Source organism: Sabethes cyaneus, chromosome 1 (genome assembly GCF_943734655.1).
Source record: "Sabethes cyaneus chromosome 1, idSabCyanKW18_F2, whole genome shotgun sequence".
Taxonomy (NCBI): Eukaryota; Metazoa; Arthropoda; class Insecta; order Diptera; family Culicidae; genus Sabethes; species Sabethes cyaneus.
The window spans coordinates 78,433,879-78,567,908 of NC_071353.1; the positions used below are offsets into that span (position 1 = coordinate 78,433,879).

The 134,030-nt window shown below is 39.7% G+C and overlaps 2 protein-coding genes across 2 annotated transcripts; one reads left to right on the forward strand and one right to left on the reverse strand.

Annotated features, from left to right (window-relative positions):
* The first annotated feature begins 512 nt into the window (after positions 1-512).
* On the forward strand, positions 513-2,709 carry LOC128745871 (uncharacterized). Its single transcript, XM_053842938.1, has 4 exons — positions 513-521; positions 961-1,593; positions 1,650-2,332; positions 2,595-2,709. The coding sequence occupies exons 1-4, from the start codon at positions 513-515 to the stop codon at positions 2,707-2,709; spliced, it is 1,440 nt and encodes a 479-aa protein (XP_053698913.1).
* A 52,211-nt stretch (positions 2,710-54,920) lies between these two features.
* Positions 54,921-119,325, reverse strand: LOC128746027 (dnaJ homolog subfamily C member 25 homolog). Its single transcript, XM_053843082.1, has 2 exons — positions 118,808-119,325; positions 54,921-56,341 (listed from the first exon to the last, which is right to left on the reverse strand). Exons 1-2 carry the CDS (start codon positions 119,315-119,317, stop codon positions 55,871-55,873), a joined length of 981 nt encoding a protein of 326 aa, XP_053699057.1. The 5' UTR covers positions 119,318-119,325; the 3' UTR covers positions 54,921-55,870.
* Between the last annotated feature and the right edge of the window lie 14,705 nt (positions 119,326-134,030).

A 134,030-nucleotide genomic window follows, 5' to 3' on the forward strand; every position in this document is an offset into this window, starting at 1 on the left:
GCTATGTTGCGTATACGAAGTATTGCGTATTTATACTGCCGCTACTCACATAACAGTTCTATATCCATAGAAATCGGAGCTGCAATGCGAATTGCGGCAGTATATATATGAAATACACCGTTTACGCAACATAGCGCTACGTGAATACTCCTAATGTTTGTTTGACGCTTAAAATATAGAAATGCAATAATAAAAAAGCTGCGTTTTGATTAGTATTTTTCGCTGGTTGAACAGGTAAGCTAAACCCCCACTAGTCGCCACTGGTTACAATAGAAATCACATAATTGCTGCATCTTTTATGAGTCGATCGGTATCTAAACCATGAAAATCCATTCATATTTGGCAGAGCTATTACTGTTCAAAATCTTTCATTCTTTCGTGGCACTGGGTTGAATCCAAATTTTGCATTGACACCCTGCGGTAAGACGTAGTTCTACGTCAAAAAAACACGAATCAAATGTCACTGGTTTCGTAAAAATTGGTTTATAATTGTCAAAGTTATGACAATATCAATGACTCGGGTATGGGACTGGTATCCGAGTACATTTCAACTTTATGTTAAAAGTACCCGCATATGAGTCCCACCTGTTTCAATCGTTGTTTTCTGCAACAAAATATTAAGACTAACTTTTATTTTAGTTGCAATGATTGAGTCATGATAGAAAGCAAATACTTTGTACAAATGTGGTAAGCATAATTACGCGTAACACGAAATAAATAACAAACAATTGTACTTATTTCAATCGTCTTTTTCTCAACATAGTGATTTTCGTTATGGGACTGATATGCGGGGACCGGCAGCGTAGGCTTACTTCAAAATAATTTACAACTTTTACCCGGTATAAAACTAAAATTACAAAGCCGGTTCCAAAACGTTTCTCTGCTTGATCCAAAAACATCTGTCCTATATTTAAATCAAAAGACTTCAATCATGTGTAAATACAATTTCGTTTATTCTAGGGTATTCTGTGCCGTGGCTGTGACGTATTAACAAACCACTATTTGGTGCTGCCAGTTCCCAATAGAAATAATTATTATAAAGCATGCATCCGACAAGTTAACATTCAATGGAAAAACCAAAGAAAAGATGAACTGATCAAGCTCGATTCTACGAACTTACTTCCTACATACATTATGATAGAGAGTAGTATATCAGATAGAGTAAAGGTTATCGCCTATTGCTCTTTATCTAAGATACCATCATGTGCCCGACGATGTTTGCTTGAAGTTATTGTTAAAAATGATAATTGCTATTACCTAAATATTGAATATATATTTGTGGGAATAAAAGATATTCAAGTTCTATTTTCACGGTTTAACTGCAGGTATTATCAAGTCAGTTTTAAAAATATTAGCTCCAACCTGTATAACTCCAATTGCTACACTTTAACACATAATAAAAAACTGGAAACAATAAAAAAAAACATTATTACAAAAAATCCTTCAAACTGGATTGCAAGGGAGCAGGAGAAGTTGAATGAGGATGTGTATTTTCAGCGTCAAAACTATTTTTATTATTATTACTACAATGAATTAGAAGATGATGACGATGATGACAAGAATCTTCAAACGCCTACTCGTAAAATATATAATGTAAGCCGTAATTTCTAACATGAGAATGATAAAAATAACCTATATTTTAATAATAGGGTCCGCCGCCTCCAACTTCATCTGAACCTTATATTGTAACACCGATTCACCATCATCCTGAACTAAAGGAACAATGTGTTCGTTTGATAAACTTCGAATGGCCGCGGTCAAGAATGGCACGATTTTTGAGTTTGGAAACATCGACAGACACCTTACCTACCTCATTGATACTGTCGCAAATGATCAATGGAATTAATACCGTCCTTGGACACGCAAAACTTACTAATGTTCCAGCAGATAGCAATGCTGTCTTTTTAGAATCGGTCGTTGTTGATTTTCGTTATCGTGGTCGTGGAATTGGAACCTATTTGGTAAATGAAGCTGAACGCTATTGTACTAAGACCTTAAATATTGATAATGTTTATTTGGCGACATATGGTCAAGAAGTATTTTATGCGAAATTAGGATACATATTTTGTAATGCCATTAATCTTTTTGGCACTAACACAACTCGAAATACATCTAGTAAAAAACATTGGATGAAAAAGGTTCTTTCTGATTGGAAGATTGAATATTTAGATAGTAGAAATAATGAACTCACAGCATCTCCAACATTCGTTACAGAGAAAAAACTTCATTCACGTGCGCACATGTTGACTGAACATATTGGTGAGCACAAGCTCGGTGTAGATACTCGCTTATGTGTGGATGTCGCGAGCCTAGTTGATGTATGGGATGCTCGGTTAGGTGCGCGATTCGTCAGTAAAAGTCAGCCTGTTCGATCAACGTGTTCGTCCGTACATAGAGGCTTTGAGGAAGGTTTCGATAGAACTTCAATTAATGATCAATCAAGCGTCAATCTTAGAGAGTTAATCAAAAATATTCGCCATGTAGTCTATAAGCCTGCTATGAAAACAGAAACTGCTTTATGTGATTTAATAATAAACATGCATTCAATATAATTTATTTTTTATTAATTATAGTCTGTATTTTTTTTAAATTAGTGTTTACGGCCAACTCGGTTGTAAAAACCGCGCTGGTAACTATGACATTTCCATACAAAACATGTCAAGCCAACTGAACACCGAAATAGCTATCGAATGTCCTGCGGAACAGTAGAAATTTCTTTTCTGCAACCATTAAGACATAGAGATTTCTTTTAAAAATCACTTGTGTGCATCATAAAGGTTGAAATAGTAATGAATGCGCACCTGCGCACAGATTATTGTATTATGTATTGTTCCTAGACGTTCCGTGAGATATGGATTTCTTTTAGCTGGCCACAACGAAACTCGCTTCCGTTGTTTTAGTAGTAGGGTAACCAACCTATTTTGGACCCCATCAGCAGCTGTACATAATTTGGACACTTCCGTTTGATTTTGCTGTAAGTGTCCAAATTATGTACAGCTGCTGATGGGGTCCAAAATACGTTGGTTACCCTAGTAGCAGCAGCAGCTTTAGCTGTAGATTTATTTATAATTAGCGTTCAGAAATGTAGTATTTAAGTATAATTACTTACAAAAATCGGTCTTCACGTGTCTCTTAGCCTTATGAACAAATCTAATCTCAACACTTTAGTATTTAAGTAGGGTTTTAATTATTTTTAGCTGCATGATTTTAATTAGGTATTTTAATAAAAGAAATTAATTTTACTTTAATATAAGAAATAGCCCAGTTTTCATAAGCATTTTTGTAATAATAATTGTTTTAATGAGCAACCCTACAAATTATGCATCCCTAGTTCTATGATTCACACAACCTCACCATGCATTGCTGTAGGGACACACATTGTCAAGCTAGGTAGGACTGCGTAACTCACCCGCAGTTAGTTGATTATTGTATTCACATACGAAAGGTCGATAATAAAATATCTAGAAAACCTGACTTAAAACATGGTGTCAGAAGTGGGATACCTGTGACTTTAGCTGCAATTTTCATATTCCGCGTGCTCGCATAGTGTAGTTCGCGTAACGGAACCAGAGCAAGTGCTGGTATACTTCTAATAGGCTTTGAAAATTGCACGAGAAAAAACTGTAAAGTGAAGCGAAGATGGCTACCGGATTCGATCTTCGACTGCCTCAGCCTCTCGATTGTGCCAATTTGGCTAAAGAATGGCCTCGTTGGAAACAGGCATTCGGCATATATTTGCGCGCAAATGGTAAAATCACTGAAAGTGAGGAAAACAAAATTGCCATCTTTCTATGGCTAATTGGACCCCGCGGTGTGGAAATTTTCAATACATTGTACCCGGATAGAGCAAGTGCCGAACATCTTTTCGGTATTGATGTTGGTGTAAGTGCTAATGACGAAGAAGAAGCTGGCTTTGATGATGCGGTTGAAAATGTAGTACCTGACCAGCCACTAACACTTGCAAATGTGATTGAATCGTTCGATGATTATTGCCTTCCGCGCAAGAACATCGCAATGGAAGCTTTTAAATTCAATACCATTGCACAGAAAGAGAGGCAAACTTTCAACGAATTTGAAACCGAACTTCGTACACAAATACAATACTGTGAGTTCAAATGTCAGCGTTGTCAGGCTTCTTATTCTGATCGCATGCTGCGCGATCGAATAATAATTGGTGTGCAGGATAAGCAACTCCAGTTAAAACTCCTCGACGGACGAGATGATCCTCTCATGAAAGTTGTTGAAACTTGTAAAGTATTTGAGGCCGCTTCCGAAAACAAGCTTATCCTTGATCGCAAAGTGAATCTACTGGATGTGAAATCGGTTGAAAAGCAAACGGATGACGACCAAAAGGAGATTGCAACCATTGCCCGCAAACTGTGCTACAATTGTGGAAAGTCATTCAACCAAAATCACCGTCGCAGCTGCCCGGCGGCTAACGTGAATGCTTTGCATGTGGTGGTGCAGGACATTTTAGCAAGTGCTGTCGTCGCAAATTGGAGAAAAAGGAAGACAACAGTGTAAAGCAACAAACGAAGCACGGACAACTGGATAAACAAAAATCGGTATTCACGCTAAACTGGAGTGACGTAGGTGAGTCTTTTGTTTTAGATGAGGTTGGCAATGCATGTGTGAATTATTCTAATGGAAATGTTCATTTGTATAGAATAAATTCGACCGGGTTAAGCAGTGAGAAGGCATGGCACAAATTTATCATGTGGGCAGCATAAAAGTGCGTTTCAAACTAGATACTGGCGCCGATGTAAACTGCATACCGATTGATGTTGTAAATAAACTTGGTGTGCCGATTCATAACGTAAATAATGCTCTTGTTTTGGATTACAGTTCTAATAAAATTAAAATTCATGGAATAGTAAATTTGACTTGTTCTGATCATACAAAAGGTAATAATCACAGTGCGGAATTTTTGGTTGTCGATTCGAATTTTGAGCCGTTGTTGGGTTTACAGACATGCGTAAAATTCGGACTAATCAGTCGGCTAAATAGAGCTCAGTTTTCTGCCAGCAAAACAGAATTTCTTGATGAGTACCGTGATGTCTTTGAGGGATTAGGAAAGTTTCCCGGGAAGTGTTCAATAGTGCTCAAAGAAAACTCTGTACCAACCCTGTTCTATAGAAAGCGCATTCCTTTAGCCTTGCACGACAGAATTAAAACCGAACTTAAGCGAATGGAGAAGGAGGATATTATTTCATATGTTGACTATCCTACTGACTGGGTGAGCAACATGCAAGTTGTGGAAAAATCTAACGGTGCATTGCGAATTTGTCTTGACCCAAAACCACTGAATCAATGTATCAAGCGTGAGCATTATCTAATTCCAACCCAGCAGGATTTGTTCAGTCGCCTATCAGGCAAACGTGTCTTTACGGTGCTTGATTTAAGCAGTGGCTTTTGGCAAATGGAACTTGATCGGGATAGCTCTGATTTAACAACATTTATGACTCCGTTCGGACGCTATCGGTGGAACCGTGTCCCATTTGGACTTAACAATGCGCCTGAGATGTTCCAGCGTAAAATGGTACAAATTTTTGGGGACATTTCAGGAGTAGAAATATACTTTGACGATATGGCTGTATGTGGAGCTGACGAAGCCGAACATGATGATATCTTGTCTCAAGTTATGCATCGTGCCCGAGGAAACAATGTGAAATTTAACATCGATAAGTTGCAGTTCCGTACAAGTCGTGTTAAATTTATGGGAAATATAATCGGAGATGGAGTTGTTCATCCTTTAAAAAAAGATGTAAAGGCTATCACTGAAATGCGAAAACCAGCGAATGTTGCTGATGTTACGCGGTTCCTTGGTTTATGCAAGTATTTGGGAAAATTTATTCCAAACCTTTCCCGGCGTACATTGAATTTCCGTAAATTGGCTCATAGTGTTGCTCCGTGGGAATGGAGAGAAGAACATGAAAAGGAGATGGGTGACATTTTAAAGAAGATTTCGGAAGTACCAGGTTTAGCCTTTTTTGACCAAAGTAAACCCATTACCATTCAAACTGATAGTTCCAAAGATGGCTTAGGATGTGTCTTGCTTCAAGATCACGGCCCAGTTGCATACGCTTCAAAAACATTAACTAAGACTGAGCAGCGATGGGCCCAAATCGAGAAGGAATTACTGGCAGTTGTGTTTGCATGCCAACGGTTTCATTATTTCATTTATGGTCGAGAGTTTGTGGTTCAATCTGACCATAAACCACTTGAAACACTGGTCAAAAGAAGTATTGATGATGTAACTCCTCGACTACAGCGCATGTTCTTAATATTACTTAAATATCCTGGACTGTCTTTAATATATACTCCGGGAAAGAGTTTGCTAGTGGCCGATTGTCTTTCAAGAGCTGCTCTCCCGGAAACTGGCGAGGTTCAGGAGGACTTAGAACATGTTATTCATACACTTGTCAAAAGGGCATGTATGTCAAACGAAAATTTTAACCTATACGTAGAACATCTAAATCAAGATGAACGCTATTTGCGTGTCATCAAATACGTCGAAAATGGATGGCCTCCGTATCATAAGTTAGACGACTTGAGCCAGCTCTTTTATAAGTACCGTGAAGAGCTTCATTATGAGAACGGACTTCTTTTCAAGGATCACCGTTTAGTGATTCCCACAGAGTTACAGAAAATTATATGCAAATGGTTGCACGCACCACACTTGGGAACTGAGAAGACACTATCCAGAGCAAGGACACAGTTTTTCTGGCCGGCAGAGGTGGCATAAACCGCAGCGCAGACCAAAAGACACACATTCTTAAACAACACAACACTCGCCATGCGGTGTGTGTTCGCCCACAAATTCCCTTCAGTGTCTCTTTTGCTAAACACGCTCTTTCGTGTTTTACGCGCACCAACAAAAGGCAGTCGCAAACGCAGAGTGATAAATTTGCTGCGTGCTTTACCACACCAAGAGCCGCACTCTGCGCGGCTGGATTGTACACCCTGCGCTGGGTCAGTTGAAGTGGTGTGATTCAAAAAAACATTTTTACTGTTGCGGTGCCTGATCCGTACTAACTTAACATAGACCATATTAGTTGTTCAGTGCAGCGTGTATTTTCACTTTTAAAAGGGCAGAAAATTTGTAAATACAAAACAATTTTTTTGCGCAATTCCGCACGGAGTGTGGCAAAGGGCAGCACCAAGTGCTGTTTGTCACTCACTGGGCGATTTTCACCGAGTGCTGTCGTTCGCTGCCACTCCGCTTTCGCTCGTACGCTGTGTGCATATTAGCTGTAGAGGTGTGTTGCCGAATCGCTCTGTGCGACAAGGCATAATATTGGAACATTGGGCGCATAGTGTGAGCGAATGACAGCCCTGCTGGCCGGGAATGACAAATGATATTAAATAAATAACCACGAACTGAACGATCTGCGAGAAGTTTCGACGAAACAATCAAAAGGAACCACTCCCCAAGAAACATTTATCCGCTGAATAAACATTTTAGCAGCCACAATTATTCAGCTATAGCTGAATATCCAACGAATAAAATTTATATAAACAACTGTACAATACTTATTCAGCTGAAATTGGAGAACTTATACAACCTATTTTATTCGACTCGGTAAAACCCTTTTTAAGCAGTTACATCGCCTTTGTGAGCTTTGTTTCCAGCTTTGCGCAAATTGGTTATTTAAAAACGCGCAAAAGCCTCTATTAAGCTACATTACAGCTTCAAAGCAGCAATTAGCAAGCCTGAAGCTTGACTTAGATGTTTAAGAGCTGAAAAAAGGTTTTTATTTCTAATACTAAACCATAGTTCAGCCACAAGTTGAATAAATTCAGCTAAAAAACGTTTGATCAGCCTGGAATTGTTACTTGGGTAGCTGCTTTTAAAGCTGCAATGGAGTTTAATAGAGGCTTTTGCGATTTTGTTTAAATAATCAACTTGCGCAATTTTGTCAATTCTATTTTTAGAACGAGAAATAGTTTTGCAATGGTTTTTCAGTCGCTTAATCAACGTCTTATCAACCTTTATGCAGTCAACAAATAATCTATTTTTAAATTTAAAAAAGAATAGAACGCGTCATATTTATTTTGCTTTGGCGTCGTATGCTATGTTTTAAATTTTGAATAATTTGAATTCGTATATGCAAGCTAATTAAAATTGCATGTCGTCATCTTTCGGGAATTGAACCGCCATCTTCTGATCCATAAGCACTCATCGTATGATCCGCCCCATCTGCATCTGCAGAACAGACAGTGAAAATATCTTTACACTTGAAGCAGTCGATAATGTCGATAACTGACAAATATTTTTGCTGCCAGTCGAATTGCGAAACTCTATGATCTGACAATCTGTGTGCTGTGAACCGAATGAAAGCTTAGTATTAGTTTGTAAAGCCACTTTAACACCCTTAAGCAGCTTTAAAGCAGTTTGAAAGCTGTGAGCCTAATGAAAGCGTCTACTGGTTTATAAAGCCACTTTAACACCTTTAAGCAACCGTAAAACGGCTCTATGTTTAAGACTGTTTAGAATCAGATTGTTTAGCAGAAAAATTCGCTATTAAGCTTGTTTATCAGCTTTGGAGGAAAGCTGGTTTGGAAAAACTTAAAGTAGCTTAAACTTCGCTTGGTCAAACACCATTTGAGTGCTTACTTTATGCAGCTTCGATCGCTTGAAACCAACTCGTAAACAGCAATTGCTCATGCTGTTCCCGAAAAATGACGACATGCATTTTTAATTAGCTTGCAAATACGAATTCAAGTTATTCGAAATTTAAAATTTAGCTGCTTATGACGCCAAAGCAAAATAAATATGACGCGTTCCATTTTTGAAATTAAAAATACATTTTTGAAATTAAAAAATAGATTATTTTTGGCTGCCTAAAGGTTGATGAGACGTTGATTAAGCGACTGAAAGAGCATTGCAAAACTATTGCTCGTTCTAAAAATAGAATTGACAGAATTACGCAAATTGGTTATTTAAAAACACGCAAAAGCCTCTATTAAGCTCCATTGCAGCTACCCAAGTAACAATTTCAGGCTGATCAAACGCTTTTATAACTGAATTTATTCTACCTGAGGCAGAACTATGGTTTAGTTTTAGAAATAAAAAACTTTTTTCAGCTCTTAAACATGTAAGTTTGGGGATTTTATCGAGCTTCGGGCTTGCTAATAGCTGCTTTCGAAGCTGCAATAGAACTTAATAGAGGCTTTTGCGCGTTTTAAATAACCAATTTACGCAAAGCTGGAAACAAGGCGCACAGAGGTTATAAAAAGAGCGATATAATTGCTTAACAAGTGTTTTTTCTACCTCAAGCGAAATAGGTTGTATAAGTTCTCCAATTTCGGCTGAATAAGTATAGTAGAATTGTTTACATACATTTTATTCGATTCAGCTATGGCTGAATAATAATGGATGCTAAAATACTTAGTCAGCGCATAAATGTGTCGTGGGAGGGCTGTTTATTAAGATGACAAATCGTTTATAGCACAATTATTGAGAATATTGACGGGTTGTGGAGAGGTTGAAGATGCGCCTAATCTGTTTGTGACACTATTATGTGAAGCAGCTGATTTACAGCGCATTCGTTGGCTGCTTAATCACTTATACAATACAGAGGTCTTTGCTTAAATTTATTCAGCGTCTACCACCTGTATTCAGAGTTAAATCAGCTGTGACCAAATCAGTAGCATGTTAATTCAGTTTCGGTGTTTGTTGGGTCGTTCAGGATTTGTCACCTGAATATCCGTTTCATCGCGTCTCGACTGACATTTACGAATATGGGGGTCGTGATTGGCTTGTACTCATTGATGCATATTCTGGCTTTATATGTTGTGAGCGATTGGAAGATAAAACGATACGCAGCGTTTGTAAACTATTCGATCGATTTTTCACCAGCTACGGTTATCCAACCGTGATCTGTAGTGACAATGTGCCATTCAACTCACGGGAGTGTGAAAGATACGCTAACTTAAATAACATTATGTTTGATTTTTCAAGTCCCCGATATCCTCAAAGCAATGGACTTGCAGAAAAGGGAGTAGCAATTGCTAAAAATATTTTAAAGCGATGTTACGAAGCGGGAGAAGTAGATCAGTTCCAATATCGGTTACTCGAATACAACACGACGCCAGTTGTTAGCATGAAATTATCTCCCAGTCAATTGTTTTTCGGAAGACTTGTGAAGACTCGACCACAGAGAACAAACATCCAAGCGAAAGGTCCCCACTTGGATAAAACTTATGTCAAATTAGTTGGGAAACTATAGTGATGATGTCGCTGAAGGCGCAGAAAATTCTACACTAAACTCACAACAGCTAGCTTCTGGCGCTAGCATAACGCTTATTGTCCATATATACTAGCGCCAGAGGAGCCAAAGGTTGTCAGTGTGCAAATCAAAAGAATCATTTAGTTGGGAAACTATAGTGGTGGTGACGCTAGCATATTAGGTGATTTTAATTTGAAATTTTATCCAAGAATTCCCGAAAAATTTGTTCCTGAATGGATGTCTGTTCTCTGTGATTATACCATATGCATTCACCTATTATATCCTCCACACGGGTGAATAACCCAGGATTCCTTTTCTGCTCGGCGCTGATTGATCGCAGGCTTGAAACCTCGTCGTTGCAGCAGTGACATGGCACCAGACTTGTTATAAACACCTCCCGGTGCGACACGGCTGCCAGCAGTCCACATACGCACGGCAATGGGTGCTTTCGATAATAGGACGCACTAGCGTTGCTACATACTGCCATGCTCCTCAACAACGCAAAAACCCGATCGAAGTGCCTTGCCTTCCGTTAGGCACCAACGAGCACGGTACTAACGACGGGCCATATGACGGCTTGCATGATTTCGTTCTTTGCTTTCTTTCTCATTCGTTCATATTCGGTGTACGTCACTGAGTTGTCAGGACGTTTGGGCACCGTTCTCTTGCCGTGCTTTTGCCTTGCTCGAGCAAGTGCCGGCTGGTGTACTGGCACGCCGTTTCGCTCGCAAACTAAAAAACCTTTATAATATACTAGCTGACCCGACAAACTTCGTATTGCCACAAATTAACCTGTGTTGTACATAAATCATGAATCTCGGATGATCTTTGTCACTATCTCGAGTTTTGCAAGCCCCCCAGTGGGCGGCGCTTCCGACGGCGGGTCACCGGCAACACTCGCGACCGGCTCGTCCTGAATGATCTAGTGTTACTATAGATAGTTTTTGTGGTCTTGTTAGTGATTAATGTTTTATGGAAGAGTCTCGAATTTCTCGAGTTGGATTAGTTTTTGAGTTTCGCAAAAATTTCTGTTTTATTTGTATGAGAGTCCATATCCCCCTACCACAGGGGTGAGAGGTCTCTAACTATCATAAAATAAATTCAAGACTCAAAAATCTACATGCTAAATTTGGTTCAATTTGCTTGATTAGTACTCAAATTATAAGGAAATTTGTATTTCATTTGTATGGGAGCCCACCCTCTTAAAAGGGAAAGGGGTCGTAATACACCACAGAAAAAAAATTCTGCCATCTAAAACTCTCACATGCCAAATTTGGTTCCATTTGCTTGATTAGTTCTAAAGTTATGAGCAAATTTGTATTTCGTTTGAATGGGAGCCCCCCCCCCCCCTCCTAAAAAGGTAAGAAGTCCTAATTCATCATGGGAAAAATGGTTGCCTCCAAAAACACCCACATGCCAAATATGGTTCCATTTGCTTGATTAGTTCTCGAATTATGAGGAAATTTGTATATCATTTGTGTAGAAGCCCCCCCTCTTGAAGTGTGGAAGGATCCTAATTCACCGTAGAAAATATTTTTGCCTCCAAAAACCTCCACATGTCGAATTTGGTTCTATTTGCTTGATTAGTTCTCGAGTTATGGGGAAATTTGTATTTCATTTGTATTGGAGCCCCCCCTCCTAATGTGGGAAGAGGTCCTAATTCATCACAGAAAAAATTCTTGCCTCCAAAAACACCTACACGCCAAATTTGGTTCCATTTGCTGGATTAGTTCTCGAGTTATGAGGAAATTTGTATTTCGTTTGTATAGGACCCCCCCTCCTAAAGTTGGGAGGGGTTCCAATTCATCATTGAAAAAAAAATTGTCTCCAAAAACACACATATGCCAAATTTGGTTCAATTCGCTTGATTAGTTCTCGAGTTATGAGGAAATTTGTATTTCATTTGTACAGGAGCCCCTCCTCTTAAAGTGGGGAGGGGTCCTAATTCACCATAGAAAATTTTCTTGCTCTCGAAAACCTTCACATGCCAAATTTGGTTGCATTTGCTTGATTAGTTCTCGAGTTATGAGGAAATTTGTATGGAAGCCCCCCCTCTTAAAGGAGAGAGGAGTTATAATTCCTCTTATAAGGAGGGGAGGGGTCTCAATTCACCATAGAATAAATTCTTGTCATCAAAAAAAACACCCACATGCCAAATGTTGTTCTATTTGCTTGATTAGTTCTCGAGTTAGGAGGAAATTTGTATTTCATTTGTACAGGACCCTCCCCTCTTAGAGTGGGGAGGGGTCCTAATTCACCGTAGAAAATTTTCCTGCCCTCGAAAACCTTCGCATGCCAAATTTGGTTCCATTTGCTTGATTAGTTCTCGAGTTATGAGGAAATTTGTATGGAAGCCCCCTCTCTTAAAGGGGCGAGGAGTTACAATTCCCCTTATAAAGAGGGAGGTGTCTCAATTTACCATAGAATAAATTCTTGTCACCGAAAACACCCACATGCCAAATTTGGTTCTATTTGCTTGATTAGTTCTCGAGTTATGAGGAAATTTGTATTTCATTTGTATAGGAGCCCCCCCTCCTAAAGTGGGGAGAGGTTCTTATTCATCATAGAAAAAATTCTTGCCTCCAAAAACACCTACATGCCAAATTTGGTTCCATTTGCTGGATTAGCTCTCGAGTTATGAGGAAATTTGTATTTCGTTTGTATAGGAGCCCCCCCCCCACTTAAAGTGGGGAGGGGTCCCAATTCATCATAGAAAAAAAATTTGTCTCCAAAAACACACACATGCCAAATTTGGTTCCATTTGCTTGATTAGTTCTCGAGTTTCCTCATAATTGGTATTTCATTTGTACAGGAGCCCCCCCTCTTAAAGTGAGGAGGGGTCCTAATTTAACATAGAAAATTTTCTTGCCCTCGAAAACTTTCACATGCCAAATTTGGTTCCATTTGCTTGATTAATTCTCGAGTTATGAGGAAATTTGTATGGAAACCCCCCCTCTTAAAGGGGAGAGGAGTTATAATTCCCCTTATAAAGAGGGGAGGGGTCTAAAATTACCCTAGAATAAATTCTTGTCACCGGAAACACCCACATGCCAAATTTGGTTCTATTTGCTTGATTAGTTCTCGAGTTATGCAGAAATTGTGTTTCATTTGTATGGGAGCCCCCCCTCTTAGTGGGGGGAGGGGTCTCTAACCATCACTAAAACCTTTCCTGGCCCCAAAAACCTCTACATGCAAATTTTCACGCCGATTGGTTCAGTAGTTTTTGATTCTATAAGGAACACAGGACAGACAGACAGACAGACAGAAATCCTTCTTTATAGGTATAGATAACTGCTTGGAGCGATACGGTAAAAACTTATGAACGGTAGCGGGTGCCTTCCACAACGTCGTGTTGGTGTTCCATATCCGCATTTTTGCAGGTTCCGGCCTCACTATTTGGCAGTCAGAACAGTTTGAAATCATTTCTTCAATATCTCGATCTATTCCGGTCCACCAGCAGTAGCCGCGAGCAAGCGACTTGGTTCGGGTGATACCAAAATGTGTGGAATGTAATTCTTCCAGTATTCGTTGTCTCAAGGTAGCAGGCACGTAAACACGGATTCTTCGTAGCAAGCAACCTTGAATCAGATTTCGCACTGTTTGATCCTCTGCTGTAGCTTGCGCCAGCTCTGCTGCAGTTGTTGGAAGCGTATCGATTTGGCTCAACTTAATGACATCGGTTTCTTCGATATCATTTTCTGGATTGACGATCGTCGGAAACGTATCTCATAGTCGAACGATTGTAAATAAGTTGCATAGTGTTGCATACGCAAAGCCGACATTACTGGTAATCCCTTATGCTCTCCGAAAATCTTAGAAATCGCTTGATTATCCGTTATCAATGTGAATTTCCGGCCATACAAGAATTGGAAAATCTTCTTTACTCCAAAAATTATCGCGTACGCCTCTTTGTCCACCTGCATGTAATTTTGTTGTGTACGGTTCAACGTTTGTGAAGCAAATTGAATTGGACGTTCAGTTCCATCTGTATACAGATGACTAAGCATTGCACCTACACCGTAAGGTGAGGCATCTGTAGCAAGTAACAAGGGCATTTCAGGCGAGTAATGTACAACCCAAGAAACATTTATGCGCTGAATAAACTTTTTAGCAACCATAATTATTCAGCCATAGCTGAATATGCATCGAATACAATTTATGTAAACAACTGTACAATACTTATTCAGCCGAAATTGGAGAACTTATTCAACTTATTTTATTCGAAGCGGAAAAAAACACTTATTCAGCCGTTATATCGCCTCTGTGCGCCTTGTTCCCAGCTTTGCGCAGATTGGTTGTTTAAAAACGCGCGTAAGCCTCTATTAAGCTACATTACAGCTTCAAAGCAGCTATTAGCAAGCCCGAAGCTTGATTTAGATGTTTAAGAGCTGAAAAAAGGTTTTTATTTCTAATACTAAACCATAGTTCAGCCACAGGTTGAATAAATTCAGCTAAAAACGTTTGATCAGCCTGGAATTGTTACATGCGTAGCTGCTTTCAAAGCTGCAATGGAGCTTAATAGAGGCTTTTGCGTGTTTTTAAATAACCATTTTGCGCAATGCTGTCAATTCTATTTTTAGAACGAGAAATAGTTTTGCAATGCTTTTTCAGTCGCTTAATGAACGTCTTATCAACCTTTATGCAGCCAAAAAATGATCAATTTTTAAATTTAAAAAAGAATAGAACGCGTCATATTTATTTTGCTATGGCGTCGTATGCTATGTTTTAAATTTTGAATAACTTGAATTCGTATATTCAAGCTAATTAAAATTGCGTGTCGTCATCTTTCGGGAATTGAACCGCCATCTTCTGATCCATAAGCACTCATCGTATGATCCGCCCCATCTGCATCTGCCAAACAGACAGTGAAAATATCTTTACACTTGAAGCAGTCGATAATGTCGATAACTGACATATTTTTGCTGCCAGTCGAATTGCGAAACTCTATGATCTGACAGTATGTGTGCTGTGAACCGAATGTAAGCTTGGTATTAGTTTGTAAAACCACTATAACACCCTTAAGCTGCTTTAAAGAAGTTTGAAAGCCGTGAGCCTAATGAAAGCGTCTACTGGTTTATAAAGCCACTTTAACGCCTTTAACCCTCTAGTGCCCAAATTTTTGATTTGCTTGAAAAAATTTTAAAATGCTCATTTCGTGGCCAGAATAATGGAAAAAATATTCTCTAATTACTAAGTTCAGGAATAGTTTGATTATTTATAAAAATTCGTAGCCCGCCAATTGGCGGGGTTGGGCACCTGGGCGCAAAAAAGTTGCAAAATCAAATTTTTCGATTTAATTCGGAACATCGATTTCAGAACATCTATAACAGTGCTAGTATTTATGGAACTAGTTATAATGAGCTTCAACTGAAATTTTTGACCATGTGGCCTATTTTAGGTCCCGGACAAGTTCCTTCGAAATCCGTTCCGTGCTTGAATCTGAAAGGAAACCCTCCCCGGGCCCGGAACCGGTCATACGGCCTCTGTGAGACATGAGATGATCGCCAATCGCTATTTTGTCGAGTGCTGATGTTTTTTGATGCGACACGACATAATTTACTGATGCTGAAATGTCCCTTTATGGGAACCGGTTCCGGATTTATAATGTCCCCCCAGATTCGGATAGCGCGCACCATGGCTCATAACTGCGGCAAAGTAACCAATATGTCCACATTCGATGATATGCTTACAAAAATCAGCAGATTTCAAATAAGTTTTAAATATTTGGCAACTTTATCTAAAAAAGCCATGTCACGGTCGCCCAAGGAACTCCGGAATAACTCCGGGACCATATGACATATGCTTATTATCTATAGATATTATGAAAATAGAAAATATTTCCGGAAAAATTCCCAAATTTGGTGAAAAAATATTGAAAGATAAAAAAGTTACGGCCATTTTAGTAAATTTTGCAGTGCTAAAAATGAAGCAGACCCTAGAGGGGTTAATCGAAGCGTCTTGCGGAGGAAAACTAGTCTTGACTTCCAGCTTGAATGCATCATTGAATCTCCTTACCCGTAATATAGTCGGCGGTGACCAGAGATCCCAAATATATGAACTCATCAACCACTTCCAGTTCATCGTTGTCTATAGTCATTGCCCGTGGGAAGCGAATCTTTCCAAACAGACACAGAAACAGTTGTATATTCAAATTTGGCAATGAATTCAACAGAATCACCACGATCTTGCTTATTGATGTCCTTATCAGTAAGCAGTTTGCTTTTGGGGATTCTATTACTCCGAATAGTCCCCAGTCGTATATTCCTCTCGTTCCTCTCGAGTGGAGATATAAAATCAATGGTAATGTCGTACCATGGTCGTAACCAAATTGACCACGTTCTCATAGAGGGCCGGTTCTTCTCTAACATCACGAACGTACGCTCCCGTCGGGGTGCGGATATTGATTCTGACCATTACCTAGTAGCAGTACATGTGCGCTCAAAGCTGTCCACCGTATACCGGACACGTCAAAGCCGCCCTCCTCGGCTGAACATCAGGCAGCTAGATAACCCACAAGCTGCCGAGAACTACGCGCGAGTACTGAATGAGGCACTGCCTTCTTCCGAGGAGTTAGGTGCTTCAAACCTCGAAGACGGTTGGGGCAGAATACGCTCGGCCATCGGAGAGGCCGCTACCGCGGCACTAGGTATTGAGCCTCGGAGTACACAAAATGATTGGTTTGATGGGGAATGCCAACAAGCGGTGGAAGAGAAAAAAAACGCTTGGAAAAATTATCTAAGTATTGCCACTAGAGAGAACCTGGCCAAGTACCGACGAGCTAGGAACCAGTTGACCACGATCCTGAGGAGAAAAAAACGCCAAAAGGAGGACAGAGATCGTGAAGAATTAGAACAACTATTCCGAGCTAATGACACGCGCAAGTTTTATGAGAAGGTGAACCAAACTCGGAAGGGCTACACACCGAAACCTGACATGTGTAGGGACGAGGGAGGGAATCTAATTACAAACGAGCGCGAGGTGGTCGACAGGTGGAAGCAGTTCTTCGATGAACACCTCAATGGCGAAGTCGCAGAAGGAGGCGGAACGGAAATTAACCTAGGAGCGCCCATGGAAGATAGCGATGTCCTAGCACCTGATCTCCAAGAAGTCAAACGAGAAATCAGGTTGCTGAAGACCAATAAAGCCGCTGGGAAGGACCGCCTACCGGCAGGGCTTTATAAACATGGCGGGGAAACGCTAGCAAAGGCTCTACACTGGGTTATTTCGAGGACTTGGGAGGAGGAAAAGCTACCGGAGGAATGGATGGAAGGAGTGGTTTGTCCCATCTACAAAAAGGGTGATCGGCTAGACTGCTGCAACTATCGTGGTATTACGCTGGTAAACGCCGCCTACAAGGTACTCTCCCAGATCCTGTTACGCCGGCTGTCACCGATAGCACAAGGTTTCGTAGGGAATTATCAGGCGGGTTTCATGGGGGCTCGCGCAACTACGGACCAAATGTTTACTATCCGACAGATCTTGCAGAAATGTCGGGAGTACAACGTGCCCACGCATCACATCTTTATCGATTTCAAAGCAGCATACGATACAGTCGATCGAGACAAGCTATGGCAGATAATGCACGAATACGGTTTTCCGGACAAACTGACGCGACTGATCAGAGCTACATTCGATCGAGTGATGTGTTTCGTACGCATCTCTGGGACACTCTCGAGTCCCTTCGAGACGCGACGAGGGTTGAGACAAGGTGACGGTCTATCCTGCATGCTGTTCAACATCGCTCTTGAGGGGGTGATCCGACGAGCGGGCATTGAAACGAGAGGCACGATTTTTACCAAGAGTAGCCAACTTCTAGGCTTTGCAGATGACTTCGATATCATAGCCAGGAACTTTGCGACGGCGGAGGCAATCTACGCCAGACTGAAAGCGGAGTCTAGGAGAATTGGGCTAAAAATAAATGCGTCGAAGACCAAATACATGAAAGGAAGAGGCTCAAAGGAAACAAATGCGCGCCTCCCACGGACGGTAACCGTTGACGGCGACGAACTAGAAGTGGTAGAAGAGTTCGTGTATTTGGGATCGCTGGTGACCGCGGACAACAACACTAGTAAGGAGATCCAGAGGCGCATCCAAGCGGGAAATCGGGCCTACTTTGCCCTTCGTAAAACGCTACGATCAGGAAGCATACGCCGCCGCACGAAGCTAACAATGTACAAAACCATTATTAGACCGGTAGTTCTTTATGGACTTGAAGCCGTGACGCTGCTTACGGAGGACATACGCGCCCTTGCCGTGTTTGAGCGGAAAGTGCTGCGGACGATATTTGGCGGAGTACAAACTGAAAGCGGAGAGTGGCGGAGGCGTATGAATCACGAGCTACAGGCACTGCTTGGGGAGACTCCCATCGTACATCTAGCGAAAGTTAGCAGGCTACGGTGGGCCGGACACGTCGTAAGGATGCCGGACGACAGTGCGACGAAAACGGTCCTCTTCAACAACCCCACCGGCACCAGGAACAGGGGGGCCCAACGTGCACGATGGCTCGACCAGGTCGAAAGCGATTTGCGACTTCTGAGACGATTAGGAAATTGGCGACGTGTGGCCCAAGACCGAGTTGAATGGAGACGAGTGCTTGAAACAGCACGAGCCACCCCGGCTCTATGCTGCTGAAGAAGAAGAAGAAGGTAATGTCGTATAATAATAATCGAGAAATGATTTTTAAAATCCGGCAAAATTTTAGAAAGGCGAACAACAACATTAGTGGCTGCTCCCAAATCAGGATTGCCTACACCATAATATGCTTCGAAACTGTAACCTTTGAAAAACCTTTAGAGTCTGATAGAACATGAAACTTAAATCCTCATTTATGTGATTTGTTTGATAAATTGGGTTTTTCATTTTTGTAGTACACATTTGTTCACTATAATCTTTTATCGGCTGGTAATTCATTTAATTTGTTCATTAACACAAACTTATTAAGCGGTATAGATTAAAATTTGCGGTTTTAAAATGGTCTATGATAAATACCATTTTGAATAATATTGTCTTGCTTATCAAGATTTTGTCGTTAAGGAGACACCGAAAGTGGCTAACGTTATTGTGTTAGAGCGACTCACACTGTACTGTACATCTCATGTGTTCGTTAAAAACCTAAACGTTTATTTGAATGTTGCATTAGTATTGGTAATATATGTCAAATGGCAGAGCTTGCAAACATAAACACAGTTTATCCGCAGCCAACCGCACCGACCACGAACATCCCGATATGTGGTGTATTTTCTTTATCAAGACATTCCGATTCATCTAAGATTTGCAGCAGCAATCCTATTGATCCTATGCATTCAATAGGATGGCTAATTAATCCGTTTGCATCGAAGGCGAGTTTTTGATTGCTGATCAGCTGTTGTTTGTTTACATTCTCTAAGCTTATCGATGCTGCAAAAGCAGAAAGCTCTTTAAAAGCTCATTGATGTGGCGAAACTTTGAGACCGTGGTGCTGTTTTTTTCGGAAAGCGCTAGTGCAACGAAATATGTGCGCAACCAAATATCTATTAACCAATTCCAGATTATACGTTTTTTGAACACCTAATGATCTATGATCCGTTGAATTTATTTTCCATTAGTAATTACGTTTTGCTGAGCGTTTGTTGATATATACCGGGTCGATAAATGGAATGCAAAATTTAGGAAATTCTAACTGCACTAGGAGCACTGTTTACGTGCTCTGCCAATACATATGCATTTTTAAGGCACAAAACAATACATGCATCGAACGGTAGCCATTTATCCAGCCATCTTTGAGCCATTTTCGGTTTCCCCTTAAGCAGTAAAATTCGCCGGGTTTCAATGAATCTGTTTCTTGGTTATAGAGTTATGGTTTTAAAATACCATAAAATGCAAAAATGTTTTGTGATATAGCTATAAAGCGTTATATTGTAGCTCGTCAAAAAGCCGCACTGAAAATTAGGTGATAAGTCCTGTAAATTCTCCTTCCATGTTAATGCCACTGCATGCTTGTGTATTTTTCAAGGCATGTAAAAGAAGCTAACAAGGCTTATAACAATAATTTGTAGCTTAAACTCGAAAAAATCAATAAATACAACGAAAACAGCACGTTGTCAAATTACCAAAAAAAAGTTGACGTTAATGCCCAACCCCGCCAATTGGCGGGGTCAGTTCCTTGATAAAAATCGGCCAGTTCCTAAACTTTTTATAGCAAATGTCCTTTCGTACTATGAAGTACAACTTATCAGCTACTCACCAATAATTTTTTTGTTCATTTATTCCAAGAAATAAGCAATTTACAACAATTTGAATTTCACTCTGCAGAGCAAAATAATTTTTTTCTCAGTTTTCTGGCATTTTTCAAGTTTCGCACGAAATATCTGTTTCAAATTAACGTAATAAAACAAACAAACCACTTGAATAGTTAGATTGGACTATAATGAGAAGGTATGGGTGGATCTTAACATAAAACGAATAAGCATAGTAGATTTACAACGATTTTGCTGAAGCCCGCCAATTGGCAGGGTTGGGAACTAGAGGGTTAAGCAACCGTAAAACGGTTCTATGTTTATGGTTGTTTAGAAGCGGATTCTTTAGCAGAAAAATCCGCTATTAAGCTTGTTTATCAGCTTTGGAGGAAAGCGGGTTTGGAAATTTAAAGTAGCTTAAACATCGCTTGGTCAAACACCACTTGAGTGCTTATTTTATGCCGCTTGGATCGCCTTAAACCAACTCGTAAACAGCAATTGCTCTTGCTATTTACGGGTTGGTTTAAGGCGATCCAGTGTACAAGATTTTTCGAAAACAGATACTGATGAAGCCTGCATGTCGTAGGCGAAATACGAATAAATATAAATAGCAGAATTTAATTGGAAAGTTTTTAATTTCATAAGATGGTTCAATTCCCGAAAGATGATGACTTGCATTTTTAATTAGCTTGCAAATACGAATTCAAGTTATTCGAAATTTAAAATATAGCTTATGACGCCAAAGCAAAATAAATTTGACGCGTTCCATTTTCAAAATTTAAAGATTATTTTTTGGTTGCATAAAGGTTGATGAGACGTTGATTAAGCGACTGAAAAAGCATTGCAAAACTATTTCTCGTTCTAAAAATAGAATTGACAGCATTGCGCAAATTGGTTATTTAAAAACACGCAAAAGCCTCTATTAAGGTCCATTGCAGCTTTGAAAGCAGCTACCCAAGTAACAATTCCAGGCTGATCAAACGTTTTTTAGCTGAATTTATTCAACCTGTGACTGAACTATGGTTTGGTATTAGAAATAAAAACCTTTTTTCAGCTCTTAAACATCTAAATCAAGCTTCGGGCTTGCTAATAGCTGCTTTGAAGCTGTAATGTAGCTTAATAGAGGCTTACGCGCGTTTTTAAACAACCAATTTGCGCAAAGCTGGAAACAAGGCGCACAGAGGCGATATAACGGCTGAACAAGTGTTTTTTTCCGCCTCGAATAAAATAGGTTGAATAAGTTCTCCAATTTTGGCTGAATAAGTATTGTACAGTTGTTTACATAAATTTTATTCGATGCATATTTAGCTATGGCTGAATAATAATGGCTGCTAAAATATTTAATCAGCGCATAAATGTTTCGAGGGAGGGCTATTTATTAAGATGGCAAATCATTTATTCAGCTAGTATAGCACAATTATTGAGAATATTGACGGGTTGTGGAGAGGTTGAAGATGCGCCTAATCTGCTTGTGACACTATTATGTGAAGCAGCTGATTTACAGCGCATTCGTTGGCTGCTTAATCACTTATAGAATACCGAGGCGTTTACTTCAATTTATTCAGCGTCTACCACCTGTATTCAGAGTTAAATCAGCTGTGACCAAATCAGTAGCATTTTAATTCAGCTTCGGTGTTTGTTGGGTATACGACGACAGCTGCTGATACACCTGATCCTGTAACATATCTTTCCATAAATGCAATACATCGGCGGACCTATTCCAGTTTATCCTCGGATATTGTATTAGGTCGACGCAAACTTATATTAGTGGTCCAAAAACCAGACGAGCTCGATTCGTCCTGTGTAATCAGGGTTAGTGTCACAGCCAGGATGTGTGATCATGAGAACAACAAAAAATTTTTGAGGCCATCGTGAGTAACTGATCGCGGTAGAAGTAAGGAGATACGAATTATGGCTACAAGGATATGTAGTAGTAAAGGGGCGCTGACAGATTTAGTGGATAAAGTTCATAAAACCCAAATTGTCGAATTAAACCAACCATCTAAGACAGTACGGCTTCCGTTAGCATTGGCCAAGAAGGAAGGACTGCCTATCGAGTTTTCTCACGTAAACCAATTTCACGTGGAAACGCAAAGGTAATTTCAAATGAGCCCGCAAGTCGTTTATTCAGACGGAAGACATGTGCATGAAGGTTACTGTTTGGACGATGAAAGAAGGAAATACATTGATAATTTTGGAAGGGAGAGAGCAAACTGAGGATGTAGAATTTACTGACGATGTCCGTAATTTGCATGCCTCCCTGTTGGCCTCGAGGTATAATGCAGGGCTAATAAGCCAGTCGTATGTGCGAATCTCGGCTGGGAGAGGCTGTTAGAGTCAATAGGAAAGTAGTAACCGGGTCTGCAATTGTCCTGTACTCTAATAACTGGATGCGAAGCCTGTCGTATAAAAACAGAAGGTCAAGTTTCGATGGCGGATTGTAGCACCTAGGATTTGCTCTGTTTTTTGTCCGTAATTTATATACATAAAATAAAACTGAAATGTTTGTAGTGAGTCAAGTATCATAAAACTAACACGATACAACAGTGGCAACATCTACTGCATTTGTGAATGAAAATATTTATTTTATAATAAAAATTATCATATAGAAGATCAATTCTTAATATATATTTAATACCCGACTACGAAACAGTAAAAGAGTACAGGAGGGGAATAATGTAGTGGCTAGTGGTGAAATTAAATAAAATATCTTCAGTGTAAGCAAAACGATATATATACTCTGCACCTAAACAATTATCGCATTGTTTTAACAGCATTATCTTAAAGATGTCAAAGTGAGATAGAGATGATTCACATAGAAATCGTGCGTGAGTCGACATCTTCGTAAGTATTTGTGAGCTCACAAAATGCGATCGTGTTGTGCGATGTGATATTGGACGAAAGAGAGATAGAACACCCGAGCTTTGTGATTGCGTCTTGTTTGTTCAGCGGTCGGCTAAACTGGAAGCGAAAAAGCCGAACGTCATTCCGTTAACGATTGTTGTGGTATACGGTCGCGTAAAATTTTGATCCGTGAATAAAATGGCGGATACGACAGATAGCAAAGGCAAAACCGACGTAGGATGGTAGCGTTTCGGAGCAAAAGAGCGATGCAATCGCGAGTGTCGTGGAGAAAAAAACCAACTATCCGCGGCCGGTGTTAGTTTGTCGTCTGCGCTGCCGGCCGGAACCGGCAAACTTTCGTCTGACGGTGACAGTTTTAGCTCAAGTATTGGATGGCTTTGGATTGTGATTCTGTGGATCTAGTTTCATCGGTTTTGAGTGCTGTCGATCAGCAAGATAGTGACAGTGTGGATGGGTACAGTTGCGGCGCGATTAAGCTACTTTTTTTCTCCTAAATCAAAGTCGAATTCGGTACTGTCGTGGTCGCTACTGTATCCAAAATAAGGCCACACACATTTCTGGACACGAAACGATTACTAGTGCTTTGATTGCTGCGCTGAAGCATGGCAGTCAAAATTCGTTCAAAGAGCGCAACAATCCAACAATGCATATTCTGGCGTGTAATTTACTGACCTGAGGTTATAGCGATAAGAACAGTGGTCGGAAACTTTGGTTCGTGCTTCCAAAGACGATGTGATGAACGATCGTATTAGAGTTGATTATGAGAATTGCGCCCCGTTTACCGACAATTGCGTGGATGATTTCGGAACGAAGATTCCACCGAAGTGGATGTCGAAACAGGAGCTCAGTACGTTGGACCCGAGTACCGGAAACAATTTTGTTTCCATCGATGATAAGCATTCAACCGATAGTTGCAAGCACCTGATTGCTCAACTCGTAACTTCTTGAAGATTCCCTCGCTGGCTTGCGATATACCGGAGCTACGTTGCTATCCTGTTGACTTTTATTCTGATAATGTAACCGGTCATAATGCGAAAGATAATGAAGTTCTATCTAACCTGGTTAGATGAGACTTATAACTAAGCCGTTGATTAATATTTTTATGATTTGTCTCAAAATGAGCAAATGTAAGAAGAAAAAAAATCCTAACTATAATAATGAAATATATTGACATTCAAATAAAAAATAAATATATAAATAAAAAATCTGACAATAAAATAAATTTGAAACTTTGATTTTTGTTTAGCTATTTTCTCTAAAAATCCCACGAGAAAAGGTGATGTTTAACAACATTACTGAAAGATTTTGAGGGATCTTCGTGTTCCCTTAATAATGTATATGCTATTGCGGTTGCTGCGCCGAAAGGATTGCGACTGCTGAGCTTCTGTCTAACTGGTCAACAACGATGCAACCGATGATGGCACGCACCATGATTCAGCTGTTCCGGTATTTTTTACGTCCTCGTAATCACTGCGGAGAATTTCCAAGTGACACCACACACCCTCCCTCAGTGATCCAGTATCGATATTTCGCTTTGAATGCTAAAACGACGAACAGCAATGGCAATGACTACGTTAAGCTATTTCATAGAATTACACTTACCGCCTTACCGTATTCACTTAGGTTTCGAGAACGGTCTTGCGAAGTGGTTCCTGCTCGTAGTAACAGCAAGTCGTGACGTGGTCCGGAACGCGACCAACAAACTCCTCCGTTGCCGGTATTTTGTACGACAGCCGGTTCACCTTATCATGGGATGTAAAATTGCAACGGCGAGCCACCGATAAATTTATCAAACTGCAGGTTGTCAAAGTATGTACTTTCATTGAAGAATGCTCTATACTGCATCCTTCCACTGAATATACAAAATAAAATATTTACTCTGGCAAAATAAACCAGCTACGAACGGGACAGAAAAACAACACAAACGCGAAGAACAACAACATCATCAGAGAAGTTTTTGACAGATGGTCTTGCAAAATTTGCATTCACTGCAAATAGATGCAAAGCGATATTTGCAGTGATTGCAGCCAGGGATGCCAGGTGATTTTTTGAAAAGTCTTCACGAACCAAGAAAAAATGTCTTCATTTGTCTTCTTTCGGCTTTCCAGAATTTTTTGCCCATTTGAATTGCACGCTGAAGACATGTCTTCAAGTGAAGACATTTTAAAATAAAAGTCTTCTTTGTAACAAAAATGTCTTCAAAATGAAGACATGTCTTCACTTCTGGCATCTCTGATTGCAGCATTTGCAGTGAATATATTTAATATAAATCTAGTGAGACGCCCCTAGTACATGACATAAGACATCTGTCCTTTAAAATGTCACTAACGAAAACAAATCTTACAAAATTACTACCGTGCACCGTTTACTTCCTATTTTTCATATAACATTTCTAAGCTCTAAAATCTAATGATTAAAAAGAGCATCTTTACTTAACTTAATCAGCTCCAGGCCGTGGTTTCCTCTGCTGTACGAAGAAGTCGTCTCCATTCTACTCGGTCCATGGCCGCAATTCGCCAGCCACGTAGTCTACGTAGGGTCCGCAGGTCGCCTTCCACTTGATCGATCCATCTTGCTCGCTGCGCGCCCCGCCGTCTCGTTCCAGTCGGATCGTTATTGAGAACTTTTTTAACCGGGCAGTCGTCCGACATGTCCAGCCCATCGCAGGCGACCGATTTTTGCGGTGGCAGTGATGGATGGTTCCCTAAGCAGCTGATGCAATTCATGGTTCATTCGCCTCCTCCACGTTCCGTCTTCCATCTGCACTCCGCCGTAGATGGTGCGCAACACCTTCCGTTCGAAAACACTTAGGGCGCGTTGGTCCTCCACGAGCATAGTCCATGTCTCATGGCCGTAAAGGACTACCGGTCTAATCAGCGTCTTGTAGATTGTTAACTTCGTGCGGTGGCGAATTTTGTTCGATCGCAGCGTCCTACGGAGTCCAAAGTAGGCACGATTTCCTGCCATAATGCGTCTTTGTATTTCTCTGCTGGTGTCGTTGTCTGCGGTAACCAGTGAGCCCAGATACACGAACTCTTCTACCACCTCGATTTCATCACCGTCTAAATGAATCCGGGGAGGGAGGTCAGCATTCACTTCTTTAGAACCTCTTCCTTTCATGTATTTTGTTTTCGATACATTAATGACAAGTCCTATCCGTTTGGCTTCAGCTTTCAGTCCGATGTACGTTTCCGCCATCCTCTCAAAGGTACGTGTAATGATGTCAACGTCGTCAGCGAAACCAAGAAGCTGGACGGACTTCGTGAATATCGTGCCACTCGTGTCTATACCAGCTCTTCTTATCACACCCTCCAAAGCGATGTTAAACAGCAAACATGAAAGCCCATCACCTTGCCGTAACCCTCTTCGAGATCCAAAGGGACTCGAGACTGCCCCTGATACTCGAACAACACACATTACTCGATCCATCGTCGCCTTGACCAATCGCGTTAGTTTATCCGGAAATCCGTAGTAGTGCATAATCTGCCATAGCTGATCTCGATCGATCGTGTCGTACGCCGATTTGAAGTCGATGAATAAATGATGCGTGGGCACGTTGTATTCGCGACATTTCTGCAACACTTGCCGAAGCGCGAAAATCTGGTCCGTGGTGGCACGGGCACCCATGAATCCCGCTTGATATTGCCCCACGAACTCCTTTGCAAATGGTGATAGTCGACGACATAAAAGTTGGGAGAGTACCTTGTAGCCGGCGTTCAACAGTGTGATTGCGCGGTAGTTGCAACAATCCAACTTGTCACCCTTTTTGTAGATCGGACACACGATGCCTTCCGTCCACTCCTCCGGTAGTAGCTCATCCTCCCAAATCTTGACAATGACCCAGTGCAGCGCTCTAGCCAGTGCGTCACCACCGTATTTCAGCAGCTCGCCGGGTTGCTGATCAGCCCCAGCCGCTTTATTGTTCTTCAGCCGACCGATCTCTTCTGCTACCTCCTGGAGGTCAGGGGCTGGTATTCTGTATTCTGAAAAGAGCATCTATTGATGCGCAAAATTTGTTTGAAATTTGTATAAATTTATTTGGAAAAATCAACTCACTAGTATTTTTAATCTTATACACCACTTTACCTACATGCTTATATTAACAGTTTTTCTTCGCTTTTTGCTTTTCTTGTACAATTGTGAGTAACAGCAAGTGAAGAAAATAACAATTGAAATTTGAAATCAAAGAAAGAAAAAAACTTTTCGATTGAATCCCACTATTTAATATTTATTTGCAACAGATACGTAGTTCGCCTACGATGTGCAGGCTTGTAACAAGTACATGTATTGAATAATTGTATATACTTTTCTGTTATTATTTGCCAAAATTCCATGATTAGTATTACTTGTATAAATATAGATATTAGTTAATGTTCAGGTCACTGCGTAAAATTAATTGATTGTTTTCAAGTAAATTTCCAATTAAAATCTGTTGTCGGCAACACCGCGCACGACACACAGTGTTTGAATCAAATGTTCAAATATGCTTCGATCGTAATGAGATCCCAGACGCTCGCTTACGTGCAAATTTGCTTATCAGCGCTAACTCGATCGAGGAGGTTGACCTGTCGAAAAAGGCTGATGACCCGCCCGCAGTCGGGAGAGTGTTTCAATTTTCTCTCTATCCTTGGGGTTGGTCGGGTTGGCTAGATGCAAGCCGTGCGGTAGAAGAAGATCACTTTAACCGAAATGCAACTTCGTACTTTCGAACACAGCGATAAAGGACTTCGCTAGGTAGATGTTTCGATAACGAAGTTATCAAGAACGGCTTATCTGAGGATCACCTTGCCCTGATCTTTCACTTTGATCTGACCCGTGAAAGAGGCAGGAGTTGTCCGTAAAATTGAGATTCGCGTCGTGAATTAGTGACTAGGTGACAAAATACATGAAGATTTCTTTTTCAGTTAGCTAAATAGTTTCCCTTTCCCAGAGATAGGCAGGGATAGAGCGTACCGCGCCTAGAAAGTGCTACCCGTGTGCGACCGTAGTGCGTGCCCGCAAGTGTGCTGCGAGAGGTAGGGCACCTATTATTGCCAAAAAGGCGGTGTGTGTAAAATTTGCATGTGGTTCTTTTTATATTTGGGTATTAGATTCGCCACGGAACACATCATCTGCGTAGCGTCACATTGTCAGCGACTTCTCGACCCCACCGTCAGCTTCAAGCTTTTCCGGCCCGCTACAACGCCGGACGAGGGTAGCATCCGATACTTTGCGCCCTGTACGGGATAGGCTGCCCGAATAGGATTCGGCAGCATCCAGCAACCAGTAAAGCAGCCAAATCTGCACACGCCGTGCGCCGTTAGCAGGAGAAGAAATTCGGGATCCGCGTGGCGCGGATCGAACCTAGATCGCGTATTGCCCAGCAGAGGGATGGCGGCCCCGCCATCTTGTTAAAGTACATCGACCACCAGCAGCAATGGTAAACCGCATATAAAACCCGGGTATTGCGTGAGTACTTTCATATAATTCTGTTGTCCATGCGCATGCGACTATTATACGGGCCGTGACCCTAAACGAACAAGCAGCAGCGGATTGATAGCCGCCCACCGCACATGCCCCGTCAACTGAACGCATCGTCTTGCACACACCGCTAGCGAGTAGGGAGAGAATGGGAAAGGTAGGAAATAAATAGGCCTAGACAAATGCAAATCTTTGATCGATCGAACAATAATGTATGGAAACGCACAATGCAAATAGTTTGCCGAATTATTTTGTTAATATAAAACTGCAGTAGTACGGAAGGAAAGAGCATTCACTTATGAAACGAATCTCCATGTAGCTGGCTTAAAGAAAATTTCATGTGTTCGGGTTGCGTCGGTTTTTAGGTTTCTTTTTTTGTGATTATTTTCTACTGGGGCGGCTGACTCCGAAATCAGCCACGGACACTCTCGAATCGTTTGCCGTTATTTTGAAGTGGAAAACTGGACTCGGCCAGTGATGAAAATCCCCCGTTCAGTTTTCTGTCCTCGCAAGTTCCCAAGCTGCGTTTTTAAGTACTAGGTCTGCACTGTAGGTAAAGTGTTCTGACGTATCGAGTATACGGAGTATATCGCAACGTGTTAAGTCTGCCAACCCGCTTCCCTTCCCGAACGAGGAAAAAAAAGGAATCTCTCCCTGCGAGAGTCTCAGGCTGGGCAACCGTGAATCTCGGTGGGTGGTCTCTCCTTCGGAGAGTGGCGCTTAAGCCACCCGCTTATTGATCGGGTAGCGAGCAGGCGGACCTGTTACAGGCTTCATCAGTGTCTTATTTCAACGCGTATACGTATCTGTCGCGAATAAATATTAAATAGTGGAATTTAGTCGGTAAAAGTTTTTTTCTTTTCTTTTATTTCAGAGTTCGTATTCCACTAAGAGGCTTCAAAAACTTCAGACTATTAACATGTTTCTCACTTTTCTTGAATTTCAATGCAAATTTAAAAATTGCAAATTGTCATCACATACACACGTACATACATTCATACATACATACATACATACATACATACATACATACATACATACATACATACATACATACATACATACATACATACACACATACATCACACACATTGAATACAATCAACATTTGATTGATATGTTTTGATTTCACACGTTTTAACGGTTTAATATACGGTGCTCGAGTGATAAAGTCTGAATAACTTTTGAATGAACCGTCCGATTTTAAAGAACTCGGTTTAGTTTGATGGATCTCACCAGTAATTTTCAAATAATAATAAAATGTGTGATGTTTTTCATTGAATTAATGTTTATATGTTTCAAAAATATGTTTTAAATACTATTTTTTCACATTTCTTTATGTAACTTTCAAACTATAAGTCCAATCATCATGAAATTTGGAAGTTAAGGGTTTGCAAGACTCCTCTTTCATATGCAATCAATTTTGTTCAAATCGGTTAAGGGACCTATGAGATAATGAAGTCCCATATTTTTCGAATTTTTATACATAACTTTTGAACTAAAAGTCCGATCAGTATGAAATTCAATAGCAACCTATGGGACACCTAGACCTTTCATTTGACACTAAGAACATTCAAATCGGTCCAGCCATCTCCGAGAAAAGTGAGTGAGATTAAAAGCGTTACATACACACTTAATTCCAAAATAAAGTCTCGGTAAAGTAAAATACCGAACTACACAAATATGCGTCTGTTTTTCCGTGATATCGGTAAACAGTTCTCGTTTTACCGTTACTTGGAATATTATTTTACTGAGATATCGGAAATGAAGCTTATTTACCGAGATACTGCAATCTTATTTGCCGAGAAGATCAGTAAAACAGTAAACCCCCGAGCTCAGTAAAATAAAGTGCCGAATCTAGGTACTTCAATATCGTTTTAACGAAATTTCGTTAAATGCTACTGAGAAAAGCCACAAAATGTTTTACCGAGATTTCGGAAAGCAATGTCAAAAATTAACTGTGCGCGATCGACAGCAGTTTCGTTACCGGTGAAGTTAAAATTGTGAAAATGGATGATTTTCATAGATTGACATCGATTTTCGTAAAATACACAAGTGTACGACAGTATTTATAGATCAACACAAAGCATACGGATTTTACTACGTTGCGGTAGTTTGACAGTTTTTCCATGGGTTTTCTGTCAAATTTCCGCAACGTAGCAAAATCCGTATGCATTGTGTCTGGGCCTTTAGACTATGCGAATGTTACGATATATTTGCCACCAACTGCATGCCCAACGACAAGCAATTCTTTGTGTTTATCAGAGCAACAATTTTTTCAGTAGGCAAATTAACCACTACAGGTGAAAAATTTGCTCGTTCTACGTGGTTCTACTTATTATTGCCTTTATATTTCAACAGTTTATACTATCAACTATACTATTACAGTGTTAAACTGTTAAACAATAATTGTTTAAAATAAAAAAATGGTTAATTATGATAGTTTTATTCAAAATTTTATTGATTTTCATAAACTTATTAAAAATACCGAGTTTTCAGCATATTAATACCGTAGTTCGGCATTTTCAGCTAGTGTTTTACAGAGAATCTCGTTAAAATTTGACAGTTTGGGTCGGTTACGCTTTACGAATATTCGGCAATTTCATCCGAGTTTCAGTATTGATTACCGGATTACCGGATCCGCATGAGAAAGGGACCTTATGGAACGCAAGTAGCTACGATAAAACTTCCTATTGAAGCAGCCAACAAGGCACTGAAGACTGGGAAAATCAAAGTGGGCTGGTCGGTATGTCCGTTGAGTATCTCAAAGCAGCCGGAAGTATGCTTTAGGTGCCAAGAGTTCGGCCACATTGCAAGAAATTGCAAAGGACCTGATAGGAGCAAATTATGCAGAAGGTGCGGTGAAGATGGTCATAAAGCTCATGACTGTAGGAAGCCACCGAAATGCCTGATCTGTCCAAATGAAGATGGCAATAAACACGTGACAGGAGGCCCGAGATGTCCGGCCTCTAAACAGGCGGCGGCTGCTAGATCATAGTGCAGGTGACGCAAATAAACCTGAATCACTGCGATACAGCACAACAACTGCTCTTGCAGTCCATGGTGGAAGCACTGAGTGACATAGCTATTATCTCGGAGCCATATCGAATCCCATCTGGTGATGGGAATTGGGCAGCGGACAAGGCGAAAACGGCGGCAATTTGGACGGTGGGAAGATATCCTCTACAAGAAGTAGTCTATTCTGCAGAAGAAGGCTTCGTGATCGTTAGAATTAACGGTGTTTTTATCTGCAGCTGCTACGCGCCTCCACGATGGACAATAGAGCGGTTTAACCAGATGCTGGATCAGCTGACGGAGGCGCTGGTCGATCGGAGACCAGTTGTTATCGCCGGTGACTTTAACGCCTGGGCAGCTGAGTGGGGAAGCCGCCTCACCAATCCAAGGGGTCGCAGTCTGCTAGAGGCCCTAGCAAAGCTAAATGTAGTTATAGCAAACGAAGGCACTACTAGCACATACCGTAGGGAAGACCGGGAGTCCATCATTGATGTCACCTTCTGCAGCCCTGGTGCGGCAAGGATTACGAACTGGAGAGTGTGCGAGGAATATACCCACAGTGACCACCAAGCGATTCGGTACCGCATTGGAAACGGGACGCAGATGGAATCATATGGGGGACAGATAAGCGAGCGGAGGTGGAAAACGGCGTGCTTCAACAAGGGTGTATTTGTTGAAGCGCTCAGGTTTCAAAGCATTCCTTCGAACCTAAGTACGAAAGTGCTGACGGCAGTATTAACACGAGCGTGCGATGCCACTATGCCGAGGATAAAGAGACCGAAGAACGGTCGCCGCCCAGTCTACTGGTGGAACACGACGATCGCCGAACTACGGGCAAATTGCCTTCGTGCCAGAAGGAGAAGTCAGCGGGCTCGCAACGAGGCCGATAGAGAAGAAAGAATACTAGTGCACAGGATAGCAAGAACCGCACTTAACAAAGCAATTAAGCTCAGCAAGAAATCTTGCTTTGAGGAACTTTGTCGTAGCGCCAACGCGAATCCTTGGGGAGATGCTTACAGAGTTGCCATGTCAAAAATTAAAGGTCCTTTTGTACCACCCGAAAGGTGTCCGGAGAAGATGAAAGCCATTATCGACGGGTTGTTTCCGCAACATGAAATAACACTCTGGCCAAGCCCCCCGTATGGCGAGGAGACGGAGCACGTAGAGGAAGCTCGAATCACCAACGAGGAATTAATCGAGCTGGCGAAGGCCATGAAGGGAAAGAAAGCCCCAGGTCCAGACGGAATTCCGAACCTGGCTTTGAAAGTAGCAATCATGGAGAATCCAGACATGTTTAGGACCACACTGCAGAAATGCGTTGACGAAGGTAGCTTTCCTGAGACCAGGAAGCGCCAGAAGCTGGTGTTGCTGCCGAAGCCGGGTAAACCCCCCGGCGATCCCTCAGCGTATAGGCCTATATGTCTACTGGATACGGTTGGCAAGCTGCTAGAGAGAGTAATCCTGAATAGACTCACCAAGTACACGGAGAGTGAGAACGGCCTGTCAAACAAGCAGTTCGGCTTCCGGAAAGGCCGGTCCACAATAGATGCCATACGAATGGTAGTGGATGCCGCGGAAAAGGCCCAGAAACAACAAAGAAGAGGAAATCGCTATTGTGCGGTGGTCACTTTAGACGTGAGGAATGCTTTTAATAGCGCCAGCTGGGAAGCAATCGCCCGTTCGCTGGTTAGCATGACGGTTCCTGTGTATCTCTGCAGGATTTTGAAAAGTTACTTTCATAATCGTACACTGATATACGAGACAGACAGAGGGGAGAGAAGGATTACAATCACGGCAGGCGTTCCCCAGGGCTCCATCCTTGGCCCGACGTTATGGAACGCGATGTACGATGGAGTATTGAAGCTGAACCTCCCCAGGGGTGTGGAGATTGTCGGCTTCGCTGATGATGTGGCGTTGGTAGTAACTGGCGAATCAAGAGAAGAGGTGGAGGTACTCGCCATGGAATCCATACATATGGTGGAAGATTGGATGGGAGAGAATAGGCTGGCATTAGCTCATCATAAAACAGAGGTGGTAGTGATTAGCAACCGAAAGGCAGTGCAGCAGGCAAAGATCATAGTTGGAGAATGCATCATCGACTCTAAGCGGGACGTGAAGCAGCTGGGCGTGATCATCGACGACCGACTAAATTTCAATAGCCACGTAGATTATGCCTGTCAGAAGGCAGCAAAAGCGATCACAGCGCTAACCAGAATCTTGCCGAACAATTCGGCGATAAATAGTAGTAAGAGGAGGCTCCTGGCTAGTGTTACCACGTCAATACTTAGGTATGGCAGCCCTGCATGGATCTCGGCATTAAGAACGAAAAGAAATCTATCGCGTTTGAATAGTACGTACAGACTGATGAGCATGAGAGTAGCGAGCGCCTACCGCACCATATCACTGGAAGCGGTCTGCGTCATTGCCGGCATGATTCCCATTGGATTGGTATTGGAGGAGGATCTAGAATGCTACAGAAATAGAGGCCTCGGCGGAGCTCGAAAACGAACACGGGTAGATACATTGCGTAAGTGGCAAGTGGAATGGGACAATGCAATCAATGGAAGATGGACTCATCGGCTGATCCCGAATGTGTCCACGTGGATGAACAGGAAACACGGGGAAGTCGACTTCCACCTGACTCAATTCTTGTCAGGCCACGGTTGCTTCAGAAAGTACCTACATAGATTCGGTCACGCAGAGTCACCTCTCTGTCCGGAGTGCGCTGAAGTAGAAGAAACACCGGAGCACGTAGTGTTTGTCTGCCCACGATTCGGGGCAATGCGAAGCGAAATGTTTGCCACCAGCGGTGAGGATTCCAGCCCAGATAATGTAGTCCAAAAAATGTGTCGCGACATTCACACGTGGAATATAATCAGCCGAACCATCACACAAATCATGTCGGCGCTGCAGCGAAAATGGCGCGAGGATCAACAGTCGAGTCCTTAAAAAAAGGTCTCATGTAATCGGTCTCGGGGAATGTTTCACCGCCGGGGAACTTCTCGTCGGAGTAGGGTAGCTTCACCGCCGGGGACTACTCGAGTCGACGATAGCAGAGTGAAAGTTGACAAAATAACAACACTCACGGAAAGAAATCCTGCGAGGGTGGCCGTGAAGGGATGGACGTTAAGTTGGTCGCCGTCCCAGCATCGGTGCACGTCTCGACAGGTGTACGGAGCAGTGCACAGGCAGAGCGTACAGAGTAGGTTGCAACTGCAACGACAGTGAAGAAACGATCAGCGAATTATGCATCCCGATTAGCATTGTCTCGACAGACGCATCGGTGGAGTAACGAGCGGGACGGAGCAAACCAAGCTTGGACAGAAACATTACGAGGGCGAATCGGTTCGCGTCTCGACAGGCGAAGTGGAAGTGCAGTGGCGAACTCAACTGAGTAGTGCTGAGCCCAATAAGAAACCCTGCGAGGGTGGCCGTGAGGAGATGGAAGTCATGATGGTCGCCATCTCTGGATCGGTACACGTCTCGACAGGTGCAAGGAAAGTGGACGGTGAAGGAGCAGGAGTAGCATCAAGAATGGCAGAACCCTGAGAGGGTGGCTGTGAAGGAGTGGACGTTATGAAAGTCGCCATCCCCGGATCGGTTCACGTCTCGACAGGTGTACGGAGCAGTTTACAAACACAGCCTCCCCCCGAAGTAATACTTAACGGTAGTTCCGGGGGGGTTAAGGTCAGACGCCCGTGAGGTTTTTAGTGGGTTAGAGTCCCACACTGTGCCACATACATCATCAGTGTGCCTGGCATAGAGCGTTTCCTCACATAAAAAAAAAAAAAAAAAAACACACACACACACACACACACACACACACACACACATACACACACATACACACACAGAAAATGCTCAGTTTTCGAAACTGAGTCGAATGGTATATGACATTCGGCCCGCATGACCTTCTTTCCATTTCCGGTTTTCCAAGTGATTTCTATACCTTTATACTATATATTTATATAGTAGAAAGGCAAAACGTTTTACTTACTTTATTATATTAAAACCACAAATCCTTCGAGTCATCATCAGCTGCATGCATTTTCGCATCAATTTTATTTCTTGCGCCCAATCCCATAGCGGCAAAAATCTGTTTGTTTTACAAATTTGTCCAAAAAAAGAGGTTTAGAAATAATTGATTACCTACAAAAGGTTTATTTTTTTTTTTCACTCATTTTCAGCACCACGGCTGCACTATCACTTGCTACATACAAGTCTTTTCAGTTTACAAAACTACGTTTCCAGTCACCCTGGCTGCAGAAACATTTTTTCATTTGAAAAATTTCGTTTCCAACTGCAGAATCATCTTTGCATTCCCATAACTATCCGTTTCCAGCTCACTAGCTGCAGAAAGCTCTTTTTTTACATTTAATAAAACTGTTTCTAGCCCCCTAGAAAAACTCTTTTTCATTTACATAACCTTTCGTTTCCAGCCTCCCTAGCTGCAGAAACTTCCCAATTCTTATTGGGCCCTATTCTCACAGTCACCTCACCTAAATTTTTCAGGTGAGGTGACAATTTGCGATTCTCACAGTCACCTAGGTGACCCCGCTCACCTGGGTGACTGTAGAAGGGCCCTATTCTCACAGTCACCTCACCTCACCTCACTTCTTTCACTTTTCTGTCACCTCACCTACAGTCACCTCACCTTGCTGTCACCTCACTCACTTAGAGCGATTCTCACAGTCACCTTGAGTGAGGTGACTGCTGCGTGGCTATGGCTATGGGCCCTATTCGCATAGTCACCTCACCTAAATTTTTTAGGTGAGGTGACAATTTGCGATTCTCACAGTCACCTGGGTGACTTCAGTCACCTAAGTGACTGTCAGAATCGCGTTGGGTGACATGCGTCACCTAACGGAGCGATTCTCACAGTCACTTAAGGTGACGGTGGTCACAGAAACGCAAGAAAAAAGTGACGAATCAGTCACCTAAAAAATTTGAGTGACTAGAACAAAACCAACAAGTTAAATATGTGCAAGAAAAAAGGAAAACACCTTTTAAGAAAAGTTGAAGATCTACGCAGCTCATAAATGGTGATTCTTTTAAAATACTAGCTAAATAGAGTGAAAAAATGAATAACTGCGGAAACTTCAAAGAATCTAGTTAGCATTGTCGATATTGCCAAATATTCGCGGTGCGGAATATGCTGGTTTGCCGAAAACCTTAGCGGAACATAATTGTGCGGAAAACTGTAATGCTGAAAATTCCGTTTTGCGGAAACTATTTTCTCCAATGCCCATCCATTGAGGTTCGTAGTAAAGATGGTCGGGTAGCGGAAAATTTGCCCGAAACCCGCACCCGTACCCGTACCCGCCGGGTTCGGGTCGGGTTCGGGTATTGAAAAAAAAATAATTTGCTGGTTTGGGTCGGGTACGGGCTCTTAATTTTAGTTTTTGAAACCGGGTACGGGTCGGGTCGGGTATCTCTATTGACCACATTTAACACTAAAGATGGTCGGGTACCCGGGCCCGTCCCGTACCCGTCGGGTTGCGGTCGGGTTCGGGTATCAAAAATAATAAACTTGCGGGTTCGGGTCGGGTACGGGTTTTTAATATTTTTCTTGATCGGGTACGGGTCGGGTTCGGGTATTCAAATTTTCATACCCGACCATCTCTAGTTCGTAGCTTTAGGTCTGCCTGCCGATTACTGTTACTACTACGTACTCGCTTTCGCTCGTTCAGACCGATCTGAAGGACAATACTAGAAGATAGTCAGCCCTACGAAAACAAATAAAACAATACGGAGGTAATTTCTGCACGGGCCTTAGCCTTATCGTCCAGTTAGCTTCGAGCTGCGATGCTAGTCTAACAAGCCAGTCGTCGTAAGTCCGAGTATCGGCTAAATATTGAGATTGACGAAGAAGCAATTCAATTATCAAAACGACTGACGCTGGAAGATCTTTTTAGCATGTAAGACAATTCTTGTGTTACATTGATTTATAGTTTCACAATGAATTTTTCTTTTCCAGAGAAGCGATTGTATATGGCCTGTGGTTTGCCGCCTAAAGAAAATAATTTATGAAGGAAGTGCTTTCCGTGAATCTGCCTTTTGGCATCGACAACGAAAAAGTAGGTTTCAATTAAAAATATCTTATGCCGAGTGGAACGAATTGAAATTGCCTCCAAGAAGTAACCTGTGTCGTTCTTGACTTATAAGACCATTAGTACTTGTAGTGTATATGTATAAAGTTCAATCTCTGTGATTCAACGTCAACGTAAAATTCTGTATGGTAAAACTTGGTAGGGGTAGTAGGGGCAATATGGGCCATCTAAGCAAAACTCATCATAAAACATGTAGCGCGTAATCAAAATTCTAATAATTAACATAAACTTACGATTTGACATGTCTTTGATAAACTAACAATGTTAGCATATTGATTGATTACGAACAACCATCAAATTTGAATGTTTAATAAACGATACTTTTTGCTTCGTTCAAAAACCATACAGGGCATAATGGGCCACTATATGGGGTAATATAGGCACTTTAGTTAAAGTTACCATTTTAGCCAGTTTTTACTAGTAAATAACATAAAAGATTATATAATATAAGCAAAAAGGAGAAATGGTGACTATTTTCATTTCATTTAGCGGTTGTTTTATGATTGTTTCTATTTACCAATTTTTTTTTCAGTTGAACAACATAGGCAACATGGCGGTTCAAGTGGCAGGCAGATGAAAGACACAACTTTTGCTGTGTAACCTCTATTTTCGGGTTGATTGTTGCGTACAGCTACGTAGCATTATACTTGACTGTGTTATTTTAATGTTTATATTATTTTCCAGCGTTTATTGGTTATGTACAAATACATTGCCAGGTATGCTCATTATGCCTCTTATAGCTATGCTGATCAAAAATAATTATAATAATGCGATAAAACAAAAAAAAATCTCAATTACTCAAAGTGATTGTTCATATATGGTAATAGTAACCATATATGGAGTGGAGAAGTCCAGAGTACGCAACAAATAGCTATACAGCTTATTTTGTGGGTTGCAATTCTTATAGTATTTTTACAATCCTGAGTCGGCTCGAGTTTTTTCTCAATATCTCAGACATGGCAATGAATTTGGATGCAGTTTTTGTTGAGATGCTTATTAAGAACATTATCAACAAGTTCATTAATCAAATTAGCGAAATTGATTGTTCAATATGCCCAAACGAACGGTGGCCCATTTTGCCCCGTATGCTCATTATGCCCCTATTACCCCTAAATGGAAACACAAACTAAACCGCACAAGTTTCGCAGAACACAGGTAAAACCAATTGAACTATTTTGGAGATATTTCAGAAGAGTAGCGACTATTCAGTAGAACGGAATATGAAAAAAAAACCGACTTCAAAATTTGCGATCAATTTCTTCCGTACGCATTAGGAAGAGGTAACGTTCTTTCGAAAAATTCAGTATCTTTTATAGCTAGCAATAGTAGTACTCTCGTAGCCTATAAAAGCGAAGAGAGGGCGTTTGGAACTTGGTTGGCATCATTTGGAAACATTCGTCGCCGGCACGATACCGCATGAAACCCAACAAAATGCTAAGACTATCATCTAGAGCTGCATAAACGAAACATACATTGATTCATTTTTGCGTGCTCATAATTCTGACCCTGAAGCGACCGCTTTGATGAAGACGCAATTCATGATGTTATGGAATGGCTTGAATACTGAATCTGATTCAACAGTATTAGTTGTAGGAGCTACGAATCTACCGCAGAACATGGATAAGCCCATGCTTTGTCGGATGCTTGCTCAATATGATATCGGATAACTTAATGAAGATCAAAGACTAAGCAATTTGTAGCTGATTCTTCGTCATGATCGTCTCTTACTAGACGTTGGTTTTTTAGGTGACTCGAATGACTAACGGTTCCGATCTGCGAGGAAAGTGTCGGAATGCATCGGTCTATAGAATCAGAAAAAAGTCAGGACGTGGCAGCGGTAGCATTTAACGAAAGGAACGAAATTGCCAATGGAAACTGCAATCAAGGTTCACTGATTGGATCCCCCGTATTAGAGGAGCTACCCGTACAGACTATAGATTACAGAGGCGACTTGGCAAACCGCTAAATTTTGAATCAAAACGGAGAGTACCATCACAAATAAAGGTAACTCTCTCGCATAGATTTAGACTAAGGTGCGTTCTTCAGCGAACTTTTAGTCAAATGGATCTGAACGCTGATTTCCTATTTGATGGAAGATTGGGCACCGGTCCGCTCCAACACTTCTGTTATTTGGCACAAGTTATTTATTAGTTGCAGAGGTAAATCCATGTTTAGATACCGGGTAGGTTAAATGCAACATTAATAAATTAAATGAATCGGTAGAGTGCATAAAGCTCATTATTCTTCGACAATCAGTAAAAATGTTTGAAGATATTTAATTTTAGATAGAAAAAATCGCGTAAAAATCTCGATGTAGACGGCAGTCAATTGTGCCAGTTGGATTTTTAGGTGACAAAATGCGATTCTCAGAGTCACTCGGTGACCATAGTCACGCAGCAGTCACCTCACCCAAGGTGACTGTGAGAATCGCTCTAAGTGAGTGAGGTGACAGCAAGGTGAGGTGACTGTAGGTGAGGTGACAGGAAAGTGAAAGAAGTGAGGTGAGGTGAGGTGACTGTGAGAATAGGGCCCTAGAATCGTAGCTCGAAGCTAACTGGGCGATAAAGCTAAGGCCCGTGCAGAAATTACCTCCGTATTGGTTTATTTGTTTTCGTAGGGCTGACTATCTTCTAGTATTGTCCTTCAGATCGGTCTGAACTAGAGATGGTCGGGTCTCGGGTTTTCAGACCCGAAACCCGAAAAAAACCCGAACCCGTCGGGTTCGGGCTTGACACTTTTACCAGGTGTCGGGTTCGGGTTTGGCCAAAAAAAAATATTCGGGTTCGGGCTTAGCGAAAAAAATAAGTCCGGGTTTCGGGTTTGGGTAATGAGAAAACGCACCATCTCCACTTTAATGATATTTAGCATGACTCAGATATCAGCTACACTAGACTGGTTGCATTTTAGACGGTTTAGTGTTTTCAGTTTTAGATCGAGTTTAGACCAAAAGTTATACAGTCAACCAAAAAAGTATTCGGACAGCAGCGCATAAAATTTTCTTTTAGTAATTTTGCGCAGTATTTTTGCAAAGAATGGTAACACATATTTTTTAAAACAATGTTTAACTAAAGCATATTTAAATGCACAACAAAAATTCGGGGAAAAGCTTTCCGTTTTGAAGATAGGGTACATATAGTTTGAATTGCTCAAAAATGCAGCCAAAAAAGTATTCGGACAGTTAACTATTAGTTGAAACAAATGTCCTTTCTCGCTCAACTACTACCTTGTAGGACCATTTACATTCTTGATGACCTGTTTTAATCTGTTAGGGATAAAATTAACAATTTTTCAAATATCCCTCTGTGAATTGCTGACCATTTTTTTACAAGAGCTCGGTTTAAGTCATTGTGATAAGAAATCAAATGATTTCTCATTTAGAAATGAAATTATCTAAAAAGATGTTCAAAAGTATTCAACTCTAGACAGAATGCTGATGTTTCGATAGCGCAATGACAATTGTATAGTGCCTACCGCTTACAATTATCGACAGTATGTTTAGATTCAACATCCCGGTACAATATATATGTACCACACAATTACAATTTTGCTTTAATTTCACCTAAAATTGTTCAGATAGTTGAGTTTACATTTAGTTCTATCCAAAAATATATATCTTTGCTGCCTCGGAGCTTTCCATGTACCCCAACAAGGTACGACATCAACAACCCCTATGCAAGAATAACTAAAAGAGAAGGGTTACAAGAGAAAAATCACTCGTCAGCAAGTAAACATGCAATGCGGTTAGTGTCATACCTTGTTGGGATGCATGCAAAATTCCGAGGTAGCAAAGATATATATTTTTGGATAGAACTAAGTGTAAACTCTATTATCTGAACAATTTTGGGTGAAATTAAAGCAAAATTGTAATTGTGCGGTACATACATATTGTACCGGGATATTGAATCTAAACATACTGTCGATAATTGTAAGTGGTAGGCACCAGACAATTGTCCTAGAGCTATCGAAACATCAGTATTCAGTCTAGATTTGAACCCTTTTGAACATCTTTTTAGATAATTTCATTTCTAAATGAGAAATCATTCGATTTCTTATCACAATGACTTAAACCGACCTCTTGTAAAAAATGGTCAGCATTTCACAGAGGGATATTTGAAAAATTGTTAATTTTATCCCTAACAGATTAAAACAGGTCATCAAGAATGTAAATGGTCCTACAAGGTAGTAGTTGAGCGAGAAAGGACATTTGTTTCAACTAATAGTTAACTGTCCGAATACTATTTTGGCTGCATTTTTGAGCAATTCAAACTATATGTACCCTATCTTCAAAACGGAAAGCTTTTCCCCGAATTTTTGTTGTGCATCTAAATATGCTTTAGTTAAACATTGTTTTAAAAAATATGTGTTACCATTCTTTGCAAAAATACTGTGCAAAATTACTAAAAGAAAATTTTATGCGCTGCTGTCCGAATACTTTTTTGGTTGACTGTATATTCCAGAATTCGTTAGTTGGATCATGTCATAACTGCGCCCAAACTAGTGATAGGGTGGACTGACAGAAGACTAAAATTGTCGGCTATCATAAATTATTGGTTTCTACTCCGATTTTAAAAAAGTTTCGTGCCTCGGAATAGTTGTAAGTTTAGTTGTCTGAACTGTTCAGGAACAATGAACATACCATGAAGCAGAGCTGCCACAAATACAGATATTTGTGCATGCATAAATTTGGGACCCATCAATTATTTCAGTAGCTGTGATTTCTGGCTCTAACTAATGTTCCTGAATTTTAAAGTACTTTATAAACTATTTATGTTTTTTAAAAATTAGATCGAGAAAATAAAATACTCCGGAGAAAACGGTAGTCCCAAATTTATGCATGCACAAATATCTGTATTTATGGCAGCTCTGCCGGGAAGGGGGATCGCGGGATTTCCGGTCGTCTCGCGAATATTTGTAGAGTGAAGTCGATATGTTTAGTGTTAAAATCAATCCCTTTTATGTTTGCTACCTTTAAACTAAGGTGCTAGTGCTTTAGACTAAGAACTAGCTTTCGGCTATTAGATACCGGTGTAACATAATGAAACAAGATCCAAGTATTTTAAAATAATATTTCATGTAAATTTTTCTTTTCGCTTTTTACAGGTTTCATAGAAAACTTAAGAGATATTCCCGCGAAAAGTAATAGAAACGATTCTAGTGTATACTTTATTTTTTTTGAATTTTCAATTCAGTTCCAAAAGAAATAGAAGGGTGATAAAAACCTATAATTTCAAATGAATATTAGAGCTCGAACGTTATATAGAATACGAAAAGAAAACTTCCGAGATTTAAATCGAGGTGTGAGTTTTATAAAAATTAATATAAATTTCAAGTTCAGGGCGGGATCAAATTTAACATAATATAAAAATTCGGGTTCGAAACGGGTTTAGGTTTAGCCGAAAAAAAATTCGGGTTCAAGTCGGGTTCGGGCTTAGCGAAAAAAATAAATCCGGGTTCGGGTCAGGTTCGGGTTTGACTGAAAATAAAATTTCGGGTTCGGGTCGGGCTCGGGTTTGGCAGAAAATAAAAATTCGGGTTCGGGTCGGGTCCGGGTTTGACAGCAAAAAAATTTTCGGGCTCGGGTCGGGTTCGGGCATGGAAAATATGAAACCCGACCATCTCTAGTCTGAACGAGCGAAAGCGAGTACGTAGTAGTAACAGTAATCGGCACTTCGGCAGGCAGACCTAAAGCTACAAACCTCAATGGATGGGCATTGGAGAAAATAGTTCCCGCAAAGCGGAATTTTCAGCATTACAGTTTTCCGCACAATTATGTTCCGCTAAGGTTTTCGGCAAACCAGCATATTCCGCACCGCGAATATTTGGCAATATCGACAATGCTAACTAGATTCTTTGAAGTTGCCACAGTTATTCATTTTTTCACTCTATTTAGCTAGTATTTTAAAAGAACCACCATTTATGAGCTGCGTAGATCTTCAACTTTTCTTAAAAGGTGTTTTCCTTTTTTCTTGCACATATTTAACTTGTTGGTTTTGTTCTAGTCACTCAAATTTTTTAGGTGACCGATTCGTCACTTTTTTCTTGCGTTTCGGTGACCACCGTCACCTTAAGTGACTGTGAGAATCGCTCCGTTAGGTGACGCATGTCACCCAACGCGATTCTGACAGTCACTTAGGTGACTGAAGTCACCCAGGTGACTGTGAGAATCGCAAATTGTCACCTCACCTAAAAAATTTAGGTGAGGTGACTGTGAGAATAGGGCCCCTAGTCTAACAAGCCAGTCTTCGTAAGTTCGAGTATCGGTTAAATATCGAGATTGACGAAGAAGCAATTCAATTATCAAAACGACTGACGCTGGAAGATCTTTTTAGCATGTAAGACAATTCTTGTGATACATTGATTTATAGTTTCATAATGAATTTTTCTTTTCCAGAGAAGCGATTGTATATGGCCTGTGGTTTGCCGCCTAAAGAAAATAATTTATGAAGGAAGTGCTTCCCGTGAATCTGCCTTTTGGCATCGACAACGAAAAAGTAGGTTTCAATTAAAAATATCTTATGCCGAGTGGAACGAATTGAAATTGCCTTATAAGACCATTAGTACTTGTAGTGTATATGTATAAAGTTCAACCTCTGTGATTCAACGTCAACGTAAAATTCTGTGTGGTAAAACTTGGTAGATGGTGGAAACACAAACTAAACCGCACAAGTTTCGCTGAACACAGGCAAACCCAACTGAATTGTTTTGGAGATATTTCAGAAGAGTAGCGACTATTCAGTAGAACGAAATAAGAAAAAAACCGACTTCAAAATTTGCGATCAACTTCTTCCGTACGCATTAGGAAGTGGTAACGTTCTTTCGAAAAATTCAATAACTTTTATAGCTAGTAATAGTACAGTCATCCCAGTATTATGGGCCAGTTAAGCATGATGATGCTACAAAATTATTGGTAGAAACACAGATGTAAATAATTTACAGTTTATTTATAACCTAATTGGTTATAAATATATCATAATTTGATGTCCTGTAGGTAACCTTGTTCCAAAATCACACACTTTTTTGCAGAGCAACAAAATCTAAGTATATTCCATTTCCAGTATTATGGGCCACTTTTAAACCTGGTCAGAATTTTGGGTCAATGTTCCCAGTATTACGGGTCAGTGAAAGTTTTCCGAGAAAAACTCGCTCGTGTGTGTTTTTTTTACGTGAGGAAACGCTCAATGCCAGGCACACTAATGATATATTGCTACATCACGTGGCATAGTGTGGGACTCTAACCCACTAAAAACCTCACGGGCGTCTGACCTTAACCCCCGGAACTACCGTTAAGTATTACTTCGACCCAAGTAGCGCACATTGTCACAATTGAGTCGCAGCGGCTGAAATGCGACAAATTTAAATGTAAAACTTGGGTTGCAGTAACTTAAAATATAACAGTTGTGTAACCGAAATAGCGCAACTTATGTAACTAAACATGGTTACATTTACAGTCACTCAATAACCAATATGTAACATGTATAGTTACAAAATGGTTACTATTGAAGTTACACATAAACTGTAAACTGACTTTCAATTGGTGGCAAATTAGTTATATTGAAACTTTTATTGCATAGCGAAAACAATGCAGCAGGTTACAATATTGCTAGAATACAAGAAAATTATTTCAATCTATGGCTGTCAACGTCAAGCAGTAAATTTAACTGTTGAATATAGAAGAGTGTATAAATTTCGCTTGTTATTTCAACACAAATTTTAATGCAGTTTCAAATTTATGGTGAAATGCATGATTCTAGCTTTGAAAAATTCACACGCTCTTATTTAATCTAGCTTTTCGTTACCTACTTCTTTAAAAGAATTGATTTTTTGTAAAACAAATATGTAGAAGTATAAAAATTTTAATTTTAACTTTCTGGTTTTTTGAATTTATTCTTAACAATAATGTATTAGTGGAGCATTCACCTAGAAATCATTGAAAAATAAATTGTTTTCACTATCACTTAGCAAAATTCACAGCCATATTGCCTTTGGTTTTAACTACTACACCATCGTCCTTGATGTTTTGTATCGTTTCCGGCATATTGCACATGAAATGATTTTAAGCAGACATTGTTAATAGATATCGGAAAAAGGTGTTTTTTAGTGATTGTTGTAAAAAGAAAGTGTTAATTTAATATGAAAGAATATATGATTTAATATGATTTAATATTTAATTATTCAGTTTGAATAAAACAGTTTACCAGCAATGTTAATCATAGAAGGTTACATTTCAGTCACATTCTAGTTGCACGTAACCTTTGCCTTCGACCTGGTTACGGTAACCAATATTAAATCTGTTGTGGTCACCAAGTAACTAAAATATTTCTTATGCCGTCATTTCTAAGTTACACTGTAACCTAGTTTCATTGCCGGTTTCGTTTCGCTGTAACTTGATCGTTTTGACGTTTGAGAATAATCAAAATTTGTTTACTTAATACCAATAATGTCTGTGCGGAGATGATTCCAAGTACCATCAATTTAGTAAGTAAACGCATTTACAAGAGAATTTTACAACCCGTGTACCAATTGTTTAACTTTACCATTAGTAAAATTCTTGAGATCTAGTTTTTGTTTAATGCGTTGTGTTTATAAGGAACAGTGAACAAGTTGCTGCGAAAATGTTACTAGCCGACTTTTTTTGACTTCGTAACTGCTCGTAACGGAAAATTAACTGTTTTGCGACCAGCAAGTTGATGACAGTTTGGAAAAAGGTTTCATTTGTGTCACTTGATAACTATTTGGTAACTCGTAACTGAAAGGTGACTGTTTTGCGACGACCAAGTTGTTGACAGTTCGAAAAAAGGTTTCAATTTGGTCATTTGGTAACTACCTGGTAACTTTTTGAGATTTTTGTTACTAGAAAACTAAAAAGTAACTATTTTTAATTTTATGTAACCTAACTCGTTACAAGTTCCTAAATGTAACTGCTGTGCAACCTTTTTTTATTTTTTTATTTTTGTAATTAGTTACAAGTGCTACTTGGGGAGTGTGTGTGTATGTGTATATGTGTGTGTATGTGTGTGTGTGCGTGTGTGTGTGTGTGTGTGTGTGTGTGTGTGTGTGTGTGTAGTTATCGCGGTTTAGGGATCTTGTTGTATCTGGTACTTCTTCTTCAGGAAGCTCATCAAACTTATTCAACCTATGATGGAGTGCAATGGATTGTCAAGTTCATTCGAATCACAGAGGGCTTCATCAAGGTAATGGTCTCTATGGCAAACCAAGTATACAAAAGGCGACTTAAGCTAAATGGATACGATAGGTAGGGCAAGTAGCAAGAATGCCAGACAACTATCCTGTAAAGATGGCATTTGCTTCAAATTCGGTAGGAATAAGATGACCAGGAGCGCAGCGAGCGAGATGGTTAGACTAGGTGAAGCGAGATCTGGCGGAGAGTACACGGTGTCCGAGGAGCTGGAGAGCGTTAGCCCACAACCGAATGCATTGGAGAAACTTTGTTCATCAGGCTTTGTCTTAGGACGGCAAGCCAACTAAGTAAAGTAAGTAAGTTCAGTAAGAGGAAAAGTATTTAGTCCACGCTTACTAGTTTTGGGTGGTTTCCAAAAACAACGCGGAACTGTAGTGTACGGTAGATTGTGATCCCTTGTAACTTCCTGATCTTCTTCGGTTTGTCTTGAAGAGATGGTCGGGTAGCGGAAAATTTGCCCGAAACCCGCACCCGCCGGGTTCGGGTATTGAAAAAAAATAATTTGCGGGTTCGGGTCGGGTACGGGTTCTTAATTTTTGTTTTTGAAACCGGGTACGGGTCGGGTCGGGTCGGGTATCTCCATTGACCACATTTAACACTAAAGATGGTCGGGTACCCGGGCCCGTCCCGTACCCGTCGGGTTGCGATCGGGTTCGGGTATCAGAAATAATAAACTTGCGGGTGCGGGTCGGTACGGGTATTTAATTTTTTTCTTGATCGGGTACGGGTCGGGTTCGGGTATTCAAATTTTCATACCCGACCATCTCTATTGTCTTGCTAGATCAAGAGCGTAATGCAATATATCAGGATCATAGTGATTCGATTTCTGTATTTTCCTTTTCTTTTTCGATTTTCTGATTGTCCTTGCACGTTTTTTCGTTTTACTGAAAACAAATTACAATTTTAGTCGAAAACAGCGAGTACTGTTGATCTATATGCTTGACCCATAATACTGGGAAAAGTCAATTTTGCTCCCAGTATTATGGGCCATTGTTTAACTTCGTATACTAAAGCGGAAAATAATTTTTTCTAGGTGGTTTCACCGTAATTCAATAAATACATACCCATTCCCTCGATTTCCATTCATTTTGCGCCCAGACACAAAAATTTACGCCGCTATTCAGCTTATAATTCACAACCGACTTTTTATAACAACCGCAAAAATAACAACAAATCGACGGTCGATTGGAGCCAACTATCGGAAAATTAGGCAAATTAACGCATTGGAACAAAATGTATTGCTGTCAAGCATGCAGCGGAATGCTGCTTCTGTCTATTCAACTCATACTCGATGGTTAAATATTACTTTGCTATGTACAAAACTAACGTAAAGCATAGACTGGCCCATAATACTGGGTGGCTCGTAATACTGGGGTGATTGTATATATTTTATATTTTCAAAAAAATACGGCAATGAAATGAAACCTTCTAGATTTTGTGATTCCTTTCATCTTGTTTCTGATTCATGTGATTTAAATTGTATCCGTTTGCCGGTAGTCGAGTAATTCGAGGTCAAAATTAAGGTATTTATCATACTAAAACTGCTGCAGTTCTCAAATAAGCAAAGATGAAGATATACAATGTTTAGCAAAATTGTGCATTTTGATTATTTGTACAACATTGTAAAACGTGAAAAAGTCATACAACAATTAGGGTTCATTTCTAATTCCCGTCGTAATAAGTAAAGCCATTCTAATTTTCATCATTTGTTGGTTGGATTTAATGAATACCTACTCCAAAAGTTCTTGTGCTGATTTGACTAAAACACACTTACCTTCCGATCTGTGAGCTTTGAAATCACTGAAAAGCGATTTTAAAGCTTATTATTGAAATTACGCAACTGACTTTATTTCTCAAATTCGTCGTACCGTTTTAAAATTCGTTCATTAAAATTTTTCATCGTCCGAACTAAAAATCATAACAATGTTTACGAAGCTAACGCGCATGTGTTTGTGTAGGATAGCATGACAAATGTTATTCTGCAAAATTTCTGCAGGTCAGGCAAGTTTTCCTGGCTGTAGAATAACGACAATGCCTTGCGTGAGTTGTTTTTATTTATGAATGACGGAAATTAAAACGATTAGTCGACATGTTCTTCTTCGTCGCACGAAAAAAACGTAGGAAATTTGGCTGGTAGAACTTCTTAAATGGTAAAAAGCATTTAAATAGATCTCAGGTCACTTTAATAGATCGCGTATGATAGGCAACAAACTAACATATTAGGGAATTAGTTTTGCATTGTGCGTCATAAAAATGCTGATATTTTTAATAATTTGTGTTGGATAGGACGGGAATAGGCAATTACGACGAAGTAGCAACATACCCTATCAAGAAAAGCCAACAAAGAAAATTAGATATAAAACAATTTTTGCCTTGATACAAGACAATTTCCTTTGACATAATTGATAACGACACCAGGGCTAATTTTCCATTCCAAAAGCGGCCATGAAGAAGTTCATTATTTCAAAATAATCCCAAAAAATTGTAGCTCAAACTGTTACAAACTGTTGTAGCTCAAACAATAACAAATAGTTCAAAAACATAAACACACAACACAGAGATAAATTGGCAACTGCTAATGCAAATTTTTTTTGAAAAAATCATGTTTGTGATGGTGGCATTAGAAGCCGAATTTGCATCTGTTAAAAATTTAACTATTTGAGCCAGTTGTAGTAATTTTTATGGCAAATAATGAAAGTCACGGATCGAAAAATAACAGAAGCTAGTTTTAAGTTTGGTACGAATCAAGATCACCCTATTCGAGTTTTGAGTTGTTGGACAAAAGGTAGGAGTTACAACGACAACTTGTTAAGCTAGCTACCAATTACCCCCCCCCCTCACCTTTTTACTCTTTCCTAACCATTCAAAAACAATTCTTCATTACTTTCCCCTACCGTCCCTTCATCAATTGTAGAACCACCGTTTCAAAAAAAAATATTAATCGGTTTAGAAATCAACGGTGGAAGACTAGGATAGGTAACTAAAATAAACTAAAACTAAAATGAATGACGTGAACAGTATCCTCAAATGTTCGAGATTATCTTATGCTGACGATTTGAAAATGTACTGTACAGTAAAAAGCCCTAATGATGCCCATCTCTTGCAACAGGATTTGGAGACCTTTGACGAATGGTGCCGAATTAACAAGATGTCACTAAATGTGTCCAAGTGCTCAGTCATCTCCTTCGGTCGCAAACGTAACATGTATCTGCACGATTACGCCCTTTGTGAGACGGCCCTAAAGCGCGAAACAACCGTTAAAGACTTGGGAGTCTTGCTTGACTCTAAACTAACGTTCAAGAACCACATTTCCTACGTTGTATCCAGGGCTTCCTCGCAACTAGGATTTCTGTTCCGCTTTGCGAAAAGCTTCAAGGATGTATATTGCTTAAAATCTCTATATTGCTCGCTAGTTCGTCCTATGCTGGAATACTCCGCCATTGTTTGGTCACCTTTTTACCAAAATGCAATTCATCGGATTGAAGCAGTTCAACGCAAATTTATCAGGTTTGCTCTGCGACACCTCCGCTGGCGTGACCCACGTAACCTGCCAAGTTACGAAAGCCGTTGCAAGCTGATTAATTTAGAACCGCTGGAAGGAAGGCGCAATGTGGCTAAGGCGTGTTTTGTCGGCGATCTTCTTCAAGGAAATATCGATAGTCCTGAATTGCTTAGTCGCCTAGATATCAACACTAGAAGACGTAATCTTCGTTCGCACGCCTTTCTCGTCAATCGACATTCAAGAACTAACTATGGGTTACACGAACCAGTGCTTAGTATGTGCCGGGTTTTTAATAGCTGCTATGAGGTGTTTGATTTTAATGTGTCTCGTGAAAACAATAAGCGTTGTTTTAAAAGATGTTTGTGCTAGGTTAGTTCATATATGTTTTAAATAGATTTTGTCATTAGGATTATACTTTATCTGTTGACTATAATAAATGTAAATGTAAATGTCATAGAGATCTGTAAGGGACTTTATAGCGATAGCTTCACGGGTGCAGATGCTGTAAGTAAACAGTGTATGTAGTCTCAAATGCTTGACGAATAAATAAATAAACAAATTTGAATTCCATTGTCCATTCAAAAACCACATAATGCTCAACATATAGGATCTAGCAGTGCACAGTGGTCCAGCAGCGAAAATTAAGTGGAAAATTTTTTGTGGTTCATAATAGCTCCCCATAATGTTCAGCAAAGTTGTACAACTCTAATAAACAATTAATGCGAAATCAACGACCAAGTTCCAGTTTGGCTTGTGAACACATAATCCATAATAACTTTTTATAAGAAAGAGATAGAAGGATAACTTCTTCGACAAAGTTGTAGCTAAAGATTATATAAGTAACTTTGCCAAAGACATAGTAGGCGTATTTCTAGGCGTTTCTAACTTACATGGTGTTTTACAACAAGACCTCTCAAAAATCACTTTTTCGCTGATTTCTTCAAATGCAATGGTTTTATTGCATCATAATGTCTTACAAAGTGGGTTATCTTATCAAAAGACATATTTTTGTAGAACATTGTATGTTGAAAACTCATACGTATAACGAGTTCTAACGTTTTTCCTGTGTTTTTTTAGTCTTTTTTGGAATAGAATATCTCAAAAAGGGGCAAACGAAAAAAATCAAACTTGGCCGTTTCTGAAAGCTTGGAGTTTTATCTCAAACATATGTGAAAATAAAAAACTGGTTTTTTCTCTAACTCGAGTAATTTCAGTTTAATTATTTCATGTTTGACCATTTTCTACTATGGAGTATTTTCTAATATCTTCTTGAAGACGATTAAAGTCAACATGTAAATAGTAAAAAAGAAATTTGTCGTACCTTGACACAATTTCTTCTGATTGTCACGTAAAATAGTCTTCGAACTCCGGATAAGTTAAGAGATCTAGTTTTTTGACCTTGTGCTAGTTTTCGAACCACTGCTGATATATTCATCAAATAAGTTTTTATAACGGTAGTGTTTACAATTGTTTATTGGCAAGATATATGGACTTCGCCCGTCATCCAATCCATACATATAAATATAAATTATAATACCAAATACAAAATAATATAAAATGCAAGCTAGCGTTACTTTTTGTTACGTGGGGGGGAGGGGGAGTCTTGAGAAGAGTTACGTAACAAATTTATCAAATTGAAAAAATTCGGAATTATTTTTTGCTGAATAAATCTGAGCAGCTGAAAACCGTTTGGCCCAACACGTAACATGGGGTGATGCCTAATTGCTGTTTCAGCTGTGTAACATTATTTTAGTCTTGATTTCCACTTGATCAAATCCATTTTGATCAAAATTTTTGTTCTGAACTCAGACTTGGTTGTGTTAAATCAGTGGTGCCCAGGTATAGGCATGGTGCGGGCCAAATCAGATCGCCCATGAATGCCGCGGGCCGCAATAATCTCTGGCCATTCCTGTGCATAACAATATGTAAAATAGGCGACAACAAAAACAATTTTCTAGGAATCACCATGAGATTTGAACCGGAAAGCATTCAGATTCCCAACATGCGCGAGGCATAACGATAAAACTGAGGGACTCCTATGTCATCAAAAAATTTTCTCCTAATTTCACCAGCTTTCGAATCAGTCCGCGGGCCGCACGAATCATTTCAAAGGGCCACATGCGGCGCGCGGTCTTGAGTTTGCAAAACTAAAAAAATTAAACGGATTGTGCGATTTTCATTCAATGATAGGGGGAGGTTTAGTTAACGTCACGTAATTTTAAGAGGGGGCTATGCCAAGCGTTCCTTATTGTTACATAGGGGTGGGAGGGGGTCAAAAAACTATAATTTTTGCGTTACGTAATTAGTGTACCACGCCTTAGCAGTTATCCTGGATTTCAAATAATGACTGTCGTATCGTCCTCTCTGCAAATGGAGCTCAGCACCAGCTGTTTTTGACAAATATCTATCTTACAATTTTCATTATTTTACAAATAGTCATGGAAATCTTCACTTGGATATATGCACATGAAATTACATTTTATATTGATATTTCTGATTCTAGTCTAAAGTAATCTTTTAAATTACTTTAGTGTCAGAAAACTGAGAAGTCTTCAAAATTGATGTCTTATACGTATTCAGGAACAGGAACATGACTATGATCGTAGTAAAAAAGGAGGAACATTTTCAAGCAAATCCTATTAGAGTACTGGAGTTTTTTGTCAAAAGATTTGAGGGTACCGTTACTGTTATTTTAAATTAGTATCTAAAATGGTCGTGAAAGTAATTCGGCAGTTTAGGAGATTATTTCCCATTCAATTCCATATTAGCTATATCGCCAACCGTTAATAAAATGCTAGTACACGGCGCAGATATTATTAAGGCCACGGCACAACTCATAGGGTTATTAAGCGAAAAGGTATAGGAAACGCGAAATAAATGTATTTGTAAGTTCAAGGAATTTCACGTCAGAAAATTTAACCGGATTGCCAATTTGGAGGATGTGTTCAAACGCCTCCTGCTGTCGTCCGATCCAGTAATTGCAATACAAAATCGTTCGTATTGTACACGTACTCTGGAGCTTCCACCAAGCGCAAACCAATTATTAATATCATAAATTATTATATTGCTAACAATAATAAAATATTTCGAAAACAAAACATTTATTGAATCTCTCAAATAAATGACTACCCTTTTTGTTTTCCAAATCAACGATATACTGATATAAGGTGGTTGAAGTTCGAAAAGGATCTATAGGTTTTTTTCTCTTTTACCTCTTTGCTTGTTTTGATATACTTACCTGCGATTAAAAAATGACATAAAACTAAAATAACAGTTAACAATATTACGTATGAAATAACCAATATTTTTTGCTTTTTTATTGAAAATTAATTTTAAAACATTATTGATGGTAGATTGTGCATATTTGCAAAATAATAAAAATTGAAAGATAGATATTTATCAAAAACAGCTGGTGCTGATAGAAAACTGATGTCATATCTGGAGTTCGAAGACTATTTTACGTGACAATCAGAAGAAATTGTGTCAAGACACGACAAATTTCTTTTTTACTATTGAAATGTTGACTTTAATCGTCTTCAAGAAGATATCGGAAAATACTGCATAGTAGAAAATGGTCAAACATGAAATAATTAAATTGAAATTACTCGAGTTAGAGAAAAAACCAGTTTTTTATTTTCACATATGCTTGAGATAAAACTCCAAGCTTTCAGAAACGGCCAAGTTTGATTTTTTTCGTTTGCCCCTTTTTGAGATATTCTATTCCAAAAAAGACTAAAAAAACACAGGAAAAACGTTAGAACTCGTTATACGTATGAGTTTTTAACATATAATGTTCTACAAAAATATGTCTTTTGGTAAGATAACCAACTTTGTAAAACATTATGATGCAATAAAACCACTGCATTTGAAGAAATCAGCGAAAAAGTGATTTTTGAGAGGTCTTGTTGTAAAACATCCTGTAAGTTAGAAACGCCTAAAAATACGCCCACTAAGTCTTTGGCAAAGTTGCTTATATAATCTTTAGATACAACTTTGTCGAAGAAGTTATCCTTCTATCTCTTTCCTATAAAAAGTTATTATGGATTATGTGTTCACAAGCCAAACTGGAGCTTAGTCGTTGATTTCGCATTAATTGTCTATTAGAGTTGTACAACTTTGCTGAACATTGTAGGGAGCTATTATAAAACGCTTAGCCGCAAAAGTAAGTTTCCACTTAACTTTCGTTTCTGGACCACTGTCGATATAGCGAATTTGTTTATTCAATCCGGGTTGGTTAGAACCGGATGATTTTTTTTGTGTTCATTTGCTCCTATCTGACAGATAAAATTAATCCAGTTCCAACCTGGATTGAATAAACAAATTCGCTAATAGTTTTTCGAACACATCATTGTGTGTAAAACAGTAAAACCCGTACCTGATATGATATGTCACTACTGATGAGTATTCTAAACCATCTAATGAAAGCGCACTCTCGTTAAAGATTTGGTTTCGTCTTTTATCTCTCTGTAATGCGCTGCTTAGACCATCGAATTTATTTTGACAGACAAAATTCATTCCAAAATAATTTGCAATTCGTATTTACTTCAGCTTCGGCGTTTTGTAAATTGACTTGAGGCAAAAGGTTTGTTTTGATACTCTTACATCAAACGATTTGAATCCATTGATACCGAACAATACGTGAAGTAAAATTCGCAGTGTGACGTCACACGCCTCGCAAAATAAATGCCAATATATTCCCTTCCAATAAAATTTGTGCAAATTTTGATACATGATACTCCATTTTGAAATGGTGACAAAACATGATTTCTATTTGATTTCAACAGCAGAACATGTAAGAATCTTGATATATTTAGCTGTAAAGCATTGCTCGAGTAATCAACAATTAATTTACTTTTTCAATAGTAGGTAAATGTGGTTTTTTTTAGCTATTCATTAAAATTCATTTAGATTTGCAGTAGCTTCTAACTCTACTAGGTTTTTCAAATATATCGAAGCTTTATGAATGATTTCCTGTTTCTATGTTTTTGTTTCCAATGGTGAGTCTTTGGCCCGGAATATTTTTTGATAGTATTGCTTATCGCAAGAATAATTTCACATTTAAGAGTGCGCAATCGCTCCTAACACTGCTATTTTAGCTTGAATCGTGTCAGTGTCTTCGGCGCACTTCTTGCTTGGAATATAGTGAAAAAGTTTGCCGAAGATACTGAAGCGATTCAATCTAAAATAGCACTTATATAAGCTATTGCACAATTTTTAATGCAAAATTTTTCATGCAATCAGCAATAAGTGAGCGAAATAAAATAAGTTAATGATCAATCTTCAAAAGCAATTCTTTGAGGACCGCGATTTTTCATATACCGTCTATAAGCTTTATAACGTGGATTATCTGCCATTTGTCGTTTAGCCTCTTCTTCTTGTTCTGATTTCCAGACAGTAAAATTACTTTTAATCCATAACTCTTGTTGCATGTATTCCTCAATTTTCTTATTGTCGATTGCACTAAACTGATTAACTCCAAGGCTCATGTTTTTTCTAATAAGATACAACTTCTCTTCATTACCGTATGGTTGGCGGAGTATACTAAACTTATATATCCACACTATATTCCATTTTAGCATTTTATATACAGTATACGGTAACAAAACAATTTTAACCCATAATATATCTGTAATGCGAGGTTTTGCGTATGCTCCCTGGATGTCTAGATTTTCTTCTATAACTCTTCGAATATTTTTTTCCGATTCTTCTCTTTGGGCAGATCGTGAAAGTTTGCAAGTAGATATCTGAAAAGATAGGTAATAAGACAAATACATTTTTAATAGTATCCACGATAAAGCAGAGTTTTTCATGTCAATACAACAGACCAACTGGAAGTTGCATCTACAAATTCATTGCTCGTACAATGAAGGTAAGCGATGTATTGAATTGAAAAAGTAAAAACCCGAATTAATCCACCTAGCGGCGTGACCTAGTCTTTCTACTGCCACAATAATCATTATTTAATTTCTCAGGAACATCTATAATTAACTTGACTATATTTTTAAATATCCGTTCCGTATTCCTCAAAATCCTTATTTGCCAGTAAAATTCACAACGTATTGCGTAGAATAATTCTATTTTCTTTCCTTGGGTGCCTAAATACTTGTAAGCGTCATTTATGTTAGTTGATTATTTAGTTTTATAATCGGTCGGCCTTAACTTTCGGGCTTCAGAGCCACATGCGAAATTTGTTTTGAACTGACAATATGAAATATGTGTTCATAGCAGATTTTTTGATATTTTTTTTTTTGAGTGGTTTTAACCCAACGGGTAGATTTTTTTATATTTTGATATTACATAAAACCATGCGTTCAAAAGTTAGTATCTTTGAAAAAAAATTATTATTATACTTCGCTTTTGAAGAAAAAGGATATCTACACCAAAATGATTAATCTCAAAATTTTACTATTAGTTGGCTTGGCTTCAATTTTGCAATATATCTGAATTAGAAAAAATAACTGAATAGAGCATTAGATATGAAAAAGAGAAATTGAACTTTTTCTTAGCTGGCGCTCCTTCAGATAATTATTTTTGCATGAAAATCAAAACTTAAGCTTCTTTTGAATGTACTTTCATGAAAAGATTCATTAACTTGATCACATCGTTTTTACAATGTTAGAGGGTTAGGAAAACAAGATGAGGTCGAAAAATAATGCAAAAACTGCGCCATAAACATGCTTGAGAATGAGAAATATGATCGATATGATTTCCAGTGCTTGTCATTTTTGATTTATTTATTAAAACATGATACATGACATAAGACATCTGTCCTTTAAAATGTCACTAACGAAAACAAATCTTACAAAGTTAGTACCGTGCAACGTTTACTTCCTATTTTTCATATAACATTTCTAAGCTCTAGTATCTATGGATTGAAAAGAGCATCTATTAATGCGCAAAATTTGTATGAAATTTGTATAAATTTATTTGGAAAAATCAACTCACTACACACTTAAAAAAAGCGCCGAAGTCGGCCAAATTTTGCCGAGATTTGGACAGCCGAGCGTTCGGTAAAATTTCGGTTTTGCAAATCGACGTTTACGGATATTTACTAACGTTTGGCATCATAAAAAATTTTACCGAACGCTCGGCTGTCCAAATCTCGGCAAAATTTAGCCGACTTCGGCGTTTCTTTTTAAGTGCGTAGTATTTTGATCCTATACACCACTATACTTATATACTTAAATTAACTGCTTTTCTCCGCATATTGCTTTTCTTGTACAATTGTGAGTAACAGCAAGTGAAGAAAATGACAATTGAAATCTGAAATCAAAGAAAAGAAAAAACTTTTCGATTGAATCCCACTATTTAATATTTATTTGCAACAGATACGTAGTTCGCCTACGACGTGCAGGCTTCATCAGTGTCTTATTTCAAAGCGTATACGTATCTGTCGCGAATAAATATTAAATAGTGGAATTTAGTCGGTAAAAGTTTTTTTCTTTTCTTTTATTTCAGAGTTCGTATTCCACTAAGAGGCTTCAAAAACTTCAAACTATTGACATGTTTCTCACTTTTCTTGAATTTCAATGCAAATTTAAAAATTGCAAATTGTCATCACATACACATACATACATACATACATACATACATACATACATACATCGCACACATTGAGTACAATCAACATTTAATTGATATGTTTTGATTTCACACGTTTTAACGGTTTAATATACGCCGGTGCTTAAGTATTAAAGTTTGAAAAACTTTTGAATGAACCGTCCGATTTTAAATAACTCGGATTCGTTTAATAGATCTCAGCAGTAATTTTCAAATAATAATAATCTTTTCCTTCTTTTTTGTTTTTCTCAAGCTGTGTTTTGTTTACGAAACTCAAACTCTTTGCCAAGCTACTACCAACAAAACAAAAAAAGGTTTGTTCCAATACGTTGTGTAGTTTCTGAGAAAAAGGTACAATAAGTTTGAAAATCGTGGTTTTCCAGGAGCGGCGTTTTATTCCGCCGAATTTGTTTCACGCCGCACTGAATGCTTATATGTGAGTGGGTCAGAAGGAAAGGGGTGTAAGTGATAAAAAGTGAATTTCGAGAAAATCAGCTCCAAAGTTAACATCATCTAGAAAATTCGTCAGGTCAAATAATACAAAACTAATGACGCACTATGGTTGTGTTAACATTTCTTTATTAAATTCTATTGAAACCTTGGAAAAGCACTTTGATTTTCGGAATTTATAAGAAATTTTTTAAAATGTTATTTGCCCTTACACCCCTTTCCTTCTAAGTTATGCACTTGTATCCCTTTCATTCCAAGCGATTATAAGGAATTACTACTTAGAGTGAAAAAGGTGCAAGTGCATATCTTGGAATCATATTACAATCATCTTCATTGAAAGGTAGGTAAGCGGGCCAGCGGTAGCAGTTCAGGATTTTCTCACGTGGTGCTAGTGCATATGTAATATTCTTGTATAGCCTGTATCTTACGCTACTGACTATTTAGAAAGTTGCGATCTTCGGGAAGGTTGTTCAAATGACTGTCATCTCAGAGATGGCACTGAAAATAGTTCAGAATATTCTCAACGTGCGGCGCTAGTGTATATGCGAGCTCGTTTTATTTGCTATAGCTTATAATCCATGTAACCTCAGATATTACTTTCTTAGGGAAAGTTGATAAGTAATAGCAGCCTTGCAGATGGTATAGACAATAGTGCAGAATTGTCTCACTACGTGGCGTTACTGTATATGTAATATTACTGTATAGGCTGTAACTTACACTACTGATTACTTAGAAAGTAATGGTCTTCGAGAAGTTTATACAAGTGACTGTCACCTTCAAGATGGTATGAACAATAGTTCAGAATTTTCTCATCGGTCGGCTCTAGCGTATATTCGTATACTTTATATATCATGGTACGAGTTACCAAAAATATTACTTTCTTCGGGAAAATAGTTTGAGTAATAGCAACCTGGCCGATAGTATGTAAAATAGTATAGAATTGTTTCACTACGTTGTGCCACCATACATTTTATATACTCCTGTGGGCTGTATCTTGCGCTGCTGACTCTCTAAAACGTTGCTCATCTTTTATGTATCATCATCTTTTAGTTGCCATAATCTTAGTAAGCGACGAAATTACTTTTTTCGGAAACGGAAACGTTATTAGACATCGATTTTTTTAGAATTTAAATTGTATGTAACCCCTACAACATTGCCCCCCCCCCCCCTCAGTTGCCTCACATCGGAAGAACAAAAACTTCATAAAATATAATTAATGGCAGAACGGATGGGCCTAAAAAAAAGTTAAAATGACATAACATGATAATGCTTAGCATTTGATTTTGTTTTGGTTTTACAAAAAAAGTAAAATTTTGATATTTTTGAAAAATTTATCAGATTTTAAAAAAATCGAAAGATATTTTAGAACATATTTTAAGCTATCTTTAATAAAAATGAGATAAACCTGAGGGAGCATGTTTTGATAATTCAAGTTTATTGATTTTTGTCTTGATTTTGAAAAGTTTTTTTCTTTCAGTGTATTTCTTCCGAAAATATACTTAATTTCCTGTAACTTTTCCGTTGACGTCATTTTTAACAAAGAAGTGGTTTCCGAGATACGATATTTAAAAAAAATCTCATTTATAAATACGCCCTTTTGAAAAGTTACTCTTGACGAAAATAATTAAATTTCGTGGAAAATGAATCCTTGTGTGGCATCTAACATATCAGCAAACTTTCATTTCATTAAAAAATATTCGAGACAAACCGTTTTGTTAGTTAGGCTAGAATTGCTCAGATAGTGCACTTACACCCCTTTCCTTCCAAACGATCAAAACCAACTTTTATTTTGCTCGTTTTTTCATGTTTTTAAAAAAGTCATTAAACGGTAAAATTTTGACGTGAATTTTCTGGCATGCATAAAATCATACTCAAAGTATCGTTTCCTACCATTATCTCGATTTTTTCAATTTTGTCACTTACACCCCTTTCCTTCTCACCCCCTCATGTATGATCGTTTTTCGGCTACTTCACATGGTCGGATCATTACAAATTTATATCAAAATCAAGAATCAAAATCTGAAATAAAATGATTTTTTCAAAATTTTCGGTCGTTCCAAGTCTCCTGGCTCCTGGTAATGGCCTCTGTTGACTTGTTGTGAACATTGTTACGAACAGTGTTCCTATGTTACAGTACTGTGACACACATTCCAACGATATTTGCATCTATTACCAAAATGCCAGGGGATTGAGGACGAAAGTGGACGATATTTATTTGGCGAGCCGCGACTGCAGTCTTGATGTCATCATTTTGACGGAAACTGGACTCAACGATATTATAAACTCAGTGCAGCTGTTCGGCGAAAAGTTCAATGTTTTTCGCTGCGATCGTTCTTCTCGCAACAGTGACAAGCGCAGCTTCGGAGGAGTACTAATTGCTGTCGCCCGGCAACATCCTTGCGTTGTCCTCACTTCAGTGCACGCAACTAGCCTTGAGCAGGTTAGTGTTACTGCGAATATCCGTGGTCTGAAAATTTTACTAGGCGCTGTGTACATCCCTCCCGACAAAAGCCAAGATCCCGCTGTAATCGAGATGCACGTCTCTTCTATTCGTGAATTATGTGAAAAAAAAACGTACAATCGAAGGTATTTTGATCTGCGGCGACTATAATCAACCACGCATTGGTTGGGGCTACATTGACGACATGATCCGCCACACTAACACATCGCAACTCAGTGCGGCGAGTGCTGTTTTAATCGACGATATGGATTTTCTCAACCTCCAACAAGCCAACTTGGAGCGTAACCAGCTTGGTAGAGTGTTAGATTTGGTTTTTCATTCGGTTAAGCATGCGGTATCGGTTGAAATGTGTGTTGCACCATTGCTCCCTGTTGACACTCATCACCCCCCGTTGTCGATCTCGTCACCTGTTTTTAATGACTGTTTGGAGAATGATATGCCCCCCGAAATTGAACGTCAACAATTGAACTGTCGCAAAATAGACTTTGGCTTGCTTTCACAGTTTTTAATAACCTTCGACTGGGAAATTTTATTCGATGCGAGAGAGTTGGATGATACGGCTAGCATATTTTGTGACACTATTAACGTATGGCTCCGGTCTAATTTACCATTCGTCAAAAATCGATGCACACCGTCGTGGAGTACTGGTCGCTTACGTTCATTGAAACATGCTCACAATGCACATTTACGTAAACATCGTCGCCGTAGAACCGCCGAATCAAAACGTGAATACAAGCGTACTAGTGAGGAGTATCGTCAGCTTAATGCTTCTTTGTACAAGTCGTATGTTCTCCGTGTACAAACTGATCTGCGAAGGAACCCTAAAGGGTTTTGGAGTTTTGTCAACTCGAAACGGAAATGCACCAATATCCCGACCAACGTTTACCTTGACGAGTCAGAATCACGCTCCATCACTGATTCCTGCGAAATGTTTGCATCTTTCTTCTCTTCTGTGTTCGCGAATGTGTCTGCTTCTGACGGTGAAGCTGAACTAGCCGCGTTGAACGTTCCCGATGTTCCCGACTAGTCGACCTCGATATCTTTGAAATAACTCCATTGATGGTTGTCGAAGCTGCACGTAAATTGAAGCGATCTTTCTCCGCTGGACCCGATGGAATTCCTGCTACTATTTTGTCCAGTTGCGCATCAGAATTATCTGTGCCACTCTGTCGCATTTTTAACAAGTCCTTTACGCAAGGCAAATATCCTGATATCTGGAAACAATCTTACATGTTCCCCGTTCATAAGCGTGGCGATCGCCGAAATGTTAAGAACTACAGAGGTATTACAAGCCTGTCTGCTGCCTCTAAGCTTTTTGAAATTATCGTCAGCACCGCTATCCTCAATCGTACTACGAATTACATATCCATCTACCAGCACGGATTCATGCCAGGCCGGTCGGTTGTAACGGGGCGGGATAGGTTTTGGAGCAGGGAGCAATCACAACCTTCACTTAAGCGCCAGGCAAGTAGGATCGTGCCGTGAAGGGGCGTGTTTCGTAAATCAATCCCGGTCCGGCTAGGTTACCTCAGGGCAGGTCCTTCAAACGACTGACTAAAACTTACGGACAAAAAGCTGACTAACTTAACATCGGGTGGATCGTACGGCCGACCAAACAAGGGCAAAAAGGGCAACCATCGGCTAGTGTAGTAGCCCCTAGGCGTCCTACACCAACCTATCGGGGACTAACTCGCGAACCGATTTGGGGGGAAGAGCTCATTCGGGGACGCACACTTTCCGAGGGCGGAATAACGGAAAACACCGTTTTGTCGTTTAGTTGGCCTTCATTACACAAGCTATCTTATTCTAGGGGTTAGTTTTGTGAGGGGTATCTTACTGCATGCTGCTCTCGTTTTCTCCTACGCGTACGTTCAGAGCAGGCGGCTGCTCATTTCAGCGGTTCCTCAAACCGCCTGTGGATGCGTCGGATTGGCTACGGTGATGGACGCAACGTGGTGAGTTGGTCGGAAGTGTGCTTTCCGAATCCGACAACCGTCAGATGTCACACAGTGTGTGGTGTATAGAGCCACGAACAACCGGTAGCGGTTTCTTGTGTGATGAGTACGGCAATGGTTTGTTTCTCGGTGATCAATACATCCGATCGGTGGTGTATAGGGCCACGGACGGTCGCAACTGCGTGCGACGTGGGTATCACTATTCCACTCGGCTGGCTTCGTGGGAAATCGGTAGCCCACTGATGGTCGAAAACGTGGGGAGGCCGACTGACGATGGTCGCGCTCTCCGGCCCTAGGGTTAGACCTCCGTTTGAAGGAGGGTACTTCAAACGGGATAACACGAGTGTTAGTATTTTTATGCATAGAGTTGGTTTACAGTTTTTTTTTCATACAAGAACTTTTTAACATTTACCTGTACATTTACTGTTTCGTGTCACTATCCACTCCAACTTTACGCTATCGTCTATATCGTTTCCTAACCTATAACCCTTTAAGCCTGAGCCCACACAATTGTGTGGGTGAGATATGATTACTTTTAAAAAATTTTCCTTTCCTTTCTAAACGTCGTACTTTTACATATATGGCACCAATCTCTTGTGTAAACATCGTAACTCGTAGAAAAAATAGAAAATAGCTGAAAAGAAGTTTTCTTTTGTGGTTGGATTAATTATTGTCTAGTCTTCAAAATCTTGTGAAAACAGCAAAAAGTTTTATCTGTCGTATTTTCTTATTGGATCCGTATTTCGAAATTGCTTCGATAAAAAATTATTGGTAATAAGTATTTCTAATTGATGTAATTAAAAATTTACGGAAAATAACTTTTACAACTTACTTATGCACATTGTTTTTCATACCTACACAATTGTGTAGGTTCGGCCTTATTGTATACCTACTTTTACCTTTACGTTCCCGCCGGGACTTCAATAATTAGTGTACTTGCCGTTACACTTTTGGCTCTATCTTTACTATTTTTTGATCGATTTTTATACAACTTGTCTTCAAAGAACCACCTTAGATTGACCTTCACTGAAAAAATATTTTAGCAAATTTTGGATCCATTTTCCCGGAGATATTCCAGATCACAGTAGGATTATTTTTTCACGTCGTAAGTAACAGATGAAATAAAACGAAATCTGCTGCTGCCATCTCATTTTGAGTCAGTAAGAATGAATACAATATACTGTAGAGCATTCGTTCATGTTCCACACTACGGAACTTCCGTTTAGAGTACTACCGGAACCTAAAACTGGTCATTTATAAATTGTAAAATAATAAAGAAGTGTGGCAAATGATGTATTCAACTACGGGATTTTCTAAGACAAATTCTTGGATCAACATTTGAATGTTTTAAGCCAATCTGGACGTTCCGGTATATCTGTTGTATTAAGGTTAGTAAAAACTTAACTTGCAAAAAGTTGCGTGTATTTCCATAGCTACGTAGCAACCGTTCCACTGCTGCAGAAGCTGAAGTCTATGAGCCTCGAAGCGATGATCTCGCTCCAAACTAAACGGGGTCAACCCTATTCAACTCTGTGGACTTCTTTACACAAAGTAATTAGGTTTTCATGTTTTGTTTTTTCAAAGCCTGGTTTGGTATAGTCCAATAAGGGTAAAAAATGGTAAAAAATAGGGGAAAATGAGCAAAATGGGGCACTTCCCGATGACATACAGGAAAGCGGTGAGCACCATGCGATTCTCCGGAAAATTTTACATAAGATCACGTACATTTTATCAGCCTGCAAGCCATATCTTAATTGCGTCCGTTTTTACGGCATGTTTTTGCCCATAGTGCAATGGTATAAGATAAGGCCGAACCCACACAATTGTGTAGGTTGCTAAATTTAGCAAACAGTTGTTACAATGTATAGAATATACTGGTTTTGGTATCTCGAGAGATAAAAAAAAATTATATTGATCCAAAAACCAAAAATATTGTAGCTAAAACCCTCCGTGCTTAAAGGGATAATCCGATTGTCATTTAATCCTTTTTATACATTTTAATTATTTTTATTGTACTGACCGTGCTTTTAAAACTTTCCACTTTCTATTGTCTGTACTTTTCTATCTTTTACTTTACTTTACACTTATTATCTTTATTTTTCGTACTTGTCTGAACTGTTTGTCTGTGTGAACTCTCTAGTGGTTGTCTTCGAAATGGCTCTTTTCCCAGATTTTTGTGCCTGCCAAGTACAGGACTTCACGACGGGACCGACGATTCAGCTTCGGATATTTTGCCAGGTTCCATCCGGTGGGCATTAGCAGGGTTTGTTTACTGTCGCGGTACCCTAACCTTTTTTCGGGGATAACGACAGGTAACGCGAACAAACTTTTGGTGAAGGTTGTGTGTGGGATTGGTTAATAGGGTTTGTTACCTATTTTATTTTGTAACCTCGTTACATTTCCCCCTACTACTAATCAAAAAATTAATGAAGTTTCACTGAATTTATTTTTTTCAGAAAATAAATCAGTAGTTTCACTTTAACTTAATTTTACTACAAATGATGCACTTAATTTATCTTAATTTATCACAATTCCGAGATCCATATCAAAGAACGTACCGATATTCCCCCAATTTAATTACCCAGTCATTTTAAGTCTCACAAATTCGCCTAAATTTATACTCTTTTTAACTGTAATAAATTCTATCTTCACCTATCCTCTATTCATCATATCAAACCCCCTCGTTAACAACACTTATCCCGCTCTACCTATTACCCATAAGATTGTTGTTTTGTACTAAACCTACGCTATTGTTATTTTTATGGTACGACTGTCATTGTACCGATACTGTCTCCTGCTGCAGACACTCTTCTGCCACGAGTATCGTTTTGCTAAGTAATTTTCGAAGGAATCTAGTAATTACGATGAAAAAGTAAGTGAAAATCCCGCCGAAACTATACTGGGGAATTTATATCGAATCTACCCTAAGTTCATGCATACCTTAACCTAAGTGCACTAAATTTTACTAGAAACGGTATGTGACTAAATATGTAGCCAACGAACTATACCCAAAAAGTGATCCGTGAATTTTGGTGGTTACGTTGCGGCACTCTGTTCATTCCGGAAATGGTGGTGAATTGTTTATCTGAGCCAGTGAAATGTTTGCATTTTGCAGGTTGAACCGGATGGATGTCTTCAGCATGAGAGGGTTGCTCGTAGTATTGATAGTTGTTAGAGACAACTCCCCCAGCTTCGTCCATGTTTTTACCAAACGTGAGTTTGTGTTTTTGTGAAAATAATTTCGTTGTAACTGTGCTTTCATTGAGCAACAGACATAGCTTTAAAAATTGAATTTATTTTTGTTGCAGGTCGGATATATGGAAAACTCTCAAACGTTGCAATAAGCAGAGCCTATTTTTTTGAACAACTTTTGCTGAGAGCAATACATCCACTAGCACTGCTGGTAAATTCTTTGGTTTATTTGATTGAAAGAAATTACGTTCCATCACTTCTTTTCCTATCGTATCGTATAGGATAATATTGTTTTGTTTGCACGAAGATCAGAGTGCTTCGATGTCGGTTTTTTTTCGAAATATTTGCTTGGTTCCGTTGTAACTTATCTTATAGTAGTAGTAGTAGTAGTAGTAGGGGAAAGCCATCATCATTTCAAGGACTTGCCAATGTATGTGGGTAGAATTACAGTAGATCCAAATTTGGTTATCAAATGAGTTTCACACTAATGCTGTTACAGAAGGGCCAAAAGGGATTGGGCGGACCCACAAGCAGAGGCACTTGTGCGCATTCCGGGGATATAAGAGTCGCCTTCCAGCATTAGGATTCTTCCATGTAATAATCAATTTCGCTGTACCAACTTTAACCCACGTGATGATTTGTTTGTTTTAAATTGAGAAGTGCCATATTTGCTTCAGACCTTAAGGATTCAGGTTGGCAATCCACTCCATCATCCAGCCTTCCACATTTATGATTTCAATAATAATACTGTTAATAATATGATATTAAGATGAAATGTGGTAAAAATAGAACAATCTCACCAGCAGTCCTTCCTTTGAGGTTCCATAAGTGCTTCTAATAGTTAATTTAATTTTTCATTCTGGTATCCATGTGCAGTATTAAAACTCGTTTTGGCCAAAGTTTTTACTATATAGCAGTAGATGCTTCATAAGCTAAAACGAAAAAAATAATTAAAATAACTCATTAGGCTTACCAATTAGCTAGGCCGTGTGGCTCCGCCGTCTGTCCAAAACCTCGGTTTTGAAGTCAGGCAGCCGGGAACCACCCAGCATCGCACCTCCTAGCTTAGCTACTCAATAGAGCATTACCAGGTATGGCCACGTGGAGGCGCTAGATAGGGGCTTGGGATGGCTAGAGCTATATTGGACGCTCCTCATTTGCCTTCCCCATTTCATACCCCGTTGTAACTTATCTTATAGACCAACGAACTCAAAAGCAGAAGTGTATATACTAAAGTACAACCGAATTATCTCACTAATCATAGACAAACTTACTACCGAACTGTTTGTTGGGTTCCAAATGTAATTCTCATGCATAAATTATGTATCCGAAAATAATCTGAAATAACCATCGGTAATAATTTCGATAGTATGAAGCAAACGAACTCAAATGCTGACGACTTAGTGCTCAAATTTAGCTGAATACTAAAATTCTCTCACTAATCTCAAATATGCCAACTTTTAATACTGAACCGATCTTACGCCAAATGTAACTATTGATGATTATCTCACGAATCTTCAACTATGTACACACAAAATCTACAACTAAACCATTTGTTGGGCGCCAAATGTAACTATTATCAATTAACTCACTAATCTTTACATAGCATACACAAACTCTACGACTTAACCATTTGTTGGGCGCCAAATGTAAAGGGGCGGGATAGGTTTTGGGGCAGGGAGCAATCACAACCTTCACTTAAGCGCCAGGCAAGTAGGATCTTGCCGTGAAGGGGCGTGTTTCGTAAATCAATCCCGGTCCGGCTAGGTTACCTCAGGGCAGGTCCTTCAAACGTCTGACTAAAACTTACGGACAAAAAGCTGACTAACTTAACATCGGGTGGATCGTACGGCCTGCCAAACAAGGGCAAAAAGGGCAACCATCGGCTAGTGTAGTAGCCCCTAGGCGTCCTACACCAACCTATCGGGGACTAACTCGCGAACCGATTTGGGGGGAAGAGCTCATTCGGGGACGCACACTTTCCGAGGGCACATGAATAACGGAAAACACCGTTTTGTCGTTTAGTTGGCCTTCATTACACAAGCTATCTTATTATAGGGGTTAGTTTCGTGAGAGGTATCTTACTGCATGCTGCTCTCGTTTTCTCCTACGGCGTACGTTCAGAGCAGGCGGCCGCTCATTTCAGCGGTTCCTCAAACCGCCTGTGGATGCGTCGGATTGGCTACGGTGATGGACGCAACGTGGTGAGTTGGTCGGAAGTGTGCTTTCCGAATCCGACAACCGTCAGATGTCACACAGTGTGTGGTGTATAGAGCCACGAATAACCGGTAGCGGTTTCTTGTGTGATGAGTACGGCAATGGTTTGTTTCTCGGTGATCAATACATCCGATCGGTGGTGTATAGGGCCACGGACGGTCGCAACTGCGTGCGACGTGGGTATCATTATTCCACTCGGCTGGCTTCGTGGGAAATCGGTAGCCCACTGATGGTCGAAAACGTGGGGAGGCCGACTGACGATGGTCGCGCTCTCCGGCCCTAGGGTTAGACCTTCGTTTGAAGGAGGGTACTTCAAACGGGATAACACGAGTGTTAGTATTTTTGTACATAGAGTTAGTTTACAGTTTTTTTTTCATACAAGAACTTTTTAACATTTACCTTTACATTTACGTGTCACTATTCACTCTAACTTTACGCTATCGTCTATATCGTTTCCTAACCTATAATCCGATTGTCATTTAATCCTTTTTATACATTTTAATTATTTTTATTGTACTAACCGTGCTTTTAAAACTTTCCACTTTCTATTGTCTGTACTTTTCTATCCTTTACTTTACTTTACACTTATTATCTTTATTTTTCGTACTTGTCTGAACTGTTTGTCCGTGTGAACTCTCTAGTGGTTGTCTTCGAAATGGCTCTTTTCCCAGATTTTTGTGCCTGCCAAGTACAGGACTTCACGACGGGACCGACGATTCAGCTTCGGCTATTTTCGCCAGGTTCCATCCGGTGGGCATTAGCAAGGTTTGTTTACTGTCGCGGTACCCTAACCTTTTTTCGGGGATAACGACAGGTAACGCGAACAGACTTTTGGTGAAGGTTGTGTGTAGGATTGGTTAATAGGGTTTGTTACCTATTTTATTTTGTAACCTCGTTACACGGTTTCAACTAATTTGCTCGACTTCACTTCCTCTTGCATCACGCAACTCGAGGAAAAAGCATAAGTGGATGCAGTATACACGGATTTGAAGGCTGCATTCGAACGGATTGACCACCGCATCCTCTTGCCAAAAATGCAGCGTCTAGGAGCCTCGCAACGACTACTGTGTTGGCTTGGCTCATATTTACGTGATAGAGTCTTGCAAGTCAAGTTGGAATCTACCGTCTCATCTGTGTTTACTAACAAATCCAGTGTTCCTCAAGGAAGCAATATGGGGCCTTTACTCTTCATCCTATTCTTCAACGACGTCGCGTTACTATTTGAAGCCGGTTGCATACTTGTTTACGTTGACGATCTCAAACTGTATCTTAATGTTCGCTCTATCGATGATTGTCATCGGCTGCAGCATTTACTAGATGCCTTTGTAAACTGGTGCAAGTTAAACTACTTGATTGTGAGTATAGCCAAATGTGAGGTAATCACGTTTCATCGCATTCACAGCCCGATTGTGTTTGACTACCATATTGACGGAAGTATCCTCCGAAGGGTAGATCAGGTTAACGACCTCGGCATCTTACTCGACTCTAAACTTAATAGACTAATCTCAAGTTTTTAGTCTTGACCTTGAAATGTGGTCATTTTTTTTTTTTTTTTTTTTTTCCTGTATGGACTCATCACTGCGACCAGTAAGTTAGATCTATTGTGATATCGCCCGGGTGTTTGTTGTATAACCCGCACTGCATTTATTTTAGCTATAGTCGCTATTGAGTGAGCGATATGCTTATTGAATTTCTTTTTTTTATGCGTGCTTGTGTGTAATTGGGTACCCTTCTTTCAATGCTTTACTCTACTTTATCCACCTCGTTCCACATGACAGCGCACAGTCCCCAATTATAGTCATCCCTGGCGTAGCAAACCAGTGCATTTTTACTACAAGGGTCTCATTTTTGCACTGTCAATAGGCCATATCGGGATAATATAGAACTCAGCATGAAGGAAGGGCGATGAAATGTGGTCATACATATATATTAATATTTTTTTGAACCATGTACCTTTGTACCTTGTACCTTTGAACCATAGAGGCGCTGGACTGCTCCAGCGTCCAGAGAGTCCAGCGCCTCTATGGTTCAAAGGTAAAAGTACCAGCGAACCACATGCCCTGGCGGGTATTGTGGGTTCGAATCCGGTTTTTAATCTTAGATTATAGCTTGGTTCGACTCATGCACCCTCCAGCATTGGACAAAAGGTAGGAGTCAAAATGACTACTTGTCAAGCATAACTACCAATACCCCCCCACCCTTCCTTTCCGCTCTTCCCCACCTTCACAAAAAAAAAAAATTCATTTTCTTTCCCCTACCGTCCCTTCATCAATTGTAAAACCATCTAATCTCTAATCTAATCTCACACTAGCGCAGCCAATTCTTGAAGGCATCCTGGAAAATGACGATTACTTGAATCAATCATTTTTCTTGTCAACGGCCAGGCCAACTGCGCAGCATGTACCGCAGAGAGAATTCCAAGGAATCAAGTGGAACCAGAAAAAATACCTAATTCCATTAAACTCCTTGAAATCAAGGGGAAGGAAGGAAGCGTGGACCTCCCGTACCAAACGCTTCCCATATACATAGATAATGATTTATTTACAGTCGTAGGGAGTATCTTTGCTAATAAAGGTTAAGTGATACTCCGGACCCTCAGGGATGAACTAATGGCATTTAGACCAGAAGCCAGGCTGCAATTGGCCAAGGATATAGCGCCTTATTTCGCTCTCTGAAAATAGATTAGTTTGCCAAAAATATTAGTTTAAATCATATAATACTTGAAAATAAAGTCGTGTGGTTTAATGGTTGCCTAAAACTACATTTGTAAGGTTAGGAACTGAAAACCGCACGACCCCGCACCTCCTAGCTTGGCTACTCAATTATACAAATTGAAGTATTTCCAGGTATGGCCACGTGGAGGCGCTAGGTAGGGGCTTGGGATGGCTAGAGCTATATTGGGCGCTTTTTCCTAGTTGCCTTCCCCATTTCATACCCCCTTCATCAATTGTAGAACCATCGTTTCTAAACTTAAGTTCAATGCTCACCGTTCTAATATCATTTCCAAAGCATCCCGGCAGCTTGGATTCATTGCTAAAATGGAAGAGATTTCAAGGACCCTCATTGCCTAAAATCCTTGTATTGCGCACTAGTCCGTCCAGTACTTGAAAATTCAAGTGTAATTTGGCTACCTCATCAGCTCACGTGCACGTTAAGAATCGAACGCATCCAGAGAAGGTTCATTCGTATGGCTCTTAGAGATTTGCCTTGGCGAGATCCTGACAATCTTCCACTGTATCCAGCACGTTGTCGTTTGCTGGGCCTGGATACTTTGGAACGGCGCCGTAAAGTTCAGCAGGCAACGTTGGTGGCAAAAATTCTAAACAACGACATCGATTCACCGACGTTACTTACTAAAGTCAATTTCCGTGCTTCGCAAAGATCTTTACGCACTACATCGTTGTTGCATGCCGTTTTTCATCGTACCACATTTGGATTCACTCGGGTTGAAGAACTCTTCGAGTTTGGAGAGCCAACTGGAAAATTCACGCAGCGACTATGGAACACTGATTTGATTTAATTTTTATTTGTGGGCCTTACATGTGACTATAAATTTATTAAGACTTTGTCAGATGGATATATTAAATAAATAATCTATACCTATAAAGAAGGATTTCTGTCTGTCTGTCTGTCTGTCTGTCTGTCTGTCTGTCCTGTGTTCCTTATAGAATCAAAAACTACTGAACCAATCGGCGTGAAAATTTGCATGTAGAGGTTTTTGGGGCCAGGAAAGGTTTTAGTGATGGTTAGAGACCCCTCCCCCCACTAAGAGGGGGGGCTCCCATACAAATGAAACACAAATTTCTGCATAACTCGAGAACTAATCAAGCAAATAGAACCAAATTTGGCATGTGGGTGTTTTCGGTGACAAGAATTTATTCTAGGGTAATTTGAGACCCCTCCCCTCTTTATAAGGGGAATTATAACTCCTCTCCCCTTTAAGAGGGGGGTTTCCATACAAATTTCCTCATAACTCGAGAACTAATCAAGCAAATGGAACCAAATTTGGCATGTGTGTGTTTTTGGAGACAAAATTTTTTTCTATGATGAATTGGGACCCCTCCCCACTTTAAGTGGGGGGGGCTCCTATACAAACGAAATACAAATTTCCTTATAACTCGAGAGCTAATCCAGCAAATGGAACCAAATTTGGCATGTAGGTGTTTTTGGAGGCAAGAATTTTTTCTATGATGAATAAGAACCTCTCCCCACTTTAGGAGGGGGGGGGGGGCTCCTATACAAATGAAATACAAATTTCCTCATAACTCGAGAACTAATCAAGCGAATTGAACCAAATTTGGCATATGTGTGTTTTTGGAGACAATTTTTTTTCAATGATGAATTAGGACCCCTCCCCACTTTAGGAGGGGGGGTCCTATACAAACGAAATACAAATTTCCTCATAACTCGAGAACTAATCAAGCGAATTGAACCAAATTTGGCATATGTGTGTTTTTGGAGACAATTTTTTTTTCAATGATGAATTGGGACCCCTCCCCACTTTAGGAGGGGGGGTCCTATACAAACGAAATACAAATTTCCTCATAACTCGAGAACTAATCCAGCAAATGGAACCAAATTTGGCGTGTAGGTGTTTTTGGAGGCAAGAATTTTTTCTATGATGAATTAGGACCTCTTCCCACATTAGGAGGGGGGGCTCCAATACAAATGAAATACAAATTTCCCCATAACTCGAGAACTAATCAAGCAAATAGAACCAAATTCGGCATTTGGAGGTTTTTGGAGGCAAAAATATTTTCTACGGTGAATTAGGATCCTTCCACACTTCAAGAGGGGGGGCTTCTACACAAATGAAATACAAATTTCCTCATAATTCGAGAACTAATCAAGCAAATGGAACCATATTTGGCATGTGGGTGTTTTTGGAGGCAACCATTTTTCCCATTATGAATTAGGACTTCTTACCTTTTTAGGAAGGGAGGGCTCCCATTCAAACGAAATACAAATTTGCTCATAACTTTAGAACTAATCAAGCAAATGGAACCAAATTTGGCATGTGAGAGTTTTAGATGGCAGAATTTTTTTTTCTGTGGTGTATTACGACCCCTTTCCCTTTTAAGAGGGTGGGCTCCCATACAAATGAAATACAAATTTCCTTATAATTTGAGTAATCAAGCAAATGGAACCAAATTTAGCATGTAGGAGATTTTTGAGTCTTGAATTTATTTTATGATAGTTAGAGACCTCTCACCCCTGTGGTAGGGGGATATGGACTCTCATACAAATAAAACAGAAATTTTCGCGAAACTCAAAAACTAATCCAACTCGAGAAATTCGAGACTCTTCCATAAAACATTAATCAATAACAAGACCACAAAAACTATCTATAGTAACACTAGATCATTCAGGACGAGCCGGTCGCGAGTGTTGCCGGTGACCCGCTGTCGGAAGCGCCGCCCACTGGGGGGCTTGCAAAACTCGAGATAGTGACAAAGATCATCCGAGATTCATGATTTATGTACAACACAGGTTAATTTGTGGCAATACGAAGTTTGTCGGGTCAGCTAGTCTATACCTATAAAAATGGATTTCTGTCTGTCTGTCCTGTGTTCCTTATAGAATCAAAAACTACTGAACCAATCGGCGTGAAAATTTGCATGTAGAGGTTTTTGGGGCCAGGAAAGGTTTTAGTGATGGTTAGAGACCCCTCCCCCCACTAAGAGGGGGGGCTCCCATACAAATGAAACACAAATTTCTGCATAACTCGAGAACTAATCAAGCAAATAGAACCAAATTTGGCATGTGGGTGTTTTCGGTGACAAGAATTTATTCTAGGGTAATTTGAGACCCCTCCCCTCTTTATAAGGGGAATTATAACTCCTCTCCCCTTTAAGAGGGGGGGTTTCCATACAAATTTCGTCATAACTCGAGAACTAATCAAGCAAATGGAACCAAATTTGGCATGTGAAGGTTTTCGAGGGCAAGAAAATTTTCTATGTTGAATTAGGACCCCTCCTCACTTTAAGAGGGGGTCTCCTGTACAAATGAAATACCAATTTCCTCATAACTCGAGAACTAATCAAGCAAATGGAACCAAATTTGGCATGTGTGTGTTTTTGAAGACAAAGTTTTTTTCTATGATGAATTGGGACCCCTCCCCACTTTAAGAGGGGGAGGGGGCTCCTATACAAACGAAATACAAATTTCCTTATAACTCGAGAGCTAATCCAGCAAATGGAACCAAATTTGGCATGTAGGTGTTTTTGGAGGCAAGAATGTTTTCTATGATGAATAAGAACCTCTCCCCACTTTAGGAGGGGGGGCTCCTATACAAATGAAAACAAATTTCCTCATAACTCGAGAACTAATCAAGCAAATAGAACCAAATTTGGCATGTGGGTGTTTTCGGTGACAAGAATTTATTCTATGGTAAATTGAGACCCCTCCCTCTTTATAAGGGGAATTGTAACTCCTCTCCCCTTTAAGAGGGGGGGCTTCCATACAAATTTCCTCATAACTCGAGAACTAATCAAGCAAATGGAACCAACTTTGGCATGTGAAGGTTTTCGAGGGCAAGAAAATTTTCTACGGTGAATTAGGACCCCTCCCCACTCTAAGAGGGGGGGCTCCTGTACAAATGAAATACAAATTTCCTCCTAACTCGAGAACTAATCAAGCAAATAGAACAACATTTGGCATGTGGGTGTTTTTTTGGTGACAAGAATTTATTCTATGGTGAATTGAGACCCCTCCCCTCTTTATAAGAGGAATTATAACTCCTCTCCCCTTTAAGAGGGGGGACTTCCATACAAATTTCCTCATAACTCGAGAACTAATCAAGCAAATGGAACCAACTTTGGCATGTGAAGGTTTTCGAGGGCAAGAAAATTTTCTACGGTGAATTAGGACCCCTCCCCACTCTAAGAGGGGGGGCTCCTGTACAAATGAAATACAAATTTCCTCCTAACTCGAGAACTAATCAAGCAAATAGAACAACATTTGGCATGTGGGTGTTTTTTTTGGTGACAAGAATTTATTCTATGGTGAATTGAGACCCCTCCCCTCTTTATAAGAGGAATTATAACTCCTCTCCCCTTTAAGAGGAGGGACTTCCATACAAATGTCCTCATAACTCGAGAACTAATCAAGCGAATTGAACCAAATTTGGCATGTGTGTGTTTTTGGAGACAATTTTTTTTCAATGATGAATTGGGACCCCTCCCCACTTTAGGAGGGGGGGTCCTATACAAACGAAATACAAATTTCCTCATAACTCGAGAACTAATCCAGCAAATGGAACCAAATTTGGCGTGTAGGTGTTTTTGGAGGCAAGAATTTTTTCTGTGATGAATTAGGACCTCTTCCCACATTAGGAGGGGGGGCTCCAATACAAATGAAATACAAATTTCCCCATAACTCGAGAACTAATCAAGCAAATAGAACCAAATTCGGCATGTGGAGGTTTTTGGAGGCAAAAATATTTTCTACGGTGAATTAGGATCCTTCCACACTTCAAGAGGGGGGGCTTCTACACAAATGAAATACAAATTTCCTCATAATTCGAGAACTAATCAAGCAAATGGAACCATATTTGGCATGTGGGTGTTTTTGGAGGCAACCATTTTTCCCATGATGAATTAGGACTTCTTACCTTTTTAGGAGGGGGGGGGGCTCCCATTCAAACGAAATACAAATTTGCTCATAACTTTAGAACTAATCAAGCAAATGGAACCAAATTTGGCATGTGAGAGTTTTAGATGGCAGGATTTTTTTTCTGTGGTGTATTACGACCCCTTTCCCTTTTACGAGGGTGGGCTCCCATACAAATGAAATACAAATTTCCTTATAATTTGAGTACTAATCAAGCAAATGGAACCAAATTTAGCATGTAGGAGATTTTTGAGTCTTGAATTTATTTTATGATAGTTAGAGACCTCTCACCCCTGTGGTAGGGGGATATGGACTCTCATACAAATAAAACAGAAATTTTTGCGAAACTCAAAAACTAATCCAACTCGAGAAATTCGAGACTCTTCCATAAAACATTAATCAATAACAAGACCACAAAAACTATCTATAGTAACACTAGATCATTCAGGACGAGCCGGTCGCGAGTGTTGCCGGTGACTCGCCGTCAGAAGCGCCGCCCACGCCGTCGGAAGCGCCGTCGGGGCTTGCAAAACTCGAGAAGTGACAAAGATCATCCGAGATTCATGATTTATGTACAACACAGGTTAATTTGTGGCAATACGAAGTTTGTCGGGTCAGCTAGTAATAAATAATAATAATAATTACTTTGAAGGAAATGCGATCAAATAAAAATAACACATTTACCGTGCAAGCACCATATTCAAAACAGTGCCTAACTCTGAACAGTCAGACATTTTTCTTGATTATTGATAAAATGCTAAATATTGAAACAAGTTAAGTTTCCACATCTTATAAATTATCCATTTCTGTAATTATATCTTACATAGCACACCCTGTCAATGCAGAACGTAAATAAAATAAAAAAATTAAACCGAGACGACGATCGATTGAAACGTAAACAAACATGGCTGCTTAGCGGATTGCCTAACAGCATCGAAACAAATTTTTCGCTAAAAAAGTGATAAAAGAGAACTTTTTCGCTATATTGGTATTGTAAACATTAAAAGGTACGTATTCTTGTCATCCGGAGCATATTTTGTATTCGCTTAAGTGATTAATATCATGAAATAATTATAAAAACAAATGTGTTCCGAATAACGCACCTTTGTTTTCGTCAGTTCCTAAAGGTGAAAAAATGCCGAGTCGCAAGAGGAATATGTCTTATGCATTCTGGAAGCTGGAAAAGGCGCTCGTGATGAAAAATAAAGGCTTGTCTTTATGACAATCGGCTGCGATGTATGGAATTCCAGTAAGTACACTGTACGCTTGGGACAAAAGTTTGGTGGCTCCCAAAAAACCTGGGAAACCAACCGTTCTCACATCCGGAGAGGAAGCGCGTATTGTAGAATGGGTCGTACAGACTGCTAGAGCCGGCTTTCCTGTTGATATGAAACGTTTAAGGACTACTGGTGGTTATTTCATTAACCCTCTAGTTCCCAACCCTGCCAATTGGCGGGCTTCAGCAAAATCGTTGTGAATCTACTATGCTTATTCGTTTTATGTTGAGATCCATCCATACCTTCTCATTATAGTGGTTTGTTTGTTTTATTACGTTAATTTGAAATAGATATTTCGTGCGAAACTTGAAAAATGCCAGAAAACTGAGAAAAAAATTATTTTGCTGTGCAGAGTGAAATTCAAATTTTTGTAAATTGCTTATTTCTTGGAATAAATGAACAAAAAAATTATTGGTGAGTAGCTGATAAGTTGTACTTCATGGTAAAAAAGGAAATTTGCAATAAAAAGTTTAGGAACTGGCCGATTTTTATCAAGGAACTGACCCCGCCAATTGGCGGGGTTGGGCATTAACGTCAACTTTTTTTTGGTAATTTGACAACATGTTGTTTTCGTTGTATTTATTGATTTTTTTCGAGCTTAAGCTACAAATTATTGTTATAGGCCTTGTTAGCTTCTTTTATATGCCTTGAAAAATACACAAGCATGCAGTGGCATTAATATGGAAGGGGAATTTACAGGACTTATCACCTAATTTTCAGTTCGCCTTTTTGACGAGCTGCAATATAACGCTTTATAGCTATATCACAAAACATTTTTGCATTTTATGGTAATTAAAAACCATAATCCTATAACCAAGAAACAGATTCATTGAAACCCGGCGAATTTTACTGCTTAACGACAAAATCTTGATAAGCAAGACAATATTATTCAAAATGAGATCTATCATAGACCATTTTAAAACCGCAAATTTTAATCTATACCGCTTAATAAGTTTGAGTTAATGAAAAAATTGAATGAATTACCAGTCGATAAAAGATTATAGTGAACAAATGTGTACTACAAAAATGAAAAACCCAATTTATCAAACAAGTCATATATATGAGGATTTAAGTTTCATGTTCTATCAGACTCTAAAGGTTTTTCAAAGGTTACAGTTTCAAAGCATATTATGGTGTAGGCAATCCTGACTTGGGAGCAGCTACTAATATTGTTGTTCGCCTTTCTAAAATTTTGCCGGATTTTAAAAATCATAGTTTTCGATTATTATTATACGGCATTACCATTGATTTTATATCTCCACTCGAGAGGAACGAGAGGAATATACGACTGGGAACTATTCGGAGTAATAGAATCCCCAAAAGCAAACTGCTTACTGATAAGGACATCAATAGGCAAGGTCGTGGTGATTCTGCTGAATTCATTGCCAAATTTGAAAATACAACTGTTTCTGTGTCTGTTTGGAAGGATTTGCTTCCCACGGGCACTATAGACAACGATGAACTGGAAGTGTTTGATGAGTTCATATATTTGGGATCTCTGGTCACCGCCGATAATATTACGGGTAAAGAGATTCAATGACGCATTCAAGCTGGAAGTCAAGTCTAGTTTTCCTCCGCAAGACGCTTCGATTAACCCCTCTAGGGTCTACTTCATTTTTAGCACTGCAACATTCACTAAAATGGCCGTAACTTTTTTATCTTTCAATATTTTTTTACCAAATTTGGGAATTTTTCCGGAAATATTTTCTATTTTCATAATATCTATAGATAATAGCCATATGTAATATGGTCCCGGAGTTATTCCGGAGTTCCTTGGGCGACCGTGACATGGCTTTTTTAGTTAAAGTTGCCAAATATTTAAAACTTGTTTAAAATCTGTTGATTTTTGTAAGCATATCATCGACTGTGGACATATCATTTACTTTGCCGCAGTTATGAGCCATGGTGCGCGCCATCCGAATCCGGGGGGATATTATAAATCCGGAACCGGTTCCCATAAAGGGACATTTCAGCATCAGTAAATTATGTCGTGTCGCATATCAAAAAACATCAGCACTATACAAAAGAGCGGTTGGCGATCATCTCATGTCTCACAGAAGCCGTATGACCGGTTCCAGGCCCGGGGAGGGTTTCTTTTCTGATTCAAGCACGGAACGGATTTCGAAGGAACTTGTCCGGGACCTGGAATCGCCATATGGTCAAAAATTTCAGTTGAAGCTCATTATAACTAGTTCCATAAATACTAGCACTGTTATAGATGTTCTGAAATCGATGTCCCGAATTAAATCGAAAAATTTGATTTTGCAACTTTTTTGCGCCCAAGTGCCCAACCCGGCCAATTGGCGGGTTACGAATTTTTATAAATAATCAAACTATTCCTGAACTTAGTAATTAAAGAATATTTTTTCCATTATTCTGGCCACGAAATGAGCATTTTAAAAATTTTTCAAGCAAATCAAAAATTTGGGCACTAGAGGGTTAAGCAGACTGGCAGGCAAAATCCATTCACGAACGGGATTCCTGGTCGAAAGTGGGCGAATCTGTTCATTAATCGGCACAAGGAACTTTCATCACGAGTACCAAGCAGCCTCTCTAAGCAACGGACTCAAGTTTCCGAGATACAGATTCGCAGATGGTTCCAAGAAGTTGAAACCTATCTCAGGGCAGCAAATATGTATGATATTCTCAATAACCACTCTGCCGTGTTTAATATGGATGAAACATCTATCCGCTTGGTACCGACAAGAGAGAGGGTACTGGCAAATTCAAAAGACAAATACGTTCACGTAGCAAATGCAAACTCTGATCGAGAATGCTATACAGTTTTGTTTGCTGCGAACGCAGCTGGTACTCTAGCACCGCCTCTTGTCCTTTTCTCATATAAACAACGATTGCCGGGAGAAATAGTGCGAAAGATACCAGATGGGTGGGCAGTCGGGAGAAATCACCCCATCGACATCTCTATAACGAGCTGCAGTGAACGTCAGCGACAGCATGTCCTGGGCTCAAAATTTGACAGCGGGCCCAAATCAGACTGCTGGCAGTTGAGTGAAACGCAGTGCTGACATGCTATCTCATTTTCGCACACACGAGATGTTGGCAGCGAAAACATGGTTGCCTGCCAATGGGGTGGGAAAAATGAAAGCGGGTGGATGACACGGGAGACTTTCTTTTATTACCTAAAGAATGTTTTCCATCCGTGGCTAATTAAAAATGCCATTCCTTTGCCGGTACTAGTTTTTATGGACGGACATAGATCTCACATGTCATACCAAACTACTGAATTTTGTCGCGAGAATGCGATCGTGCTGATATGTTTGTTCCCGAACTCAACTCATCTGCTACAACCACTCGACGTGGCGTTTTTTAGGGGACTTAAAGTGCACTGGAACAAAAGGCTGGTTGAGTGGAGAACACAGCAAGCAGGGGAAGTTATTTCAAGACCGGATGTGGCACCTTTATTGAACGATGCCCTCAACGATATGGACAATTTATCAGTGTGTCTAAAAAATGGATTCCGAAAATGTGGCCTGGTCCCATTTGATGCTAATGCCGTAAACTATTCGATGCTTTTGCTAAATGATGATGCACAGCAGCCTGATTCGGTGGATTCTTCGCCATCATTCAGTTTTGGAACAATCCAAGCAAAAAACACGCTGACTGCCATTGAAACTTTTTTGACAATCAGCCAGATTGAAGCATTTAAGGCAAAAGAATCAAATTGTATCTGGAAAGGAATTGTTGGTGACACGAATTTGTTCTGTTTGTGGCAAAAACTAAAAACTATTGCGTCTCCGCTATTAAAACAGGCTGAACCGACTGAAAATGATAATTTCTATGGGTTTGACGAATCTGAAATTGATCGTAAGTATTAAAATAATGATGATTGGCTTATATAAAAACAACTAGGTACTGTATTTTAGGTGATCGGTGTACTGTTGCAAACACACAGAGTCAAGTTTCAGCTATTTTAGGTAGCTCCAAAACTACCACCGGTGATAATCAAATAGATTTCTTTGAAAACTCCTTCCGCATTCCTCTTTCCTCTAACAAACGCAAGAATCGATCTCAAAGAGCCCATGTTCCGGTCGTTGCCACGAGCGACCAATTTAAGAAGTACTATGAGCAGCGTGAAAATGAAAAGAACAAGGAAAACGAACTACGCGCAGTTAAAAAGGCTGAAAGAGAGGCCAAAAAAGCGGCACGAAATTTGAAAAAATACACTAAAATAAAGAAAACAACTTGCTAAATCGGATTCACAATTAAAAAAGACTTTTTACTTTTTACTTTTTTAGATTCGAACTATTCAGAATTTGGAACACTAATGTTCAGAGTAAGGAACGTTGTCCGCTTTGGTGTCCAGAATTAGGAACACAAACAACAATTACAAAAAAATGGGTTTTAGTTATTCAATTTCATTATTTATGACGATTGTCATTTTTAAAATACAGAATAATGTTACTGCTTCTTGATGGTAAAGAAAGAGCTGTAATAAAATGTTGAATTGTTTTTTTATGTTTAGTTGAATTTTGAAACTGCTTAACAGTTTAGAATATGGTGCTTGCACGGTATAACAGAATTAGGTGTACCCTGCGTGCTTTGCTACCCATCCAAATGAAAGCAAATTGAATGTAGTGTTGTTTAATATACTTAGAGAATCAGAATTTCTCAAAAGAAATAAAGAAATACGGCTGTCAATTGACTTTATTATCTACGATCGCTGAAACAGAAATCTTACTCCCTCCTCGACATACTTCTCCGTTAGTAGTTCTCCCCTTCACCACCCTTACTAACTTATCAACGTCTTCATGTACTTCAATGATACGGCCCAAACACTAATGTTGTGGAGTGATGTTGTTCTCCATGAGAACCACGAACATTTCAGGACGGATGATTAATTTGTTCTTACTTTAGCAGCCGAGAGCCTTGGCCCAGATAACACAAAATCGTAATAGAAAGTTCACATTAAATCGTTTTCATGTCAATTTCACATTGGAATTGTATAATGATTAGAGTATGTCAAATCGAAGTGAACAATAAGTTGTTTTGCAGTCGTGCGTGTCTTCAGATACAATTCATGATTGTGAATTATAAAGCAGTATAGACGATTGCAATATTTGATTATATCTTAATCATATATTCAGGAGTATTTAGTTGCGTGTTATAAAAACTACGCAAAACAAAATTACAAATAATTGTCAAAATTTTCGCAAGTATATCGCCTCCACTTTGGTACATATATGTTCTTATATGGCGTGAAATATAACTTTTTCGTTCAGATATGATTTCGTATATCTCAGTTGCAATCGAGATATATAAACCAAATGGTTTACTGGGGTGTGGGAGGGGAGGCTCTTGCCGTATCAAGATTTCCATTCCATTGTACTTGGTCCTGGGCTACTCGTCGCCAATTCGTTCCGCGTCTCGACAAACGCAAGTCGGCTTCAACCTGGTCGAGCTATCCAGCACGTTGGACCCCTCTATTCCTGGTGCCAATGGGGTTCCTGAAGGAAAAAGATTTCACTGCACAGTCTTCCGGCATCCTTGCGACGTGGCCGGCCCACCGTAGGCTTCCAACTTTCGCCAGATGTACGATGGAAATCTTTTCAAGCAGTGCCTGTAGCTCGTGATTCATACATACGCCTCCACCACTCTCCACTTTTTGTTTTTACTCCACCAAAAACAGTCCGAAACACCTTTCGTTCAAATACGGTTAGTGCACGTATGTCTTCCGTAAGCAAAGTTACTGTCTCAAGTCCGTAGAGGACTACCGGTCTGATTAGCGTTTTGTACATCGTCAGTATTGTGCGGCCCGCTCGCCGGATCACACCTTCAATAGCGATGTTGAATAACATACCGGACAGTCCGTCCCCTTGCCGCAACCCTCTGCGCGATTCGAAAGGACTCGAGAGTGTCCCTGAAACGCTCATGCGCACGTCACTTACCGCAGAGTAGCTTTGATCAACCGTGTGTCCGGAAAACCGTACTCGGGCATTATCTGCCATAGCTGTTCTCGTTCAACTGTATCGTATGCTGCCCTGAAATCCGCAGCGGGTGAGACCTCAGCCGCTTTCGTGACGTTAGATGGACTGAAACAAGGGGATGCATTCTCTAACCTGCTATCAGACTTCCTGAAATCTCGCGAGCAAAGAAAAGAGACAACGAACTTTGCTCTATTTAGTTTCGTATCTCATGCAATCAATGCGTGCTATGTGCAACAGTCGACCGTCGCTAAAGGGAAACGAGCGAGACTTTGTCTCGATACGTGGAATTTTCGGTGCGACGTGCTTAACGATGTCTCGTCTCTAGTCAGGCCCAGCGAGCAGCAACAACTTCGTGCACATGAAACAGCTCCTGTACTTTTTCTCGTGAGCTTGTCTCGCGTACCCCAGATAGATTGACTTTCTGCGCAAAGCGAGATGTCCAAATGTGTAGCTGTTTTCCAAGCTTTATTCGAGGTAACGTTCTGACATGAGCTTGCTTATCTCTGATAAAGGGTAATAAAGGTTAATGGGTAATGATCAGAATGCTGAATGTTTAAATAATTTAGTTGCTGTGTATAAGGTGTAAACAAAGGTGCACGTTGAACTATGATTCTAGTCAACGTTTTGGGTCGATTAATGAATCGATGCTTTTGAGCTCTTATGATTCTAAATGCTAAATTTATACAGGGGGATTACGATTTTGGCATGCCTCGATTTCGGCACGGACTGATTTAATTAATAAAAGTATTAGTTTTTGTCAGCAAAAAGTATCTCGCTTCCAAAAATATGCTTAAACATCAAGCAGTTTCTGCATACATGTCCAAATGATGCCGTCAGTATGCACAGTAGGATTTCGAATTTGGCAACAAATGCGTGTCGCCTATGTTGCCAAAATCGGGACCCTTTTTCGATATAAAAAAATTAATTCTAAAGCATTTAGAAATTGACTAAATATCATTAATCAACGATTGCAACCATTTTATGTTTAAAAAGTCCGACAAGAGCTATCCGTCCGGTGCAAATAAGTTATTGACACATAACTTTTTTTCATGAACATACTCAACTCAGGGCATCATTTTTTCGTCATTTAAAGCATGTGTGCGGAAACTGATTGATATTTAAGCATATTTTTGGAAGTGAAATATCTTGTGTTGCCAAAAACGAATACATTTGTTGCCAAAATCGAACCATGCCAAATTCGAAATCCAACTGTACACGAGAAAAAGTTTGTAGTTGTAGAATGTTTCGAAAAGTAATATTTTTAGTCCGTAGGACTACGTCTTGCCGCAGAGTTTAAAAACTTGCACATACTGATGTCATCATTTTGGGTCATTTTGAACATGTATGCAAAAATTGATTGATGTTTAAGCATATTTTTGTTTGCGTGTTGCCAAAAACGAATACTTTTGTTGCCAAAATCGAGGCATGCCAAAAACAATCCCACTGTATTAAGAAAACCAATGAAACATAATTCCAAAATATAAAGAGATAAGTTCATAACCATTTCGCCTCTCCTCTCCCAGACCCAATTTCTCGCTACAATTCTTTTAACTGCAAGTTCGATAATTGCAACAACTTTGCAGTCATCAGATCCATATATGTATGACGTATAAAAATCAACGCACAAGACGGGATCCACAATGCAATAAAAAATAAAAATTTATGAATATGAAATGCTTTTTTAAATAATTACAGTAGGATTTTATATTTGGCAACAAAAGCGTCTCGCCTATGTTGTCAAAATCGAGACCCTTTGTGTAATGGAAAAATTGAGCAAAAATGAGTATATAGCCCATGTTGGCAACCGGGCATAAGGGTTGGGTTGCGATCTGCTCGTCGATCACGATCGTGCTGGTTGCTAGATGTGCTACTCTCAACTGCTCGACTTATGCTGCACCAAGTGCACAAAGAAGCGCTATACAATTGGCTTGATTAATAGCGCGGTGATCCATAATACTGATCCCGCGTATGATACGATTAGGTTTTCAATAAATTGCTTGGAATTAAAAAATTTATAAAAGTTTAATTGTAATTACGATAGTGAAGTTAATTATGTAAGTGTGATGAAATATTTTGTATACTAATGTGCTAATTATAAACTATGTTCCCATAATTATAATAGCGTAATTTGCGAGCAAAGCTTAAGAACGTGTTCTGTGTTGAGCGTCTTCTCAAAACTATAGGTATTTACATAAATAACGTACATTTAAAAATAGCTCACAGCTTTCTTTCTTAGCACAGTGAAGTTGTTTAATCAGCATATATGCGACAGCTTGATCTAATCCGTGATAGAATCACTATTTTGTAAGTGACCATTGTTTGTAAGATAACCTATATGTAACATTTGTACTCGTTTTAGCTTGAAGCTTCTGAATATAAAGATTGCTATCAGGAATAGTGTCTAGTTTTGTTTCTCCGTAACAAAACTTCAAGAAAATATGAGCGCGGATAAGACTCCCGTCAGTACAGATCCGGAGAATACGTACAGCTGCACTGCCTGTAAGAAACCAGATTCGGCCGACGACTTGGTTGCTTGTGATGAGTGCCATTGTTGGTGGCACTATTCCTGCGCCGGTGTCACCGGTTCTGTGTCTGAACGCCAATGGACATGTTCGAAGTGCCTGCCCGTTCCCGTTCCAGCAAAATCAGTGTCTGTCGAATCATCAGCATCAAGCCGTAAGCTACGCCTCGAACTAAGCTTACAACGCACATAGGAGTATTTGAGCCGAAAAGTTGGTCAAAAGTATTGTTAATTAGTTTTATTAGAGTAAACAAGCGGTAATGAGTGGAAAATAGTATCATTAGTTCTATTAAATATTTTTTTATAGAATTATGTTTGTATCTACCTAGTAGTGTAATATAACTTTTCTGATATTGCTTTTACTGTAGTTGAAGAATGTAAACTTTCTTAGAAATTGTGTGAATAAGAGAGAGAGATAGATAGATAGAGAGAGAGAGATAGATAGATAGATAGATAGAGAGAGAGAGAGAGAGAGAGAGAGAGAGAGAGAGAGAGAGAGAGAGAGAGAGAGAGAGAGAGAGAGAGAGAGAGAGAGGAAGGGGGGGGGGGGGGTGAGATCTTATTTGGCGAATTTTTCTTTGAATACCTAGAACTTCTTGTTCAATCACTTTATAGAGCATTCCTCTGGTGTCTCACAAGCACAATTTATCTTTCAAATGCTTGAAATTTCATGATAGTATAATTTATCACAAGAAAAATGCTGCAATATTGAATATTTCATCGGTTAGTAAAAAGTTTTTATTTCATAAAATTGCAAAAAGTTGCAAAAATTTCACTCCCAGCGCTCTTCCTGGGACTCTAAGCTATCAAATGGCATCAAAGATTGTGATGAGAAAAGGTGAGAACATAAACAAATATCACTTTAAAGTAGCAACATATTTGTGCTTATTTGCTATAATAAATACTGCTCGCTTGTCTTCATTATATTCATTGAAATCTAAAGTCCATATCAACAAATAATTGTAAAATCTTTGAGCTTCAAAAGCCTTTTTACAGCTGGTCGATAGGATATATATAGCCTTAGAAATATGAAAGGCAACATCCTTACCTACATGAGCGAAAATATGTAGCCCATTTTTACTCGAAGTTTGACAGCTCTATGCACGATGTAAACAAAACAAATGGTTTCAAAATTAACGTTACATTGTGTGATAGGTATCTGGGAAGACAACAAGGTTTAATTGGAGAAGCTTGAACGAGTTTCAACTTTCCTCATTTTGGCCAGCTTTTTGGTCCAAATACTCCTCTGTGCGATGGTTCTATAATTGATGAAGGGACGGTAGGGCAAAGAAATAATATTTTTTTTTTTGGTTAAGGAGGGGAAGGGGGGGGGGGGTGTTTTGCGGTCTCCTTTTGTCCAGCGCCTCTATGTTTCAAAGGTACAAGTACCAGCGAACCACATGCCCTGGCGGGTGTTGTGGGTTCGAATCCGGTTATAATCTCAGATTACAGCTTGGTTCGACTCATGCACCTTCCAGCATTGGACAAAAGGTAGGAGTCAAAATGACTACTTGTCAAGCATAGCTACCAATACCCCCCCCCCCCTCCCTTCCTTTCCGCTCTTCCCCTCCTTCACCAAAAAAAAAATCAGAGGGGTTGTGCACAAGACACGACCGCATAGGTGACGTAGGACCACGTAAGTCTCTTTGTAGCGATAGTAGGATGTATCCATGTATATAATAATACGATTCTTCATGTATACAAGCTACATCCGTAACGGTCATCAAAGTAGAAACATTGTATACATTCAATCCTCAACCGATTTTGGAGTTATATGCATGAATTGATTGAATCTATTTTATTAAAACGAAACCAAGTTAGTAACTAAACCAAACAGTAAATAAATTTGTATGATATGTTTCTACGTTGAATAGTGCTTTTCCTCTAGTAATCGGTAGACGGTACCCGCGAGTTTTCAAAGTTGAAAATTTTGCGCAACTTTTCTGCGGCTTACAAAAGAACACTCATAATAAAGTATTTACAACCTGCAGACGTTTTGGAAGTCGCAGATAGTGATGTCCGTTAATCGTTCAATTAATTCAACTAATGGAATAACACGAGGAATATTCGAATAATTTTTAATCGAAAACTGCCAGCATAAATAGTTGAATTAATCGATTAGTGCAGACAACGCTCACCGATTAATCGGTAATCGAATAATTGAAAATTTCAGACATCACTAGTCACAGAAAATGTCGCCTGTGACCAGAAAACTTATTACCGTCATTGGTTAGTCGTCCGCAATGGCGAAAAATTCAACTTTTCCCTCGTTGACTGTGTTAATTATGGTATTAACTGGACAAGAAAATATAATAAACTCTTCAATCGTTGCGTGGCCCTTAAAAGAACCGATTGTTTGATTATCATAACTCCTGCTTGCAACAAACTTGCACTAATGCATTTAACGTAATTCTCTGTTCGGTAAATTGGAGTACCGATAACCGCTAACCAGGTATGGCTTGTTGCAACGGACCAACCGGAAAGCCTCAGCAGCTATGCGATCAACGAAACCGTTCGTGTATGGTCCTGAATCACGATGAAATACCACTCCAAGTGGCCAACTGCAAGTGACGTGGGATGCTTCTGGTTGTTTTGTTGTCGCGAGCAGCATATATACCATATATATATATATATATATATATATATATATATATATATATATATATATATATATATATATATATATATATATATATATATATATATATAACATATATACCACCAGCAACAAGCGAACAAAACCACGAGGTGATCGGTCAAAATTATTTGATAAGAAGCGAACAATCAGATCAATCTAAATTAAATAGAATTTAAATCTGTGAGTGAAAATTCCTCAAATCTTCATGAACACATGTTTCGTTCTTAAAAGAACGGTTTTTCAACGTGATATGCTGGAACTTTAAGCCTTCTTTTCCGTCTTCTTGGGCAGCAACAAAACAGTTTGAATGTTCGAAAAGACACTTCTCATAGCAGCGGTGACACGGGACAGCAATTTGCTCAACTCTTCGTTGTTACGGATGGCCAGCTGCAAGTGACGATAATTCTTATCGTTTCGTTGTCGCGAACAGCATATGTCCTCCCAATTCCAGAACTCCTGTCGCCAGATAGTCCATCACGGTAGCGAAATGAGTGCTTCAGCTCCAACACACGGTCACACGGTCAGCCGCCAATGAACACGTGCGCGAGTCGTACGTGACTTCCGTTTGCCTGGCAAACGATGTTGGCACTAGCTCAGCTAGCGTTTCCAATTTCATTTATTTTGACGCTTGACCGAACACAATTACTTGGAGCTAGTATATTTGTTGGCTGCAACCAGCGCAACCAGCGCACAGTGGTCCCATTGGTATCAGAACACGCGTTTTTTTAATTGCGCCGAAATGGTTGATTATACTGGTTAAGTATGTTCAGAGAAAAATCTCAGCGTTAAAAGCTCTTTCATATGGCATGAACGATTATTTGATAAATCCCCCTAAAAGTTAGATAAAAAATTCATTTTTTGAACAGTAAGAGATACAGCAAAACAAAGTTTTACAAAATTTTTGAAAAGATTATTATAAAGAACTTTGCCAAAGAAAGTAACCTTCTAGCTATTATAGTTTTAGAGATAAAGAACAATTTTTGTGGAGACTTTACGAAAATCAATTTTTTGACCATGTTCTTTCTACAGTATTTATACGCATTAGACATGTTCGGAAAAGATTTTCTAACAGTCAAATTACATACTTTTGTAGAATATAGTAACTTGCTATCGTCAATATTTGCGGAGAAAATTAAAGTTTTCGTTTAAAAATTATGGGGCCATCCATAAAGTACGTCACGCTTATAGGGGGGAGGGGGAATTGACCTAAACGTGACGATTTGTGACGTAAGGGGGAGGGGGGTATAAAGTTATGTGACGTCACAAGAAAAAAAAATTCAAATGTAAAATTTATTGGGGGATTTATAAAAAGGCTACTTCATTTTGAAATAAAACTATTGAAGGCTTCTATAAAATTAACGTACTGATGGATTTTTTAACATATTTTGGTAAACAAGACTTATTTATTTTTGTACTATGAACTCTCTATTAAAACTTAACAGAATATGCTGTACACCACTGAAGAACTCTTTGTGTACCGTCCTGCCTAGAAGATTTTTGCAACCGTCGCATAAACTCCTGAGGGGCTACGGGGTGCTACCAGAGACCAACGGCAATGTTTCCTCTTGATATTCTTGCTGAACTCAATCGATGAACCTAAACTCATACCGAAGTTCCACGGCTGGTTTTAAGGTTCTTCTGTACAACCTATACTGCCCCTCTCTCAAAAGCTTCCGGAAGGATAGAGTTTGTGCCAATTGCGGATTAAATTTCGCATCTAAAGTAATGTTGAATGATTGAAAAAAACCCGATTTAATCCACCTAGTGGTGAAAGGAACCTTTGTTATACGGTCTTACTTGCTATTTGAGATAGAAATCGACACGTTTTCGGAACATAATTCATCTATTGGTCAACGTTGCGTAATGCGTTGGTTTACATAAAATTTTTAAAAATTGAATAAGTTTACAAATTTTGAACAAAATAGGAACACTTTTAAATTTTGATAGATCCTTTTTTCATGAAATTGCTGAGTAAGGATAAGTAAGTTGTTATTAATTTGAGTAAGTGCAAATAAAAGTAAGTTGTAAGAGGAAATCTTATTCTTTAACATATACATTGCCTAGTAAAGGTCTAGTTTATAGGTTTTCGAACTATGCATAATTTCCTGTAATACCATTTTATTTGGTTCACATCAATAGAGTTTTCTAGAATAATTTTCATCAATTTTTATTAACCTTCGGTTACTCACGCTGTTGTATTTTGTACAACACGTGTAGGTTTTTCAACGCCATATTATTATAAAGTTTCAAATCGTTGTTTAACTAACGTATATTCTTCAATAAACTTATTCTGAGCAAAATGTCATAATTATTCAATGCATTAATAATTTAAATTGTTGGGAAAATAGATCAGCATAAACCGCCATCACAGAAACGAAGCAATCAGCAAGCGAGGTGTACCGCAATTGACCCCAAGTGGAATTTTCTCTCGTTTCTCCATATGGAAAAATGGTGTCTGTATGCAGCAAAACTACTCAATGTAAAATGTTTAAAATGTATCCGTCTGCTGGTAGTCGAGTAATTCGTAGTCAAAATTAGGGTATTTTTTTATAATCAAAGTTCTACAGTTCCCAAACAAGCAAATATAGAGGTATACTATATTCAGCAAAGTTGTGTATTTTTATCATTTGTACAACTTTGTAATACATGAAAAAGTCATACTACAATTACAAAAAGAGCAAAAATATAAAACCTGATTTTACAAATTCATATACAATAAATAAGATTTTTCTATCTTAGCTGCAGAGATGGAAGGTTAATGTCTTTAGCAAAATTTCTTGTAATAATATGCTCTATAACTTTGCAGAACACATCAATGTGTTATATTGACACTGAAGAAAAATAATTTTTTTATTCACTTTTAGGGGGATTAATCAAAATTTAGATTCCACCAGACGATAGAGCTTTTAATTTCAAGAAACTATTCTAAAGGTTCGATAAACGTAAAACCAAGTTTTCCCAGTCAAAACGGCACGTTTTCTTTGGTTTGAGGCTATTGTGCGCGCGAGTAAGGCGCGAGTGTTCGAGGGTTAATATCTTTTGACCGCTACAACCAATTCTTATGAAATTTTGCATATATATTTGTAGTGTCAAAACCTCTCGTTTGATATTAAAATAATTGAAATTAGGTAAATTATCTTAGTTAAAATCATTATAAATTTTTGTTAATTTTGGTGTGGTGTATACGGTTGCTCATAACTTTCAAATTAAACGTCCAATCAAAAAATCATTCAATAGTGATCTATTAGGATATATTATCTTTCAAATGAGACTAATAGCGCATAAATCGGTTTGGCCATCTCTAAGAAACAGGCGATAATTATTACCTTGTCAAAACAGGTTTTTTAAGCATAACTACTTGTTTGTTTTCAATTAAAAATTCCTGAATAATTTAGCTTTAATAAGAGCTTTCATTTGATACTAAGATCGCTGAAATCGGTCATGTAGTTCTAGAGAAACCCGTGTCACGTATTTTTCACATTTTTGCTTATAACTTTTAAACGAAACGTCGTGTCACGAAGCAACTCGATAGTGATCTACTAGACTATAATACCTTTCAAACAAAAGTAATAGCGAACGATTCGGTTCAGCCATCTCTGAGAAACAGGCGATAGAAAAAATCATTACATACATACATACACACACACACACACACACACACACACACACACACACACACACACACACACACACACACACACACACACACACACACACACACACACACACACACACACACACACACACACACACACACACACACACACACACACACACACACACACACACACACACACACACACACACACACACACACACACACACACACACACACACACACACACACACACACACACACACACACACACACACACACACACACACACACACACACACACACACACACACACACACACACACACACACACACACACACACACACACACACACACACACACACACACACACACACACACACACACACACACACACACACACACACACACACACACACACACACACACACACACACACACACACACACACACACACACACACACACACACACACACACACACACACACACACACACACACACACACACACACACACACACACACACACACACACACACACACACACACACACACACACACACACACACACACACACACACACACACACACACACACACACACACACACACACACACACACACACACACACACACACACACACACACACACACACACACACACACACACACACACAGACATTGCTCAAATCGACGAACCCTATCGATTGGTATATGTGACTTGGCCCTCCGGGCCTCGGATCAATTTCATATTTTTCGACCAATTTTTAAACCTTTGTTATAGTATAACAAAGGTAAAAATACACAAAATGACAAAATCCGTCAGAAAAGTTCTTCCAAGGCGTATTGCAGCAAGACGTCAGCAGGAAGTCCTGATTCTTTCAACTATAGTTCTATAGCTCAGACGAATTTGAGTGGATGGATGTAAAGGACGTGGATAAGCGCGAAACATTAGTCGACGACACATCAGCGACTTTGAAAGCGTTTTCAATCGCAGCAATTGGAGATCATCTTCAAAATCCGAGAATCGATGACTTATAAGCTTTTATTGCTGAAATTCATTTTTGTTATTTGATGAATTGATTGAAGTGAATTAAATTGATAGCTTGAAATTAAAAGGCTGGAATGTATATTTAATTTTTTTGTTGTGCAGGGGGGGGGGGGCGTGACGTGACGTACTTTCTCAGGGGGGGTCATGAATGTGTGACCAAATGTGACAATGGGGGGAGGGGGGGTCGATTTTGGTCAAAATTTGCGTGACGTACTAAATGAATGTCGCCTATACAATTTTCAACAGCAGTAACTCCCAAACATGCAAATATATTCCAACCATTTATTACCCATGGGAAAGTACAAGAAAAATACTACAAAATGCTAAACAAGTTAGCTTGACCCTGGCTATCCCTCTACCAAAACACTCCCATTGAAAATTGTTACTCGGTTGAATTTGTGACCCTATTTTGCCACGGTCACAATAAAACTCTTTGGTCACTGGGCCAGCTTGATAATTACCATTATTTATATTGTTAAAATTTTTTTTTGTTAATATTGTAAGTAAATGTCTAAATCCTCATAACTCGAGAGCTAATCAAGCAAATGAAACCAAATTTGGCATGTGAAAGTTTTCGGGGGCAAGAGTATTTTCTATGGTAAATTAAGACCCCTCCCAACTTTAAGAGGGGGGACTCCTATACAAACGAAATATAAATTTCCTCATAACTCGAGAACTAATCAAGCAAATGGAACCAAATTTGGCACGTTGGTGTTTCTGGAGACAAAATTTTTTCTATGATGAATTGGGACCCCTACCCACTTTAGGAGGGGGGGGCTCCTATACAAATGAAATTCAAATTTCCTCATAACTCGAGAACTAATCAAGCAAATAGAACCAAATTTGGCATGTGGAGGATTCTGGAGGCAAAAATATTTTCTATGGTGAATTAGGACCCCTCCCAACTTTAAGAGGGGGTGCTTCTACACAAATAAAATACAAATTTCCTCATAATTCGAGAACTAATCAAGCAAATGGAACCATATTTGGCATGTGGGTGTTTTTGGATGCAACCATTTTTTCTATGATGAATTAGGACCCCTTACCTTTTTAAGAGGGGGGGCTCTCATACAAACGAAATACAAATTTCCTCATAACTCGAGAACTAATCAAGCAAATGGAACCAAATTTATCATGTGGGTGTTTTTGTAGGCAAGAATATTTTCTATGGTATATTTTCTATGGATTTCCCCACTATAAGAGGGGGTGGGCTCCTATACAAATGAAAAACAAATTTCCTCATAACTCGAGAACTAATCAACCAAATGGAATCAAATTTGACATGTAAGTGGTTTTGGACGCAAGATTTTTTTCTATGGTGAATTGAGACCCCTCTCTTCTTTAGAAAGCGAGTTATGGCCCATCTCCCCTTTAAGAGGGTGGGCTTCCATACAAATGAAATGCAAATTTCCTCTTATCTCGAGAACTAATCAATCAAATGGAACCAAATTTGGCATGTGGGAGTTTTAGATGGCAGAAATTTTTTCTATCGTGAATTACGACCCCTTCCCCTTTTAAGAGGGGAGCTCCCATACAAATGAAATTCAAATTTCCTTATAACTTGAGAACTAATCAAGCAAATGGAACCAAATTTGGCATGTGGGAGATTTTGGAGTCTTGAATTCATTTTACGATAGTTAGAGACCTCTCACCCCTGTGGTAGGGGGATATGGACTCTCATACAAATAAAACAGAAATTTTTGCGAAACTCAAAAACTAATCGAACTCGAGAAATTCGAGACTCTTCCATAAAACATTAGTCAATACAAGACCACAAAAACTATCTATAGTAACACTAGATCATTCAGGACGAGACGGTCGCGAGTGTTCCCGGTGACCCACCGTCGGAAGCGCCGCCCACTGGGGGGCTTGCAAAATTCGAGATTGTGACAAAGATCATCCGAGATTCATGATTTATGTACAACACAGGTTAATTTGTGGCAATACGAAGTTTGTCGGGTCAGCTAGTGTAAAATAAATGTCAGTTCTCTGTGCTTGCATATTTGAGAGATGTTTATTTTATGTTTAATAGCCCAAGTTGGTGTCCTCGAATATTATTTATAAAAATATCCTTTTTTTTTATTTATTTGTTACATGTTATATATTTGGTTAGTTTAGTTTTGTTTGGTATTAAATGTAAGAAATTAAATGTAAGGTTAGGGAAATAGATTAATTAAACATTTTGCATGCAACTTCACTTTAAAATTATTATTAAGGGCAAGTTTGATCGAGACACCAACATAAAAAAACGATAAAATTGCCATAGCATAAGTACACAACGAGCTGAAGGGAAAACAACGGGAGAACGGGATGCGAAGGAGATGGTCTAATATGGAAAGCGGACAGATGAGGAATAAAAGGGCTCGCTTAAGCGAGCGCGAAAAATATTTATGGAATTGAAGTTTCAACCCGGAGGTCCCAGATAACACAAAATCGTAATAGAAAGTTCACATTAAATCGTTTTCATGTCAATTTCATATTGGAGTTTTATAATGATTAGAGTATGTCAAATCGAAGTGAACAATAAGTTGTTTTGCAGTCGTGTGTGTCTTCATATACAATTCATGACTGTGAATTATAAAGCAGGATAGACAATTGCAATATTTGATTATATCTATATCATATATTCAGTAATATTTAGTTGCGTGTTATAAAAACTGCGCAAAATAGAATTACAAATAGTTGTCAAAATTTTCCCACGTATATCGCCTCCACTTTGGTACATATATGTTCTTATATGGCGTGAAATATAACTTTTTCGTTCAGATATGATTTCGTATACCTCAGTTGCAATCGAGATATACAAACTAAATGGTTTACTGGGGTGACTCGTGTGCGCGGCCTATCGAAAATTGTGACTTGTAACCGCTGCAGACTAGTGAAGTACGCCTTCTTTGCCCGTAAAGTGTAGGCATAGCCAAATCAAGTGGTTTCGTTTGTGCGCCGTACCTCCGGGTGAAGCGTTGGCCGCTTGTCTTAAGGCCAAGTGTGTAACAACTCGGCCGCCGTTGCCGTTAGTGTTGTAGTTGAAACTACAAATTTTGTAGACACCCTCCACTAAAGTGACTGACTACTAAGCCGCTCGTCATCAGGCTTAATGTGCACGGACTGACTACTAAGCCGTTCGTGATTAGGCTATCGTGCATAGTTCAAACATTGGCCGTTCGTCATTAGGCCCTGTTATTGCTAAATCCACTGTACGTTGTTGTACTAGTGTTGTACCCTACTAGTGTTACATCCTGTCCTCGAAGCGGGACGCCGCTGCGTCCTTTTCCGGACCGACGAAGTTTGTGCAGCCCCTGGATCATCCCTCGCATCGCCCGTCATCACCAAAGTCGACCAACGAAGAGCAGCAGCAACCATCGCGGCACGCGGTGTGCCAGAAGGGAGATTTCCTACGAATTGCGCAAGTACAGTGAAACAAAAAAAAACCTACTAACACTATTGCTAAAAAAAATATATGTATGGTCTGGTAATTTTTCAAACTGTAAGTTTATTTAGATTTGCACTTCCTTTTGCTTGCCTTGAAGTTCGCTTTCTTATGCTTTGTTCTGCTCAGTGACCATTGGTGTTGTTGGCGTGGGTTGAAAGTCCGCCATTTTAGAATTTTCAACAGGAGACCAACCGAGACGACCCAAGCCGGTAAGAACAAAGGCTATTGTGATATAGAATTTATTCATTGTACAAAAGAATTGTAACAAATTTAATTAGCGTAGTGTAAAAACCGTGTTATCCCGATTAAGTAAGTGTGCAAAATAAATAATGAAAATGTGTAATCCAAGCAGCATGGATTATTTGTAGAGAAAAAGATTTTCAAAATTCGTTTTCGGATGAAATTTGATTACTGCAGTTCGAGGTGTACGAATTTCGAAATGTATTTGAAGATTCTTCATCCTCACTATCGCTATTATTATGCATATCATATGTACTGACCAACAGTTGCAGTAGGTCTTCAGAGGACATGGCGTTTTTGTTATTTGGTAGTTCCCTCATGCTAGAAATTACCGGATCAGAAGATTCTAACAGACGGCAGAAGATCCGTATTTGTAACCATTCTGGAGATCTTCCTTGTGTGATGAGTTCGGAACTGTTGTATGTCCTTGTCCACCATTGTCCTTCACATTCACATTCAATGGATGTAGGATGAATTTTTGCGATTTGCTGGTCTATATTAATTTTTTCTTGCAGCGTTAGTGCAGTCATTTCCTTTGCAAACTGGAGATGCAACGGCCGGCAATACCTGATCGAAGACGATCTAATTAGGCTAATTCAAAGAAACATATCTGATCGAAGATGGATGTGGATTTAGGAATATATTCTTTCCATTTGTTACTGCTTCCATGGGAACAATTGATGTGACACAAAGGCTTGAGTTGGACTTCGTGCCATCATCATCAATGAATGTTTGCTAATACTCGCTAAGATCTGCGGTTCAATCTTCCATCGCAACCGTACTTTACGAAAAAAGTTACTGTCCTCAGTTCTTCATCAGAAAACGTGTTTAGTGCTGCAGCTTTCGAGCTGATAATACTTGACGAGGTCTGATATGCACAGTAACAGCGATAGTGAGGATGAAGTATCTTCAAATACACTTCGAAATTTGTACACATCGAACTGCAGTAATTAAATTTCATCCGAAAGCGAATTTTGAAAATCTTAATAATCCATGCTGCTTGGATTATACATTTTCATAATTTATTTTGCATACTTTACTTGATCGGGATAACACGGTTTTTACACTACGCCATATTAAATTCAACCGAGTAACAATTTTCAATGCGAGTGTTTTGATAGAGGGATAGCCAGGGTCAAGCTAATTTGTTTTGCATTTTGTAGTACTTTTCTTGTACTTTCACATGGGTAATAAATGGCTGAATATATTTGCATGTTTGGGAGTTATTGCTGTTGAAAATTGGTTAATTTTTAAACGAAAACTTTAATTTTCTCCACAAATATTGACGATAGCAAGTTACTATATTCTACAAAAGTATGTAATTTGACTGTTAGAAAATCTTTGCCGAACATGTCAAATGCGTATAAATACTGTAGAAAGAACTGTGGTCAAAAAATTGATTTTCGTAGAGTCTCCATAAAAATTGTTCTTTATCTCTAAAACTATAATAGTTAGAAGGTTACTTTCTTTGGCAAAGTTCTTTATAACAATCTTTTCAAAAATTTTGTAGAACTTTGTTTTGCTGTATCTCTTACGTTGCGAAAACGCAACGCTAGGAAGAAACGATATTCAAAATTTGCAACGGGAACGTTTGTTTTCGTTCGTTCGCTGCAGATGTTTCATTTGAAGTCGTTGCTTTTTAGTAAACAAATGAATGTAAATCTTATCTTTCGCTTGTTCAAAATATCCCGGAAACATTATAAAAATCCCAAGTTTGATTTAACGGTAAAAAAGTATGAAGTATTTATATGCATAATAATGAAGGTATGCAAAAACGGTATACAGTAGACTCTCAGAAAAGTTAACTCTCTGAAAAGTTAATTGTTCAGAAAAGTTAAGCGTATATCAGCTCTCATGCAACGCTCTAAAAAGTTAATTTTTGCCTTAACTTTTCCGAGAGTTTGAATTTATTGGTTGTCCAAGCGTTTCTTCACACTTGTGTTTACCATCTATCTGTATTTCTCATTTTTCGGCTTATTGTCACCTTTCCACAGTTTCATACAGAGTCGCATCATAACTGGGATTAAATTAAACTCTTGTATCGGAGAGTTGCAACAAATACTGGAAAAGCGCAAACTCAGATTGAATTTTAAATGCAAAAGAAGGAATAGCAAGGAACTAAAAATAAGCACGAACACGTAGTCGTAGACTACGAAAAAACAAAAGTAAACTAGTGTAACCGATTATTTTAAACTTAGTGAAAGGTATTATTTTATAAAAAACGAAACTAAGTATTATTTCATAAAGATATTGCTACACATTTCATTCCATTACAACTTCCAGATACACAAAAATGACTATCCTATATCCCGGAATGCATTTTTCGCTTTTGTATTTATCATTTTCAATGACTTTTAGGACTACTCAGAAAAGTTAATATTTCGGAAAAGTTAATCGACCCATTCCCCAATCGATTAACTTTTCCGAGAGTCTACTGTACCCCTAACGCCCAGCGTTGCGTTTTCGCAACGTAGCGTTGCGGAACACAGGGTCAAAATTAAAAATACATGTCAGCGGCTTTTTCTTAGTTGACCTAAAAGAGAATTTTCCTGAAAGTTTCAGCTTTCTATCCCTGCTGGGAAAAGTGTGGGGCTTAATGGGTTAACCAATATAATCAACCATTTCGGCGCAATTAAAAAAACGCGTGTTCTGATACCAATGGGACCACTTTGCAGCGTCCAGCAGCAACAAGCGAACAGCAGCGCGAGAGGTGATCGGTTAAAAAGAAGCAAACAATCAGACAAATCTAAGTTGAATAGAATTTAAATCTGTGAGTGAAAATTCCTCAAATCTTCATGAACACATGTTTCGTTCTTAAAAGAACGGTTTTTCAACGTGATATGCTGGAAATTTAAGCCTTCTTTTCCGTCTTCTTGGGCAGCAACAAAACAGTTTGAATGTTCGAAAAGACACTTCTCATAGCAGCGGTGACACGGGACAGAAATTTGCTCAACTCTTCGTTGTCGCGGATGACCAGCTGCAAGTGACGATAATTCTGATCGTTTCGTTGTCGCGAACAGCATATGTCCTCCCAATTCCAGAACTCCTGTCGCCAGATAGTCCATCACGGCAGCGAAATGAGTGCTTCAGCTCCAACACACGGTCACACGGTCAGCCGCCAATGAACACGTGCACGAGTCGTACGTGACTTCCGTTTGCCTGGCAAATGATGTTGACACTAGCTCAGCTAGCGCTTGAATAATGCTGTTCGCCGGCTTACCACGTATTATGTACCAGAGCAAGCGACAAAAAAGACCACATCCATTTTTCTTGGTTCTTCATTCTATCATCTACGTAAAATAATAAATAGAGCATTTCAATTTCAGTCTGAACAAAAGAGCAAAGTTACCAGTGAGCCGTTCGCCTTTTGCTGCCAAAGAAAAAATTACGCTACGTATTATTACTGTATGGATAAATTTGTGTTGCTACGATGTAAAAGATGTTATTAAAACTCTTTCCACAGACTAACAGACGTAACACTGAAGCCTCATTCCACCGCCAATAAAAACGATCATTTCAAATGTTCACTGAAGCCAAGACTCAAACAACAGTCGCTGCGCGACAACGCCGCTCGCTTGCACTGGCGCTGTTGTCAGGTAATATACAAGTAAATTTATAGCATTGCTAAATTTATAACAAGCTGCTTTGCGTAGCGCGAAGATTGCACTAGGTGATGCTAGTGTTTTTTCCAAGTTTTAGGGGCGTCATTGAAACGATGTTTTGTTAGAAAATTTGTTCGAAGTGTTACGTCTGTTAGTCTGTGCTCTTTCATTTGATTAAATCCAATTTCATTTATTTTGACGCTTGACCGAACACATTTACTTGGAGCTAGTATATTTGTAGGCTGCAACCAGCGCAACCAGCGTCCAGCAGCAACAAGCGAACAGCAGCGCGAGAGGTGATCGGTTAAAGTGATTGGAAAGAAGCGAACAATCAGATCAATCTAAGTTAAATAGAATTTAAATCTGTGAGTGAAAATTCCTCAAATCTTCATGAACACATGTTTCGTTCTTAAAAGAACGGGTTTTCACCGTGATATGCTGGAAATTTAAACCTTCTTTTCCGTCTTCTTGGCCAGCAACAAAACAGTTTGAATGTTCGAAAAGACACTTCTCATAGCAGCGGTGACACGGGACAGCAATTTATTCAACTCTTCGTTGTTGCGGATGGCCAGCTGCAAGTGACGATAATTCTGATCGTTTCGTTGTTGCGAGCATCATATGTCCTCCCAGTTCCAGAACTCATGTCGCCAGATATTCCATCACGGCAGCGAAATGAGTGCTCCAGCTCCAACACCTCGCTTGGTGAATTTGCATGTCTTCGTTGCCTTATCCGTGGGAAGCAGCAACAGCTGAAGCTAAACAATTTTCGATCGGATTCTATAGGGCGTAAATCAAATACAATCATAAGGAAGCTTAACCCATAGCTTATATCGTATATATTTCTGTCATCCGTGCTAGGGAAGCACTGACGAGGGAAGGCAAAAATATGAAAATAATTCAAATTTTCAAAATCAATTCAAAAACAACAATTTTTCAAATTCAATTTCAAAAACAAAATCAATAGTTTTCAATATTTTCAATCGATTTTCCGATCAATTGGTGTAAATATCTTGGAAATCTATTGAAAATTGACTGAATTATAAGCCGAAGCGTGAAAACGCGTTTCTACTTTGATGACGTCATTTCCAACAACCAATCACGAAGCGAGAATTCTGGTAAAACATAGGTTCATTATTTTCAATTTTTCAATAGTTCAACATCAAGAATCCTCACTTTTCTTTATTTGGGTCAATTCTTAGAAGATTTTCCAATCGATTGGTGTAAGAATATTGAAAATCGATTGGAAAACCGCTGAGGTATTAGCGCTCAAAACCTTTCATTTTTCGTGACGCTCGCATTTTTCGATTTTTTGGAATGACACCCTATCTCAAAACTTGCCGTAAGACGTAGTCCTACGTCAAAATCAAACATACTGTTTTAATTATTTCCTTCGCGTGATATTCCAAAAATTATTGCGGTAGTAGCTCGAGTATTCGTTTTGTGGATACACGTTCAAGTAACAACGTTAGCTGCATTACAAGAGCAATGGCTGTTTACGGGTTCGTTTAAGGCGATCAAAGCTGCATAAAGTAAGCACTTAAATGGTGTTTAAATAAGCGATGTTTAAGCTACTTTAAGTTTTTCAAACCAGTTCTCCCCCAAAAACTGATAAACAAGCTTAATAGGGGATTTTTCTGCTAAAAAATCTGCTTCTAAACAGCCATAAACATCAAACCGTGGTGTGGTTATACGGCTGCTTAAAGGTGTTAAAGCGTAGAGTGGAAGCTTTCATCAGGCTCACAGCTTTCAAACTACTTTAAGACTGCTTAAGGGTGTTAAAGTGGCTTTACAAACTTCTACCAAGTTTTCTTTCGGCTCACAGCACACATACTGTCAGATCATAGAATTTCGCAATTCGGCTGACAGCTAAAGTTTGTCAGTTATCGACATTATCGACTGCTTCACGGTATCGACGGGCTTCAGGTGTAAAGATATTCTTAGTGTCTGTTCTGCAGATGCAAATGGGGCGGATCATACGATGAGTGCTTATGGATCAAAAGATGGCGGGTTCAATTCCCGAGAAAAAAGACGTGCATTTTTAATTAGCTAGCTTTAATTATACGAATTAAAGTTATTCCAAAATAAAAATATCGCGTTCTCAAAACATGATGTTCACAGCAAAAATAAAAAAGGCCGCATTTCATTTTTTAAATTTAAAAATAGTTTTTTTTGGTTGCATAAAGGTTAATGAAGCGTTGATTAAGCGACTGGAAAAGCAGATTGCAAAACTATTTCTCGGTCTAAAAATAGAATTGACAGCATTGCGCAAATTGGCTATTTAAAAGCGCAAAAAAGTTTCTATTAAGCTTCATTGCAGCTTCGAAAGCAGCTATTAATTAGCCTGAAGCTTGATAAAATCACCAGATTTAGTTGTTTAGGAGCTGAGGTTTAAGGTTTAAGGTTTTTATTTCTAAACCTAAACCATAGATCAGCCACAGGTTGAATAAAATCAGCTACTAAAGCGTTTGATCAGCCTGAAATTGTTACTTGGACGGATTTATTTATTACTAGCTGACCTGACAAACTTCGTATTGCCACAAATTAACCTGTGTTGTACATAAATCATGAATCTCGGATGATCTTTGTCACAATCTCGAGTTTTGCAAGCCCCCCAGTGGGCGGCGCTTCCGACGGCGGGTCACCGGCAACACTCGCGACCGTCTCGTCCTGAATGATCTAGTGTTACTATAGATAGTTTTTGTGGTCTTGTATTGACTAATGTTTTATGGAAGAGTCTCGAATTTCTCGAGTTCGATTAGTTTTTGAGTTTCGCAAAAATTTCTGTTTTATTTGCATGAGAGTCCATATCCCCCTACCACAGGGGTGAGAGGTCTCTAACTATCGTAAAATAAATTCAAGACTCCAAAATCTCCCACATGCCAAATTTGGTTCCATTTGATTGATTAGTTCTCGAGATAAGAGGAAATTTGCATTTCATTTGTATGGAAGCCCACCCTCTTAAAGGGGAGATGGGCCATAACTCGCTTTCTAAAGAAGAGAGGGGTCTCAATTCACCATAGAAAAAAATCTTGCGTCCAAAACCACTTACATGTCAAATTTGGTTCCATTTGCTTAATTAGTTCTCGAGTTATGAGGAAATTTGTTTTTCATTTGTATAGGAGCCCCCCCCCCCCTCTCTTAAAGTGGGGAAATCCATAGAAAATATACCATAGAAAATATTCTTGCCTACAAACACTCTAGAACTAATCAAGCAAATGGAACCAAATTTATCATGTGGGTGATAAATTTGGTTCCATTTGCTTGATTAGTTCCAGAGTTATGAGGAAATTTGTATTTCGTTTGTATGAGAGCCCCCCCTCTTAAAAAGGTAAGGGGTCCTAATTCATCATAGCAAAAATGGTTGCCTCCAAAAACACCCACATGCCAAATATGGTTCCATTTGCTTGATTAGTTCTCGAATTATGAGGAAATTTGTATTTCATTTGTGTAGAAACACCCCCTCTTAAAGTTGGGAGGGGTCCAATTCACCATAGAAAATATTTTTGCCTCCAGAAACCTCCACATGCCAAATTTGGTTCTATTTGCTTGATTAGTTCTCGAGTTATGAGGAAATTTGAATTTCATTTGTATAGGAGCCCCCCCTCCTAAAGTGGATAGGGGTCCCAATTCATCATAGAAAAAATTTTTGTCTCCAAAAACACCCACGTGTCAAATTTGGTTCCATTTGCTTGATTAGTTCTCGAGTTATGAGGAAATTTGTATTTCGTTTGTATAGGAGCCCCCCCTCCTAAAGTGGGGAGGGGTTCTAATTCACCATAGAAAATATTTATGCCCTAGAAAACTTTCACATGCCAAATTTGGTTCCATTTGCTTGATTAATTCTCGAATTATGTGGAAATTTGCATTTCATTTGCATAGGAGCCCCCCTTCCTAAAGTGGGGAGGGGTCCCAATTCATCATAGAAAAAAATTTTGTCTCCAAAAACACCCACATGCCAAATTTTGTTCCATTTGCTTGATTAGTTCTCGAGTTATGAGGAAATTTGTATTTCGTTTGTATAGGAGCCCCCCCTCTTAAAGTGGGGAGGGGTCCTTATTCACCATAGAAAATATTCTTGCCCTCGAAAACTTTCACATGCCAAATTTTGTCCCATTTGCTTGATTAGTTCTTCAGTTATGAGGAAATTTGTATTTCAAGTGTATAGGATCCCCTCCTCCTAAAACGGGGAGGGGTCCCAATTCATCATAGAAAAAAATTTTGTCTCCAAAAACACCCACATGCCAAATTTGGTTCCATTTGCTTAATTACTTCTCGAGTTATGAGGAAAATTGTGTTTCTTTGGTACAGGAGCCCCCCTTCCTAAAGTGGGGAGGGGTCCCAATTCATCATAGAAAAAAATTTTGTCTCCAAAAACACCCACATGCCAAATTTTGTTCCATTTGCTTGATTAGTTCTCGAGTTATGAGGAAATTTGTATTTCGTTTGTATAGGAGCCCCCCCTCTTAAAGTGGGGAGGGGTCCTTATTCACCATAGAAAATATTCTTGCCCTAGAAAACTTTCACATGCCAAATTTGGTTCCATTTGCTTGATTAATTCTCGAATTATGTGGAAATTTGCATTTCATTTGCATAGGAGCCCCCCTTCCTAAAGTGGGGAGGGGTCCCAATTCATCATAGAAAAAAATTTTGTCTCCAAAAACACCCACATGCCAAATTTTGTTCCATTTGCTTGATTAGTTCTCGAGTTATGAGGAAATTTGTATTTCGTTTGTATAGGAGCCCCCCCTCTTAAAGTGGGGAGGGGTCCTTATTCACCATAGAAAATATTCTTGCCCTCGAAAACTTTCACATGCCAAATTTTGTCCCATTTGCTTGATTAGTTCTTCAGTTATGAGGAAATTTGTATTTCAAGTGTATAGGATCCCCTCCGGTCCCAATTCATCATAGAAAAAAATTTTGTCTCCAAAAACACCCACATGCCAAATTTGGTTCCATTTGCTTAATTACTTCTCGAGTTATGAGGAAAATTGTGTTTCTTTGGTACAGGAGCCCCCCTTCCTAAAGTGGGGAGGGGTCCCAATTCATCATAGAAAAAAATTTTGTCTCCAAAAACACCCACATGCCAAATTTTGTTCCATTTGCTTGATTAGTTCTCGAGTTATGAGGAAATTTGTATTTCGTTTGCATAGGAGCCCCCCCTCTTAAAGTGGGGAGGGGTCCTTATTCACCATAGAAAATATTCTTGCCCTCGAAAACTTTCACATGCCAAATTTTGTCCCATTTGCTTGATTAGTTCTTCAGTTATGAGGAAATTTGTATTTCATGTGTATAGGATCCCCTCCTAAAACGGGGAGGGGTCCCAATTCATCATAGAAAAAAATTTTGTCTCCAAAAACACCCACATGCCAAATTTTGTTCCATTTGCTTGATTAGTTCTCGAGTTATGAGGAAATTTGTATTTCGTTTGTATAGGAGCCCCCCCTCTTAAAGTGGGGAGGGGTCCTAATTTACTATAGAAAATATTCTTGCCCTCGAAAACCTTCACATGCCAAATTTGGTTCCATTTGCTTGATTTGTTCTCGAGTTATGAGGAAATTTGTATGGAAGCCCCCCCTTTTAAAGAGAGGAATTATAATTCCCCTTATAAAGAGGGGAGGGGTCTCAATTTACCATAGAATAAATTCTTGTCACCGAAAACACCCACATGCCAAATTTTATTCTATTTGCTTGATTAGTTGTCGAGTTATGCAGAAATTTGTGTTTCATTTGTATAGGAGCCCCCCCTCTTAGTGGGGGGAGGGGTTTCTAACCATCACTAAAACCTTTCCTGGCCCCAAAAAACCTCTACATGCATACTTTCATGCCGATTGGTTCAGTAGTTTTCGATTCTATAAGGAACATACGGACGGACGGACGGACGGACGGACGGACGGACGGACGGACGGACGGACGGACGGACGGACGGACGGACGGACGGACGGACGGACGGACGGACGGACGGACGGACGGACGGACGGACGGACGGACGGACGGACGGACGGACGGACGGACGGACGGACGGACGGACGGACGGACGGACGGACGGACGGACGGACGGACGGACGGACGGACGGACGGACGGACGGACGGACGGACGGACGGACGGACGGACGGACGGACGGACGGACGGACGGACGGACGGACGGACGGACGGACGGACGGACGGACGGACGGACGGACGGACGGACGGACGGACGGACGGACGGACGGACGGACGGACGGACGGACGGACGGACGGACGGACGGACGGACGGACGGACGGACGGACGGACGGACGGACGGACGGACGGACGGACGGACGGACGGACGGACGGACGGACGGACGGACGGACGGACGGACGGACGGACGGACGGACGGACGGACGGACGGACGGACGGACGGACGGACGGACGGACGGACGGACGGACGGACGGACGGACGGACGGACGGACGGACGGACGGACGGACGGACGGACGGACGGACGGACGGACGGACGGACGGACGGACGGACGGACGGACGGACGGACGGACGGACGGACGGACGGACGGACGGACGGACGGACGGACGGACGGACGGACGGACGGACGGACGGACGGACGGACGGACGGACGGACGGACGGACGGACGGACGGACGGACGGACGGACGGACGGACAGACAGACAGACAGACAGACAGACAGACAGACAGACAGACAGACAGACAGACAGACAGACAGACAGACAGACAGACAGACAGACAGACAGACAGACAGACAGACAGACAGACAGACAGACAGACAGACAGACAGACAGACAGACAGACAGACAGACAGACAGACAGACAGACAGACAGACAGACAGACAGACAGACAGACAGACAGACAGACAGACAGACAGACAGACAGACAGACAGACAGACAGACAGACAGACAGACAGACAGACAGACAGACAGACAGACAGACAGACAGACAGACAGACAGACAGACAGACAGACAGACAGACAGACAGACAGACAGACAGACAGACAGACAGACAGACAGACAGACAGACAGACAGACAGACAGACAGACAGACAGACAGACAGACAGACAGACAGACAGACAGACAGACAGACAGACAGACAGACAGACAGACAGACAGACAGACAGACAGACAGACAGACAGACAGACAGACAGACAGACAGACAGACAGACAGACAGACAGACAGACAGACAGACAGACAGACAGACAGACAGACAGACAGACAGACAGACAGACAGACAGACAGACAGACAGACAGACAGACAGACAGACAGACAGACAGACAGACAGACAGACAGACAGACAGACAGACAGACAGACAGACAGACAGACAGACAGACAGACAGACAGACAGACAGACAGACAGACAGACAGACAGACAGACAGACAGACAGACAGACAGACAGACAGACAGACAGACAGACAGACAGACAGACAGACAGACAGACAGACAGACAGACAGACAGACAGACAGACAGACAGACAGACAGACAGACAGACAGACAGACAGACAGACAGACAGACAGACAGACAGACAGACAGACAGACAGACAGACAGACAGACAGACAGACAGACAGACAGACAGACAGACAGACAGACAGACAGACAGACAGACAGACAGACAGACAGACAGACAGACAGACAGACAGACAGACAGACAGACAGACAGACAGACAGACAGACAGACAGACAGACAGACAGACAGACAGACAGACAGACAGACAGACAGACAGACAGACAGACAGACAGACAGACAGACAGACAGACAGACAGACAGACAGACAGACAGACAGACAGACAGACAGACAGACAGACAGACAGACAGACAGACAGACAGACAGACAGACAGACAGACAGACAGACAGACAGACAGACAGACAGACAGACAGACAGACAGACAGACAGACAGACAGACAGACAGACAGACAGACAGACAGACAGACAGACAGACAGACAGACAGACAGACAGACAGACAGACAGACAGACAGACAGACAGACAGACAGACAGACAGACAGACAGACAGACAGACAGACAGACAGACAGACAGACAGACAGACAGACAGACAGACAGACAGACAGACAGACAGACAGACAGACAGACAGACAGACAGACAGACAGACAGACAGACAGACAGACAGACAGACAGACAGACAGACAGACAGACAGACAGACAGACAGACAGACAGACAGACAGACAGACAGACAGACAGACAGACAGAAATCCTTCTTTATAGGTATAGATACTACGAAGAATATGGAACAAATGCGGTACAGCGGCGGCGCGGTGCTTGTTCTGGTTATTCCCGGTGACGGTAGTTGCCTTTTTGCAGCAATCGTGCAGCAATGGGAAGTGTTTAAGCGTTATCATACCCTCACTACCCCGGTGGTTACCTATAGCATGGAAGACTCATCCGATCCAACAGACGCAAGGAATGGTGATGCGTATTCGTCGCAATCCAACGATTATACTCATCATGTGGGTGATGGAGAAGGGCATTTTGAACCTGAAGTGGAGCGTTCTGGTGGACAGGGAGGCTCGGATCCAATGGATGCTGAGTCTCTTGATGTACCATTGCTATTAAAAGGGAGGACTGTCAACAACAAGATTAGAATTGCACGGCTAGAATACTACGGGCACATTTTAATAAATGGGAGAGATGGTATTCTGAGAATCGCCCTTCGCTATCGCCTGAATCAACCTAAAAAACTTGGACGACCTGTCTTTACCTGGCGAACCACGCTCCGTCAAGATATAGAACGATGGCGTTTGGCAGGAGCGGGCAATCGACAAAAACAAGATGCAGATGGAGGCCGTAAAGCACTTTGATAAGTTTGTTGAGTCCGATCACGACAGCAGCGAAAGCGGAGAGGAAGAGGAGTATTCTGACGTAGAACTGTTACCGTCCGACTTTGAGGGTTTTTCTGACAGCAGCTCGTCAGTATTAGAAGGGTTTTTGGGAGATGAGTAGCACCCCTCGGTTATTTGTGTTATATAGTTTCTATTTATATATAACGTACATTTTTTATTATAAAAAAAACACTTCATTATTATACGCATGTCAACCGAAATCTATACCTATAAAGAAGGATTTCTGTCTGTCTGTCTGTCTGTCTGTCTGTCTGTCTGTCTGTCTGTCTGTCTGTCTGTCTGTCTGTCTGTTTTGTGTTCCTTATAGAATCAAAAACTACTGAACCAATCGGCGTGAAAATTTGCATGTAGAGGTTTTTAGGGCCAGGAAAGGTTTTAGTGATGGTTAGAGACCCCTCCCCCCACTAAGAGGGGGGGCTCCCATACAAATGAAACACAAATTTCTGCATAATTCGAGAACTAATCAAGCAAATAGAACCAAATTTGGCATGTGGGTGTTTTCGGTGACAAGAATTTATTCTAGGGTAATTTGAGACCCCTCCCCTCTTTATAAGGGGAATTATAACTCCTCTCTCCTTTAAGAGGGGGGGTTTCCATACCAATTTCCTCATAACTCGAGAACTAATCAAGCAAATGGAACCAAATTTGGCATGTGAAGGTTTTCGAGGGCAAGAAAATTTTCTATGTTGAATTAGGACCCCTCCTCACTTTAAGAGGGGGGGCTCCTGTACAAATGAAATACCAATTTCCTCATAACTCGAGAACTAATCAAGCAAATGGAACCAAATTTGGCATGCGTGTGTTTTTGAAGACAAAATTTTTTTCTATGATGAATTGGGACCCCTCCCCACTTTAAGAGGGGGGGGGGGCTCCTATACAAACGAAATACAAATTTCCTTATAACTCGAGAGCTAATCCAGCAAATGGAACCAAATTTGGCATGTAGGTGTTTTTGGAGGCAAGAATGTTTTCTATGATGAATAAGAACCTCTCCCCACTTTAGGAGGGGGGGCTCCTATACAAATGAAATACAAATTTCCTCATAACTCGAGAACTAATCAAGCAAATAGAACCAAATTTGGCATGTGGGTGTTTTCGGTGACAAGAATTTATTCTATGGTAAATTGAGACCCCTCCCTCTTTATAAGAGGAATTGTAACTCCTCTCTCCTTTAAGAGGGGGGGCTGCCAAACAAATTTCCTCATAACTCGAGAACTAATCAAGCAAATGGAACCAACTTTGGCATGTGAAGGTTTTCGAGGGCAAGAAAATTTTCTACGGTGAATTAGGACCCCTCCCCACTCTAAGAGGGGGGGCTCCTGTACAAATGAAATACAAATTTCCTCCTAACTCGAGAACTAATCAAGCAAATAGAACAACATTTGGCATGTGGGTGTTTTTTTTGGTGACAAGAGTTTATTCTATGGTGAATTGAGACCCCTCCCCTCTTTTTAAGAGGAATTATAACTCCTCTCCCCTTTAAGAGGGGGGACTTCCATACAAATTTCCTCATAACTCGAGAACTAATCAAGCAAATGCAACCAAATTTGGCATGTGAAGGTTTTCGAGAGCAAGAAAATTTTCTATGGTGAATTAGGACCCCTCCCCACTTTAAGAGGAGGGGCTCCTGTACAAATGAAATACCAATTTCCTCATAACTCGAGAACTAATCAAGCGAATTGAACCAAATTTGGCATGTGTGTGTTTTTGGTGACAATTTTTTTTTCAATGATGAATTGGGACCCCTCCCCACTTTAGGAGGGGGGGTCCTGTACAAACGAGATACAAATTTCCTCATAACTCGAGAACTAATCCAGCAAATGGAACCAAATTTGGCATGTAGGTGTTTTTGGAGGCAAGAATTTTTTCTGTGATGAATTAGGACCTCTTCCCACATTAGGAGGGGGGGCTCCAATACAAATGAAATACAAATTTCCCCATAACTCGAGAACTAATCAAGCAAATGGAACCAACTTTGGCATATGAAGGTTTTCGAGGGCAAGAAAATTTTCTACGGTGAATTAGGACCCCTCCCCACTCTAAGAGGGAGGGCTCCTGTACAAATGAAATACAAATTTCCTCCTAACTCGAGAACTAATCAAGCAAATAGAACAACATTTGGCATGTGGGTGTTTTTGGAGGCAACCATTTTTCCCATGATGAATTAGGACTTCTTACCTTTTTAGGAGGGGGGGGGCTCCCATTCAAACGAAATACAAATTTGCTCATAACTTTAGAACTAATCAAGTAGATGGAACCAAATTTGGCATGTGAGAGTTTTAAATGGCAGAATTTTTTTTCTGTGGTGTATTACGACCCCTTTCCCTGGTGGGAGAGGGTGGGCTTCCATACAAATGAAATACAAATTTCCTTATAATTTGAGTACTAATCAAGCAAATGGAACCAAATTTAGCATGTAGGAGATTTTTGAGTCTTGAATTTATTTTATGATAGTTAGAGACCTCTCACCCCTGTGGTAGGGGGATATGGACTCTCATACAAATAAAACAGAAATTTTTGCGAAACTCAAAAACTAATCCAACTCGAGAAATTCGAGACTCTTCCATAAAACATTAATCAATAACAAGACCACAAAAACTATCTATAGTAACACTAGATCATTCAGGACGAGCCGGTCGCGAGTGTTGCCGGTGACCCGCCGTCGGAAGCGCCGCCCACTGGGGGACTTGCAAAACTCGAGAAGTGATAAAGATCATCCGAGATTCATGATTTATGTACAACACAGGTTAATTTGTGGCAATACGAAGTTTGTCGGGTCAGCTAGTATACTTATAAATGCATTTAAAGAAGCACACTTGTGTGTATATTTTTATCTCTATGCGGTACCACAATAGATCAAAATAATGGTCGCAGTGGTCAAATCTTCCGACAAAAAAAAATCTCTATGCGGCTCCTAATCGTGTGACAGACACAATTTTTATAGCATTTTCATAAAAAAGACTCGGTCACGCAAGTAGGGTCCATATATTACTTTTGAGCATTCACTCTGGCTGACGATAATTCTCGCCCAGCCTCAAGGAGACATCGAGGCTTCCCTATAATATGTTTAATTTGATCAAGTTCTTGCATACATCATACATCATAATATGCTCGATGCCATCCTCTTAATTAATTACGGGCTAAGCAGTGTACTAAGCTCCGCAGGTTTCGATAGTCAGCATGCAGAACAACTCATTTATTTATTTATTTATTTATTATTATTAATCAACGGGCTCGATTTGGCCCCAATGATTGTCAGGTTAACATAAAAATAGTCAAGTCGAATTAAGTAAGATTCTATCAAACGTATACAAACAGATTTTAAAATAACTGTATCTTCGAGGTTTACCTCTCCCGAAAAAAGCGAATGAAACTGCCCTGTAGTATCCGTCGTGGCAGATGAAAATCGAATAACGACGATACTTGATTAAAGGCCCGCTGTAGACCGCCGATAGCGCCGTTCATACTGTAGTTAGTGCGACGAGGTGGCAATCTCAACATTGCATTGTTCCGCAACGCTCGTGGTTGAACATTTATGTTAATTTGTTCCAGCAGCGCGGGGCAGTCAATTCTCCCTTGTAAGCTATCCGCGATAAACAGTGCTCTGGAGCTAGCCCGACGAACACGGAGAGGTTCTAGATCGATCAGTTGACAGCGGCTTTCATAGCTGGGAAGACGGAACGGGTTTCTCCATGGCAATTTTCGCAAGGCGAATCTAAGAAATCGACGCTGAACGGACTCGATTCTTTCAGCGCTGTTGTTGTAGTTAGGGTTCCAAACAGACGAACAGTATTCCAGAACTGACCGCACCAGCGAACAGTATAGCGATTTGAGGCAGTATATGTCAGAAAAAGTTTTCGCGATCCTAAAGATAAAGCCTAAGGACCTTGAGGCTTTAGCGACAACATACGAGATATGATGCTTGTACGTTAACTGCGAATCTAAGACAACGCCCAAGTCTTTAATATGCGAAACACGTTCAATTACTGTGCCCTCGAGCGTATAACGAAACAGGATCGGATCTTTCTTACGGGAAAATGTGATTGCTGAGCACTTCTCCGGGTTCACTATCATACAGTTCACGTCGCACCAAGTGGCAAAGGCCTCGAGTTGATTTTGAAGAAAGTGACAGTCGTCAGTCGAGCGGATCCGGATGTACATTTTAAGATCATCTGCATACGAGAGTCGTGGGCCCTTAATGACCAAATTAACGTCGTTGAAATAGAGCAGAAAAATCAGAGGACCTAGATGGCTTCCTTGAGGTATACCTGATGAAGCTGGATAGCTATCGGATCGACAATCTCCAACGGCAACCACCAGCTGTCGGTCAGTGAGATACGACTGAAACCATTGCAAAAGGTTACCGCTAACACCCAGTCTATGTAGTTTGGCAATTGTGATGGCGTGGTTTATCTTGTCAAAGGCTGCCGACAGGTCTGTGTACAAAACATCTGTTTGCGCTCGTTGTGCCATACCCTCCGTTATGTATGATGTAAGACACAGCAGATTAGTAGTGGTAGAACGCTGGAATGTGAAGCCATGTTGATCAGCACTTAGATATTGCTTACAGTGGGAAAGCAGAGGTTCCATGACCACCAGCTCGAATAGTTTCGAGACTGCGCTCAACGATGTGATGCCTCGATAGTTGTCTACATCTCGTTTACTTCCTTTTTTGTGTACAGGGAACATATGTGCAAATTTCCAACACGACGGGAAAATCCCACTGGAAATGGACATTCGAAATAAACGAAGCAACGGTGTCAGTAAGCAGTCTATGTGTCTCTTCAGGAATACGGAAGGTAGTCCATCGGGTCCAGGGTTAAAGGACAACTTGAGCATGTTCGCAGCCTTTGAAATCATCTCAACATTGATGTCGATGGCACCCAGCGTTTGACCATATATTGGAACGTTGTTGGCTGCTAGGGCAATACGGTCCGCGCTCAATACCATCTATTCAAGTCCGCTGCATCTATTCAAGAATGAAAAATGAAACTCATGAATCGCTGTAAAAGTAAAATTGTGAAAGGTGGGTAGGATTTGGTTTCTGTTTCCAGTAAAACCACTGGGACTACTTGTAAGAGACTCGAGGAGTACCAGCACTCCGCCAGGAAATTTACATACACACACATGCACATACATACACACATACACTCACACACATACACTCACACACATACACACGCATACACACACATACACACACATACATACATACACACATACACACATACATACACACATACATACATACACACATACATACACACACATACATACACACATACACACACATGCACACATACATACACACATACATACACACATACAAACACACATACATACACACACACACACACAACACACACACACAGGCACAGACACACACACACACACACACACACACACACACACACACACACATACATACACACATACACACATGCACACATACATACGCACACATACATACGCACATACATACACACATACAAACACACATACATACACACACACAACACACACACAGGCACAAAGACACACACACACAGGCACAAAGACACACACACACACACACACACACACACACACACACATACACACACACACACACACACTCACACACACACACACACACACACACACACACACACACACACACACACACACACACACACACACACACACACACACACACACACACACACACACACACACACACACACACACACACACACACACACACACACACACACACACACACACACACACACACACACACACACACACACACACACACACACACACACACACACACACACACACACACACACACACACACACAGTTTCGAGTGATTTTGGTTCGAGACGCCCATTTGTTTAACGTGGTCGAAACGAACCAAAATCGCTCGAAACGAGATGCGCAATGTCACCCCAGTTTTCGAAACTGAGTCGAATGGTATATGACATTCGGGCCGCAGGACCTTCTTCCCATTTCCGGTTTTTCGAGTGATTGCTATACCTTTATACTATATCCTTTGTGCTATATATTTATGTATATTTATATAGTAAAAAGGCAAAAATATGATATGTAATCTTTTGCGGAGTTTTCACCTATTTAGAGTCCCACGCGAAAATTATTAGCGTGGTTATTTTCTGCGTTTACCACACATGTTTGCAATTTAGCGATTTGAACCATCAGTTTTCCGTCATTGCCACCCCACCGCACCCCTCCTTGCTTGACAAGCATAGTTTCAGTGTATTTAGTAAGTACAGAATAATTATTATTAAAAAACGAACTTCCGTAGGAATCGTAAAATTGCTGCAAGGTACAATAATTGTTTGCTAACTTCGCTAGTTCACTATTTTTCAAAAAATATTCCTATTGGCAATCGCCCAGTTAACTTCGAGGTAAGATGCTGGTCTGACAAGCCAGTCGTCGTATGTTCGAATCTCGGCTAGGCGGTGTTTGCTAGATAGTCAGTAGGATCATTACACTGGCTCCGTAATTTTCCTGTACTTTATACAGTCGGCTGCGAAGTCTGTCGATAAAGAAGGGTAATTTCTAATGACGGTTTAAGCCCATGGCTTTACTTTGCTATTGGCCTTGCCAGCGTTGAAAGACATTTCGTAGGCTGCTCGCACTTACAGGAAATCTCATACCGAACAAAAGCAAAAATATTTCTCTTTCTTTTTTTCTCACGCAAATCCCTGAACAACGCTGGCAAGGCCAATTGGCAACGGTGAGACACAGAGACGTGGGTGACACTGAGACATAGCTTTCGCCATGCAATTTTTTTTCCTGTGTTCAATTGCATATCAATCCATAGGGATTGACTGTAAATGATTTCTTGAGTGTAAGTTAAAAGACAGATGTCCAGGATTTGTCCTTTATATGAATACTAGCTGACCCGACAAACTTCGTATTGCAACAAATTAACCTGTGTTGTACATAAATCATGAATCTCGGATGATCTTTGTCACAATCTCGAGTTTTACAAGCCTCCCAGTGGGCGGCGCTTCCGACGGCGGGTCACCACCAACACTCGCGACCGTCTCGTCCTGAATGATCTAGTGTTACTATAGATAGTTTTTGTGGTCTTGTATTGACTAATGTTTTATGGAAGAGTCTCGAATTTCTCGAGTTCGATTAGTTTTTGAGTTTCGCAAAAATTTCTGTTTTATTTGTATGAGAGTCCATATCCCCCTATCATAGGGGTGAGAGGTCTCTAACTATCGTAAAATAAATTCAAGACTCCAAAATCTCCCACATGCCAAATTTGGTTCCATTTGCTTGAGTAGTTCTCAAGTTATAAGGAAATTTGAATTTCATTTGCATGGGAGCTCCCCTCTTAAAAGGGGAAGGGGTCGTAATTCACCATAGAAAAAAATTCTGCCATCTAAAACTCCCACATGCCAAATTTGGTTCCATTTGATTGATTAGTTCTCGAGATAAGAGGAAATTTGCATTTCATTTGTATGGAAGCCCACCCTCTTAAAGGGGAGATGGGCTATAATTCGCTTTCTAAAGAGAGGGGTCTCACCATAGAAAAAAATCTTGCGTCCAAAACCACTTACATGTCAAATTTGGTTCCATTTGCTTGATTAGTTCTAGAGTTATGAGGAAATTTGTATTTCGTTTGTATGAGAGCCCCCCCTCTTAAAAAGGTAAGGGGTCCTAATTCATCATAGAAAAAATGGTTGCCTCCAAAAACACCCACATGCCAAATATGGTTCCATTTGCTTGATTAGTTCTCGAATTCTGAGGAAATTTGAATTGCATTTGTGTAGAAGCACCCCCTCTTAAAGTTGGGAGGGGTCCTAATTCACCATAGAAAATATTTTTGCCTCCAGAAACCTCCACATGCCAAATTTGGTTCTATTTGCTTGATTAGTTCTCGAGTTATGAGGAAATTTGAATTTCATTTATAAGAGAGCCCCCCCTCCTAAAGTGGGTAGGGGTCCCAATTCATCATAAAAAAAATTTTTGTCTCCAAAAACACCCACGTGTCAAATTTGGTTCCATTTGCTTGATTAGTTCTCGAGTTATGAGGAAATTCGTATTTCGTTTGTATAGGAGCCCCCCCTCTTAAAGTGAGGAGGGGTTCTAATTCACCATAGAAAATATTCATGCCCTAGAAAACTTTCACATGCCAAATTTGGTTCCATTTGCTTGATAAATTCTCGAGTTATGAGGAAATTTGCATTTCATTTGTATAGGAGCCCCCCTTCCTAAAGTGGGGAGGGGTCCCAATTCATCATAGAAAAAAATTTTGTCTCCAAAAACACCCACGTGCCAAATTTTGTTCCATTTGCTTGATTAGTTCTCGAGTTATGAGGAAATTTGTATTTCGTTTGTATAGGAGCCCCCCCTCTTAAAGTGGGGAGGGGTCCTTATTTACCATAGAAAATATTCTTGCCCTCGAAAACTTCCACATGCCAATTTTTGTTCCATTTGCTTGATTAGTTCTTCAGTTATGAGGAAATTTGTATGGAAGCCCCCCCTTTTAAAGAGGAGAGGAGTTATAATTCCCCTTATAAAGAGGGGAGGGGTCTCAATTTACTATAGAATAAATTCTTGTCACCGAAAACACCCACATGCCAAATTTTGTTCTATTTGCTTGATTAGTTGTCGAGTTATGCAGAAATTTGTGTCTCATTTGTATGGGAGCCCCCCCTCTTAGTGGGGGGAGGGGTTTCTAACCATCACTAAAACCTTTCCTGGCCCCAAAAAACCTCTACATGCATATTTTCATGCCGATTGGTTCAGTAGTTTTCGATTCTATAAGGAACATACGGACAGACAGACAGACAGACAGACAGACAGACAGACAGACAGACAGACAGACAGAAATCCTTCTTTATAGGTATAGATAAATGTATATGTGAAAATAATCGGAATTTTCAGTCATACCCAACAATAATGTATTGGGGGTATTGGTACGTTTAACAAGTAGTCGTTTTGACTTCTACACCTTTTGTTCAATGCTGGAAGGTGCAAGGGTCGAACCAAGCTATAATCTGAGATTATAATCGGGTTCGAATGCACCACACCCGCCAGGACATGTGGCTCGCTGGTACTTGTACCTTGGAACCATAGAGGCGACTCTATGGTTGGGGATACACAGGGTATAGACATTTGGAAAATTTAATCTCGACCTCATCACAGAGAACAGACATCCAAGTGAAAGGTCCCCACTTGGATAAAACTTATGTTAAATTAGTTGGGAAACTATAGTGATGATGTCGCTAAAGGCGCATAAAATTCTACAATAAACTCACAACAGCTAGCTTCTGGCGCTAGCATAACGGTTACAGTCCATATATACTAGCGCCAGAGGAGCCAAAGGTTGTCAGTGTGCAAATCAAAAGAATCATTTAGTTGGGAAACTATAGTGGTGGTGACGCTAGCATATTAGGTGATTTTAATTTGAAATTTTATCCAAGAATTCCCGAAAAATTTGTTCCTGAATGGATGTCTGTTCTCTGTGACCTCATCTAGCAAACATTATAAATTTGCGTAACAAACTGTTAAACCTTAAACACGGCTCCTTTAAGTTCGAGCTTAATCAAATAAACGAAATTATTAAAAAATTTAAAAAACCCACCTTTTTTAAACCTTCATCGTTCATCATTTGAATAGCCTTGTTGCGATATTTTGGCACAGTCATGAAATATTTAATAGCTTCTTCATATCTCTGAATACGTGTTATATATTGTACTGCCGACACAATAGATATGCACACGAATATTACAATACGAACGTCAATTGAAGTGTGCCTTCGATAGTAACGATAAAAATGAGAGTAATATTCGTTAGGATTATCCAACATATAATTATAGTCCAACCGCGATCCTTCTTCTCGCAAAATTTCATACGCACGAGCGATTCGTTTAAACATGTCCTCAGCTTCATGTTTTGCTGTACCACCTCTATGCACATCGGGATGATATTTTTTTGCCAGTTGGCGATAATTACGAGATATTTCTTGCCTTGTAGAATCTCTGTTTACGTTTAGTAATTCATAGCAATTTTCTTTTCCACAATACAATCCTTCAAGTGAAATCGCGCAAGAGAGAGATACTAAATTAAAAAAAATAACCAGAGTAAACTTCATCGTTACAAAAACACTGTATTAAATGTTAATCTTCGGTCTGCGGTCTGTTTGTAAACAAGGGCGCCAGTGTCTGCCAGATGACGTCACCTTGATTTGGTCTATACACGCTCATTTATTTTAACTCTAAATTGAGTAAAATTGTACTCAGTTTCGCAAAAAGTGGACAGCAAAGTTTCGTTAATTGGTGGTTCGTTAATTGGGCGGTTCGTTAATTCAAGAGCAACATTTCAATAGGGCCCAAGTGCAAAATATAAAAAAAACTGGTTTTTTGGTTATATTTAAAGCTTTTTTAAGTATCTATAATAATACCAAATATCATAGCGATTTGAAAACTTTATGAGTCTTAATAAGCAAATTTGAAAAAGCCTTATGTGAAAACTGGCAACAAAGTTTTCATTTTGTGCCTTAGGCCTTTTGTATGAAAAAGCCTATACGCAGTTTGTGTTTTGTTTTGCATTCGGCCCTATTTTTGTTGTGGGATTTCTACGCATAGTGGCGAATAATCACTGGCCAGCGGGGTGCTATCCCTATCTTAACAAACGGTGTTTGACAGTCGACTTAACGAAGGGCGCTATTCGCGCTATTGCAAGAAATAGCGCCCGCCTGACAGGTAGATTTGCTGCCAACCTTGTCGAGATGTGCTGAGATGTTGGCAACAAAAACATGGCACCCATCGCAAGCCCCTGTCACTGGCCATCTCCGGTTAAGTACGTTTAGTAAGTAATAAATACACAATTTTTGAATTTCCGTTGGTAATCAATTGTTAACAGTGCAAATTAAATATTTTAGAAACAGCCAGTTCTGCAGTTGCTGCTGCGAAGATGATCCCCGCCGTACAATTGCGCGAGAGACTCGACGGACGACCGAAAAAAACAATACGATGCTACCTGCATAAATAACACGGTCATTCACATACACGACATGTTTAGTACTTAAGCCTGCGCGGCAACAAAAATTTAAGTTACTTTTCGGTTTACACGAAAAAAACTATTTCGCTGTATTTATATATCACCTGTGGAGGAACCGGACAGAGTTCGTTAGTAGCGCGCCCGAGACATTTACTATCGCTGAACTGCCAAGGCGTGATGCACTTGCACGCTGTGGTGAGTTAGAAATGCTAAATGAATGAACTGCTGCTGCTTCACACTACCAATAGCGACTGCCGCACTGCCGCACCTCACGGGTAACACGTCCCGCTTCATAAACCTGTTGAACGGTGGCAGATTTGCCGATGAAATTAAACCCCAACTTTTCTAGTAGAAATAATAAAGCAGATCGGTGTCCCAGTTACGAATTTTTAACCTTTTCTAGCCATTGCGCTTCAAAACAACGTGATAAAAAAAGGCCAAACGCGAAACGCTGTTTAAAAACTGGCCCAACACCAAAATCATATCACCACTGACAGTAAATAAAAGCCTCATGTCAAAGGCCCCATCAACAATTGATAATCAAATCAGCCTTATGAAAAAGTCGTATTACCGAATGATCTCCGAAAACGGCCAAACGCATATTTTTGCAAATTACAAAGTAAATCAATGTTTTTTTCTGCTAGTTGTTGCATTACACATTAAACTATTATGTTTTTGCATCATAATGTGACATTCAATTCTAAGCAACACTGTTTATATCAAATAAGGAGTTAAAAAATGATGCTCAAGTTTCAACATCGATTTTCTCGAAACTGTCAGTTTTGACTTCGGCCTATTTGAAATGTTGCTCATGAATTGGGCGTTCGCTAATTGCACGCTCAACCTCGGCTACTCAAAATTGAGTAAAAAACTACTCAGTTTCGGAAAAACCGTGGGTACGCAAAAATGAGTAAAGGTGCTGTCACTCAAAAATGAGTAGGCATACATTTTCTCCAAAATGAGTAGTTTTTGCACAGTTTTATTTACTTGGATAAATGGGTGGAAACTACTCATTTTTGAGTAACCAGGCATTTTGTCAAAACAGAGTAGTTTCTACTCAGTTTAATTAACTAGAATAATGGGTGGAAACTACTCATTTTATTGAAGGAAATGGTTAGAAAATACTCATTTCGAATATGTTATTTCAATTAAAATATCTAATTTAGTATGATGTATTATTATGAATATTTATTTGTAATTAATTTGTAAATTAATGTAATGCATTACGAACATCGGAAAAAGTTTCACATTATTTGAACTTAAGTTTTGAGTTTGCCCTCATTCTACCGTTTTCAATCCGAATTTCGTTTTCTTTATCTCGTTTCAAAGATATGACCCAAAACTGGCACCTAAAGTAAGTTGAGGAATATTTTGTTGACTAATGGCCACTTCAGCGTCGGTTTCGGAACATCCGGTAACTGTTTCGGGTGACATTTTTGACGTAGGACTACGTCTTTGTTTACATATACTGGGTAGCAATTTGTGAAAACGAAAATAGAAGTGTAACGTTTTAATGAATCTTTCAAATGATATTGTCAATTGCAAGGAAAATTGTCCAATCAATCAGTGCGCTATCGCTCATAAAAGTGCTATTTTAGCTTAAATCGTTTCAGTCTCTTAGGCGCACTTATTGCTTGGAAGATAACGAAAAAGTGCGCCTAAGACACCGAAACGATTTAAGCTAAAATAGCACTTTTATGAGCGATATCGCACTTTGGATGGTACAATTTTCCTTGCAATTGACAATAATAACTACTAAACTACTGAATGAAACCGAACCGGGATTTCTGTCTATCTGTCTGTCTGTTCGTATGTTCCTTATATACTCGGAAACTACTAAGCCGTTCGGCGTGAAAATTTGCATTTAGGGGTTCTTGGGGCCAAGAACCCAAGCAGCACCATTTGTTGCATGAAGGGTTACGCAACTATAATTGAAACATTCAAATATGGTAAAAGTTCGCATCAGTTACCTTTATCGAACTGTTATGTGATTGAAAAAGCGCAAGAGGTGGAGCCTATATGCAACCAATTGTTACACAGATGTTTTATGGAACATCAATGCGCGTTATCTATCCATTCGCGACTACGATACTAAAAGAGATTTTAAGCCTGTTCGCACTCCCACGAAATCCTATGCCGCGTTGTCAAAACTTGCGTGAAAACAAAAACAAAAATACTTTCTTCTCTTTTTTCCTCGCACAAAAACCAAACAATTATGAGCAACTTCATCACGAATTATGTTTAGCGGGAACCGGGATTTCCTCTCTGGGCTCCAAGACGAAACTTATTTACATTAATAAATATTCTTAATGCGACTTTAGTTTTTTGGGCCTATTATGAGCTAATCTCCATGCCATTCAAAATTTATCGTGCAAAATATAATTTTGCTTTGTATTATTTGATGCGCCTCGTGAAAGTTATTAATTTATTTATTTTCAAGTTTAAAGAATTAACCCAGCCAGATTAAGAATTCGTTTACGATGGAAAAATGCGGTGTAAAATCGAACTAGATACTGTAATCAAATAATATTTTAGTAAATGCCATGGATTCCTGATGAATGTTCGTGTAATTATTGTTAAAATAAAAACATTCCTTCGTTGAAAAATATGTTTTCATAAAAATATGGCGGAATATGATGTTACATTGGTTGTATTTGTTTGGTTACATTTTATTTAACAATATGCCGTAATCAACATGATGCAACATCATGTGACATTATTGTTTAGCAATGGCATTATAATAACACGATGTTGCGATGAAGTTTCATGTTACTAGATATAGACTAATATATTTGTGACAGCCAGTATAAGTATTGGATAACCTGAATCCAACATATTAATAACATGAAGTTGCTTATTTGTTGCGTGTTTCAATACTGTAACCGGTGAAGTTTTTTGCAATTTAAACAAGACTTAATAGCCACATGGAAGATGTTGCAAGTGCTGCTTGGGAAAGGTTCTTATGATAATTAGAGAACCGTATCTCTCCTAATACGGGGTGCTCTCATACAAATGAAACACAAATTTTTGCATAACTAGAGAACTTATCAAGCAAATGGATCCAACTATGACATGTGCGGGGTTTTGGAGGCAAGAAATTTTTCTATGGTGAATTGAGACCCCTCATCTTTTTAAGAGGGGGCTCCCATACTAATAAAATACAAATTTCCTCTTAACACAGACATAACTCTTATAAGAAAAATCAACAAAAATTATCGTACCTAACATTTAGCCTGAACTCTAGCACCATCTATGATCGACATTCCCAAATATCAAATAGCAACATGGGTATCCATCGAAGTAGCAAGTATTTTTTATGGGGAATTCCACTTCTTTCGTCAAAAAGCACCAATTTGACCAAAACGGAGACATTCCCAATTAACCTAAATTTGAAATGACGGTTTAATCGGTACGAAGAATGGAAAACGAGTGTTATGTCTGTTTGTCTGTGCTCTTAACTTGAGGACTAATCAAGCAAATGGAAACAAATTTGTCCTGTGGGGGGTTTAGGAGGCAATACTTTTTGACGTAGGACTACGTCTTTGTTTACTATACTGGTAGCACTGGTAGTCAGATGCTATACATAGTTGAATAAGCTACTTGTAAACAAAAATGTTTCTCGTGACGTGATTTTGCGGCTGCCGTGCGGGAATGGGATAAGCAATTGCAACAAAATATGTTGGAATGATAGCGTAAACCGAAGATATCAGATGGCTCTGCAACATGTAGGCTGACTGCCTTTTCCCTGAGAGGGCCAGGCTAAAATACTCAGCAGGTTGCTATAGGCATTTCCTTGCAGCATGGAGGATTTCGTCACTTCACAACTTAACTTATCAATTTAATAATTTTTGCAACAAGTATGAGTATGAGTTGCTATTAAAAAATGTGATGTGATTTCATTATTTTTTCGTGCATGAAAATCTTACGTAAGAAATGATTAAACTCCCTCCCCCCATCATGCCTGGAAACAAGCAGTTGTTTTACGATTCATTAATAAATTAATAAATTAAATAACTTATGTAGCCTAAAATCATCCCAAACTCGGGAACCGTATATTATACGACTCCAAAATGTTCCTATTGTACATCAGTCTCATTTCATCATTTGTTCCGGGATCGACGCTGAAGTCGCCATTAGTCAACATCAACAAAATATTCCCCAACTTACTTTAGACGCCAGTTTTGGGTCATATATTTTAAACGAGGCAAAGAAAACAAAATTCGGATTGAAAATGGATGAATGAGAGCCAGCTCAAAACTTGAGTCGTTTTCACCCCAATGAATAATGCTCATGAACATGAGGACCACCTACCGGTAGTGTCGTATAAACATGGAGAAACGCTGGCAATGGCTATAGATTGGATAAATTCCAAGATTTTTGAGAAGTAGAAGCTACCAGAGGACTGGATGGAAGGAATGGTTTGTTCCATCTACAAAAAGGGCGATCGGTTCGACTGCTGCTGACCCTAGAAATGAGCGCAAATTCCGCCAATGATCAATTCCAAACAATTCCGGGGCAAAATTTGTGGTAATAACCAAGGTCAGGCTGCAATAGGCCAAGGATACAACATCTTATTCTGCTCCCTGAAAATAGAAAGACGTACCAACTACTAAAGATGTGTAAGAATAAAAAAACAAAAGTAGTAAAGTAGTTGCTTAATAAACCAATACATACATAAAGAAATGATGAGAGTGCATTCATTGCAAAGCTTGGTTAATAAATAATGCATATAAATTATTATTGATATTCGTGTGCAATAATTGATGTATTCGAAATTGATGCAAGATTACAGAGGTGGGCACTGCTAATCAGCTAACCGCGAACTAGCTAGCGCATAGTGCGTTCGTCAGGTTTCAAATGGGTTAGTAGTTTTGTTAGCTTGGTATAATAGGTTTTTATAATCTTATGAACGCATAAGGTAAATGGTAAAAGATGGTAAATGGTTGGATAAAGCGCAAAACAGATCCCATAGTTGTGCTTAGCCTCCTATCCCTACGTCCACGTGATACCAGCCGAAATACGAGCTACCTCAGCGGAGATCCGGTAACCAACCCCGGTAGAAACAGAGGTCGTATACCAACAGGGAAGGAGGCACAGTGTTGTCTCGACACTTTAAGATGGCAACCCCATCACGAGACTTGGTAGCGTAGGCCTTAGTACCGTCTAGTAGTGTCTAAATCTAAAAAACTAAGAGTCAAGAAAATTGTACTCAGAACATTCGGCATAGACAAAGGCGACGAAATAAGGACATGCAATGGAATCTTGGTACTGCAACTGCAACTGGAACTGCAGATCGCTTAATTTCGTTCGGTGGCGACAGAGTGCTACTCGATCAGTTAGAACCCCGATATTTTAGCATCGTGGCACTGCAGGACTGTCGCAAAGGCGAAAAGGTATGCAGGGTCCGTGGCGGCAACGTGCAATTTTACCAGAGCGTCGGAGCGACCAACGAGCTGGGAACGGGCTTCGTAGTGATGGGCAAAATGGAGGATCATAAACATGTATTGTCCACACGAAGGTAGACCCGACGACGAGAAGGAAGCGCTCTATGCGCACCTCTAGGCAACGTACGAGAGCTGCTCACCACGGGACATCAAGATCGTCATCGGGGATATGAACGCCCAGGTCGGCAAGGAAGCAATGTTTAGACACAGAGAATAGACATTCAAGCAAAAGATCCCCACTAGGATAAAACTTATGTCAAATTAGTTGAGAAACTATAGAGATTTTGTCGCTAAAGACGCATAAAATTCTACAATAAACTCACAACAACTAGCTTCTGGCGCTATTGTCACGCTTATATATACTAGCGCCTGAGGAGCCAAAGGTTATCAGTGTGCAAATCAAAAGAGTCATTTAGTTGGGAAACTATAGTCTCTGTGCTATAGTGGTGGTGACGCTAGCACACGCTATGTCCGAAGGTACTTATTATTTAATTTACATACACTTCAGATTTCTCTTCACAGGATTCACAATCCCCCTTGCAGTGACATGCAGTGAAAATTGAGTATTTTCGAAAATCTGAGAAAAATGGAGAAGCGTCACTGCAAGGGGGATTGATCAATCCGTACAAAACTTTGAGAAAATGAATGTGGGGTCGAAATGAGCAATTATCCCAAATTTGGTTGAAATCGGAGGTGGTGGAATACAACGGATATGATCACTAGAGAGGGGGTGACCCCTAAATGACCTTAAAAATTGAATTTTGCAAAAAACCTAAGATAAAATATTTTAAGACCTTCATTGAATTAATTGTTTTGACTAATACTAACATCCTGTGAAGAGAAATCTGTGGTGCATGCCGGTTAAATAATAAGTACCTTCGGACATAGCGTGTAGCATATTAGGTGTTTTAATTTGAAATTTTGTCCGAGAATTCCCGAAAAATTTGAAAGAGTCTAAAATTACTCGAGTTCGATTAGTTGTTGAGTTACGCAAAAATTTCTGTTTTATTTGTATGAGAGTCCTTATCTCCCTACCACAGGGGTAAGGGGTCTCAAACGATCATAAAAAAATCCTGCCTCCAAAACCCCCCAAATGCCAAATTTGGTTCCATTTGCTTGATTAGTTCTTGAGTTATGAGGAAATTTGTATTTCATTTATATAGGAGCCCCACCCCTCCTCAAGTTGGGAGGGGTCCCAATTCACCATAGGAAAAATTCTTGCCTCCAAAAACCTTCACATGCCAAATTTGGTTCCATTTGCTTGATTAGCTCTCGAGTTATGAGCAAATTTGTATTTCATTTGTATGGAAGCCCCCCCTCTTAAAGGGGAGAGAGGTCATAATTCCCCTTCTAAAGAGGGGAGGGGTCTCAATTCACCATAGAAAATATCCTTGTCTCCAAAAACACCCACATGTCAAATTTTGTTCCATTTGCTTGATTAGTTCTCGAGTTATGCAGAAATTTGTGTTTCATTTGTCTGGGAGCAGATACCCCTCTTAATGGGGGGAGGGATCTCTAACCATCATAAGAATCTTCCCCGGCCCCAAAAACCTCTATATGCAAATTTTCACGTCGATCGATTCAGTAGTTTTCGATTCTATAAGGAACATACGGCCAGACAGACAGAAATCCATTTTTATAGGTATAGATTTGTATGGGAGCCCCCCCCCCCTCTTAGTGGGGTAAGAGATCTCTAACCATCATAAGAACCTTCCCTGGCACCAAAAACCTTTACATGCAAATTTTCACTCCGATCGGTTCAGTAGTTTCCGAACCCATTTTTATAGGTATAGATTACCAACAAATGCATATTTAATTTTTATCGTAGAAGCCACTCAAAAATCAAAGCGCAGCCTTCACGGTTTAATTGGCTTTGTAAGCGAATATCGTTTGCCAGACACCCAAATAAGTAAAACTGTTTTTAGTAATCATTATAAAATAGATACGATAATAAGAAAACCGCTTAAATAAACAAGAGATAATTTGACAAAACAGATCTTAAAACATTTAAATCAATCAAAAACTGAATTGCTTTCCATCTGGTTCCTCTCTGACGTCACTGTTCTGGGGCAAATTAAGCAGTGTCGTTTGGCCGACTGGCATATAGGCAACACCTCGCGATATCCTCTGCAGCCTCAATTCTTCGCATTTCTACAAAACCGTCATCGCCAATTTAGCCAAAAAAATTCGCTGCTTCAGCATTCCCCTCCGCCGATACGACAGCGGCTTTCTTCTTCTGTTCGGCATTCTCGATTATGAAACGATCTTGTCAGCTTCCCGTTAGGCAACTTGTTACATTTATATCGCTTGGGTAAATTCATTGCCGAAAGTCAAATGAGTAACGGAAATGTGAATTGGCCAGGCTGAAGCCGACTTGCGTGTGTCGAGACGCACAATTAATTGGCTACGAGTAGCGCAGGATTAAGTACAATGGAGAGGAATTCTTGATGCGGCAAGAGCCACCGCGGCTCTCGGCTGGTAAAGAAAAAAGAAAGTTCTGGAAGCCTCCGATAAATTAAATATTTTCAAAATAATAACAAAAATAAGCATGAGATGGAAAAAATGATAAAATTGACCATTGGCGGTCGCGATGCGAGTAAATATAATTGATATAAATAGATAGTTGCATTATTTCCAAAAAAATCCTATACTTATTTAACTAAAGTTTATTTAGTGGAAGCTAATTGGAAGCGTTAACCCATTTAAAACCTAGTGAACACACTATTCGTTAGCTAATTCGCGGTTAGCTGATTAGCGGTGCACACCTCTGCAAAATTAAATTAGTAAAACATAAAAAGTCAAATTTAAAACTATACAATTTACGATTCTGCGTTTAGCACGCAGAACATCGTAGTTATGTGAAATAATTAAGTTCAAAACCATCTCACCGGCACTTACAATATGTTCTCTTGTCCGTTTCATCAGCAGCAGCACATCTATGAATTTGCTGCAGTCCAAAGCAGGTCAAGGTCATCTCCAACAGTAATTAAACAGTCAGCTCTAACCGCTCCAACTCGCGATTTGCACCGAACATCCACCAGCAGTATTTAAAAAGTTTGATGACTCGTGCATCTTGCGTTCACTTTTGTTCACAAAAATAAACCAGTAACTACTTTAAAAAACTTAAAAAAAAAACAAACGAGAGCGAACAAGCGTTAAATCAACAACAAATTTTCGCGAAAAAATTTGATTGCGGCAACACTCAATTTTGAGTAGTTTTTGCACAGTGACAATATGCAATTCTACTCATTTTTTGACAGCCCCATACAACGATTAAAAAATGAGTAGTTTCAACTCAGTCACTGAGTAGCCCTGGCTAAGCGTGTGGGCTATGTGACAACTTGAATGTCAAAATTGTACACGCTTAGCCAGGGCTACTCAGTGACTGAGTTGAAACTACTCATTTTTTAATCGTTGTATGGGGCTGTCAAAAAATGAGTAGAATTGCATATTGTCACTGTGCAAAAACTACTCAAAATTGAGTGTTGCCGCAATCAAATTTTTTCGCGAAAATTTGTTGTTGATTTAACGCTTGTTCGCTCTCGTTTGTTTTTTTTTTAAGTTTTTTAAAGTAGTTACTGGTTTATTTTTGTGAACAAAAGTGAACGCAAGATGCACGAGTCATCAAACTTTTTAAATACTGCTGGTGGATGTTCGGTGCAAATCGCGAGTTGGAGCGGTTAGAGCTGACTGTTTAATTACTGTTGGAGATGACCTTGACCTGCTTTGGACTGCAGCAAATTCATAGATGTGCTGCTGCTGATGAAACGGACAAGAGAACATATTGTAAGTGCCGGTGAGATGGTTTTGAACTTAATTATTTCACATAACTACGATGTTCTGCGTGCTAAACGCAGAATCGTAAATTGTATAGTTTTAAATTTGACTTTTTATGTTTTACTAATTTAATTTTGCAGAGGTGTGCACCGCTAATCAGCTAACCGCGAATTAGCTAACGAATAGTGTGTTCACTAGGTTTTAAATGGGTTAACGCTTCCAATTAGCTTCCACTAAATAAACTTTAGTTAAATAAGTATAGGATTTTTTTGGAAATAATGCAACTATCTATTTATATCAATTATATTTACTCGCATCGCGACCGCCAATGGTCAATTTTATCATTTTTTCCATCTCATGCTTATTTTTGTTATTATTTTGAAAATATTTAATTTATCGGAGGCTTCCAGAACTTTCTTTTTTCTTTACCAGCCGAGAGCCGCGGTGGCTCTTGCCGCATCAAGAATTCCTCTCCATTGTACTTAATCCTGCGCTACTCGTAGCCAATTAATTGTGCGTCTCGACACACGCAAGTCGGCTTCAGCCTGGCCAATTCACATTTCCGTTACTCATTTGACTTTCGGCAATGAATTTACCCAAGCGATATAAATGTAACAAGTTGCCTAACGGGAAGCTGACAAGATCGTTTCATAATCGAGAATGCCGAACAGAAGAAGAAAGCCGCTGTCGTATCGGCGGAGGGGAATGCTGAAGCAGCGAATTTTTTTGGCTAAATTGGCGATGACGGTTTTGTAGAAATGCGAAGAATTGAGGCTGCAGAGGATATCGCGAGGTGTTGCCTATATGCCAGTCGGCCAAACGACACTGCTTAATTTGCCCCAGAACAGTGACGTCAGAGAGGAACCAGATGGAAAGCAATTCAGTTTTTGATTGATTTAAATGTTTTAAGATCTGTTTTGTCAAATTATCTCTTGTTTATTTAAGCGGTTTTCTTATTATCGTATCTATTTTATAATGATTACTAAAAACAGTTTTACTTATTTGGGTGTCTGGCAAACGATATTCGCTTACAAAGCCAATTAAACCGTGAAGGCTGCGCTTTGATTTTTGAGTGGCTTCTACGATAAAAATTAAATATGCATTTGTTGGTAATCTATACCTATAAAAATGGGTTCGGAAACTACTGAACCGATCGGAGTGAAAATTTGCATGTAAAGGTTTTTGGTGCCAGGGAAGGTTCTTATGATGGTTAGAGATCTCTTACCCCACTAAGAGGGGGGGGGGGCTCCCATACAAATCTATACCTATAAAAATGGATTTCTGTCTGTCTGGCCGTATGTTCCTTATAGAATCGAAAACTACTGAATCGATCGACGTGAAAATTTGCATATAGAGGTTTTTGGGGCCGGGGAAGATTCTTATGATGGTTAGAGATCCCTCCCCCCATTAAGAGGGGTATCTGCTCCCAGACAAATGAAACACAAATTTCTGCATAACTCGAGAACTAATCAAGCAAATGGAACAAAATTTGACATGTGGGTGTTTTTGGAGACAAGGATATTTTCTATGGTGAATTGAGACCCCTCCCCTCTTTAGAAGGGGAATTATGACCTCTCTCCCCTTTAAGAGGGGGGGCTTCCATACAAATGAAATACAAATTTGCTCATAACTCGAGAGCTAATCAAGCAAATGGAACCAAATTTGGCATGTGAAGGTTTTTGGAGGCAAGAATTTTTCCTATGGTGAATTGGGACCCCTCCCAACTTGAGGAGGGGTGGGGCTCCTATATAAATGAAATACAAATTTCCTCATAACTCAAGAACTAATCAAGCAAATGGAACCAAATTTGGCATTTGGGGGGTTTTGGAGGCAGGATTTTTTTATGATCGTTTGAGACCCCTTACCCCTGTGGTAGGGAGATAAGGACTCTCATACAAATAAAACAGAAATTTTTGCGTAACTCAACAACTAATCGAACTCGAGTAATTTTAGACTCTTTCAAATTTTTCGGGAATTCTCGGACAAAATTTCAAATTAAAACACCTAATATGCTACACGCTATGTCCGAAGGTACTTATTATTTAACCGGCATGCACCACAGATTTCTCTTCACAGGATGTTAGTATTAGTCAAAACAATTAATTCAATGAAGGTCTTAAAATATTTTATCTTAGGTTTTTTGCAAAATTCAATTTTTAAGGTCATTTAGGGGTCACCCCCTCTCTAGTGATCATATCCGTTGTATTCCACCACCTCCGATTTCAACCAAATTTGGGATAATTGCTCATTTCGACCCCACATTCATTTTCTCAAAGTTTTGTACGGATTGATCAATCCCCCTTGCAGTGACGCTTCTCCATTTTTCTCAGATTTTCGAAAATACTCAATTTTCACTGCATGTCACTGCAAGGGGGATTGTGAATCCTGTGAAGAGAAATCTGAAGTGTATGTAAATTAAATAATAAGTACCTTCGGACATAGCGTGTGCTAGCGTCACCACCACTATAGCACAGAGACTATAGTTTCCCAACTAAATGACTCTTTTGATTTGCACACTGATAACCTTTGGCTCCTCAGGCGCTAGTATATATAAGCGTGACAATAGCGCCAGAAGCTAGTTGTTGTGAGTTTATTGTAGAATTTTATGCGTCTTTAGCGACAAAATCTCTATAGTTTCTCAACTAATTTGACATAAGTTTTATCCTAGTGGGGATCTTTTGCTTGAATGTCTATTCTCTGTGTCTAAACATTGCTTCCTTGCCGACCTGGGCGTTCATATCCCCGATGACGATCTTGATGTCCCGTGGTGAGCAGCTCTCGTACGTTGCCTAGAGGTGCGCATAGAGCGCTTCCTTCTCGTCGTCGGGTCTACCTTCGTGTGGACAATACATGTTTATGATCCTCCATTTTGCCCATCACTACGAAGCCCGTTCCCAGCTCGTTGGTCGCTCCGACGCTCTGGTAAAATTGCACGTTGCCGCCACGGACCCTGCATACCTTTTCGCCTTTGCGACAGTCCTGCAGTGCCACGATGCTAAAATATCGGGGTTCTAACTGATCGAGTAGCACTCTGTCGCCACCGAACGAAATTAAGCGATCTGCAGTTCCAGTTGCAGTTGCAGTACCAAGATTCCATTGCATGTCCTTATTTCGTCGCCTTTGTCTATGCCGAATGTTCTGAGTACAATTTTCTTGACTCTTAGTTTTTTAGATTTAGACACTACTAGACGGTACTAAGGCCTACGCTACCAAGTCTCGTGATGGGGTTGCCATCTTAAAGTGTCGAGACAACACTGTGCCTCCTTCCCTGTTGGTATACGACCTCTGTTTCTACCGGGGTTGGTTACCGGATCTCCGCTGAGGTAGCTCGTATTTCGGCTGGTATCACGTGGACGTAGGGATAGGAGGCTAAGCACAACTATGGGATCTGTTTTGCGCTTTATCCAACCATTTACCATCTTTTACCATTTACCTTATGCGTTCATAAGATTATAAAAACCTATTATACCAAGCTAACAAAACTACTAACCCATTTGAAACCTGACGAACGCACTATGCGCTAGCTAGTTCGCGGTTAGCTGATTAGCAGTGCCCACCTCTGTAATCTTGCATCAATTTCGAATACATCAATTATTGCACACGAATATCAATAATAATTTATATGCATTATTTATTAACCAAGCTTTGCAATGAATGCACTCTCATCATTTCTTTATGTATGTATTGGTTTATTAAGCAACTACTTTACTACTTTTGTTTTTTTATTCTTACACATCTTTAGTAGTTGGTACGTCTTTCTATTTTCAGGGAGCAGAATAAGATGTTGTATCCTTGGCCTATTGCAGCCTGACCTTGGTTATTACCACAAATTTTGCCCCGGAATTGTTTGGAATTGATCATTGGCGGAATTTGCGCTCATTTCTAGGGTCAGCAGCAGTCGAACCGATCGCCCTTTTTGTAGATGGAACAAACCATTCCTTCCATCCAGTCCTCTGGTAGCTTCTACTTCTCAAAAATCTTGGAATTTATCCAATCTATAGCCATTGCCAGCGTTTCTCCATGTTTATACGACACTACCGGTAGGTGGTCCTCATGTTCATGAGCATTATTCATTGGGGTGAAAACGACTCAAGTTTTGAGCTGGCTCTCATTCATCCATTTTCAATCCGAATTTTGTTTTCTTTGCCTCGTTTAAAATATATGACCCAAAACTGGCGTCTAAAGTAAGTTGGGGAATATTTTGTTGATGTTGACTAATGGCGACTTCAGCGTCGATCCCGGAACAAATGATGAAATGAGACTGATGTACAATAGGAACATTTTGGAGTCGTATAATATACGGTTCCCGAGTTTGGGATGATTTTAGGCTACATAAGTTATTTAATTTATTAATTTATTAATGAATCGTAAAACAACTGCTTGTTTCCAGGCATGATGGGGGGAGGGAGTTTAATCATTTCTTACGTAAGATTTTCATGCACGAAAAAATAATGAAATCACATCACATTTTTTAATAGCAACTCATACTCATACTTGTTGCAAAAATTATTAAATTGATAAGTTAAGTTGTGAAGTGACGAAATCCTCCATGCTGCAAGGAAATGCCTATAGCAACCTGCTGAG

Coding starts and splice junctions, on each gene's coding strand:
- LOC128745871 (XM_053842938.1), top strand. Junction 1,594..1,649: donor CTACTCGTAAAATATATAAT/GTAAGCCGTAAT, acceptor TTTTAATAATAG/GGTCCGCCGCCTCCAACTTC. Junction 2,333..2,594: donor GTTGATGTATGGGATGCTCG/GTTAGGTGCGCG, acceptor TTTTTAAATTAG/TGTTTACGGCCAACTCGGTT.
- LOC128746027 (XM_053843082.1), bottom strand. CDS start 119,317: ATGAAGTTTACTCTGGTTATTTTTTTTAATTTAGTATCTCTCTCTTGC. Junction 56,342..118,807: donor ACGATGAAGGTTTAAAAAAG/GTGGGTTTTTTA, acceptor CTATCTTTTCAG/ATATCTACTTGCAAACTTTC.